This window comes from Tiliqua scincoides, chromosome 1, assembly GCF_035046505.1.
Source record: "Tiliqua scincoides isolate rTilSci1 chromosome 1, rTilSci1.hap2, whole genome shotgun sequence".
NCBI classification, from domain to species: domain Eukaryota; kingdom Metazoa; phylum Chordata; class Lepidosauria; order Squamata; family Scincidae; genus Tiliqua; species Tiliqua scincoides.
Window position 1 is genome coordinate 166,367,079 of NC_089821.1, and position 144,179 is coordinate 166,511,257.

A 144,179-nucleotide genomic window follows, 5' to 3' on the forward strand; every position below is an offset into this window, starting at 1 on the left:
AAAGTTTGCTTGATTTTAGAAAAGTCTTAAGAACAGACAAAAGCTTTAACATTGCAGGAAGACTTTACAGGTGTTGTATTTTGACATTAGCATAAGAGAAAGGTATGCAGATAAAGATAACAGTACCAGTCAAAGTACATTGCATCATCTCTTTTAATGAGGATGGTACGGAGACCTGTCAAGGAAGTCCTAATTGGATTGATGGATGTGAATAAGGGTCAACACTGGGTCAATACTGGATAAAATGATATTATAGCACTCCCTGCTGGCTTTTGAAAACTTTGTAATTCAATATGTTTAATTGTTTAATTTCAGCTTTTTTGGAAACCTGTAACTTGAAACTCACCTATGAGGTGTCTCTAAGGTTATCTTTAGCCTATTAAGAGTTAGCCCCCATCTATGATGTCAAATCTTCAGCGAATGAGAAGTCTAGATTGAGGACAAAGAGCTGTGAGAGGTATAAAGGTTAAGGACCAGCATTCAGACCAGCATTGGTCCCATGGGCCAATTGCATGCAATTCAATAAAAGCTTGTAAGCCTTCACCCCTGATTACCGAGTTGTTCTTCTGTTGTTGCATCCCTCAACCTTACAACACTATATTTTATGTTAAATGCATAGTTTGGCCATATGTGTTTTTTTTAAACATTGGAAACAGTAGTCATGAGTGGTAGGGTAAGGAGTCTGGGGGGGGGGGGGTTATGTCGTAGCTGATGTTTGCCTCAAGAGAGAACCTGTCATCCCTCTCCTGTACTCACCAACTTCTAATGCAGACACAGTGCTTAGATTACTTACAGCCTTTCAAAGATTTTTTTTCTATGTTTGGTTATACAGTTGGCTGTATTTATCTGCAGGAGCAGTACCTGCAGATTTGACTTAGTGTGGGTCCTGAACCCATGCAGGAGGGTCTCACCAGACCTCCAGGATGAGAGTGGAAGCACCTTCTGGTCATGTCCAGGATGCTTTCTGAGGCCTGGAGAAGCTGGGTGCAGCCTCCCAAACCTCAGAAGGCCCTCCAGAGACCTTAGAAAGGCACTTCTGGTTTTTGTGAAGGCCTTCTGAGGCTTGGGAAGGCCATGCCTGGCCTCCAGGCCTCGGAAAGCCACCTGGACACAGAAGATGGACCCCACTAGGGGATCTGATTTTCTGCAGGTGTCTGTATCTGCAGGGGGTCTTGGAACAGACCCCACTGTGCATACCAAGGTCCAACTAATAACTGTGCTCATGTGTGATGCGATTTATCTGCCTTGGATAATTTTTCTTAGGAGAACTTTGCCAGTAGAATTAAAGAGTTGTTATGTCTCCTGTGATAACGTAATAGCCAAAACTTTCACATATTGTGAAATGTCCCAAAAACTGCCAGATATTTTTGCAGGATCTGTGCCTCTCTATGGCTGAAGACACCTTCAACCTCTGTTAATCCTCATCAGTAGCTCAGGCTCAGAATCTAAATGTGCATGGATGTAACTGTCCCTTTTGTTTAAGAAAGAAAGAAAGAACAAATGAATCTGTCCTTTTTCACCCCAGCACAGTGTCTTTTCTAGTGCTGTTTGCTGGTGTTCTTCTATATCTTTCTAGATTGTGTGCCCTTTTGTCACAGGAGCTATTTAGTTATTTGATTTTTTCTGTAAACCACCTTGTGAACTTTTTCTGTGGCGAAGCGGTAAGTAAATACTGATGATGAAGATAATTCCACATGATAGTATCTTGTCCTTGTTGTATTTTAGATGCAGACCTCTGTAGCCCAGAGTCATCACTTTATTCCACCATTACAGTGGTTCTCAAACATCTTAGCACTGGGACACACTTTTTAGAATGACCATCTGTCAGGATCCACTGGAAGCAGCTATCCTCCATGCCACCACAATTTGAACCAGATCAGGTCTCTTTCTCTTAAAGCTGCCTCCTGATCAGTTGTAAACAGGCCAACAGGCCTCTTTTTTTGCCTTCTGGATAACTTTGAAAAAAAAATAAGGCTCAGTGCTGGTCAAGGGACAGTTTTCAATGTGCATAAATTAAATTACACAACTGAGCTACAATGCCTCTGTTTTTCCTTCTGGGAAAGGTGACAGCCCCACACTTTAGACCCCATTGGAACTTTATAGTCTTTGAACAGCTTGTGTATGCATGCTAACAGATGTTCTGTGGCTGCAAAAATGCTTTAGTGGCTGGATGTGGGAAATCACACTTGAGGGTATGCATTGCATACAGATTGTTTCAACATTTTTTATATAACTGTACAGACCAGAAACTTACTGTTTAAAAAAAAAATTAGATGCACTGAATTCTGATGCAGTAAATGGGCACAGACACAACTTTTCCGATACCTACAAGACGTTATTTTTACCATTATTATGGGGTGCCATGACAAATGCTCCTGACCCAGGGACTGGGTTTGGTGCTCAGAGCAGGCTCAGGTCCTCTTGCCCAAAATTTAGGCTGATGAAGTCTCAAACAAAGACAACTTTTTGCTGCCCAGTTTCCCGGGCTTCTTCCTTTACAGGTGGAGCCTCTGTATCTGCAGGGGTTCAATTCCTAGCCCCCCCTACCTGCAGATACTGAAAACAATGGATAATGAAATCCACGGTTTTCAGAGCCCACCTTTGCTCTGAATGCAACTGGAGTCACTCTGAGCCTTGGAGGGGCCGCGCACCACCTCGTTCCAGGGGCTTCAGAACGGTCCCCAGAGTAGTTTTCAGATGACTTCCAGTTTTAGCAGAAGTTGTTTGAAAACTGTTCCGCATGGCTTTCCAAGCCTCAAAGAGGCTGTGCACCACCTAGTTCTGCTTGCATCAATTTGCCACCTTGTTCCAGTCGTGTACTTCCAGTAAACCACTCCACGTGGCTTTCAGATCCTTGAAGAGGCCACGTGCCACCTCATTCCAGTTGTGTCACCTCACATCACCTCGTTCTGGTCGCATACTTCCAATAAAACCGGAAGTTATCCAAAAACCGCTCCAGGCACCATTCTGAGCCTTGGAGAGGCCACGCAAGGTGGTGTGCAGCCTCTCCAAAGCTCAGAAAACCTCCCAGGCACGACTGGAACAAGGTTCCAGTCATGTCAGGGAGGTCTGCAGGGGGTGATCCAGGGGTTCAGCACTCTAGTGGGGCAAATCTGTGGATGCCAAATCTGCATATAAAGAGGCCCCACCTGTATATGGAGAAATTAACAGGTTGGGCCTCAGACCAATACGACTGGGTCATAAGGCTATGAGCACACTTTGCTTGAAATTACAGGAATAGATTATGCCCAATGACAACTAATTTTACTTGAACAGTCATTTGTATTATTAAACATCAATATTCTATTACTGATAATAGATGTACCCTGTGACATTACTAGTGCTTTGCAAGCTCTGCCTAAAGTTGCTGACTTTCTGCTTGGAGGCTGTGGTTAGCAGCGCTGGGTCCTCACTTCTGGGACATGGAGGGACATGCATCTCAGTTGCTGAAAATATTGCATGCCCTAGTCATTGGGAAGGTCTTGGCAAAAGAAAGTGTTGGTTGCCCTTTACACAGCAGAGACTCTCAGCTGCCCTTCTGGACTTCCCCAACAACAATCTATCTACACATCAAGCTGTTATCACTATTAACAAATAGGGATCGCTACAAAAAGCTAACACCACACACCATTTTACCCAATGCCTTTTACCCAGCACTATTTTGAAGCTGCTTTAATCTAATTGTGTTCAAGTGGTTTGCGGTTGATACAGACTAATAAAGATAATGAGCATTTTGAAATTTCACAATGGCAATTTACCCAATTTACTTATATGGCAATTTACCCAATTTAATAAAAAGGAATACTGTGCATAACAAAACTCATTAAAAACAGAGCTGGTTTTTTTTGTTTGTTTAAAATTAATACTGCATTCTAAGTAGTTGTGCTGTGTGCTTTACCCATACATGTTCATATAGATTTTCTGGTTACATTTTTGCATTATCTTATGTCTGAAAGGCAAATTATATTTCAATCACAGTATAGTCAGAAACCTTCCCCTTCATTTTGCAATACCTGAGTTACAATTCAAAGCGGTTAGACTTGCACACTTAAACCTACTTTGATCATTTTTCTTGTACATTTTCCTTCGAGCAATAGCTATTTGCACATAATGGATTTGTAAGAAATCACCTGATGTGGCAAACCAAGCTAAAGAAATATGGAATGAACTAAAGTACATGTCTAAAATTAATTTTTAAAATAGCTGTTCACATAATCTCCAGGCATATTAAAATATTTAGTACAATGGGCTGCCTTCATTAAGTTCTGGATGCTCTTCACAATATTGGATACACAGAAAGAGATAGCAGCAACATGCAAAGGATTGCTGAGGTATCATGGCTGCTTTGCATCTCAGAGCAATGCAAGGCGACCATCATACACTGGAAAATCCGGTATGACATTCACAATATGGAGGCATGACTTATATTTTGATTGATGTATTCTTCTGCACAGGCTGAAGTGCTTTCCTATCCCCTCTTATCAATAAGTCAAAGGCCAGGGGGTCTTTCATTCTCTTTTTCACATCACTGTCCCTGTCATTCAGACAGGGCAGATGGAATTATGCCCTCCCTCACCATAGAGTCAGTGGCATCACAATGAGGATGTGGCCAGTGCGGGCCACGCTGGGTGACAGCCCTAGAAGGGGGTGGCACTACGCAGGGACTATGAGAAGAATTTTATAAGGGGGTACAAAGTTTCTTCTGGGCCCCTTCCCAAAGGGGGAGGGGGACAATGGGGGCAGGCAGAACAGGGTCAAAATAGGGCAGCAGGAGTATGCTGACAGCCACAATAGTCTTTGGAGCCCAGGTCTACTAGGCTTCTTGATGCAGAGCCCTGGTCTACCCAACCATGCAGCACTGGCAGCTAGATATAGTAATATGGAAAAACAAACACACTCCTAAGCCTTTCTAAAATGTTTGAAATATAGAAAATCAGTTGCAAAAAAATTAGCATCATTGTATTTAGGCTCACACTAGAATGGACCAAAATGAACTTCTGCAGCAACTGTTGCCCCGCGGCTGTGCCCCTGAGCTCCCATACACTCCTTCATGGTTATGGAATCCACAAGCCAAAGAGCTCCTGTAGCAGGCCAGTTTCCTCCCAGATTTGACACTGTGTTAAGGAGGGTCATGAATGCATTCCTGGGCTCGGTGTGTATGGCTTGCAGCAGCAGTTAACACTGCATGCACATGGTTGTGCCCCGGCATCATGCACAGGCAGCAAGTTCAGGTGAGACAGGAAAATGTCAGATCCCAAGAACTTTCTAGGCCCCCTCCTTTGGCTCCTGGGCCCTATTTCTGACCCTGGCCCCAGGTACAAATTACACCCTTTACCACCCTTTCCTAGGCCCTGGCACTACGATTCCTACGCCTCCATTTGAAATCTTCAGCCCATTCTGGGCCCAGCTACCTCACGCTTTCCCAATTGTGTTTTCACCACTCGCCGATGAGAACACAAAGCAACTGGGCAATGAGCAAGCTGAAGATAGCCGAAAGGAGCTGGTCCAGAAGTGGGCTTATCACATTTCAATCAACATGATAGCCCAGGTGGTTGGGGCAGATGTGATTACATCACCCTTGAACTTCTGGAGTGCTGAGCTGCTGAAGGTAAGTGCTATACCAGGTGAAACGCACCCTCAGGATGCCTCTGCATAGTGTCAATTGCCAAGTGAAATGGGATGATGACTGAATCCATAAACCAGATGATTAATTCTTACCCTAAATGTTTCCCCAAAGTGTCCTTGGTGCTTGGTTGAATCCACATCAGAAGACTGAAAACAGATGTTGCTCCCTGCTACAGTGGGTATAGGCACCACTTTTCTTTCTCCCACATCATCACCAGACTTTCTCCTAGAGTGGCACAGGAGGTGAACATGATGTACACAATGCTGCCCAATGCTGTATAATAATAACCATAGCATTCTATACACCTCTGTCTGGTTCTTCTTTGCCTCCCTCAGTACAGAGGATGTACAGCATCTCAGTTGCATCTAAAGTTTTCTCCTACAGCTCTTAATCATGTGGAAAGTAAACAGGGAATACGTATTTGTCATCCCGGGAATATCAATCACACAGCGCACATCTGGGGGAGCAACAGAGCAAAACTTCTATTATCTCTGAGACAGATCAATTTGAAGATGTGAACTGGGGGGAAACCATCTGTGTTAGTGATTTGCAAGGGGGGAGGGCAGCAACTTCACAGGCCTAATCCTTATAATCACAAACAGAATCATGTGAATACATTTTTTGTTTTTGTGTGGGAGACATAGGACAGTATGAGTCCCTAGAGTACTAACATGCCTACGAAAGCAATTTTATCCTAGGAATCTTAGGGCACAATCCTAACCAACGTTCCAGCACAGAGGTAAGGTCAATGCAGCTCCAAGGTAATGGAACAAACATTCCCTTACCTTGGAGGCCTCAGTGACTGTCCCCCAACCACAGAATGCAGAACACGCCCCATTGACACAGCAGTGTCAGTGCTGGAAAGTTGGTTAGGATTTGGGCCTTCATTTTTTTTTTAGCAAGTGTCAGGCAATATTTTTGAATCATAGCAAACTTCGGAGCAACAGCCCTTGGAGGCAAAGAGGTTTTAATCAGATTTTCAACAGCTCTGAATGCAGATGGCCGCAATATGAGTGTTAAACAGTGTTGTTGCTTTATATGAAGTTACTCTCTGCTGTATGCACCAGTGTGTTTACCCTTATAAGGTACTGTTCTTCTTGAAACTATAATATGAAAAAAATCTGTAATATCTAAGGTTCGTGTAGCGGTCACTCGGTACTTGTTTACACAGTCAAGTTTTGAAGGTTAGTTTCTCAGATTCTATTCTGAAATAATAACTCCTCTCTGTGCAAACAAGGATATTCAAGGTGTTACATTGCTAAGCATATGATAACCAAATGTTCTGGATAAGCTTTGTCCTTTTCACTGTTTCCCAAGTGGGTGAACTTAGTGGGAAAGTTCCAGACCTTACTTTAAAAGGTTGCTGCCCCCAATAACTGGGATTTGTTTTAAAGGGTAAATTGTGCCATCAGGTATTACTAAGAATCACAGCCCACAGTACTTTATAAGAGTAAATGAAAGTAAATTTGACCCAGTGGAAAAATAAACAACTTTAAAAAAAAAAGAATACAGTAGTTACAAAAATATGGATTGGGAAACCCAGTAAAATAAGTGCAGAAATGAAAGCTACTTTACCTCTAACTTGATTCCAGTTTTGATTCCAGTTTCATGTAAAATGTGATTGTGCACTGCAGACCCTGGAATCATCACCTATTGTTTTGCATATTTAAACACAGGCGCGCGCACACTCTCTCTCTCTCTCTCTCTCTCTCTCTCTCTCTCTCTCTCTCTCTCTCTCTCTCACACACACACACACACACACTCACACACACACAAACACACACACAGGGAATGACCCCTTATTTCTAATGTATGCTGTTGCCATCTAGTGTCAAGCATAAGTAATTTACATGAAGATCTATTTTCTATATGTCCAAGAAACAGTCACTTTCTGGCCATTTTCTAATTTTACACTACAGATGTGGGGTGGGGAGCTTTCCCAAATCTCCTCTCTATCTAGTTTCTGGGTGGGTTTAAAAATGCACTTGTTTAACTTGGTTTTTAGGGAAGGGTAATTTCCCTAGTGACCCTCTTTTAATAATTGTGTATAGATTTTTTTACTTTTTATGGGTTTATCCAATTAGATGCTTTTAACTGCTCTGTATATTGTTAATTTTTTTTTATCATCAATTGTTTTTATTGTATTTTATTGCTATTTTATATTTTATGTTTTGTTACATTAACTTTGAGTGCCAGAAAAATGGTTTATAAATAAATATAAATAAATAAACTACCAGTATCAGGTTTCCTTTTCCAGCTTCTCCTCAAGAATCCTGGGAGTTTGATGAGGCCACTGAGAATTCTGGTCCCATACCATGAGGTCTTGTACACCTGCTCACTCTTCCTTCAAAGCATGAACAGAAAATCTGAACCAGGTTATGCTGTGTTTATTTGAATGTGGGATTTCTCTGATCTAGAGGTTCTCAAAGATGTAACCCATTCTTGATCTCACAGTGTGAAGAGGATCTGGAGAAGGAAGAATATCATCCAAATTGTCTCTATTTGTATGCTTAATAATTTTAGTGAGCCTTTCTTTTAATACTTATAATACAGTATGTATAAGTATTTATAATACAATGAAAGATGTGGACCAGTTTAGCTGTTTAATAAGTGATAGTGAAAGGGCATGACATAGCTTCAAATACAATAAGGACTTTAACGCCTAGTGCTTAGAATTATGACACAGGCCTACACACATTTTACACACACTGAGTAACCAGGCCTACTCAGAAGTAAGTCCTATTTTGTTCAATGGGGCTTACTCTCAGGAAAATGTGGTTAGGATTGCAGCCTTTGCTATCTTAAAAGAACTATGCTTGGGTATTTTTTGGGTACTGAATCCAAAAATGGCATTGGTTTCGCCTGCGTGGCTCAAGTTTTGAGGGTATGGCATAGCACCCTATATGCTGAGGAAGCCATGGCATCAACTTCTTCACAAGGAAACTGCTTGAATCAGTATATAACAGCCCAATTCTGAGCTGCCCGGGGCACCCAGTCTCGGCGGCACTGAGAACGGCTGCCACCGAATCCAGCGCGCCCCAGGTGACCGCAGGAGGCACCTTGGGAGAAGGGGACTTTCATCCCCTTCCCCCAGGTAAGGTAAGCAGCCCCGCAATGGGGCTACTCACTTTACCGCCAACCAAAAAGCCCAGCACTGGCCCAGCAGCTTACGGCATATTTGCAACAGTCCACCATGGGTGGCACGGAGCTCAGGATTGGGCTTTAAGGTGGCTATGCCCTATCCTCAAACCTAGAACAAATTGGGCAAAATAGATGCCATTTTTGGATTCAGCACCCCCAAAATATCCTACATTTGTTAAAGCATCCTTGGCAACTTTTTTTTAAAAAGTGTTTTGTACGTATGATCTCTTTGGCCTGAACCATACATATAACGTTCACTTTGATAAAAACCTTATGAAAAGATGTACAACTCTTTAAGAAACAATTCTTCCCCCCTTCTACATATGTAAGGAGGTGCTATAAACCTTCACTAATGCTGTTCATGTCTCCTGTTAACCCTGCCTGCTTGTGTGTACATTCCACTCCTTTTAAAGCAATTGTTTTGATGCAGCTGAATTCAGACTGTGCAATCCAGCAATCTGATCTCACGATTGGCTGTGCCATCACGTCTGCGCTCAAAAAGACATGTTTGTAAAAGAAAATTGTGCCCGCGGTCATTGTCAGTCAGTCCACGGCTTCCTTTCATCCAGTCCATGGCTGCCAAAATTACAGTAATCTGATACAGAAACACAGATAACAGAATGAAAAATTACATGATTCTACTACACAGGAATGCCACCTCAGAAATGTGGGGGGCAGTTTTCCCCTCTTGTCACACTTGGTTTCAGACCACACATAATTGTTTCAAGAACACCTATTTAGACTTGCCTAGAAGTTGTGATATTTGAACCATTTGACGTTCCTGACATCATTTTCTTTCTTTAAAAGTAGTTGCAGTGAGCCCCAATTCAGATAAGGGCCCTGGCATGGAGGGAGGGTTTCATCCATCAACCCCATGCTGATTCTCCAACTTAAAATTCCCACCCCACTGCTTAGCACTGCCATTAACCATGGAAGGGAAAACTTATGGGTAAAATGTCCATCACTAAGAGCAGCTTCAGGTGAAATTTTAAGTTGGTGAATAAGCACAGGAGTAAAGGGTTAGACACACATCCCCTCCACCTACAGTTGTGATCCAAACCGTGAGCCCTTAGGATTGGGCTGTAGGAATGTTTCAATTTTTGTCACCTCTTTGGCAGGAGTAATATCCTGCTGTAGATCCGAGAAGAATGGTGGAGGGACCAGCTCACATAGGATTTGGACACTTTCCTCAGCATATCAGAGTCACAAGTTTTCCTCCTGCTTGAGGCATTAAGAGCCCAATCCTATGCATGTCTACTCAGAAGTAAGTTCCATTACAGTCAATGGGGCTTACTCCCAGGAAAGTGTGGCTAGGATTGGGCTGTAAGAGTATTGATTTACAAGTGTCAAGTTTTTCTGCCATTTGTTGTGGTGTGCTCTGTTAGCACACAATAATTTGGGAGCAATTTTTCTAAATTAGGGCTAGGATTACTATGTAAATAGATAAAATCCAGATAGCTCAAAACCCTGGGCAACAGCTAAAACCAGGATGGAGTCATGGTTCAGGAGCTATGCTTAGACCTCGAAGATCAGTGTTCACATCCCCACTGAGGGCCCAATCCTATCCAACTGTCCAATAAATAATAATGATAATGATAATGATAATAATGATGATGTCAGGGTTCCCCTCCTCCCATGAGTCCCCAACTTACCAAGGGAGAAGGCTGCTGGACCAGAGCAGAGGCAGCAATCTTCCCAGCCCTTTCAGGAACAACCCTGGCAGCTCCAGGTGAGAGGAGGTAGGAGGGAACCAGAGAGAGGAACAGGAGGAGTTGTGGTAAGCCCAGGGGAGGGCAGGCCCTAGACAGGCCCTAGACAGGCCCTATTTGTCCCCTCCCTGTGAGGGAAGGGGAGGGGCCAAAGGGGAGGGGTCTGCCCTACATAAACCTGGAGGCCAGGGATGACAAGGCAGTTGGGAGTTAAAAGAGCAGGCAGGAGGATCTGCTGCTAGCAGCCCCTGCTCCTGACTAATGAATGCTGCCAACCCAAAGAGGGGGAACCGGGTGATGCAACCCTCCCTTCTTGTGGGGGAACTAGTCTGAGGCCTCCACCAGGGGTCCCCCTCAGAAAGGCCAGGTGGGCCCTCCCCTCCCCCACAGGGAGGCCTCACAAATAATAATACAGGTATTTATATACCACCTTTCTTGGTCTTTATTCAAGACTTTATTCAAGGCGGTTTACACAGGCAGGCTATTTAAATCCCCATAGGGATTTTTACAATTGAAAGAAGGTTCTATCTTACAAGAACAACAACATTCAGATGTTTCTTTCTGATCTGGTTTCACATTCTGGCCTCCATCCTCCCCCGCTCAGAGCAGATGGAATAACTAGGCTCAGCTTGTCAGCTGCTTCAAGGTCGCACGGTGCCAGTGGCCTCGAACAGTCGACCTTGTGGATGTTATCTTCAGGCAAATGGAGGCTCTACCCTCTAGACCAGACCTCCTGCCCAACACTGGTGCAGCCACAATGCAGCCCCAAGATAAGGGAACAAATGTTCCTATACCTTGAGGAAGGCTCTGTGACTGCCTCCCCACCACAGGATGCAGTGCATGCCCCACTGGCATGGCTGCACAGGCACTGGAAAATTGGATTGGATTGGGCCCTCGGCCATGAAGCTTCCTGGGTGACCTTGGGCAAATCACGATCTTTCAGCCTCTCCTACCTCACAGGGTTACTGTGAGGACAAAAGGAGGAGAGGGACTATGCACACCACCCTGAGCTCCTTGGAGAAAGGATGGTATAAAATGTGAAAATTAATAAAACACAACTCTTCTATAGGAATAGGCATCAGATTATATTAGGTTCATTCCAACACACAGTTAAGCAAGCTTAAGGCCTTCTTGAGTTCCACTCATTGGGTTTGAACACTCATCCTCATGTACCTCAACCAAGTTTTTCCTCAGCTGTTTTGACTGAATGCTTCATAGGTTTTCATAATTAATTTCTTTATTATTTTCCCATGTCTTAATTTCTTCAAGGCAGCCCCTCCCATATGGCAAAACAATGGTACTTAGTTGTTATGATTAAACACTAATGGAAAACTCAGTTGGCTGAGAAAGCAAATGAGACAACATACTTCCCACTAATGCAATTTGTAAATGCAACATCCCCGTCCATATGTTTTCCTCCATCTTTCTTTCCAAAACACTTGTGCGGATGTTTTTGTAAAGTGGCTTCGTCAGAGGAACAGAAGCACCGTGCCAAATTCTCCATTGATGGATGGATGAATGACTGAATGTTCTCCTTTTGCAATGCTTTTCATACGTCCTCCCGTCTCAAAGATTTATAACCAGAAAATTGCTGCCACCTCTGCTGGCCAGAAGAATTCACAACTGTCTCCAACTACTGTACACTATGATTCTGGAGTTGTTGTTTTATTTAACAGCAAGCCCTTGAATACTGCACTAATGTAAATCAGCTGGCAGAACACTTGTGCAGTTGAAATTATGCATGATTAAATAAAAGCAGATCTCCGTAGTTTATGCTTTATATATAAACATCTTATGCAACTACTGTATATACAATCTTGATCTGGTTTATAATACTTTACTGTTTGCCACAATCATTTACAAATTTGAACACATTTTCCATGTTAAATATTTTGAGCCTTTGTTTAACAGCTTTTTGCCTTTCAGGAAAAAGAAGTTCCTCATTATTTTAACTACAATGAACACTTCAGCTCCCATCAACCCTACATAAAACTAACGGCCCAATCCCATGGGCCATGGATCCCATGAAAGTGGATCTTGCAATCTGTTGTTGCAAATGTCTGTGATGATGCAAATACTGAGCCGCCATTATGTGCAGTGGAGCCACTGGTGAAAACGGCAATTCCCCAAGCATGCCAGAATCACCTGGAGGCCGCTCCAGAACAGGTCGGTTGATGGCATGAGCAAGACACGGCCCAGGTGCAACACACCCCCTTAGACCCACTTGAATTTATGCCATCAGAAGCTGGTGCATTCGGGTGGCAAGGGAACAAAATTTCCCTTACCCAGAGGAGACCACTGGGGCCTAAAACTCCCTCGCAGAATACAGAGCACAGCCATTGGTGCAGTTGTATTGCTGTGTGGGGAGTTAGGATTGGGCTGCCCCATACATAGTCAGGAACAAGATCCCAGAGGATTCCGAAAAGAGATATAAACATGAAATTTTATTATCATTCTTTTCTTACTGCACCAGTAGATGTATTCTTCCTTCACTTCTAGAGATTTATTTATCTGCAAAACAAAGGGAATGATTGCTAGCCACCACCTACAGTCTTTCCTTATGTCACTACTGTGACACCTGATTAGCAAAGCTCTTCTTGCTAATAGAGGTTACAGAGCTACCATCACTGCTTGAGTGCGACAGTAATTCTGTTACCCATGTTGATCTTGTTCCACACCTAATGTGAACTACTCAAGAAAAAAAAATGCAAATTCCAACCTTCTGTTTGGCTACTGTTATGCCAAGCAGTGCTTGGACTGTGGACCTGATGAGAACTTCTCCAAAAAGAAGGAGAAGCAGTGTGCTGAGGCAGTGGTGGGTGCTTGGAGGAGTCAATTTGGGGAGATGCTGCCTCCCCAAATCACATCCTGTCAAAGGAAGCCCCAGAAGTGGGGGACATAATGATCTTTATCAGGGCTCTCACCCCAGCTCTCAATACTTCCTCATCACCCCTGGACCCCAGGATGGCAGCTGGCCCATGTTGAAACTCAGTTCTGGCACTACAATGCCTGTTGGACAGCCCGAGGCCTTCCATTCACCTCAGAAAGAGGAGGGAGCAAATCTTATGTATGCTCTGGATCAGGGCTCTTGAGAAGATGCGGGGAAAGGTGGGACCATCAGAGACACTGTAAAACCGTCAGTCCCTTTCTGCTCAGTGTTGGTACAACAGCTCCGTGGGATAGTTCCTCATCTAGTTCAGAAAGCCCAGTGCAACCTCCTAAAAAACTGCTGGACATCTCCTCTGCCAATAGATCTCCCACATAAACCCCTGTCCTACACTTTGTGACTTGCTGCAGTGCTCAGAGCTAGCAGAAACAGACACATCCGCATAGGAGACAAACCTGCTTCAGTATGTATGGATGAACACAATGAACAAGTGTTCAAATGTGTTGAGAGACAGAAAACCTAATTTCCAATAGCATGTTTAGAATTCAACCAACGTTCTTTTTATTATTAATAATTACGTTCCTTCCATGTGTATAAAATTCACCCTTCAGCAACAACGTGTATCTCCAGACTTTTGCTAAGTGTATTTTTGCTAAGACATAAAACAATTTAGGTACACACAAAAGGATGGTATGCTTACCAATTACCATAATAACTGTGCCAACAACTGAAAACCCCCCAGTCTGAGGTGAACAGGGGCAAGCATTTTGAGTAATGTATGTGTGTGAGAGAGAAGAGAAACATCAGTGTGCCACTGAACTGGAGAATGGCCTTAATGCTGTGCAGCCACAATAAAGATAACAATAAGAAGCACACTGACTGCTTGTGGTTTGTGGCAATACTTTCCTTTGAAAACAAAATTCCCTCTTCCCCAACAAAATGTCTTTACATGAGGAGAAATGACTCTCAGTCTACAGGCACGAATATCCCAGGCAATCTTCCTTTGTTCCTGTCATCTGCTTGGCCCCAGGCCATGGACAAAACACTGCCTGGCAAACGGTCTGTTTTTATTTCATTCTAGAGAGGCGCTGAATGATGTTGATCTTTCTTTATGGAGGCTCACCCTGAAAAAAATGTGAGATTGCTGATGTGTGCATGGTACATGTAGGGCCAAATAAGACATGTTTGGGCTGTCAATTCCAGGGGCTGCACCATTCACTTATAAAGTGGAAAGTAGGTGGTCTTACTTGAATAGTATAAGGTGCAAGCAGGAGAAGGGCACTGAATCTTACCCTTCTTGTTGACTCATGTACATGATGCTGGGTGCCTGGCAGGAGAATGACCTTGGCCAGTCTCATGGCATTTGAACTGGGCTGATTGCAGGAGACCTCAGATCCCACAGGCCTCAAGGAAAGTCACAACTTTGGTTGGTCAGAGCAATTCCCCCCCCCCCCCACACACACACACAAATCAAGATTGCTGGCTTTGGAGAAGTTCTGCTTTTGTTCTGATTCTTGGGAAAAATCCAAGAACAACTGCACCATGCTCTCACCATTCGTTTGAACCTCTGAACTAAAGCCACATTCTGAGATCTTCTTGATTTGGAGTAAGTTGTTGTTTTTGGGTTTTTTTGCCTTTCTTTTTATTCTTGGAAAAAATCCATGATCAGCATCACCATATATTTGAACATATGAACTAAAGTCACATCCTGGGAACTTCTTGATTTGGAGTAAACAAAGTTGTTAGAGACATCAAAGAAAGTCCAGCAACCCTAGCTGTCCTCACCGACTCCATGGCTAAATCTAACCAAGAACTGTGTTAACTGAGGGGCTCCAGAGCCAATTAAGCACTCTCAGCAGGGTGCAAAACAATAAAGGCTGCCATCCACAGCAGGGGATGAGAAATGAAGGATCAGCAGGCTACAAAAGCAAGGTTGTGAATGAACAAACTCCACAAAAGATCCTATAAGTTCCTGTGGAATGTTTGGGTATATAAAGATGGATCACAGGTCCCTCCTGTACTTCAGTCCCTTGTGCTGTTGCTATATTCATTTGTTTTACCTTCTGGTGCTGCATTTAGCAGCCCCTTCCCCTCTGCTATGGTGCCAGTTGGCACCCAAGACTGCTGTGATTTTGTGCTGCTGTTATATTTATTTATTTATTTCACATTTTTGTACCGCCCTTCCTCCAAAGAGCTCAGGGTGGTTTACACAGCTGCTCCTCCCCTCTTTCTTGTTCTCACAACAACCCTGTGAGGTAGGTGAGGCTGAGAGAAAGTGACTGGCCCAAGGTCATCCAGGAAGCTTTGTGGCTGAGGGGGGATTTGAACCTGGATTATCCAGGTCTAAGTCCACCTCCCAAACCACTACACCACCCTGGCTCTCTCACCATATCAGGCCACTCTTTTTCTTTTTTGCCTTAGGACAAGTCAAAAGCCAGTCCTCCAACACCTGCTGAAGAGTCCACCTTCTGTGAACTTCCACACAACACACCCCTTCCCTGAGACAGCTGCCTTGGCGGCCCTGCCCTGCTTCCCTCCTCAGAACAAATTCCTGTGCAGGCAAACTGATGATGTGCTTAGTAGCTCTATTAATTCCCCCATTGGGTAAGTGCTACATGTGCTACAGTCTAGGATTCTTGTTGTATTTTAATACTGTTTTAGGGAGAGTAGCCCCAGGCCTCCTTTTTCGGCAGGCATCCTTAACCATAATGGTGGCTACTCAGACAGCTGGGCTGCTGGGTAATGTGAACGAAGCCTCTTCAGCACTTATAGTGTCAGTTAAAAGGATCCCTCCCAACAGAAGAGAACTAGTTCAGACTACAGAGAACAGCAGTGCCACCATGGTCTTTCACCATAGCCAGAACTTTAGGTTTCCTCTGTTCCTTCCTTCCTTTCCCCCAGTTTTTACCAGAATGGGGAAGGTTCGATGCTCTTCTCTGATGAGCTCCATTTATTTGTTTGTGTCAGGATTTTTCTGCTGCCCTTCCACTCAAAGTGTGCCCAGTTTGGTATACAATCAGAATAAAAATACAACTGAGTCTTAAAATCAGCAATAAGCTAATGTTATACAACAACAACCAACCAACCAACGATAGACGTTACTGTTGCGATTCCAACTGTTGCTCTATTTTGGGGATCAGGGGCAGGTAAGATAGTGTTGTAAGATACCCACTTCCTAAGTCTTCGGTGTAACCATTGCTACACTTTAATTGTTCTGTGATAGACACAAGGGACAGCCAGGCTGGCCAATGAGTATGCTACCTAGCAACAAAGCCAAGTGGCACCAGAGGTTTTGTCCTTGGGGTGCAGAATCTCTTCACATGGCAGGTGAATAGTTAATGGCTCCTGGCTCTTCCAGGCAGCAGAGCGGTAGATAAAGATTCTGGGGTGAGAATGTTGTGTCTGTTCCCGAAATCTGTGCCAACGGGCATGTGCTGCATCCTGTAATGGTGGGGAACAATCACAGAGGCCTCCCCAAGGTAAGGGAATGTTTGTTCCCTTACCTTGGGGCTGCACTGTGGCTGCATCAGTGCTGGAACATTGGTTAAGATTGGTCCTTTAGACATCCCCCAGTCCTCATCCCTTTTTTTATATATATGAGCAGGACAAACAAGTGGGGAAAAAAACAGGCCTGCCGCTATTGTATCTAGTTTAGCCAACACCCACATTTACTATTTAAAGATAAACAGATGCACATCTGAGTTTCAGATATGCCTATTACATATTTCACTGGTGTTTAAAGAATCTCAGTAGAGTAAAAGAAAAATTGTCTCTTTAATTCAAATGAATTCAAGAAAGGAGTCCTTAGTGTTTAATTTGGCAGTAGCTATTCTGTCATACTTTAACCCAAATGCATTACATCTTTCCAATGTGCAAATCAAAAAAGATGTGATGAATGTATTGATCAAAATGTAATTGGAGCATCCTTCCAAAGCTGTAGAACTAATGTGATGGGAGAGGCTAATGATGATAATTAATGCTCAGTATCAGTGAAGACATTCAATAAAAATGTAAGATTTACAGGAAGGGCAGAAAGAAGACATTCCAGTTTATTTTGAGCCTACTTCTAATGTCTTTTGGGCAAAATCCCTTTTCAAAAGTAACAGTCCTGGTGGCAGAATGGCATTTATGGGGATTTATATATAGCAACATGCAAGTCCCGACTGCACTGACTTGGAAGTAAGCATCATTGAAAATTTGCCATAGAAACCAGAAATTTTCAAGTAATCTGTTTGGGACCGTAGGTTCAAACTGCTGCCTTAATGAAAAGGATTGAAGAGTAAGATAAAAATAACTACCATGGTTTTTCTGCAAATATTTAATGCAGGGGTGGGAGTTAAAGATCTAATATCTTGCAACACCAAACGTAATTACAATTTTTCTTTCTAACAAACCTCTTGAGACTGAAGTGAGAATGCTGGGGGGGAATCGATACACGGTGGAAAGAAATCTGAGGTGCACACTAGGAACATTCTTCTAAAAATCAGGCTTCTGCTATTTTTTGCACCCCTTGTAAGGGAGGCAGGCATGCAGGGTTCAGCAGCTAGCAATCAGCACCATTCTACAACCCTCATTTCACCCTCTGAACTGGGATGGGACTGGGACAGTAGTTACTGTCACTGCCACCACTAACAGCTGGTAGGGGAAATACAGATAGAAGACAGATGTCTTGGGCACCAAACTCCAGAGATCTCCCTAAAAGTCAAACTGTGTCAGGAGCAGAGGCGTTCCTGGGGGTCCCCGCACCTGGGGCAACCCCCAGTATTCCACCCCCCAAACCCTGTTTCTCCCCCCCTTCTTCGCACCCCCGCACACCTGACCTGGAAGTAATTGCCGCAGTTACTTCTGCGCAGCTGCCTCCTCCATTCCCCCTTTGAAAACAAGGGGGAAAGGAGGAGGCAGCGGAGGCCCCCATGGAGCCTTCCATGCCGTGGGGGTCTCCAAGGTAGTGGTCTGGGACTGCTTCCAGCAGCCCCAGACCACTGCAGTGGAGACCTCCGCACCGCTTGTAAGCTGTGCAGAAGGCTCCATGGGGGCTGGGAAGCGGCACGCGTCTCCTCCAAATTCGCCCTCAGAGGTGGAGGAGGGGCGCCCCAGCACAGCGTTCCACGCTCCATGGGGGCCGGGAAGCAGCACGCGTCTCCTCCAAAGTCGGAGGAGGTGCACACCGCTTCCGTTCCACCTCTGAGGGACTCCCTCAGAGACAGAGCAGGGGTGCTCAGGAGTGCTCCTGGGAGGCAGCGGGAAGCTGCCTCAGGCAGCGTCTTGGCACTGACTGGGCCGCCCCCCCCTCCCCTCCTGCTTTATAGGAGGAGACGAGATGGGTGCCCTAGAGCGTCAGTACCTATCTAGGGCTCCTGTCCCCTATCCTCCTATAAAGGAGGAGGGGAGATGAGGGGGGCAGCTCAGTCAGCACCGAGGCGCTGACGGAGAGGCAGCAAGCTGCCTCTCCGCAGCACTCCTGGGCGCTCCTCCTGGTGGGGTGAGGGTCCGAGAGGTGTCCCTGGAGGGTCGGCGCTCAGGGCATTTGCCCTGTTTGCCCCCCTATAGGTTCGCCAGTGGGCAGGAGGCAGGCAGATTGAGAAGAAAGGACAACCAGCTCTCTCCCAACAACAGGCAGGAAAGCAGAAAATACTTGAATTTATTTAAAAATAAAGAAAAGTACATCAAAAGATGGAAGGGAAAATAAAAAATAGGCACAACTAAGAATTTAAGCAATTGTACCAGGGCAACAAAGTGGAAGGTTTTGGGCAATGGTGGCAAGGAGATTAAGGCTGCATCCTATCCAGTTTCCTGGGAGTAAGCCCTACTGAACACATTAGAACTTACATCTGAGTAGACATGCATAGGATTGTGCCTTAAAATGCAAACTAAAAACAATGCATAAAACCAATACATTTATTTCTACCCTATATACAGTACTTACACTCTAACAAACCTATGCATGTCTACTAAGCCTCAAAAAGTTCAGGAAAACTTAGGGCACACTCTTGTGTATGTCTACTCAGAAGTAAGTCCTATTGTGTTCAATGGGGCTTACTCCCACGAAAGTGCAGATAGGATTGTAGCCTGATAGCACAATCCAAAATATAGTTACCTGGAAGTAAATCCCACTGTGTTCTATTAGACTTACTCTTAGGTAAATGTGTATATAGGATTGCAGCTTCAGCCTAGGTAGGATATATACTGTACCTCACCATATGGTACCTCACCTATACTAGGTCAAGTGGTGGACAACTCTCATTGATGTAGCTCATGCTTCAGATCAGGAGCAAGCCATCAGAAAAGAGTGCACTGTTATAGAGCCAAGATTTAAAACACTTGTGGTATTTAATAAAACATTTATTACAACTTATAAAATGTACTTAAAATCCAATCCAAATACACTATATTAATTTGAGTTTATTGAAGCAGAAGAAAAAGTCCTTGTGCTTGTACTATCCACTTTTTATACTCCACAAACAGGGTCTGCTCTACATCTGGCATGCATGACTTGATTCACTGAGAGATGCTTGGATATAAAGTTTCTGTCCTAACTAATACACATTTATTGCTTAGTACATGCTCATGAGAGAGGGCTGTACATTTTTAGGACGCATTAGAAGTTCCCCAATTAGAACATTTTCCTGACATCTTCAGCATCAACATAGCAAGCAGAAGTTCAACAAGGTCAGCTTTCCTTATGACACTTCCACATTAGAAAGACCACTCTCTTAAATTCCTGATAGTCTTGCCATTATTCAAGGTTCAGAGTTGTTGTTTTTTTTGGGGGGGGGGGGAATACCAAGCCTATCCACAGAACCAACATGGATACACTGGTAGAACTAGGTTTCAGTTGTTCATGTGTGAGGGGGAAACAAAAAAAATTATAGTTATGAGGATTCCACTGTGTATTGTGTATTTTTGTTCTGGGGTGTTAGCAGATCAAAGTAAGAGTAAAAGCAACAAAACCCACTTGTGGAAAACTCCCAGTGTCCAGTGGGAAAAGACATTTTGTAGCACAAGCCTAGGCATGCTTATTCAGAAGTAAGTTCCACTGTATTCTATGGGACTTACTTCAAGGTAAGTGTATATAGAGCCACAGGCTTCAGAATCCCCATTTGTGTCCCCCCCCCCATGAATGTGCCCCCTTCCCCAGCATGACCATTCAGTTGGCATGGCCTTTCAATTCCATTTGAAAAGAATCAGTACCTCACTAAAAGCTACATTTTTAAAATGCACATTTTGAGTCATCAGGTTACACAGCAATGCCTAGAATTTCAAAGTAAAAAGTCTAAAAACTGGTTTATGCCCAATTCTTCCATTGCTAATTATTCAACTTCAGTGTTTCTCAAACTGTGGGTCAGCACCCACTATGCTGGTCATGAGCCAACTTCCAGTGAGTCCCCATTCATTTCAATATGTATTTTATTTTTAATAGATTAGACTTGATGCTACCATGGCATTTGACTGCATCTGGGGAAATGTTACAGATCTGTACTTTGAACAGGCTACTCAGTATATGCTTTTCACAATGACAGTCAATGGAGCTTACCTCCATTAGTGTGAATAGGACTGCAGTAAGTGGGGTAAGTGGGTAAGTGTGAATAGGATTGCAGCCTTTGGGGAATTGTTTAAAAACAGATCAGCAACTTCTTGGGAAGGGTTAGGAGAGTTCTAAGTTTTTAAACTTATATTCATTGCGAAATTTTAATTTACTTACTTACTGAGAGCCCAAGCCTATGCCTGTCTACTCAGAAGTAAGTCTCATAATCAATGGGGCTTACTCCCAGGAAAGCGTGTATAGGATTGCAGCCTCATTTAATTCATTGATTCATTTTGTTGTATGGAGGTGTTAAAAATTTTCCTGGTTGATGATGTCACTTCTAGCTGTGACATCATTCCCAAGTTAATGACGTCACTTCTGGTGGGTCCTGACAGATTGTCATTCTAAAAAGTGGGTCCCGGTGCTACAAAGTTTGAGAGCAACTTAATTCCCCTAGAAAGCCTTTTGCTTCCATATTTATTAAAAAGGTTCAAGCCTCGCAATCGCACCCTGATTTCAATGGGGTTTCTTCCCAAGCAATGCTGCAAGTCTATGAAGCCACTCAAGTCAGTTCATTCTGCTTAAGGCAAGTGCTCCCTGCAACCAGCAGTCGCTTCCACGCGCCACCCACAAAGCTGAGTCAGCCTTCTCCGCCCCGCCCCGCCCCGCCTTAGCCGCGCCCCCAGTCCTGCAGGCACTCCTTCCCTACACAGCCCTCCTTACCAAAACATTAACACGTGCTCCGTTTTGCTCTGATCACGTGAGGGGGTGAGCCCTGCAACATCACAATGCCCAGGGCAGCCAATCGCCAGGCGGGATATCGGGTGGCAACAAGCACGGTGAAGACTGGCCAATCGGAGAAAAGCAAAGGGGCGGGGAAAATGGAACGTCCAGGTTGCTTCCGTCAATAACAATAATAGACTTTGGACTGGAGGCTGCAGCAGCTTCTTGGTTTCGGTGAGAATTCGGAGGGGGGGGGCAGCGGTGGAGGGTTCTGAACGTTCTAAGGCTAAGGAAAGGGTTAAAACTGAACGTTCTAAGGCTGCAATGAGCCTGCAGAGAGCTATGTGGGGCAGGAGGTACTGGGGAGGGGAATGGTAATAGCCTTCCTGCCTGGGGATGGCAGAGTTATTATGGGATTTTCCTAGGTGCCAGGTAGACAATGAGAGAGAAACCTTCAAGGAAAGTGTTAGGGTGACCAGATACAAAGGGGAACAGACAGAGTGCCCAAGCCTGTCATATCTACTCAGAAGTAAATCCCACTATAGTCAATGGGGCTTACTCCATGGTGTGGCTAGTATCACAGCCTTTGACTGTAATCCTACTGATCTGAGAGTAAGCTCCAATGAACCCAATGTTACTGACTTCTGAGTAGGCATGTGCAGGATTGTGCTCTTTGTGTACTTAGTAGGCTGTCAGGATTCTGTCAAGGCAGATTGATTTGATGCTGCTGAGCCCTGATCCTGCGAAAGCTCTTTCACACTGAGATGATGGTGGTGGTGAAGAATATTTACATATTGAGTTACCAGATACAAAGGGGGGCAGGCAGAGTGCCTATACCTTTAATCACTGTATAGGAGAGGGAATTCTGGTGGATGCAGCTCAACATGGAAGGGGTCACAAAATTCCTGGCAAAAATTCCATGTTCTATGCGATGGCTAAAGGCATAGACACTCTATCCTCCATTGTATCTACAGTTTGTGAGTGCAGCCCCTGCTGCCTTCCTTTCCTCTGGGCTTCACAGGTGCAAAAGTGAGCCATGTCAGGGATTTCTGTCAAATGCAGTTTTTGTGTTTTGATAGCGTGTTTGTTCTGAGATGTACTGTAAGTCAGGAACTTTCTGGCCACAACAACCCTCAATTAATTTATGGTGCCTCTCAAAGTTGGCCCACTGTTCTAGCTTTCCAAAAAGAAAGAAGGCCATTTGTCCCATAAGAGTAAAAATCTTTTGACTTTTTATTTTGTGCTCAGTCTTCTTTTTTCTCTCTATTTTATTCTGAATGTTATCTCTTTTTTTTACTATGTTTTTGTTCTAAAAAGCTCAAAATGTTATATTTAGTTATCTCTCTGCCTCCTGCTATATTGTTGCTGTATTCTTACTGCAGGTGCCTCAGGTCCAGGTGGGATAAATGGCTGCTCTTCCCTCTTTTTAATGATCCCAACAAGCCTTCGAGGTAGATTATGTTGAGAGTATCTGTCCCAGTGCCAACTAGTAGTGCTTAGTGGTTGTGCAGGGCTTAAATGTGGGTCTCCCCAGTCCACTGCTTTAACTCTGCTGCATCGCTTTTTGTATTGTGTGCTAACACTGCAGTTACACTTTTTCACAAACTGATGCCAAGGACAGGACAGCTGTAACATCTGGGAAGTAAATGTGTTCTGTGTCTTCTCCATGGTCTAATGGTTGCTCGTAAGGTCACTGGGGACCGAATCTTTCTCTGTAAGTTGAAAAGTCACCTAGGAACTCTTTTATAGCAAAGGCTGGTGTCTCAAGGAGAAACACCTAGACTTGCTAACCATAACATATAGATGAGATAAGAGTGTTTTCTGGGCTTAAGTAAACAACTGCAGTAAAGTTATTTGTGTCAGCCTGAACTCTGTGACTCTGAACTCTGTGACTGTGTTTGCTTGCTGCCTTTGTATTACCTATGAGTTTCTAATTTAGCCTTCTGTGGTTTATTTGCTCTGTTTGCTATAAAGCCTTGCCTGTGCGATATACATTTCAGGGAGGCATGAGTCTGTAATAAACACAGACTGTATTACACATGAGTCTTATACACACAGAAAAAAGATTTTGCTGGCTTAGACCTGCTTTTAATAGATACTACTTTTTCAGGATATGGGACTAACTTTATTTGTAATATATGAAGTGTCATGTACACCAATGTGTGTGAATAATATCCAGGTAGCAGAACAATGAGTGTTTGGGGGTCACTTAAATAGTGCACACATAGAAGCCAGGTGCAAATACTTAGGGATTCATGCTGTTGATGCATGAAGGTGGTGGTGGGGGAATGGGAGATAAGACCAGGCACAAACATTGACTAGGAGTTTCTCTCTCTCTTTTTTTCTTGGACCATTCTCTTTTTCATTTTGGAAGTGTATCCTGAACTCCAGAGAATGCTTCAAAAGTAGCATTTTTTCATTTTTTGAACTTGCTTGAATGTGTTTTAAAGGCAAATGTGAGCAAGTGTAGCTGGGAGATCCTGAAGGCCAAATTTAAGCTATTAGGTAGGAAGCTGAAAGCCAGGACCTCAAAGGTAGCGTTCTCTGAAGTGCTACCTGTTCCACGTGCAGGGCCAGCTAGGCAGGCGGAGATCAGGGATCTCAATGCATGGATGAGATGGTGGTGTAGGGAGGAGGGGTTTAGCTGCGTTAGGCACTGGGGAACATTTTGGGACAAGCGGGGCCTGTATAAGAGGGACGGGCTTCACTTGAACTAGAATGGAACCAGACTGCTGGCGCATAACATTAAAAAGGTGGCAGAGCAACTTTTAAACTGATCCCTGGGGGAAGGCTGACAGGAGCCAAGGGGCATCTGGTTTGGGACTCCTAATCCATATGGGACGAGGATGGGGAGGTTAGAGAACAACAAGGCAAAGACAGAGTAGGAGAAGAAATTGGGAATGATAGCATGATGGGATGTGATAGACGGTTTGGCACAATGAGAGGATTCAGGGATAAAGGAGCTAATAAGAAGCCCATCCTGGGGCATTCCATTTACAAATACATTTATGCAAATGCCTGAAGTCTTCGAGCAAAGATGGGAGAACTGGAATGGCTGGTGACTAGGGAAAACACTGACATAGTGGGTATAACGGAAACCTGGTGGAATGCGGAGAATCAGTGGGATACCGCAGTCCAGGGCTATAAACCAAGAGGGACAGGGAGGGGCAAACCAGGAGGGACAGGGAGGGGCGTGTTGGAGGTGGGTTGGCCATTTATGTTAAGGAAGGGATAGAATCCAGCAAAGTAGAGATTGAAGGTGGGTCCGACTCCATAGAATCTCTATGGGTTAAGTTACCAGGCCTGAAGAGTGATGTAATACTGGGGGCGTACTGTCGTCCTCCAGACCAGAAACAGGAAGGGGACCTTGAAATGAGGAAACAGATCAGGGAGGTGAAAAGGAGGGACTGGGTTATAGTCATGGGGGACTTCAATTATCCTCATATTGACTGGGTCAATTTGTGTTCTGGTCACGAAAAGGAGACTGGATTCCTTGACATGCTAAATGACTGTGCCTTAGAGCAGCTAGTCATGGAGCCCACCAGAGGACAGGTGACTCTGGATTTAATATTGTGTGGTACTCAGGACCTGGTTAGAGATGTCAATGTTATGGAGCCATTGGGGAACAGTGATCATGCTGCGATCTGTTTCAACATGCACGTCGGGGGAAGAATATCAGGCAAATCTCTTACAAAAACCCTTGACTTCCGAAGGGCGGACTTCCCTCAAATGAGGAGACTGGTTAGAAGGAGGTTGAAAGGGAAGGTAAAAAGAGTCCAGTCTCTACAGAGAGCATGGAGGTTGCTCAAAGCAACAGTAATAGAGGCCCAGCGGAAGTGTATACCGCAAAGGAAGAAGGGCTCGACTAAGTCCAGGAGGGTGCCCGCATGGCTAACCAGCCAAGTTAGAGAGGCTGTAAAGGGCAAGGAAGCTTCCTTTCATAAATGGAAGTCTTGCCCTAATGAGGAGAATAAAAAGGAACATAAACTGTGGCAAAAGAAATGTAAGAAGGTGATATGGGAGGTCAAGAGAGACTGTGAGGAACACATGGCCAGCAGCATTAAGGGGAAAAAACTCCACAGTCAGGGAATTAGAGGGCAGGTCCTCTCCTGCATGGAGACCTGGTTGAAGACCAGGAAACAGAGAGTGGGTGTCAATGGGCAATTTTCACAATGGAGAGAGGTGAAAAGCAGTGTGTCCCAAGGATCTGTCCTGGGACCGGTGCTCTTCAACCTCTTCATAAATGACCTGGAGACAGGGTTGAGCAGTGAAGTGGCTAAGTTTGCAGATGACACCAAACTTTTCCGAGTGGTGAAGACCAGAAGTGATTGTGAGGAGCTCCAGAAGGATCTCTCCAAACTGACAGAATGGGCAGCAAAATGGCAGATGCATTTCAATGTAAGTAAGTGTAAAGTCATGCACATTGGGGCAAAAAATCAAAACTTCACATATAGACTAATGGGTTCTGAACTGTCTGTGACAGATCAGGAGAGAGATCTTGGGGTGGTGGTGGACAAGTTGATGAAAGTGTCGCCCCAATGTGCGGCAGCAGTAAAGAAGGCCAATTCTATGCTTGGGATCATTAGAAAAGGTATTGAGAGCAAAACAGCTAATATTATAATGCCGTTGTACAAATCGATGGTAAGGCCACATCTGGAGTACTGTGTCCAGTTCTGGTCGCCACATCTCAAAAAAGACGTAGTGGAAATGGAAAAGGTGCAAAAGAGAGCGACTAAGATGATTACGGGGCTGGGGCACCTTCCTTATGAGGAAAGGCTATGGCGTTTGGGCCTCTTCAGCCTAGAAAAGAGGTGCCTGAGGGGGGACATGATTGAGACATACAAAATTATGCATGGGAAGGATAAAGTGAATAGAGAGATGCTCTTTACACTCTCACACAACACCAGAACCAGGGGACATCCACTAAAATTGAGTGTTGGGAGAGTGTTGAGACAAAAGAAAATATTTCTTTCCTCAGCGTGTGGTTGGTCTGTGGAACTCCTTGCCACAGGATGTGGTGACGGCATCTGGCCTGGTTGCCTTTAAAAGGGGATTGGACAAGTTTCTGGAGGAAAAATCCATTATGGGTTACAAGCCATGATGTGTATGTGCAACCTCCTGATTTTAGAAATGGGCTATGTCAGATGCAAGGGAGGGCACCAGGATGCAGGTCTCTTGTTATCTGTTGTGCTCCCTGGGGCATTTGGTGGGGCAGCTGTGAGATACAGGAAGCTGGATGGGCCTATGGCCTGATCCAATGGGGCTGTTCTTATGTTCATATGTTCAAATGAATGAACCTCCATCAAAGCTTAGGTTTGTTATCCTTATTACCATCTCAGTACATCTTTACTAGCATGGGAGTCATTTCTTTTGAAGTGTGGCAGCAGTTATGAAATTGCCAGGGATTAAAGTGGGTGAACAGAATTGCCTTTGCTTGATGTGCAGGGGCAGGGAGGAGGGCAGGTGAAGAAGCCAAGAGAGGGAATGGGATGGTACAAGCAACATGTCTATAGAACTGTTGTGATATCTGCAACACTTGCAAATATGGCAATGTCATTTATTGGTGTGGAAAACAGAGTTGAAATTGGCAGAAATACAGGCAGGAGATCTGCTTGTGTTACCTGACAGTATTATTTAATACTATTTCACTTTATAGAATAATAAGTGTTGCAAAATTATTTATTCTAATAATTACATTTCAATTTTCCCTTTGTCTGAATTGGCTCATTATTGACTTGAAAAGTAGCACAAATTCTTACTATAGCCATCACTACAATGGGGAAGGTGACTTTTTTGCTGTGCCATATTCATCCACACATCTCTTGATTGTGCCAAAAGTTAGGAATTGGGCCATAATTATGACGATCAAAGGCAAGCATGCTGTTCAAAGGCATCCGTTTATTTCAGGGTGATAAATGGCAGTAGGTTGATACCTGTAAAAAGCCTCTATATAAGCTATAGCAGTGTTTCTCAAACTGTGGGGCGGGACCCACTAAGTGGGTTGCAAGCCAATTTCAGGTGGGTCCCCATTCATTTCAATATTTTATTTTTAATATATTAAACTTGATGCTACCATGGTATATGATTGCATTTGGGAAAATGTTACAGACCTGTACTTCTAACAAGCTACTATGTAAATGCTTTCAACAACGAAAGTAAATGGGACTTACTCCTGGATAAGTGGGGGTAGGAGTGCAGCCTAGAATTGCTAAAAATTTTCCTGCTTGTTGATGTCACTTCCTGACTGAGGTCATGACATCACTTCTGGTGGGTCCTGACAGATTCTCATTCTAAAAAGTGGCTACTGGTGTTAAATGTGTGAGCACCACTGAGCTATAGGATTATTTGTTGTCAGAAAACTGCCATACTCTTGCTGTGTACTCCTCTTGAATGAAATTAGGATCCCTACTCTTCCCATTAGGTGGCAATAAAAAGATAACATATGCTTTTCCCACTCTTTGAGTGCTGTAATTATGAGTAAAATAAGAAGTTTATTCTGTATTAGGACATGACTAATCCAGATTAAATGTGCCATGCTATTTACAGCCAGTGCTGGACAGGTGTGCTACTGTTCAGGGTACTAATAATATACCTTTATTCCTTTTATGGTACTTCCATCTTTTCACAATCAAAGGTTTACAGCAGCCATTTTCAACCACTGTGCTGTGGCACATTGGTGTGCCACAAGCAGTTCACAGGTGTGCCACAGTAATTTGGGAGGTCATTTATTAGTAGGGCCAATGGGGGATTTGAGCCCTCCACTGGCAGCATGATGTGCCTTGTTCATTGTCAAAAACCCATTGGTGTGCCTTGACAATTTTAGTGCCTTGTCAGTGTGCCATGAGATGAAAAAGGTTGAGAATCACTGTTTAGAGATGCAATGAGGCATGATATTTTAGTCATAACATGTCGTGTTTTTTGGGTGTTTTTTTTTTTGCCCCATCCCCTAACACAGAGGTTCTCTGGATGCTAGTTTCAAAGATCTTCTTGCTTATGTAGCAGTGAAATTGATGCCATAGCATTTTAAAATTGTACTGATCATTTTTTGCTCTTAAGGAAACCATGCCTTTCTTAGGCCAAGACTGGCGGTCTCCAGGCTGGAGATGGATTAAAACAGCAGATGGCTGGAAGAGATGTGAGCCTTGCAGCTCAGGACTTGAGGATGAGAAAAATCAACTTAACAACATTGGCCATACTGTGTAAGTTTTCCTGGGGAGAAGTAGAGTAAGGAAGGTGTACTTGCATGTAAATTGAATGTTAGTATCACGGCAAAGCCTATTTTTTTGTTTGCTTTGATAATTGGTATGATTTAGGGGATGTGTATGTGCTGCATTTGACTTATGGAAGGTGCCAGAAACCACCACTTATTTGTGGCTGTACTACCAGTCTTCATTGTGGTCATAAGGTTTGGAGTCATTTACCACATAGATCTTTGAATCCATGTGGTTGGCTAATACAGTTGGTATTGGTATTCATGCATGGGCAGTTCCAGATGCCCTCCATGTTTTTTGGTTTAATAAACAGGACCATATATTTTAAAAAAATTAGCATTGCTGCTGCCGCTGGACACGGAAAGCAAATAGATTTTTGAAAACTCTAATCTGAAGTGGGGTCTTAAGAGATGAACTTGATTATGATTATTGGGTACTGAGCCTAGGTATCAACATAAACGAGATTATGGATTTTGTAGTAAATAAATGGAAACATTTAGACTAAAGCTGATAAACGGAAGCTGTTGCTTTGTGAATATAACTCTCACTTGCTTTTGGGGGTACTTCCTTGTTTCACCACAAATTTGATTCATGAAAGCTCAAGAGTTACTGGCTCTGTCCTTTTAGGTCATTGACACAGGCTGCCTGGTGCGTGATGTCCCCAAAGGGAAGGAATTTACAGTTAACAGGTGTTTGAAAATGGTGGTATTTATTTTACTCAGAAGTAAGCCCATTGTGTTCAGTAAGATTTAGGCTGTAGTCCTATTTACTCACTGGAAACAACTGCCTCTAACCATTAACCATTCCATCCATTTAAAGAGGGATAAAACAGTATCTGGAGAACAGTTTCACCCTAGAAATGAGGATTTCCTATGGGAGTAACATACTACCCTCTCTAAGTTTCATTAGATTGCCCTTGCTAACTATCATTTTTTTCACCCTAGCGACATCATTTCTTTATGCTAGAGAAGAATTCAAAAGGACTGCTGAGTGTTCTTTCAAACATATAAGAGCATAAGAAGAACCCTACTAGATCAGGCCAAGCTCATCTAGTCCAGCTTCCTGTATCTCACAGCAGCCCACCAGATGCCTCAGGCAGCACACAAGATACTTGCATCTCACTGTCGCTCCCCTGCACCTGGCATTCTGTTTACCCTTACACTCCCCAACAAAGACTCCAGACTGCACTGGAGTTTAACTTGGGCCACTTTATTAAACACAAGTGACCAGTTTTTAATGCATGAAATCTACTAACACCCCTTTGCTCCCTTGCCAGTCTGAGGTAGGTCCACAAACAATGTAAATGGTTAAACCAAAATGATCTATATAAAAAGGAGAGTTTTTAGACCTTTTGGAGTTCTGTGCAGGTTTACCCTTACTCATGTAAGGTCTACGGAAATTATTGGTGAATAAGCATATATAGGCCTGCGCTTTAAATGTGCATGTAGAGCGCAAATGTACACTGCAGGGCACAATCTCATGCATGTGTTTTTGTGTGCTTCTGTTTACAGGATGTGCTACAGTCAAAAATATATTTTTATTGCCAAAACAACTTAATTTTCTTGGGATTTATTTGTAAATATCCCAAAATCTGTTACAAGGGAGGCAACCACTTACCTATCTTTTCCCAAACCTTCAGTTTGTGAACATGATAATGAATCTGGAATAAAACATCAGCAGGTCTTGGTACATAATGGTCAACTTTTCAATCAGATACAAATGTTTTACTATCGCTGACTTTAAACTACAACATTTTGCATCTCTCGATTGATGGCATTATGCTAACACTACTGTAAATGTAGCAGAGGACTTTTCCAATTATTGTATCTAAGCAATAGAGATTTCAGTTTTAGTTTGGTAGTGCATATATTTGTGCATAGTTTGGTAGTGTATATATTTGGGGAAAGGGCATTGATTTAGAGAAAGATTAGGGCAGCTGAAATGTATTTTAGGTTATTCGCAATAATAGCCTGATACTCAGTGGTAATGTAACAACTTAATTATCTGAAATAGAGTTGCCATGGGGACTCTACTGTTTTTAATATAAGGTGGGCTGTTAGACTCATGATGTTAAAACTAGGTTAATGCTGTAAAAAGCTTGAAATTGCAGGTTTGGAGAGGCTTATTATGTGATCTTCACTGCAGAGGCTTGAAGGATGCAAAGATCTGCTTCCTGATGCCAGTGTTGGAAACCAAGCACTGAGCTTTCCTCAGTGGTGGCAGAGGCGAGTCGAGCATTTTCACAGAGAAATACAGGAACTGTTTCTATTGAGAAGACCCTTATATTGTGTGGTATGCAGATTTGGCTTAATCTGTGCTGATACTTTATATATGTACAGAAACCGTATAGACACAGCCCTCAGATGTTTCTGGTGTTGTGTTGGTAGGGTAATTTAGTCAGGTTGTCCCAGCTTACCTGGTACAATGCATTTGCAGGAATAGAGCTTACAAAGAGGATAAATTCAAGTAGGAAAATGTGGGTCCAAAATTGGATGCCTTGCTACGTATGAACACCTTGTACTAAGGCAGTGTTTCCCAAACTATAAGTTGGGACCCATCAATGGGTCGATTGTTGGTGGGTTGTGAAATTGAAACAGACAAGCAGGTAGTTGACAAGGAAAAAAATGTATTGAGACCCATGGAAAGTGAAACTGAGCTGCACGTGCACCTTTACTTTTGAGTAGGCAAATATGCTTTGGCTTTTATTGAAGCCCAGGTGAATGGGAACAGAAACCACCAGAATAGTCCTGATCTAATGTATGTGGAGCTCAGTAAATTCTCCAGAAGGTGGTCACCCCACCATAGTAAAAGGATAAAAACGGGATTTTTAAAAAAGGCTTGAGCAGCTGGTAAAGTGTGACTCATAAGGCTATGTGGGTCTCAGTAGAGTTTCATTTTAAAAAGTGGGTTCCAGTGCTAAAAGGTTTGGAAACCACTGTCCTAAGGCATTAGGACTTCCATACCCTTCCAGAAATGTCATACCTGCTACATCTTGTAGGACTGAATTTGGTTTCTTTACATCTGGAACACCCTGTTTGCTCATGAGTCGTAGTCCGTTTGACATCAGTAAAGATAATGTTCCTCTTCCGTCATTTCCAGATGACGAGTCTCCAGCTAATAGCAAAGTCTTCGCAGGGCCAGAGGCTTACTGGGGACTAGGGGCTCGCCACAGGCTGGATTGGGAGTCCCCAAGGGCCGCAAGTCGCCCCCTGGCCGGAGTTTGGGCACCCCTGTCCTACAGTATTTACTGTTTTTCCGTTTTGTGAGATCATTCACTTGCTTCTATGCAGCTTCTTGATGCCCATATGTATTCTCATTTCTCTGCAGTTTTGTGTCATTTGCAAGTTTCGTTTGTAGATTTCCTGGTTTCCTCCCAAATTCAATGAGACATATTAAATATGGCAGGGTCACAGAACTGATAGTGAGGAACTGGTTCTCAGCATTCAAACCTCCTGATAAATGCAAGTAGGTTTCAACTTCAGAGTAAACATGGGTAGGAACAGGCTCTTGGTTTTTCCGGCATAATGTGGTACCTCTCTTACTAGTTCTTTACTTTTCTTGCAATATCTCTCTGGATGACAGCTTCCCTCATTTAGTTAGTGATATCTTATGTGGTATCTTGGTAAACTGTGGTTTCTTTTGGTCTTCTTCACTTCCTTTGTCCAGGAAGCTAGTTAGGGTAGGGTTTAGTAACTAACATAAGAAAAGCCCTGCTGGATCAGGCCAAAGGCCCATCTAGTCCAGCTTCTTGTTTCTCTCCATGGCCCACGAGATACCTCAGGGAGCACATGGGACAATGAGATAACTGCGTTCTGTTGCTACTCCCTTGCGCCTGGCATTCTGAGGTAGTCTACTTCTAACACCAGGAGATAGCATTCACCCATCATGGCCTTGTAACCCGTGATGGAATTTTCCTCCATAAATTTGTCCAATCCCCTTTTAAAGGCATCTAGGCCAGGTGCTATCACCACATCCTGTGGCAAGGAGTTCCACAGATTAGTTATGTACTAGGTAAACTATATACCCCAAGGTCAAATTCAGCCTCTGAGGAGCAGCATCCGGCCCTCCATTGGTTAACCTGGGGCAAGAGAATGTAAGTGAACAATAGCTGTAGCTATGGGATCTTGTGGTGCTATATACTGTATCTTGGATGAGATATATATGGTGATAGTGGCCCCTGACCCTACTCCTTTTCCCCCACAATGACTTTCTAGTAAAACAGTGTGCTGCTCAGAGGTGTTCAGCTCTCAAATAATCTGGCATGATCCATCTTTGGTGAATCTGTGGTGCCATATATTTTGTTTCTTTTATATCCTATTTCTTCTATTGTCAAGTCTACTTATCCAGAAAGGAAAAACTCTAAAACATACTTTGAATGACCTTATAGCTTGATGGTATTACAACGTGTCCCCTGAGTGGTGACCCAGAGATGCAGCACATCTCAGTTCAGGCTTCTTTTAGAAGAGAGGCAACTGAGAGCTTACAGTGTCTTTCTAATATTTGCTTTTATTTCCAAATAATACAGGTTGAGCATTGAATAGCAAAATGTTTCTGTAAGCAACAACATATTACATTGGTTCTACAGGCATTTAGGAGTTGGTAGGCACTTTAGATTCTTTATCTAGTCTACCTCGCTTCTTGCACAGTTCAAAACCTAGTTTTATTGCTCAGAATATCCATCGGTCCCCCCCAACTGCCCTTCTTCAGTCGTTTTGTTAGTGTTCTTTTCTACCCACCTGAGACACCCTCAATCTTTGCTTCTCTCAAGTAGATGTACATGATAGTCCCAGTGAAGGCTCCCTTTCAGGAAAATTCTTGGGTCATTAACAGCTATTAATTCTCTTTTGTTGATTCTAGGCATGATGACCAAGCACTGCCTGATGGCCAGACTCCTTTGCACATCGAATTCCAATTTAACAATATCTCCACTTCTAGTTATTGAACCTGAATCAGAATCTTGTGTTGCGTTACGCTTTTCGTGGCATATTGCACAAATCAAACAGAGTAGAACTAAATGGATCAGTCTTTGTTATCCTGGAAAAATCAGGGAAGTCTCAGTGCTGTAACTCTCTGCAAGGTTTTTCTGCCTTCTGTAGAAGATGTTGAGGCACAGGGAGCTGACTGATGGAAGTTCTGCCCCTGCTCTTAAAAGTTCTTGATGGTGCAGCCAGTGATGGGTGCAATGGGCCGGTGGACTACTGACACTGAAAAACCTGAGCCCATTTGTATGCTCTCTAGAATAATGGTTCTCACACTTCTAGCACCAGGACCCACTTTTTAAAATGTGAATGTGTCGGGTTCCTCTGAGAGTGATGTCATGGCTGAAAGTGACATCATCAAGCAGGAAAATTTTTTAAGGATCCTAGGCTGCAATCATACCCACACTTAACCAGGAGTAAGTCCCATTTACTATCACTGTTAAAAGCATATCTATAAGTGCCTGTTACAAGTACAGATGTGTCACATTTCCCCAAATGCAGTCACATACCATGGTAGCATCAGGTCTAACATATTAAAAATAAAATATGGAAATGAATGGGGACTCACTTGAAATGGGCTTGCGACCCATCTAGTGAGTCCCGACCCACACTGCTCTAGAACATTCATAGCAGGGCACAGGAGTAGAAATTTGGGTAGCAGTGTTTATATTCTTTCTGTCACTTCCAGGTTTGGCTGTAGGAGCAGGTTTTTTGTTTAAGCTAGGTATGTTGCTGCTTTATGATTTAGCTACTTGTTTTATAATCTCGTTATATGACATCTTCATAGCTATGAGTTTCTGCTATTTATGGTGAAAATTTGCTAGGCTCTTATTTGTGTATATGAAAGTGAACTTGAAAAGAGGTACCTTTTCATACTTGGTTCAGTTTTAAGAAGTGTCAGACTTTTGGCACTTCCTTGAAATCAGTTTGGTATGAAGCTCAATGGCCACGTTAATAGGCTGGGCCAAAATGCAGATTTTCTGTTCACAGACTTAATAGTTAGTAGATATTGAAGAATCGGTTACTGATTTCTTCTGACTGATGTCTGTAGGTCATGCTTGATTCATATGGAATTCCTGAAGTCTTCAAAATCATTTGTGTACCATGGTGGATCCTTGTGATTTTTAAAAACCAAGTTTGAGATGCTATGTTAAATTTGTTGCTTGGTGTACTTTTTTAGTGCTTGCTGTGTAGTTGCCAGAGGGCTGTATGTATGCATGTTAGTTTTTTTTTCTCTTTTTGTTCTGGTGATTTACAACATCCAGGCTATATTGTGGTGCTTTGTAGACCTGAGCTGACAGTGATAAATACCTTCATTTGACAGACTCAACTGTTTTAATAAAAGTGAATACTCTTGAGTGGTAGAAATGCCTGTATACAATTTTCTTGTCAGAAAATGGAAAAGGGAAGATAAAGTAATTTTACTTTCTTATTGTTGTACTCTTTTGTGCTGGAAAGCTTTACCAGTTCTTCCTATTTGTGTGAAGCTCACTGCCTTATATATAAGCAAGACAGTCTTTGGAATATTGTTTTGGAAAATGAAGAGCTTTTTGCTGCTTTTGTTTAGCTACTCTTCCATTTAGCTTTTCTGTGTGATAATCAAAAGCTTAACTGTGGAACCATTGTAAACCTGGTAGTAGTTTTTCAGTTTACAACTTCACACTTATTTTTTAAAGCAACTTAAAAAGAATCTGGGAGTATAGAAAATATGGTAGTAAGAAATTTGCCATAAACTACTACTGTGAACCTGTAGAATTTTGTTATTAGATCACAGCCTTTATCAAAGGACTTGGTAAAATACTGTTAAAATTCAGTTGGTTTTACTGCATGAATTATATATATTTGGATTGTTCCTGCTTATTTTTGTAGCTTGCAGAAAAGCTAATGTGTTTCCATAGTGGTTTGGGTGTGATTTAATACCTGCTAGAAGTAGTGATCACTAGTATTGTATCGGTCTAAATTGTAGGAATAGAAATAAATTCACTATGAATACTCTCAACATTGTCTTCCACGAAAGCTTTCAGTTTAATGGGAGTGAATGGGCAGTGAGATTGCTTCCTCTGTGATTTGAGTCATAAGGCTGTTTAGAAGTTTATTTACTTCAAAAAAAAAAACAAAAACACAACATTCAGGCAACTTGCAGCTCAAACCAGCAATCGAAAAACTACAGTGCTAGACAATAATATACAAGTCTCCTGTTCAGCAATAATAAAGAGTTCTTCAGTAGTCAAATTGAAAATTTCCTGGTACCAAACTCTTCCTTTTAAGGAAGGTTTTGGTAAATGGCAAGTCTTAACCTGCCAGTGCAGTCTCAAATCGGAGGGACTTGAGCATCATTAAGCAATGTCTGATGATAGTCTGTATCTTGATCTATCTAACCCAGGTTTCTAACCCAGGAGTGGAGTAGTCAGACCACTCAATCTCAAAGTGCAATCTCACTTAATGCTATCTAATCTGGCAGTGGTTCTCAGTCACAGGGTAAGGTCTTTCTCAGTCTGAGTCATCTGAGCTGCTTTAATAGGAGATGAGGATTCAGCCTGTAAACTTGGACATGCAAAGCACTACAGCTGAATCTGTTTGTTTAAAAAAATTTCTACCTGGCACCTCATCTACTGACTTGAGGCAGCTTATAACAGAAAACATGAAAAATTGTCCTATCAATAAAACTAATTAAAAATAATCAGTAAAAAAAGATAAAAACAAAAATGGAACAAAGGGCAGACCTAAATCATTTAATATTCATAGTAGTTATTGGTGGTTCCCAAACTTTTGAGTGTTGCAACCCACCTTGTCCTTGGTGGTGGGTCACAACCTGATGCTCAATGCTTTGCCCACAAAGCCTTTCTAGGAGGTTCTCGTTTCTGCTTCTGTGTCATGCCAGGCCTACGACCAACTCCATTGGCTTCCGTGGCCCAAAGACGCCTCCCAGAAGTGATCGGAAGTAGCAGGCACAAATGGGAGTAAAACAGAATTTGCTTCCGGTCACTTCCAAGAGGTGCCTGGGGCCCACAGAGGCCAATGGAGTTGGTTGTGGGCCTGGCACAATCCAGAAGTGGCCTCCAGGAATTCTCAGAAAGGCTTTGTCGGTGAAGCATTGAGGATCGGATTGTGACCCATCACACACTGGGTTGTGACCCACACTTTGGGAAACACTGGCAGTAATGCAGAGCCCTGCTGAAAATGTCAGGCCTTTAGCAGATGGCAGTAGAGCAGCAATGTGGGGGCCTGATGAACTTCACAGACCAGGGAGTTTCACAGGATAGGGCCAGCACTGAGAAGGCTCTTTTGTGAATAGCTATGCTTCAGAAATTCAAGGTGGAGCTTCCCATAAAAAATACTCCAGGCAGCCAGAAGGGAAAGCGAAAGAGAGAAAGAAAGAAGAGTTGGGTCTTCTGTTCTTTCAAGATATCAGCACATTGCAAATTACTAACTCATGTTAATGACCTTTAAGGTCTTGTTTGCAAGATTGTTTTAGATTTGGCAGTGTCAATATGCGTGACTTGTTAAATACAGCAGGCTCATCTTAGAGCTTGGTTCTTTTACTTGAAATGTGATTCTTTCTTGCAGCATCTTGAATGACGATGAAGAAATATGCAGTGTCGAAGACTGTGAATTTGCAAACAAGAAAAGGAAAATGGATCATTTTAGGAACAGTGCAAAATCTCAGTGTAAGACTTGCTTTCTACTTCTGAAAACAAGTTAAGTTTGTAGTGCAAATAGCTTGTATTTCAGGAGATGCCTTCAAAGATATAATTAATTTTTTCTTATGGTTTTTAATTTTTGATCAAAAGCAGCAACAGCATTCATTACAAGATAACATGAGCAGGGGAGAAAGGTGTTACAAACTCCATTTAATTAAACGTTTTGTCATGACCAGTGGCAATTGGTTTTTGGCTTTGGGCTGCCATAACTATTTTGCAAAATTGTTATCAGGTTGATATTTTTATAACAGTCAAGAAATGAGCATCTTTCAAGTGTCTGGGTAATGCTATTGTATTCTATCCAACTTGAAGCTCAGACCTATTGAGAACTGGGCTGCCAAGTGGATGCAACAGTGGAAGGCTGTTCCACTGTCACAGAATGGTTGCCAACAGCATGTGCAGCACTTTTGGGGTGGCCATTTTGTGCACACTGCTGCAAGTTGCAGCAGCACCACACTGTCCTTGCTTGTTGCTGCCACGCACACCAGACCTAGTAAGGCAACAGAGGAACAGGGCAGGGAGGCAGCAGGAGGGAGTGGATCTTGCAGCAATTGCGCACAATGGATCCTATCCCTTCTAACAACCTCATCATCCCTTTTTTATCCTTGGACCTGCACCAGCACTTGAGCTGGCGCAGGTCCAAGGAGACCCACTGTGGAGCAGGAGGCTCATGGAAGGGTATGGGGAAATAATTTCCATTTCCCCTCCAAAGCCTCTCAATCTGCCCCCCCCCCGCACTGGATACAGTGCTTGTCTTTTTGGCCTGGCTGCATCAGTTGGGGTGGGGTGGAGGTTAGGATTGGGCTCTTATCTTAGAATAGTAATTTTCAACCACTGTGCCACTGCATATTGATGTGTCATGAATAGTCTGAGTGTGCCACAGGAGTTTGTGGGGGGGGGTGTCATTTATTAGTAGGGCCATGGGATGTGAGCTTTCACTGGCAGCGTGGTGTGCCATGTTATTAAAAAAAGTGTATCTTGGCAATTTTAGTACCTTGACAGTGTGCCATGAGATGAAAAAGGTTGAAAATAACTGACTTTGACTGGATTTCTATGCCAGCGATTTATTAACATAAGGGAAAGGTTATTCACTGTAAGTGTATTCTTAATAGAGTTGAAATAGTTAGCAAAGTAGGCTAGAAATTGGAGGAATATTGGATGCTGAGAGTATATAACACACTATACAAAATTCATGCACAAAATATGCATATTTTAGAAAAATACTAGTTATTTGAGAATCATTAAATAATGTTTCTAAAATAAATATTCAGACCATATTTATGATGGTAGCATTTTATACGTGATGTCATTCTGTTTAGTTATACCAGTGATTTTCAATCTTTTCCATCTCATGGCACACTGACAAGTCACTAAAATTGTCAAGGCACACCACCAGTTTTTTGACACTTGACAAGGCACACCCATTGACAGCAGGAGCTCACAACCCCCAGTGTCCCTACTAATAAATGTCCCTCCCCCAAACTCTCGTGGCACGCCTGCAGACCATCCACGGCACACCAATGTGCCACAGCACTGTGGTTGAAAATGGCTGAGTTACACTATGAATTACAGATTTTACTTATGAAAGGAAAAGAGAAATATTTTTGAAAACCTTTATGATCTTGTTTGCCAGTAATTGGAAAAATAATTCTTTTCAAGCAGATGGACTGTGTGTATTTATTTCTTTTTTTCTTCTCACAAAAACTATACAGTATATCTGAGTTGGAACAAAACCTGGGCTTTGAAAATAGCTATGTTTATTGATGATAGGTGTTATGATGGCAGACCTTCTATTCTTCATTTACCAAACCTAGGCAATGTTCAGATAAAGTGTAAACATGTGCAGGTGGGGCATTGGTATCCACAAGGGATAATAATAATAATACAGGTATTTCTATACCACCTTTCTTGGTCCTCTGCTTGGGATCTGCTCTTAGACTCCTTCCCCCGTGGATACCAAAAACTATAGATAAGCAAACCTGCTGTTTACAGCCCTTAAACCCAAATAGCCAAAAAGAATGACCAAAAAGGGGGGGGGGAGCCACTTCCAGTCTCCGGAGGGAAACAGAAGTAATGTTTTGAATCTTCTCTGGGCCTCTCAATTCCTTATAAGGCATGAAAATGTCACTTCCTGTTTAACCTTCAGAAAGCCCTCTGAAGGCAACTGGAGCAAAGCTCTGGTCCTCTTCAGAGGGTTCAGGTGCATCCAAGTCTGGCTCAGCATGCATCTGGGGGACCTGTACTCCACCTGTACTCTGATTCAAAGCAACACATGGGGAGCCCCTGCAAAATGCTTTAAAAATTCATCTGTTTGTCAAGGAAGGGACTGAATCCACTCCTTTCCCAGCACCCAAAAACCTTAGAGGTGAGACTGTAAATTCTTTGAAAGGATCTCTACCATCCCAAACTGCTGGTTGGTACAGAGTTATTATGTGCAGCCCCTGTTTACTTATATAGTTCTCGTATCCAGCTGGGGAGATAACACAGATCTTCTTTCTCATGCATAATGCCCTAGATCACAGCAATCTTGTTTGTTTGGCTTGTTTTTGATCAGTGTAAGACCTTTCTCTTCCTCCTTTGAATACTTTAATGTATGTGTTTAGTCTGTTAGCAGATTTCTTCCTGTGCCTGTGTTGTTAAACGCTGTTACAATGCTTTTTGCAAGAGGCTGAAAATGTATTTCTGAAAGTCCTGCATGTCTAACTAGACCGAAGACTCTGTTAGTCCATTGTCTACTTCCAGCTTTTGACAAAGTGTTATGTCTTCCTTTTCTGCTACATCTTTTTTATGAAAAAAAAGTTAAAAATGGGAACTGTATTTGATTTTTGCTTTCAGGTTTCTATCGCGAAAAATGGATCTATGTTCATAAAGAAAGTACCAGAGAAGTAAGTGTTATGTGCTAAGATATCTTTTGTGGCTTGTAATCATCCATTGAATTAAACTATGTGGGAGGACATATTTTACACAATATTTGCTTATTGTGCAGATTGTCATCAGCTGGTCTTGCACGTTGATGGGAAAGGGGAATGTAGATGTCTAGGCTACAATGTAGCAAATTTCAGGCAGTTGAAATCTTTCAGTCCTCCTTAGTGGGTGTATGCTATCATGGTTACACTGTGGACAAATAGTACATTCAGACACCTTCCCTGTGTGGGCATGTGAATCTAGTCTAAGTGTGGAAGACAGGCCACTGGTTAATGAGGGACAATGTGCATTAAAGCTTTTGCTGCCTCTGAAATAGCAACTTCATCTGGCTTCTTCCATGCCTCTTCTATATATGCTAAATGCTTGGTAGGGGCCCAGTCCTGGATGTGAACTGTAGAGACTTGTAATGCTTACTTCAAGGAAGAAGTGAGCATTAAGAATCAAAAGTGTTATCCACGTAACATCTGAGCAGGAGAATCATTTCTGGCTCTCGTCTTCTCCCTCCCTTTCCATGAAATCCATTTACTTAAGCATAATCTGTCTAGGTTCCAGTGGTTCTCAAACTTTTAGCAACAAGACCCACTTTTTAGAATGAGAATCTATCAGGACCCACTGGAAGTGACATAATCAAGCAGGAACATTTTTAACAATCTTAGGCTGCAATCCTACTCACATTTACCCAGGAATAAGTCCTGTTTACTATTGTTATTAAAAGCATATACAGAGTAGCCTGTTAAAAGAACAGACCTGTAACATTTCACCAATGCAGTCACATGCCATGGCAGCATCAAGTCTAATATATTGAAAATGAAATACTGATATGAATGGGGACTCACCTGAAATTGGCATGTGACCCACCTAGTAGGTCCCGACCCACAGTTTGAGAAATATTGGTCTAAGTTGTCTGATAGGGACACGAAGCCAGAGGGAAGCAAGAGAGGTAAAGAGACTGCACTTCAAACACTTGGGCGAGGGGTTGTCTACACCTTGCAGAGTCCCTATGAGGCAAGGAGCAGAGGACCTATGAGGTGCAAAGTGGATGTTGCCCCCTCCAAGACATTTCAGGAGTGCATCCTCTACCTACTTACCTTCCTTTCCCCCATGCTTGCCTGTTGCCACTGATCTGACTAGTTGAACCAGATTTATAGATAATGTGGGGGGGATATTTTTTTGCAGGGGATTAAATTTGGATTGACTCTGAAATGAGATGAACTATTTCTGAGGCAATCAAAATTTGACTCCTTCCTAATTTTGTGAGCCAGTCCATTGCAAGTGAGGGAGGGTGTCTAACACTGCTACCTGTCATAAAGCCAGCTTTACGTCCACTGAAGGTAGGTAGGTAGGTGAGTATGAAACAGTAGAGGCTCTGTACTTGAATGGGTGCTACTCTATAGGTTACTACATGCTTGCATATCCCATAGTAATTTTTTGTATGTATTTAACATGTGGCTTCATTTTTTTCTTTTTTCTAAGAGGCATGGATATTGCACTTTGGGAGAAGCCTTTAATCGCTTAGATTTTTCAAGTGCAATTCAAGACATCAGAAGATTCAATTATGTGGTTAAAGTAAGATGTTTGTTCTTATGCTCTGTGACTCAAATGAATTTCATGTACTGTAAGACCAATTTATTTATTTTTCACATTTTTATACCACCCTTCCTCCAAAGAGCTCAGGGCGGTGTACACAGCTGCTTCCCTCCTTTTGTCCTCACAACAACCCTGTGAGGTAGGTGAGGCAGAGAGAAAGTGACTGGCCCAAGGTCACCCAGGAAGCTTCATGGCTAAGGGGGGATTTGAACCTGGATCTTCCAGGTCAAAGTCCACCTCCCAAACCACTACACCACCCTGGCTCTCTTAACTTGGCTCAATTAACTTGCTGTATGTTAGTCGTCTTTTGAGGAAATTCATCTTTCTCCAGAAAGAAAGCTGTTGACTCAGTTTCTTGATTTGAGTGTTTCTTTGCATGATACTTTTGAGAAAGTTGAACTTGGTGATTGTGTGGTTCTGAATTTATGAATTATGACCAGGAACCACCAGCAGAACTACTTTTGGTCTGATGCAGAGTTTAAAATTCTCTCTCCAACAGCATTCCTTATTTGGTTGGGCAAACCACTTTTGAAATGTGGAGGAATGCTATTTCAAGAGTCAAAAATGTCATTGGGTGCTTATAAAGTAGGTTTTTGAATTCCAGCCTGCGTTTCTTTTATTTCCATTCTATACATCTTTTTTGGACTTCTAAATATATTAGAAATGTCAGATTACATGTGGACATCTGTTCAAGCTCCCGTGAAAGTCAAGCGCTTTACTTCTCAACTGGAGGTGACCTTAGCAGCATTTTTTATTCACTAAGGTTAAATAGAACTGTGGGATGATGGATGCATAGGCTTTCCTTTGGTAGACCATAACTAAACAAACCAAGAGAAGGCTGCAAATTTATATACTGTACTTGCTTCATCTTGTAAGTCAGACTGCTTTCTTCTAGCTTTTGCAGTTAATCGCAAAATCCCAGTTGACTTCATTGAGTGGTGCAGCTCAAAAGAATTATTTCAACATCTTGGACAAAATCGTTAGAAAAGGTAAGACTGCAAGACTCCCATTGTATCTGCTTAAGATGATCATGAATAGCCTTTTGTGGTCTTGCTTAATTGTTTATGTTGTGGTTATAACAAGTATAGTAACTGGTGTATTAACCTGAGAATGTATATCCCTCCCTTTAAACGGGCATCATACATGAAATAAACTAAAATTACCTAGCTCCTGTGGCTTGTTGCCAGATTTCCCTAATCAATTGGCAGAGCTAATGTGGTTGTCCCAGGATATTCACAAGCACAGTTTGTATCACTAACTACGTACATTGTCCAAGGAATCCTGCTCCCTGCACCTACTGACAAGGTGTGCCTTCCATGAACCAGCATTAGATATTGCTGCACACAGGGCAAAAATAAGTGAGCATTCCTGTGCCGGAACTTAAGTAATGTAGGTTTGATGTCATAGTTACTTGACTGGATGAATTGAATCCACCTGGCCACTCCACCCTAGCTCTTTGCCTAAACAGATAAGTTTGGCTACCAACTCAATGAAGCGTAGGTACTCCAGCCAGGGAAGAATTATTCAAATCTAGCATTTGGCTGTTTGATGATGGCATTTCAACAAAAGATAAATCCTGCTACAGGATGTGTCCCAGCTGCTCTTAGATGCTGGACTTGCACAGGAGTTTCTGGGGCAGGGTTAGAAATATTCAGAAACTTAGAAAAATAGGCAAAGAGCAGGGCATTCATCACAGCTGCTGCAGTAGTTGTGTGCACTGATTAAATTATGTTCAAGGTTCCTGCCAACTCTAACATTCTATGATGATGTTTCAATAGAATAAAAAGTTGGTGTGATTATAGAAATGCAGCGCACTCATATGTATTTGTGCATATTAAATTGTTCCTTCAAGTTCTAGAAGACCAGTACAACCCACGTCTGATCAAAGACCTCCTTCAGGATCTAAGTTCTACGCTTTGTGTATTAATGAGTGAGGGGAAGTCGGTATTGGTAGGGAACATAAACATTTGGATTTGCCGACTGGAAACTATACTTTTATGGCAGCAGCAGCTCAATAATCTTCAGATGCCCAAGGTATATCTGTCTCTTATGTCTGTATAAAGGATTATATGAATAACTTAAAAAAAATAAAAGTTATGGAACTCTTTTCCTCTAAAGCAGTGGTTTCAAACTGGTGGGCTGCAACCCACCACCCACAGAAGCACTGTACCTGCCCCTTTAAGGGGGGGAGAAGGCAGCAATGTGATCCTCAGGATCATGATACTGCTGGGGATGGGAAGGGTTTTTTACTTACTGGCAGTCAGCACCAGAGTTGGGGGGGGCGGGGGTGTCTGAGGTTCTTCAGGCCTTTCCACGCTTCCAAACATGTAAAAAGAAAAAACCAGGCCACTTTCAGTTTCACAGTGAAAACTGGAAGTGCCAGTTTTCATTTTTTTTACATGTTTAGAAGCACAGAGAGGCCTGCAGAGGACTCCCCCCCCCCCGATCCTCCAGGATTCCTGGGGATTGCTTGCTGGCATAGTCCCTCCCCCCCTCCCCACTCCCTTGTAGGAGTTTAGGAAGCAGTGTTCTAAAGGCCTTGCTGGGCCCTGTCTTGTAGAGCAGCTATAAGATGGCATTAAGCGGCACCTCTATAAAATATGGAGCAAGTGTTATGAACTAACTGTGACTGGCTACAATATGATGACTAAGGGTTCCATCCTATTCAACTTTCCAGTGCTGATGCAGCCATGCCAGTGGTGCATGTGCTGCATTCTGTGGTAGGAGGGCAGTCACAGAGGCCTCCTCAAGGTAAGGGTAAGCCACCCCTTACCTTGTGGCTGCACTGCAACCACATCAATGCTGGAAGTTTTGGATAGAATTGGGCCTTAAATTGTCAATATGTGTGCCCAGTGTTGGGCTGGTTTTCAGAATATCCTGCTATGTTAACTTGCTTTTCATTAGGTCCTAGATATTCCTTGGTATTTAAAACTTTGCAGACTTATTGCAGCTGTAGAAATATCTATTTTGTCGTACCTTTTAGTTGCTTCTTGGAACATGCTTTGAGGTACAGGTTTGATGGCCATGATCCTAGAGAGGCTCTTAAGCCTGCTTAAATGTCTTTGTGCGTACAGAGGGTGTCCCTAGTTTTTTTTCTTACTCCTCCCCCAAATGGAGTTGGCAGTTTTAAGAGCAGAGTGTCGGGCAGTGCAGAGAAGGTAGGCTGTTCTTGGAAAAGAGCCTTGTTCAACCTCTTCTTCCATGTGGTGCTTGTTGTGAACTTGCTGTGGCTCCTCAATCATACCCATTGCTGTTACTATTTTCATCTTAAGTCACAGTATAATATTACATTATTTTAAACATTACTTAAATGCTACGTATTAGTCCACCAAAGTATGCAGATAATTGCAGCCATAATGTTAGAACTTGGCACAAATTTGTGAAGTACAGCAAACTATAGATATTGACCTAGTATTGTTCAACAGAAACTGATCTCTTATCTGTTTACTTAGAAGTATAGGTGATGCCTTTGTATCCGCGGACAATATGTTCTGGACCCCCAATACCGAAAAATGTGGATAATTAAAAATGCAGTTTTCAGCCCAACTGAGCTCCAAACGCGCCCGGGCCTTTCTGAACCTTGGCGAGGCTGCATGGCCACCACAGGCGGCTTCTCCAAGGCTCGGAATGCTGCGTGGAGAGACTTTAATTACACTTTTCAGTGAAAACCAAAAGTTGCGCTAAAATAGGCCCAGGTGGCATTTTGAACCTCAGAGAGGCTTTGCACAGTACCGTACTGAGGCTCAGAAAATCTCCTAGACCTGAGCAGAACAAGGTTCTGGTCACATCTGGGTGGTCTGCAGGGGGACTGATTTGAGGGTCCAGCATCCAGGGGTAAGACAAATCTGCAGATGCCAGATCTGTGGATAAAGAAGCACTACCTGTATGAAATAAATAGGGCACAGCAGTGTTCAGTAAACTGTTTCTGATAGGAAAGTTTATTCAAGGAATGGAACAGACATGTGAGTGCCAGAATATCACTTGGAATTTAGTACCGTGGGTTTTACTCCCAAGCTAGTATGCCTAGGATTGAAGCTGCAGTCTTGAAATTACTAAAACAAGTTAGATTTTTATACCTCTGGGGAGAGGGATAATGACCAGTTTAAAAAATAATTAAGAAATTACTAATGATTGTTAACTTGCTTTTCAGCAAGTCAACAATGGACTTACACTCAGTGATCTTCCTTTACATATGCTGAACAATATCTTATATAGATTCTCAGATGGTTGGGACATTATTACTTTGGGCCAAGTAACTCCCACGTTGTATATGCTCAGTGAAGACAGACAGTTATGGAAAAAACTCTGTCAATACCATTTTGCTGAAAAGCAGGTAAGGGGAACTACATTTGTTTCTGTATAGGAGGATTCTGAAACTGTAGGCAGAAATGAAGGAGAACACAAGTAGAAGAGACTCTTAAATCAGTGTGATCCTGCAGGACAGACACATTCATGCCCAAGCACAGGAAAAAGCACCTGTCAAAACTATTAGTAAGAATATTTATATTCTGCTTTTCAACAATGACAAAAAATTGTAAAGCAGGTTACATGGCAGAATAAATTGTGGGGGGCGGGGTGGTGAAGTCCCTTGGAAAGTGCATGCTTCTCTCATAGAAATTACACAGTACTTCCTCTGATTTCCACGGAACTTGCTTGCAGTTAAGTGGGATTTAGGATCCTAGCCATACGCCTAGTCTGAAGCATAAATCTCTCTGAATTCAGTTGGATGTACTCCATAACAAACAGGCACAATGTTACAAGTAGCTTTGATCTGCTCAGATGTAGAGTGCAGCAAGCTATAAATTTTAGCCTAGAATTTAGCAAATCCATATTGCAAAATATTCGTACAAACAGGGAGAGCTTTCAGTAACTGTTTTGGACTCTCTGTTCTCAGACTCTTTGCTTATCTGCCGATTGAAGTGGCTTTGTAACTTTCGAATGTTACATTTGTGTTCAGTTCTGTAGGCACCTCATTTTGTCAGAAAAAGGTCATATTGACTGGAAGCTGATGTACTTTGCACTTCAGAAATGTTATCCTGTAAAGGAGCAATATGGAGACACCTTGCATTTCTGTCGTCACTGCAGCATTCTCTTCTGGAAGGTAAGTTTTTTTTTTTTTTTTTGTTTTTTTAAGTGAGCACTTCAGGTTAGAAGGTATTCAGCTGTTGGTTGTGGAAAACCTTGCTTGGGGGAGAAGTATTGTGTGTAGTGTCCCTTCACATACTAACTAGACAGTCACTGGTTCAAAGTTAGAACATTTCAGATTCACATTCCAGATTCACAAGTTCAACTTTGCTTTGTTCAGTAGTAGAAGAAAAATTACATTATGAGCATTCCTTATGCTATCTGGGGGGACATTCAGAAGATGATGTTAAAAGCCATGCTGGATGTACTAGATCAGTGTACTAGATCATTGTTTCTCAACCAGTTGTATGAAGTGATATGGCACAGAACAAAGGTTGAGAAACACTGGACTAGCTGTGTCTGCAAACAAATGCTGGAGTGCTACAATAGTGGATTGTTTTTCCCCACTCTAAAGGGGAATTTACATGGACAGCTGAACTTTGGAAAGAGGTCTATAAATGTTACCAGCCCAGAAGAAGTCTCACTAGCCTGCATGCGTACACACCTCTCCTTGTGACCTCAAAAGCAGAGCAGCAGTAAAATTCTAGCTTCTCATTATGTATGTTACTTGTCTCTCATGACCAGACAAATGGCTGTTGTTGGCAAACTATGAGGGAGAGATGTGGGCTCCAGATGCCTTGAAGCTTGCAATCTGCCATCTGTGAATTCCTCATTGGACCCCAGCATTCATATTTTGGCACATCTAGTAATATCCAGAGCTGCTCTTGTTTTTTGTACAAGAGGCCTTATCCGGCTCTTGCTTCACTCTGAGAGCAGTGTTTTGGATGCTCACGGTATTACAAAAACTGCCTTCTTCACAAAGAGTGATGAGACATGATAGTGCAAGAGAAATTTGGAAACCATTGTAGGCATTGTGTATGAAAATGCCCAGAGAGGCTCTTGAAAAGAAGATTGAATAGGTAATAAGAGAAGTAGTTGCATTGGTTGAGATAGGGCTCCCATTGTTTTTGAAAAGATTCAAAGTTACTTTACAATAACTTTAACTTATTTTACACAAGCTTACTTGGAAGTGAGCATCACTGATTTTTCAGCAAGACTTGCTTCTAAGTAATGTGGAATTGCTTTCCAAGAAAGGTTTTGTAAGCCTACCAATGAGAAAAGCATTTTGGTGTAAAATGAAGGTGACTTATACTGTAACTAAATTTGATAGAGTTGTAGAAAAGACTATTAAATTGCTTTGGATTCTGTCTGAAAGAAAAATGGAGTATGTTTTTAAAATATTCTCTTTATCTTCTAAACTGGTCTCTTCACTATATCACAGTGCTGTGCAACAAATTTGATATTTCACAGTAGGACACTAATTCTGAATTTTTTAAGGGGAAATATTCAGCCAAGGAAACTGTTTAGATAGAAATACTCTGGAAAGCAATTAAAACAGTGTACTGAACTTTGTTACTCTTTGTCATTCTGTCCAATATAATCTCCCTTTCTTTTACTTTACTGCCCTCCTTCCTGCTTCCTCCTTCATGACCTCAAAAGGACTACCACCTTGCTTTGTTACTCAAGGTACTTCATGTGCTTTTCATCCTGGCTTTCTTCTATATCCATGCTGCATACATGAAGTAAATAAGATGCTCCCTTTCAAACGTAATGTCACACTCCTGAATGTGTTGCTATAATACCTGCTGATGTTATAGAGTGGGTCTTATTGCCATCAAATGCTGCTTTTGAGTGTGTCTATTTTTTCTTTAAAGAACCTACGTGCTGCCAGAGGTAAGCAAAAGCAGCTTCTAGATCACCCCCTCTTAAGTGATCAGGAAAAATCCTATCACAATAGTAGTATTTGTCATAAGATGATACCTCTCAAAAGGATGTTACTATATTTTTCTCTTACCAAAATTCATGATGGATTCTGATCCCTCCTGCTGCTCAGTAGACCAGATTTTATAAGATACAAAGACTTGTACGGATGCTATACATTCTGTACAGCTCTGTAAAAACATGCTCTGCAACATTTTATATATCACAGTGATTGTTTCGGTAGGAATTGCTTGGAAAAAACACATTACAAATTGCACTGTGTTTTCCAAAAAATTATAATTCTGATCTGTAAAAGATCAAATGGAAATGGAAGGGAACTATGTGATCTGAGTGGAAACTGAGAGTTCTGTCTGTTCCTATTAATTTCATGAGAAGAAATGATTCTCAACTTAGATGCCTTTTAACATTGCTTCTGCCCATAATCTGTTGACCAGAAATCCCTTTCATTATTATTGGTCTACAATTGTTTCTTAACTTAATAGTCATACATGGGCAATAGGAAGGCAAATGTTCTGTCACCATAGACCAGTGTTTCTCAAATTTGGGTGGGAACCCACTAGGTGGGTTGCGAGCTGATCTCCGGTGGGTCCCCATTCATTTCAATGTGTATTTTATTTCTAATATACCATACTACCATGGCGTGTGATGGCATTTGTGAAAATTAACATTTCCTAGACTACGATGTATATGCTTTTAACGATGATAGTCAATGGGGCTTACTCCTGGGTAAGTGTGGGTAGGATTGCAGCCTTTGGAATGTTTGGGGCATTTTTTTAAACAGATCAGCAACTGCTTGGGAGGGTTAGGAGGGTTTATTTATTTTAAATAAATTTTTAAACTTATCGTGAATTTTTAATTTACTTGATTTGATTTTGTTGTGTGCGGGGTGGCTGTAAAAATTTTCCTGCTCGATGATGTCACTTCTGGCCATGACATCACTTCCAGGTTAATGACATCCAGTGGGTCTCAACAGATTTTCATTCTAAAAATTGGGCCCTGTTGCTAAAACATTTGAGAACCACTGCCATAGACCAACCTATCCTTTCTAACGCACAGTGACTGGGTTCAGATATAGCACAAAACCTTGATTCTTATAGCTATAACGTCTTCATGAACATGAGCCTGCCCACAAATTCTGGTTGGGCTGGAGACCAACAAACCATAATTTGAAACTGCAGTTTTAACCAATGTGTTAACGGTGGTTTCATGTTGTATCTGAATTTGCAGACCACTGCATAGCTATCCACAGTTAGCAGCACAATCCTATCTTGCTCTGGAACGGCAGACCAGGAGGCCTGCGCTGTATCCAGCGCAAGATAAGGGCCCAAAGTGGCTCAGCTGGAGGTAAGGGGAAACTCTTCCCCTTACCCCTGGGTAAGTCACGACAACCCCAATGGGTCTCCTCACACTTGCACCACCTCCAGAGGTGACATAAGTCCAAAGAGAGCGGAGCAACCCTCCCTGCCAGAGTTGACACAGGCTGGATTCAGCCTCCGTGGGCCAGCACACATCTCTGTGCTGGCCCAGCCAACTCTTGAGGAGGTGCAAACATGCATGTTTGTGACCATCCTAGGCTGGCACAAGGGACTTGCACCGGCCCAAGGTGCACTTAGGTTTGTGCCCTAAGACTGTTGCTCTGCCACAGGAGGCTATTCAGGCAGTGTGCTTATGAAGTTGAGTTCTGAGAACATGGGTAGCAAATACAATCACTTCTACTTCATAGTGTGCTAGTTGTACTTCTAGAAGCTCATACCAAGTTGTGGGTTCTTTGCTATAGTAAAAGCCAGCCATTTTCAACCACTGTGCCATTGCAAATCGGTGTGCTGCGAGTGGTCCATAGGTGCGCCACAGGAATTTGGGGGAAAGGTCATTTATTAGTACAGCCAATAGGGGATAAAAGCCCCACACAGGCAATATGATGTGCCTTGTCAATTGTCAAAAATGTTATGGTGTGCCTTGACAATTTTAGTGCCTTGTCGGTGTGCTGTGAGATGAAAAAGGTTGAAAATCGCTGGTATAAACCGTGACCTCATGTTATGCAACTTGGTATGTTGCAAGCTTAGGCTCAATGCAGAAAACTGTCTTGAGGAGCAAGTAACTCTTGATTTCAGCTCTCTCCTGCAGATTTTCTAATAGAAAGGGAAATGTGTCTGACCGTGTTTTTACTTAACAATTCCTTCTTGGTCCTAGTTACAAAAATCAGCTAGTAAGTCATTGATGGACAACCTTTAACACAAGAATGCCACTATCAAGCTCGAAGTGTGTGAAAATCAGTCTAGTGCTCAGTACGGCACATACATAGCTTCTTGTGCCTCTAGGGTTTTTACCTCTCCTGAGCTTGATATGATGAGAAGACAGCAATGTAATATGGAAGAAGCTGGCAGGACCATAGGCCCTAATCAAAGTGGGGTATAGATCTTTGTTAAAAAAAAACAACCAGGCCCTTCTGCTCTTGTGCAGATGTGCCACATACATTTCTGATGCTTTTGTCATTTACAACTCCTGTGCCTGCCATCACTTGGGAAACCCATACATTAAACCCTTGCATGATTAAAAGCAGTGCATCAAGCAACCTTTTATTCACTTACCCTTTCATGCTGCCTAACATTCTGCTACTAAATATAGGCGGTCTTAGTGATGAGTAGGGAAAAGGCTAATTTCTGCTGCCCCATCCTTACAGAGGCTATAGCTACAACTGAAGTGCTAGAATGAAATCTGCATGTTTCTATCCAGCTGTACCTTGAAGCCTTATGATGTTAGTGTATATTACATTGTAGAATATTTGGAGCCTGGACGAAGACCACTGCATTAAAAGTGTTGCCAAATTATGCAAGGGGTAGAAGTAATTTGTTTAATTTTAATTTAATTTGTTTTAACCTTGTTGTAAGCCGCCTTGAGTCCCTCCAGGGAGAAAGGCGGGGTAGAAATAAAGTTGTTAATAATAATAATAATAAAGTATGGATGTGGCTCAAGAATGCAGAACAGAGTATGAATAGTTTGGAAGACAAAATATTTCTATGTATGTTATGCAGTTATGGCTTTATTGTGAAGAAAGTTATTTGCCAGGGGAATTCTGTTTGATCACAGCTGTGTACAACACAAACAAGAACTGCAATATTTGGAGATAGCTGAATGAGGAGTGCTTTACCTCACTAGGCAGTCAAATCATGCTTGTCAGTGGTTCCTGAGGAAACTAGAGGAGGTGGATGAAGTCTGTAGCGCTTCTGCATAATACAGATTATATTTGACATGCTTTAGGCCAGTGGTTGTCATGGAAATAGCATGTTTCACAATTATATTGAAGCCTCGGCAAGAAAATAATTGCACTTGTTATGTGGTTATGGTTGTAGGCAGTGAAATTTTCCTTCAGCTTTTGATGTTCAGAAAGACAAAGCTGAAGGAAAGCTTGCACGTGTGACATGATTGTCTTTGTAAACAGTGCAATTATTTGAGTTGTATACAAATGTAAACCTGTGTAAATGTATTTTTAAGTGTATCAGACGATTGAAAGGGGACAGTGATTGTCAAGCTCTAAGCATATATGTTCCAAATTAAAGAATGGATGGGTGTTCCCTCCCACCCCCCACTTTTGTACAGAAACACAAAGCTTTTCAGCTAAGTTGTTTTATATGATAAAACTACCGTCTTGGTTAGAGTGTGTTGGTTTAGTTTTTTGTTTTAAGCATGACTTGAGGCATTTGGTTGTGTTTTGCTTAACTACTTGATTAAAGAGAACTGTCCAGGACTAGGGCATCGTGATGAAGTGAAAGAACAGGGCGAAAAAGCTCTTAAGACTCTGCATGGGGAAAGAAGCAGAGGAAAAAAAGACAGTGACCTTCTCGTGAGTGGCACTTGGGCAAGTTGTCAGGTTGAAGGTGGACAGCAAGTTTTGTTAACCCTGACAGGATACCAAGTGCTAATTGAGTGGAATGTACACATGGTGGTGGGGGGGGGGGGTTCCGTTGCTAGAGTTTTCAGAAACAAACTTTGCTTTCATAATGGCCTTGTAAAGTTTAAGTGTCAAAAATTCTAAATCTCTAACCGGAAGGTGGTGCAGAGATTTCCTCCATTTGCTTCATTCTACCTACAACATTGCATTCTTGGTTAGAATGTAGACTCTGAGGCATTGAGAAACTGAGGTAAAAGTTAGGAGGAGGAAAAAACTGTTCTTCAGCTGTCACTACAACTGACAACCCCGTTGATAAAAATAGACTTGACAATGAATATTGTTACAAAGATGGGGGGGGGGAGTCAAAATGAGAATACTGTACTTTGAAGTGTGTGACAACACTCCAGTCCAGGTTGAAGGTGGTATAGGTTACTCTGCAGTCCTGAAGCAAACAAAAAGAATAGTGTGGAAATGTTGAATTTTGTGTGGTTTTGTTTAAGTCAAAATTTCTAAAGCTCAGATTTTCCCTGCCTGTTTTGTGATGGGGCAGCAACACAGTGCTTTCTTTCAGACCCCTTAGTATTACTCTTCATTGTCCTATGCTAAACATTCAGCAATTTGCTGATCCCTCACATAAAGAGTTGAGGATGTTAAATCCTACCTAATGCACCAGGCTGACAGGTAGTGCTTACTGGGAACAATTTATAGAGTGTGCACGCCCACATTTTACCAGTCATACTCATATGGATTTGAAGCAGATAGTGTCCATGGAGATGTTCCATAGGGAATGTTCTGGAATATCTGAATTGCTCTCCAAACTGCTGATTGCTTCTGCTGCTGGTTACTACCTGCATCAATAGATCATAATGCTTTCATAGGCAAGGATTAATAACTCTTTTACTGCCTTTTGGGTAGATTAAGTACCTGCTTATTTTGTAGCAACTAAACCTAGAGACTTATGAATTGCTGTATGGCTACCACTGTGGTACTCAATCTGTTCCTGAGGGCTGGAAGTGACATCCTTAAACAGGAAGTGGCCAGAAATATTAACTATATTAAATATATAAACTACATTAATATTAATTATATTAATCATATCATTAATTAAATGCAAAATGAATTAAATGATCTTAAAAATATATTAATACACAGCAATATACATGCTTTATAAATGATCAGCTGCTGATCACTGTTGGAGACAGGATGCTGGAGTAGGTAGATTTTGTCTGGTCCAGGAGGACTCTTTTTTTAAACTTTGTAAGCATACCAATAGAATTGTTTTATCAAATGAACTTTGTGAACAACCAGTCTGACCAACATTACACACACACACCCCTGTGGACCCCAATCCAACAAGTCATTTCTCCCATCCTCCTTGGATAGGATTGAACCCTTTATTAATTTAATGAAATTAAATTTTTCCAGCAGCTGGTGGGGAAAACAAAATTAGACCATGAAAATATATCAGAGCTGATAAGGGTTTGGTTAGGAAGCTGATTTGTCTCCTATACTAGGAGATGCACAGCTCAAGCCTGTGCATGTCTACTCAGAAGTAAGTCCCATTAGAGTCAATGGAGCTTACTCCCAGGAAAGTGATAGGATTGGGCTGGCCATCAATGGCTGTTAAGTGTTCCCTTCAAATAGCAAGATTCATCACTTTAAAAATACAGCCTTTCCTCTTCAGTCAAACAAGATTAATAAATCACTTTAAAAACAGTACCCTTTTTCTGCTCCTGGCCAAGTAAAGTGTGTGCTTGTCTCTCCCCTCCCCCTTTGCCAACTGCATGGAAGCAACTTTAAGAGTCCTGATGACTGATAACATAGGAAGCGTTTTATTTGGGAAGGGGGAGGAAAGCGGGAAGATTTGGAGATTGAAAGGGGGGAGTGGAAGAGGAAGGGGGTTGAAAAGAGAGATTTCACTTTGATGAGAAAGGATCCCAGGCTGGGAACTAGGAACCAACCAGACAAGGATCAGCGAGAGTTAAGGACTGCAAGCCCAGCATGCTTGGAAGAGGGCGAGGCGGCAGCAGCCACTCTCGAAGCTGAGTAACTCCTTCTGCTTTATAAAAAGCGCAGATGACAGGCAGAAGACAGGCTCATATTCTGCCCTGGGGTGTGACTGTATCGCTGTGGGAGGACATCCCGCGCCTCTCCTTTGAGTTCCTGATGCCACCCTAAAGAGCTGCACTTCACAGTTTGAATAACTCTGGGCTATTGCATTGGCTGGAGCTCCAGGAGTTACTTGGTCCTTGATTCTTTGTTTTTTAAAAATAAAACCACAAGTTCTTGAATAAAATGCACTATTTCTCAGTGCTGCTTCAATATAATATCACCTAATTAAGTTACTACTTTTGGAGCAATACATAATTGTCTGTCTTTTACAGAGATGAAATTTCATTTTACATGCCTTAGTTACATCTTGATTAAACTGTTGCAATATGTGCTATGTGGAGCTGCCTTTGGAAAGTGTTTGGAAACTAGTTGGTCCAGTATGTTGTAGTCAGATTGTTGACTGACTGGAGCCAGATATTAGTGTTATTCACGTGCCTAAAAACGTCTCTGGCTTCTGATCTACCAGACCCCTTTCAAAGTTTGTGTCCAGTATAGCAAAAGGATTACCATGCTCTATATGAACTTAGCTGGATACCGATACCTGCTGAAGGGCATGTTTCATCTGTTTCTGATGTGCCTTAGTTTGGGATGCAGAAGAGGGCCTTCTCTGTGACCTGCTGCAGGGGCTGATCCAGTGTTTGTGTTTGGGAGAGGACCATGAGCACTCCTTAACTGAAATGATTTTGTAACTAAAACAAGAAAAAATATTAATCATAAGTTAAACTAAGTTTGGAGTTGGAACTTACATAGAACAATATAGATATAATCCCAAATAACAATTCATATAATCATGAGCCTGTCCCTTCTTGCTGCATGACCTGGACAGTGCAGGCCAGAAAGACTCCAGGCAAGGTCAACCAGGTGAGGTAGACCTGGGCTCCAGGTGGAAGTTGTGCTTTGCGGAGCCAGGACTCTGGAGCCCGGATCTGCCTGCCAGGAAGACCTGGGCTCCTGCCCAGAATTGGAATGCTGGGCCCAGATCTTCCCATGCAGTAGTCCTGAGCTCCAGGTAGAAATGCTTTGCAGGACCAGGACTTTAGAGCCCAGATCTACTTGTTGGATATACCTGGGCTCCCATTCTGACTCTGCCCTCTGGAGCCACATCTTTCAGATGGGTAGACCTGGGCTCATGGCGGGTGCCCCATCCCAGCGGGCGTGACAGTTTTGAGGGGGCCATGCTCTCCCTTGGATCCACCCATGCCCTGTTGTGACATTCTCCATAAGAAGGTCTCCCTCTCCCCTGCTTTAGCAACCTGTCCACCATGCAGAACTTTTCCTTGAAGAACTTTATTGTGGCTTTAAATTTGTTGGTGTAGCTACTGCTATTGTTTTGGTTGGTTCTGCTGGTTTATCTGCTGTTTTGGGATATCGTTATTGTTATAGTATCGTTTATTATCATTATTTGTATTTAATGATTTTGTCCATTTTTTGTTAGTCATTTTTGTTGTGAAAAAGCAGGGTTTAAATACTACAGGAAATCAAAAATAACTTTTTAAACGGAGAGTAACTTTGCCCTTCATTTCTTTAGGATACAGGACATCCTTGCACAGCCAACGATCCCAACAACTGCTTCATGCCAGTATCTCCCCAGCACTTCATAGACCTCTTCAAATTCTAAATGCCATTTTTGTTTGGTTGTATCTTTGTGGTTTGCCCCTCCCCTGCATAGTCATGCAGTACATGTATAATGCTTTTTGTGCAATATTTCACTTAATGTGCTTAGCAGTTAAAAAGAGGTGAAATGGGACCAAAAGGGCAGAATGTTGACAAGAGCATTCTGTGAGATGATCAGTTTGTAGAAGAAAACCATATTTGGCAAGCAAGTTGTATCATGGGGTGGGGAACAAGAGAACATCTATAAGACCAGCTTTGGGGTTTTAGTGAGATATTGAAACTTAATCCATCAGTCATTAATATTTTGTTGGGCTGCAATGAGTTTTGGGTTGAAAAGAGCAGGAAGTTTCATTGAGGTAACTAAAATCAATTTGCTGATTTTGATCCTTGTCTTAATTTTCCTTTTTCACATTTGATTCCAAGCATATACAGTTTGCATGTCCTGTAACTATTCAGACAATACGCTTTGCACTTCCCTGTATCTATCTTGTTGACTGAGTGTTGCCCATCATTGAAACATAGTTTTTCATACCCCTTGTGCTGCAGAAGAAGCCAACTCCATGTAAATAAATTATGCAGATTATTTATTTTCTTAAAAAATATTTTATTAATGATGTCAAACCTATCTAACCCTGTTCCAAATAATGTGAGCTGCTTGATCATTGGCTGCTAGAACATAGCAGATTTCTTGGATGGACCCTCTCATTTTTATTTTCTAGTTCTGCTCTTAGTCTTGCTGCCACCAGACTTCTGGGGGGGGGGGGAATTGTGCTGAGATTCTTTCTAACAAAAAATGTAAAAATTATGTCATCCAGCTTCTGATACAGAAGTGCTACATGGTACTAACTGAGGCTGCTGTGGAAGCTCCTAGGAACATGATGTGATAGTGACTGGAATTCTCTTGGAAGCAGGTATCTCTTCCTGCAGAAAAGGATGAAGGTCTGAGATTATGTTGGCACTAGGAAAACTCAAGATCAAAATGTTTCCTGAAAGTCTTAACCAATTCAATCTAATGTAGTGAATGGATGAATAAAAGCTTCACATTGTATACCACAGTGTGTCTTCAATCTAGTTTTATACACAAATAAATAAATCATGTGTTTGCCTAACTGGTATTTGTTTTTATATTGACTCCTTACAAACACAGTCTGTGATCCTAACTGTATTTTACTAAAGGAAATCCTGTTGCTTTCAATGTTTATGTGCAAGTACATGTGCTTCAGATTGCATCTATAACTATTGTATACTGGTTCATTAAAGGAGCTGTAGAGCGGAGCAGCAGCAGGTGGAGGGATGCTCATTTTTTTTCCTTCTACTCTGCTCTAAATAGTCCCTTTCTCTGGTATTTTTTCTTTGGGAGAGAGAAGAGACTTCAGGTTTGTTGCATGCATTTTCATGTAATGATTAGCCGAACCCTAAAACCATTGGGTAAGTTCATAGAACAAGCAAGGTTTGAACTGGGAACAAGGTCTGATTCATGACTCTGCTTTGGCAACAAATAAAACATGTGGGATGGTCTAAGCTCAAACAGCTTTGCATAAAATACACATTAAGAGGGAAATGGAAACCAACAGTTATTTATCAGAACTACAGTGCTCTGAATTTGTTCAGGCCTGATGTTGAATGGCACATTCGTGCTTTACCAAGAAAGAATGTGGACCTTGGAAGGAATGACAAAACCAGTCGTTTGACTCATTAGAGCAGGAGTTCTCAGGCATTGTTACTGCACCCCCTGAAAACAATACATAAATTTGCGAGACCCTTCCCCATATTACAGTGAGTTGCGACATATTATTTGAGAACCTCTGAAGGTCTTTCCCAGTGTTTCTCAACATTTGACCCGCACCAAACCACTTCGCATTGACAGTCTATTGGAAGTACCACTGGGCGTAGCTGATGATGTCACTGCTAATACTGGAGTGGGAGGGCAGACGTACTGCAACACACACTGATAAGAGGCTCAGGGCAGGCTATTTTGAGTGCACAAAAAGCACATGCTGGAGCTCTGTTGGCCAAACCAAGTCGCCTACCACAGTTCGTTGCATTGCTGGTGTTACTGCCAGGCAGCAGGGATATGGGGATCTCATGAGTACCACCGGGCACCACATCAAGTACCATCTGTGGTACAAGTACCACTGGTTGAGAAACACTAGTCTATGGAGCTCAGTATTGCCTGCACTTCCTGGCAGCAGTTTTCCAGAGTCTTCACCAGCTCTGCCTGGACTGTCCAGAGATTAAACCTAGTTCTTCAGAGCTGTGTGAGCTGCCACCCCCCCCCCCCCCAACACCAGCTTCACTTTGTCAACCTCTGCATTATAGGATCAGCGGTTCTCATTGACTCCAGGGCAAAATATTGATTGGGGGGGAACTACTATTTTGTACATGAGGAATAGTTATGCAGTTTTATATATTGTGCTAACACTGGCCAGTGAATGAGTCTAACTGAAGCATTTCCCAAGTTAACATCTTGCTGTAATGCAAGATTCCTAGACCTTGCGGTAGTTAAACTTAGCTTTTCAAAGTTACTTAAAATGAGTATTGTGCATTGGAAAGAAACAGTACATAGAACTGATGGTGTGATGGGATTAGATGCTCTGTGCAGTTGCCATAGTTTATCATGTAATGCCTAATTCAGTGGTTTTCAACTTTTTTTGTGCAGTGATCCTATTCAATAACATATGAGATTGGGGACCTATTGCGGATCCTGCCCTGGGACCCATTCCTCCCACTCCTGTTGCTGCGCCCACCCCAACCCCTGCCAACCCTATTTGCCCCTACCACTTTTATCTTACACAACCCTGTGAGGTAGCAGCCTGAGGAAGGCTGGCCTTAGGAGCTGTGGGGCAAGAAAGTGAGTAAAGGCTGTGCAGGATAACAGGAACTCCGTTTTGATGAGGCACCATCATTATTGGATTGGATCCAAACCCTCTCTTGCATAGGCTTTGAAAGGTTGCCATGACCCCCCCCCCCAATGAGGCTTTACAACTCCTTAGGGTTGTACCCTTCAACCCAGAACACTGGCCTAATTTATTATGGTTTCTTTCCTAAGGTGTGTGCCTGACAGGAAGCTTGTGAGGGCAAATTTTGCTACTGCTGCCTTGGCACAGCAAGCTTTTGTGCCCCTTGAAAATTCACTCAGAAGGGTCATGCAATTCCTTCCCCCCCCCCTTCCAGAACCAGACTGCATGAGGAACAGAGTGGTGCAGAATTGAGTAGTGAAAATTGCCTCCGCATGTGTCCAGAAATGCCTTCTGTTTGTAGAAGAAAACCGTAGGATACAAGTCTTGCTTTTCAACCAAGATTGGGTCCTAAAATGGCTTGCAGTTAAAATAAAACTAGGGATATGTTGGACAAAATATGCAAAATATTTTGCAATGCAAAATATGTTGGCATTTTTTCTAGCCCCTGAAGGTTGATGATGCAGTCCAAATGTTAGGCTTTTTCCCCTGTGGCGTTGCTAGGGGGTGCCGGCTGCATCGGGTGACACCCAGGGCGTGACACAATTACTGGCCAGAATTTTTAAAATCTTGGTATTTTCAAATAATACCATCATGTTATATATCGATTGATGTGTAGTTTCATGCAGAATGCAATGAAACAAACCATGTTGAAATTATTCTATCAAGTTATAGCCAAAAAGGGTGGGGCCATGGTACATCATCAAGCCCATTGCCCATTGTGCGGCCCTGCCCACTGCATGGGAGTTAATCCATCATAGGGGTGATGCAACCCCTAATGATGTCATTTCTTTTCCCCTCTAAAGAGCAAGGGATAGGAGAGTTACTTGTATACTCATAGAGCGATTGATGGTTTGTTACAAGCTAGAATTACAGATCTCCCACTGCAAAGTTGTTCCCCGGAGACAAGTGTCCTTTTGGCCAATTGTTCATGCTGTGGGGGTTTCTTTATAACTTCAGTTCTGTTTTGTGGGGAAAGGGATGCTGAATCATATATACCAACACTTTATGTTTTTACTTTTGACAGTGCTGGGGACATAACTCTTGGTTGCTATCCAATGACTAAATGATGTTCACCACCTAGATTTCTTTGTTGCCCTGTTTTCGTCAATTACTAAACAAAATCTCTCTCACCTGGAACTAAAACAAGCAGATTGCTTATTCTGCACGCTTCCATTCTGAAGCTAGTTGCAGATATTTCTGGCAGAGTCAGGCTGCCTCACATAGAGAGCCACAACAGTGATTGTGATTGATCATCTTAACTGAGGTCATCTAGTTGCTGCACAAGACCCTACTATTTGACTGCCCTCAGTAATGACCAGCACACTGTGACCTGCTACTGACAGATGTCTGCATAACCAAAAGGTGAAAGAGGGTGATTACCTGTTAATTTCCTTTTCATCCCCAACCATAAATGCTTGCCTGATTTTAAGATGCTTTTTATTGTTCCTGCAAGGTAGTTGCATGAAGGGTTTTTTGCCGGTGGGATGGAGGGAGGGATAGTGCCAAAACTGGAGAGTGGCTTGAGGATGCATCGCTCTCTGCCCTAGCATCCCATTTGTGCTTGGGGCATGGAGAGCATTTGACAGGAGGCTGCCTGTAAAACTTGGAAAATATGACTAAGTAGGAGAGGGTTCAAGGTCTGTAAGGATCAAGTGGTTGAGAGTTCTGGGTAGAAACCACAATTTTGACTGAGTCTGGAATGTGTAGTGTTCCATAATTGTTATCCCACAATTTTTCTATATCTAAGGACCACTATAAAAAAATAGGCACATTTGGATGGTGTTTTGGTATTATCTTCATCCGCAGTTAATGCAGACCAGTAGGTAATGTCTGACTTCCTTTGGTTTCAATCATTTTCCAGAAGAAAAAACACAGCTTGGGTTCTGATGTGACATCCAAGTGACAGTAGAAATTGCTGAAGTTATTTCACCCTGCATGGCTTTAACTGTTCCTTCCAAGAAGGATATACTGCAGTCAAATTGGGAAGGAAAATGACTCCGTATTCTCTGCAATGCTCCGGAAGCAGTTATATTTGTTGCTTCTAGACTGCAGATGGTAACCAAGTGCTGTAAATAAAGTGCAAGGGCCAGATTGAGTGCTCAGGCTTGCAGTCTAAGGGCTAAAGTACACATGATGATGTTGGGGATATTTAATCTTTTATCTCTGCTCTGCTTGCCCATTGAAAATCCCTCTGAATGACTCTTTAACTCTAAAAATGCTGTTTCCTACAATGACACTTTTTGAGTTAAATAGCTGCTTTTAGGACCTGGCTCCCAAGGTTAAGAGCATTCTCCTTGCCCATCTTCTCCTTTACCCACCTACTTCACTGTTGTTTTGGCAGAAATAACAAGAGGGAAGTGCTCTATCCCCTCCTCTCTGGTGCCTAGCACACCACTAGAGCATTTGTGTGAAGGGACACTGGAGAAGGGAGAATCGTCTGCCTCCCCTACTCCCCAAACAATAATAAAGGCAAGTGAGGAGATTTGGAGAAAGGCATGTTGGTGGGTGGACTGAAGGGCCCTAAAATCTGAGCCAGAGGTGAACCTTTAAGTCTATCATGCTACCCTTATTTTTGAAATGAACATTACAAGCCATTCAAATGTATATTCTGGAGCCAGAATGCACACATTTCAGATGTATCACCAGTAACAGAAGCTTGTGGTAGCACTGAAACAGAAAAGAGTACGCGCTTTACTGTACGGAGAGAGTAAAGGGGTTGACATGGGTTGAAATAAAACACCAAGTTAAATTTAAACATAAAAGGGGATTTCAGAGTGATTTGCGTTGTGACCCTCAAGTTAATTGGAATTCTTACATGAATGTGCAGATCAGATGATTCTGACTCATGACATGCTGGAAATCATGTGAAAACTAGTGCTTCCAGCATACAATTTCCTGCATTGGATTGGCCCTTGAAATAATCTTCTACTTGTGCTTTTTCATCGGAACCCACTCTTTTAAAATCCTCTTTTTTTTTCCTGGCAGGGGTCAGTTCTAGCCCAGGCCATCTTGGGAAGGGATACTTAACAAAAACAAAGTTGGCAGGGGAAAGGATTGGCACCCATTATCTTCTGAAGCACTTCACACCACCTTGACCGCTCTTCTTAAATAGCAATTCTGTGGCCCTTTTTGGACTTACTTTAATAGTGAATCATCTTCACATCCACGAGTGCAGTGGTAAGCCAAGCAGAAATGCACTTGGTAGTCCTTGCCCCCTGTTCTCCCTGGGGTGTTTGACTGAAGAAGCTGCTTGAGGAAACTGCTTGAACCATTCATTAATGAGACTATGCCATATCTCCCAAACTAGACTTGATTGGGCAAAACTGATGCCATTTTTGGAATCACTACCCCAAATTCATATAAAACCACAATAAATTTTGAATAAAATTTTCTGACCAACTATTTCACAGGCCTGTGTAATTCTAGCACTGTCTGTGTCATAAAAATATTATGACTATAATTTTGAGGATTAGTATTTGATGAAAACATCTCTAATTTTGTTGGTTTACCTATTTTCCTCCATGTTTTGACCAGATATTTACTAAGACAAATATCAGTAAAAAATAGCTGTCTTTACCCTTCTTGCTTCGAGATTTTTTGAAACGAATACAGATCAACAGTTTAAACACTACATACATAGCTAATGGCTCAATCCTATTCACCAGCTACGAGTAGCCTCATTGAGCAGGCTACAGCTCTACGTGGGATAAGGGATGAAATGTTCCCTTACGCAAAGGAGACCTCCAGCCTGTTGAATCCCAGCAGTGGATACAGTGTGGGCTGTGCTACCCCGCTGCACGTGCAGCGCTGGTTAGGGTTGAGCTGTAAGTATTACATATGTTATGTATTAATATTCATATAAAAATTTTGTTTCAAAATGTGAATGTAACAATAACGTGTAATATTTCTTCATGTCTTGCAGCTCTCAAACATCATATATGGCTTATGTTAAACCCATTTTTGCCCAGCCCACAGATGTACACACTTGGTCTCTCTTGCGTATATGCAACGTTGGGTAGAAATGGCTTAAGAAAGTTTGGCTATCCCCGCACTATAGTGTACCCAGGTACAGAATGTTTGTACATGAATGCACATTTTCAGGTGAATAACTATACCACAGTTGATATTTCCAGATCAGTAATTTGTGCACACTGTACACAGACTGAACAAGCATTGAATGGGGCATGTGAATAATTGTACCCAAGACAAACAATGTTTGTACCTGGCCAAAAGTTGTGAACAGACCTGAGCTTCCAGCATGTCAAATCATGTAGATATTCTCTCCTAAGGGAGAATATTTGCCTATTCAAACAAATGCTCTCCCCAAAGAAAGGGGGGGCAGGATAATGGAGCAAATCAGCATGGGAGCAGGGCTTGCCGGCACAGTCTGTTGGCAACCTTCAGTCTCAAAAGACTATGGTATTGCACTCTGAAAGGTGGTTCTGGAACAGCGTCTAGTGTGGCTGAAAAGGCCGATTCGGGAGTGACAATCCCTTCCACACTGGGAGCAAGTGCAGTATGTCCCTGGTCTGTCTCCCTGGCTATGGGCCTTCCTTCTTTGCCTCTTTGCCTCAGACTGTTGGCCAAGTGTCTCTTCAAACTGGGAAAGGTCATGCTGCACTGCCTGCCTCCCAGCGGGCCGCTCAGAGGCCAGGGTTTCTCACCTGTTGAGATCCACTCCTAAGGCCTTCAGATCCTTCTTGCACATGTCAATTCTGTCAGATATTACCATGGGCACTGTCCATGGTTTCAATAATGTGCATATGGTGTACGACAGATACTCTGGCTCTCTAGTTCTGAGGACCACATTCAGTGTGACAGCAAGCGCACATATCAGAACTGAATCTATCTCCTGACTTTTTAATGCAGCAATGTCAAACAGATTTCATACAGAGGGCCGAAGTTAGCATTCATGATGCCTACTGAGGACGAGAAGTGACATCATTAAGCAGATAATGGCCAGAAATAAACACTTTGTTCTCACATAGAAACTCATTAGCTGCAAATGGAAGAAGGGTCAATTTGTGTTCTGGTCACGAAAAGGAGATCGGATTCCTTGACATGCTAAATGACTGTGCCTTAGAGCAGCTAGTCATGGAGCCCACCAGAGGACAGGTGACTCTGGATTTAATATTGTGTGGTACTCAGGACCTGGTTAGAGATGTTAAAGTTACAGAGCCATTGGGGAACAGTGGTCATGCTGTGATCCGTTTCAATATGCACATTGAGGGAAGAATACCGGGCAAATCTCTCACAAAAACCCTTGACTTCCAATGGGAAGACTTCCCTCAAATGAGGAGGCTGGTTAAAGGAGGTTGAAAGGGAAGGTAAAAAGAGTCCAATCTCTCCAGAGTGCATGGAGGCTGCTTAAAACATCAGTAATAAGAGGCCCAGCAGAGGTGTATACCACAAAGAAAGAAGGGCTCCACTAAATAAAGGAGGATGCCCGCATGGCTAACGAGCCAAGTTAGAGAGGCTGTAAAGGGCAAGGAAGATTCCTTCCATAAATGGAAGTCTTGCCCTAATGAAGAGAATAAAAAGGAACATAAACTGTGGCAAAAGAAATGTAAGGTGATACGGGAGGCCAAGAGAGACTATGAGGAACGCATGGCCAGCAACATTAAGGGGAATAATAAAAGCTTCTTCAAATATGTTAGAAGCAGAAAACCCGCCAGAGAAGCGGTTGGCCCTCTGGATGGTGAGGGAGGGAAAGGGGAGATAAGAGGAGACTTAGAGATGGCAGAGAAATTAATGAGTTCTTTGCATCTGTCTTCATGGCAGAAGACCTCAGCCAGATACCGCTGCCCAAACGGCCCCTCCTGACCAAGGAATTAAGTCAGATAGAGGTTGAAAGAGAAGATGTTTCAGACCTCATTGATAAATTAAAGATCAATAAGTCACCGGGCCCTGATGGCATCCACCCAAGAGGTATTAAGGAACTGAAGAATGAAGTTGCTGATCTCTTGACTAAAATATGCAACTTGTCCCTCAAAATGGCCATGGTGCCAGAAGATTGGAGGATAGCAAATGTCACACCGATCTTTAAAAAGGGAAAGAGGGGGGACCCGGGAAACTATAGGCCAGTCAGCCTAACATCTATACCAGGTAAGATGGTGGAATGCCTCATCAAAGATAGAATCTCAAAACACACAGACAAACAGGCCTTGCTGAGGGAGAATCAGCATGGCCTCTGTAAGGGTAAGTCTTGCCTCACGAACCTTATAGAATTCTTTGGAAAGGTCAACAGGCATGTGGATGCAGGAGAACCTGTAGACATTATATATCTGGACTTTCAGAAGGCGTTCGACACGGTCCCTCACCAAAGGCTACTGGAAAAACTCCAGACAGGGAATTAGTGGGCAGGTCCTCTCATGGATTGAGAACTGGTTGAAGACCAGGAAACAGAGAGTGGGCGTCAATGGGCAATTTTCACAATGGAGAGAGGTAAAAAGCGGTGTGCCTCAAGGATCTGTCCTGGGACTGGTGCTTTTCAACCTCTTCATAAATGACCTGGAGACAGGGGTGAGCAGTGAGGTGGCAAAGTTTGCAGACGACACCAAACTTTTTTGAGTGGTGAAGACCAGAAGTGATGGTGAGGAGCTCCAGAAGGATCTCTCCAGACTGGCAGAATGGGCAGCAAAATGGGAGATGTGTTTCAATGTCAGTAAGTGTAAAGTCATGCACATTGGGGAAAAAATCAAAACTTCACATATAGGCTGATGGGTTCTGAGCTGTCTGTGACAGATCAGGAGAGAGATCTTGGGGTGGTGGTGGACAGGTCGATGAAAGTGTCGACCCAATGTGCGGCGGCAGTGAAGAAGGCCAATTCTATGCTTGGGATCATTAGAAAAGGTATTGAGAACAAAACAGCTAATATTATAATGCCGTTGTACAAATCGATGGTAAGGCCACACCTGGAGTATTGTGTCCAGTTCTGGTCGCCGCATCTCAAAAAAGACATAGTGGAAATGGAAAAGGTGCAAAAGAGAGCGACTAAGATGATTACGGGGCTGGAGCACCTTCCTTATGAGGAAAGGCTATGGCGTTTGGGCCTCTTCAGCCTAGAAAAGAGGCGCCTGAGGGGGACATTGAGACATTCAAAATTATGCAGGGGATGGACAGAGTGGATAGAGAGATGCTCTTTACGCTCTCACATAACACCAGAACCAGAGGACATCCACTGAAATTGAGTGTTGGGAGAGTTAGAACAGACAAAATATTTCTTTACTCAGCGTGTGGTTGGTCTGTGGAACTCTTTGCCACAGGATGTGGTGATGGCGTCTGGCCTGGATGCCTTTAAAAGGGGATTGGACAAGTTTCTGGAGGAAAAATCCATTACGGATTACAAGCCATGATGTGTGTGTGCAACCTTCTGATTTGAGAAATGGGCTATGTCAGAATGCCAGTGCAAGGGAAGGCACCAGGATGCAGGTCTCTTGTTATCTGGTGTGCTCCCCGGGGCATTTGGTGGGCCGCTGTGAGATACAGGAAGCTGGACTAGATGAGCCTATGGCCTGATCCAGTGGGGCTGTTCTTATGTTCTTAACAGAAAATGTGCAAACCTTGACCATCTTTTCAAGATATGAGAGAGACCAATTATCAAGCTGAGAGAGCTCAATTATAATGGGGACTGGAGAAATTGCTTCCAAGGGCTGCATCTGGCCTGTGGGCCTTATCTTTGAAACCCCTATCTAGTACTTGATATAATAGGCAGAGCAAGTAATCATACGCTTGCATGCATATGATATGAGCATCTATTGTCAGAAATCAGCTGAGCTAAAAGAACCACTGGTTTGAACAGGCATGATATTTCTGATGCCTCCTCGCCTAATGCAATGTATACTCTCAAGGAGAAGCTCAAACAAAAGGGGGGGAAAAAGGAAGCTTGCACACACCCCTGGTCTGACCTTGACCAAAAGCTGACTCAGCTGGCGAGAGAAGACTGAAAGTTATTGGCAATGAGATGGTGCATTTGACATGGTTCAAGAACTCAAAATACTGCTAATCTTTTCTGGGAACTTCCTTTGATTTATTTGATATGGACTATGTTTACATGAGGAATGCTAATAACTTTGTCATAAAAAAACTTGCATCCTTTTTTTGGTGTGTTCCCAATTCAAAGGAAATAGGTTTGTAGATCCTATGAAACAATAGTTTACTTCCTAATGGGAAGCAAATACTGATTTGTTTTCCTTTTGTGGCTGCCATATGCTGCACTGCCAAGTTATTGTCATGAGTCTGTTGTTTACCTTTTAAACAGAAGACACAGCAGGGGAAAGGGGTAGAAGAGATGTTCTTAGCAGCACTGGAAACAGTAAGGGATGTTGAAGGCTGATTAAATGGTCCTTGTTTATGCATCTCTTATTATTCATGAAAATAGAAAACAAAGAAAATCATGACAAAGCACTATTTCAAAGTGGATTTATTTACAGAGTCCTTTTTGATCCATTTTTTTCCCTCCTGTGTTTAAGCCGACCCCATCTACATGCTCATGTGGTGCAATTTACAATGTGTCTCCACAGGTCATGGGTGCACCTTGATGAGCTCTTGGAAGGGAAACAACAAAATGCACTGCCACAATGGTGTAAATTAGTTTCAAATGACAGCCATGTGCAGAAAAACGAGTGGCATAGATTACTGAAACCTTGGAATTTCAAGATCCTAGTCTTTAAAAAAAGAAGCAAAAACCACAATGCCAGAGGACAGTGCCAGAGGACAGCTGGAGAAAGGAACACTTCTTAAGAAGTGTTACGGTAATACTTAAGAAATCTTAAGTATTATGAAGAATTCTTAAGAAAAGACATAAAATAAATAAAATGGGTCTAACAAAGGATAGCAGTGAGTGCAGATAGATTTAACTAGTTGAAAATCCACTAGGAAATGTTTTCAGTAATTATTTCGGGGGGGGGGGCTTCGTTTGCATGGTTGTTCTTGTGTTTCTAAAGTGCAAGGAGACGAAAGGGTGGTTAGGACACACTGGGGTCTTTTCAAGGCACAGTAGCCTTAGGACAGAAGGAATGAATCACTAACACTTGGCCAAAGGCTGGCTTACTAGTTCACCAAGCAAATACTCCAAGGTGCATCAAACATCTCTTTGGAATGCCAAGGGAATATCCCTGCAATGAAAGCTGTTTGGTTTGTAGTTCCCCGCACGTGATTTACTGCTTGAGTGCAGCAGTCAATATTTATCAAAGTTTAGGCAAATAATTTCATTAGTTGTAGAGACCTGGGGTGCTTCCACAGTTCCTTTCCTCTGTAATCACTATCTTTTGTTCATGCACTTTTCTGCAGAGGGTCCAGGTTACACTGTTATCAAACTATTGTAGCTTGTGATGTATGTTATCTTACTGTGTGGGTTGGTTGGTTGGGGTGTGTGTGTGTGTGTTTTTTCCCCTCACACACGATTTGTAGTATTATGATCTGTAGTATTCCTTTTCATTTTTTGTGAACAGGCAAAGCGCTATTCAGACTTTTCAGGTTCTTAATTCTCTTAATTAAGTTTCCTGTTTGCAAATGTTGCCAGTCTTGGCTTGTTCATATAATGGTAAAACAGTGCTTTCAAAGAGGAAATTGGTAACTAGAGCCTGTCCCTGTCTGTGGGAATAAAGACTGACATTGGGATGATTCCCAGAAGTGGTTCAATGGGAAATGAAGAGGTTATTCATCACTAATCTGTCAGCCACAATAAGGAAGCAGCAAGACCAACAAGACATGCAAACAGGAAACTCTTAAATAAGTTTGCTAAATGGAACAGTTGCAAGTATTACCAAAGACTTTTGGCAATGGAAAAGTGTATTGCTGGATAATTGACATGTGTGAGCATTCCGTTTTAAAACCATTTTCAGTTAACTACAGAAATGCAATGCTTCCACATCTCCAAAGCAGTTCTGAAGTCTTAAGATATACGACTGACGACTTAACGACAAAACATTCTATTTTTGTTTACTGTGTTGTGTGGCTCAGGGCGCAATCTTAAACAGGTCTACTCAGAAGTAAGTCCTACTGTGTTCAATGGAACTTACTCCCAGGAAAGTGAGGTTAGAATTGCAGCCTCACTCTGCTAATTGCTGGCTCACGCTGGGTATGCATCACATGTAAAGCTTCCATTTGAACATTTGATTCCTTACATGTGAAGGATCATCACATGTATTCTTATACATTTTCTTATACATTTGAGCTTTGCACAGAAATATCAGACTTGACCTTGGGTGCTGTATGGCTTTCTGGCTCCACTGTTGTTGTTTTTCTTTTATACCTGTGTGTGAACTGTGGATAAAACTTCATGTAACTGATAAAGTGGAGTTTAGTTTGATATAATGGTTCACACTGGCCTTTGTGTGCGAGCATTGACATAAACAATTGCCTATCAAGTATCTATCCTTGCTTTGTTCTTGATATCTATATAGAAGCTTAGACAAAAAGATGATTCAGCTGCTGCAGAACATTATGTTGCATGCTGTTAATATCTACTTATTGAATAGACGAAAAAGTAGCCGGGGCAATGCTTCAACTCACTGATGAGTCTGACTTCCTGTACTCCTGTTATAAGTAAACTCCTTCTGTAATATGTCTTGCTGATGTTTTGTACACTGAAAAGAATAGCTTTTTGCTATGTGAAAGGGAGATGTATGACCATGCTGCCACTTTTCCAATATTTCATAAGGATTCCTATCAAAGTCAAACAGGGAACAAAACACACACGCAAACATCAGCAAATTTATCAGTCCTTCTTGTACAGAGACAGGTGACAGAATGCAGTAACTAGTGTGTGGAGAATCTTTCAGGATGAAGAAATGCTTTGCAGTTCCTTTTAACATTTAAGGAACATATTTAAAACAATGAAAGCAGTGAACTAAGTGGCAGCAAATGTTGACATTTGTCAATTTCTGGTAAAAGGCTTTGAGCACCAAACTTGCCTGCATTTGCTAGAAGCAACTGGAAATCCACAGTGTCAGCAAAGGTTTCCCTATTGTTCCTAAGCAGTCAGCTGATTTGTCCAAAGCTTGCAAGGGCATTCTGGGACAGTTGAATTCTATGTCAGTCAGAGGACTACAATCTTACAGAAGGAAGTGAAAGCCTGGGGCTAGGAAACTGAATCCTTCTCTTGAAGAACATTAAGGTTCTCATCAAAACAAATTATGCCTTTCTAAATGTCTTTGGCTAGACAAGTGGAGAGGCATGCAGACCACCCCTGACCACCCCACCTTATTGTAGCATACCCAGGCATCTAAATAGTAAGACAAATAGAAAGACTTGAAGGAATTTTGGTTTCAATTGATTTTTTTTATTCATCTGTGAAAATACTATATTTTTGAAGTGAAATTAACAAAATACCAGACAAAAAGGAACCAAGTAGCATTAAGTGACTAGACACAGTCACATAAAGCATTTCAGCTTCATTGAGTTCAAGCCAAGAATTATGTGTATGTACAGTGAAAAGGCAGCATAAACTGTTTGCATTGTTACATATGTGCAATCTTAGAATACAATCATAATGGTATCATCTTTAAAACCAGTGGTCATAAAAATCAAATAGTTTATAAGGCAAAAGGAAAGGAAGTATATCATTTAAGGTTAGGCCCACAAATATCTAGGTAATGATATTATAAAAGAACAGGAAGAATAAAAATTTTTGCCAAACAAGCAAAACACCACAAAAGAAACAATCTCATTTCAAACAATTCTACAAAAGCACTATAATAAATTATATTAAAATTTAATTACCACCTTTAAAATCAAACAATTGTTTTAGGAAAACATGGACATGATCCAGCCAAAGTTAAGTCCCACTGATTTGAATGGAGGGCTTAACAATTCAAGGAGGTGTGAAAGCGTATAACTGTGGCTGGCTTGTGTCCCATTTTTTCAAAAAATATTTCATAGCTCACAAAAGCAGAAAACCAGGCCACACTGCTTGTATCTCAAATTCCTACTTAAGGCCTGGCCTCATGGACCTGCCCTTCACTTCCCAGAGTGCACGGGATTATGAGTTCTGGGCCAGGAGTGAAGGGACAACTTGATCTCACACTAGTGCTTAGGGTAGGGTCCTAGCACAGCAGCTTGCTGGCCATTGTATCTGCCAGGTGCAGGTGGGAGGAAGCAGGGCTAGGTATGCCTCCCAGCACACTGGTCTCATGGAGACTGTAGCAAAGGGTTGCCCGGCATGTGTCTGGATAATGGACAGTTGCTCTTTCTGAGGCGCAGGGCAGAACTAGCCAAATCAGCTCTGCTGCTCAAGCAGCACGAGTCAGTTACTTAAACAGCAGCCGCTTAAGCCAATTCACTGACTCTAGCTATTGGGTGTTCTTCTGTCTTACAATAAGCTTCAGCTTTGTAACTCTATCCTTCATTGGCTATCTAAACACAACACAAATGTGTGAACATTAATTTCACATTGAATTAAGTTTTGCATCACAAACACATCAGTTACCAAGGTGAAGTACAGGCACTTGACAGTATAATGTGCAAGGCATATAACCTTTACTTGTCACAGTATCAATATGTTTCCCCAAGAGGAAAATGCCAAACTCTAACTCTGCCTCTAACTCGTGGGGGTTCTCTCTATGTCAGAGCTCACTGTCAGCATATCACACTTTTTGTATGATCCATAAATTGTAAACTAGAAGAATCTTTGCATACAGAAAATGGCTATCATCTGCAATTACATCCAAGACAAAATTCAGAGCACAATCTGGGTAATGTTAAACACTGCCAAGTCCCCTGATTTCAATGGGAAAAAGCAAATATGCATTTAACTTTACCACTGAGTACTGAACCATTCAACATGGTTAGCTTCGACTGGCTTGCATCCCATGTTGGTTTTATTTTTACTTTCCTAAAATAAATCTGCATTTTTTCATTACAGGTGCAATTATAGTACTATTTCAAAAGCCCTACCCTCTAAAACAAAAGACTGAGCTTTGCTCCAGCAATTATGTTCTGACTGTAGCTTTGCAGTTTTGTATTTGAAATTATGCATGCTTTACTGGGCTACCTTCAAAGTAGAACAGATTCCATTGGTTTCAAATACATACTACATGACTTTTTAAGTAGGCAAAGAGAGGTGAGCCTGTCACCCAATTCCAAGCTGCAAGTTACCTGGTTCTCCTGTTACGCAAGCACAAACACTTCCTGGTTGTGGTAGGTGAGTCCAGAATCCTGTTATCTGCATTTGGGTTGCAACTTAGATAACATTCGCTGCAGACATAGCAATTTCCTAAAATGGGGCAAGGAGAGCAAGGGAGTAGCCAAAAAAAAGAATGATGCCACATTCAAAGGCACTGGAAAGTATTCACACTGCTGCAGGAAGCTGTAAAGTGTTCAGAAGAGAAGGGCTAATATAACATGGGACTGTAGTAATGCCTTCCTCCTCTACCCTATGTACAATATTGTAAAGGTTTCCTGTGGATTGGGCAATTACGTTGTGGGGGGGGGGAACCTTTCAAGTGGAAACTCTCTGCATAGTTACACAACAGTTTGTTTCACTTAAAAACTGTTGATTATAGGAAGCAAATTTTTAACTTTGTTCTTTGGTGCCCATATTGCTGAATAAGATTATTATGCGAGCTACACGGGCTCAGCATCAGTATCAAGTAAAGATTCCAGTTTAGAAAGAAATATTTTCGTATCTTTGATTAAAGACTGTTTCATGGAATCTCACAACAGCAATCTGTGTACATAAGAAACAGTAAGTAGTTATCAGTCTGAGCATTTAGAGAGGGAAGTACTCTAGAACAAGGCACTTTGAGCATTTTCTTTATATTTTGAAAACTGAGCAGATGGCTCACTCACCCACATCCTTGCTAGTGTTCTGACCATTTCTGGCTTCCCTGCAAGAGCAAACATTGCTGGGTTCCCTTCTGCAAGGCAAAACACTTTGTGGCAAAGTTGTCCTTAGCTATTTAGATCTGTGAACCTTGAAGGAAGCTGGCTCATGGAGCCAAGTCACAAGACCTAAAAGCTTTGATGCTCAATTATTGTGGCCATTAAAACATTGTCTTCCTATGCAATAGAGATAATCTTGTATCTCAAACATAAAGCTTGAAATTAGAATTCAGCTAGGACTGATGCAGAAATGACAAACCTGGATTGATACCTCAGAGAATAATTCTGGGGAGCCCAATCCTACAGTCGGTTTGAGCCAGAGCCGGCCTACTGCACTGAATCCCAAGTGTCACAAATGTGCCATAAAGCACGTTTGCACTGACGTGAGAGCCGGTCACATCAGCACAAAGACATTTGCCAGCCTGCTGGCACCAGATCCTATCCCTGTGCCAGTCGAGGCAGACAGGTTTGCACCAGGCGGCACAGGTAGTGGGAGAGGATGGTGGGAGGGCGGTCCCAGTTTGGGAAGGGGCGTTTCTGGGCAGGGGAGGACAGAACAGGGGGAGGATCAGTGGTGGCAACGCACACCATATCGTAAACCCACACTCCTGTGTGGCCATGTCTGTAACATGTCCATGTGGCCTGTCTGTAACAGCTCAGGTTAGGACTGCATCCTAAGTGTATTAAAGAGGCTTGTTCAAATTAAGTTGCTGAGGTTCTTTGCTTTCTTGCTGCCACAGTGGTATGTAGGCACACTATATGATAATACCCTTTGGTCAGTAACATTTCATACATTGGACCATTTTCAAGAAAATGGACATATGAAATTAGAACACACAAAACTTTACCTTACGACAGATTTCCAATCTCCTATGTGCACTTCAATGCATAGCTCCTTTTCAGCAATAAAAAGATAAAAACAACCGCTAAGAGGAAACCTTACAACAACAGCCAACTTGCACACTAAGCACACAGCAAAGTTGAAACATTAACCTCGGTCACCCTGAAAACAGCATCAGCAAATCCTATGAAACAGCAACATGGGATTGTGCCATCATTCTTAAAAAGAATGCTTAAAAAGAATGATGGCAAAAGTTGAGAAGCAACGAGCTTCTACGTTAAGGGAGAGAACATTTCTGCATAGGCTGAATTTTCTGATACTTGGGCCTGATTCATCAATAAACCAGATGCTACAATAGCTTCTGTACTGCCCAGCTCAGTGTAGTCGGGTTCCACTCTACAGTGGTAACACAAGGTTCCAGCAGAGGAGTGAGGTTGACATGCGCTGCAGTAACTGACAGGCCCTCAACCACACAGAAGCTCTTTTTGGTGGCTATTGTGCCACCTGGAGAACGTACAAGTTAGGACTTAGTTGTCACCTCAATTCAATTTTACAATATATGGCTTTGGATAATGAAACAAATGTGTTGATCAACATAATGGGCTCACCTCAGCACTAACACTATGTTTCCACAAAGGAACTTCCCACCTCTCCTCCCCACAGCAACTTCCCATAGCCCCTTGAAAACCTACCCCTGAGGGTTAGGCATCCTCTGGAGTAATATGGGATGCAGCAATGGGAGCTGCTGAGGTAGAGGGGTTGGCCAAAAAAATCCTACCCCCTTGTGCAAACAGAACGACCTTCCATTCATGCAAAGCAAAGTTTGGATATATGGAAGTCTTATTTTACTCATCTCTGAAAGTTTCAGAAGGGAAGCACAGTGTGTGAGTGTGAGGTTCTCATCCGTACTATTCAGAACTTTGGGGAATTGCAGGATCTCTGATGCTTCAGCCTGAGAATCATATGTTCATGCTAAGGACAAGGAAAGCAATGCAATAAGCTGAAACAATGCAATGACAAGCTGCAGACTGGCATCATTACATAACAACACAGTGTTCAAAAGACAAACATATGATATTGAAACAGCAGGAACTCCAGAACCTCAAACTAGTGAAGTTCTTACATAAGGCAGTAAAATAGTTAACCAGTGTATACATTCTTTAAAGTGTTTTCTTTTTTTAAAAGAGCAAACCAAGATCCTATACAGTATGAATGTGTGAAATACAGGCACAAAGTAGGTGCTGGACTTTGTTCAGTGAGAAAAACGAAGGAAGTACTAAGAAACGGACAAGAAGGTAAGCAAACTATTGCACTATTTGAATAAAATTGTCTGTAAAAAGGTGCAATATTAATTTTCAATATTAATGCAAGATTTGATTTTGGTTTGAAGATATACATCAATCACATAGCCTATCGTAATTCAGTGAACATTTCACATTCTCTGTATCATTCTAGTTCTTCCCAGTTATCTGTAAGGTTACCTTTGCTCTGCCGCCGAATGCTAACCAACCTTCCAGCAGATTTAATACTCCACCTTGAACTATTTCCTGAGCTTGCCAGGTTTGTGTACTTTGTAGAGCCTTTGGTTTCATCTTCCCAACCTGACCAAGATGGATAATCACATAAAGTATTTCCTGCATCGGTGAGGTGGTGGTCACTGGCAGGAATCTGTGGGGGCTCCCATCCTTCAATCTCATCTGGCTTCCTGGACTGGATGTTCTGTTTTATCACCAAACTATCCCAAAATCCAGCTTTCTTTTCCAACTTCACATCCTCTTTTAATTTTAAGCTTGTTCTAGAGAACAAAAAAAAGAGTTGCTTTTATTGGGACACTAATTTGATATATTTACTTAGACAGATAAAGACCAGAGCAGCTTGACTGGCCAGTGTGCTCATATAGCAGTTCCATGTTTGCTATGTTCATATTATTTGTTTAAATACTATTTTATCATCCTTTTTCTAGCCTTTAAAGTGGCTAAACACAGAATAAACAAATACAACATTAATTGGAATAGTGTATTAAAAACAGACAAGCTGTCCTTGGACCCCAATCTGCATACAACACTAATCAGTTTAGTCAGAGCAATACTGGCAATCTGTTTAGGGCAATGATTTTCAACCAGTGTGCTATGGCACACTGGTGTGCCACGAGTGGTCCACAGGTGTGCTGTGGGAGTTCGGCAAATTTATTTAATAAATATCCTTTATTAACAGGGTCATTGAAGGATATGAACCCCCACCCCACAAGCAACATGGTGTGCCTTGTCAATTTTCAAAAGACTGATGGTGTGCCTTGACAATTCTAGTGCCTTGTCAGTGTGCCGTGAGATGAAAAAGATTGAAAACCACTGGTTTAAGGGAAGTAGGAAGTTCTCAACCCCTTCCTCTTCTCATTTTTATAAATATGTTGTTTTCTGAACATCAATTACTTCAGTGGGCATTTGATTTCAAGCAGTGCATGTAGCATTTGTGATCAGAGGTGTGAGGAGCTTAAATTGTGCTGGCAGTCAGTTACAATTATATATATATTCCTTTTTTAATGGCACTCTAGTTAATTGCATACAATAAATGTTCTTCCTACCCCATGCAGGTTCAGCAGGACCTTTAAATCTGAGGACCATGCAAACATATAAGAATTAAAATGTAAGAACTGTTTCACCCTATCGAATTTCAATGGATTGTTTTTCCTCAACCTAATTATTCCAGTTCTGGATTTAACACAACTAGCAACCTTGTCTCACATATATGTCATTTACCACTCCACTACATACCCCTTAGATTTTGGAGATTTACATCCTGTTAGTAATTGCTGTTCATCATCCTTACTGAATATGGATGTTACTTCTTTCCAACCCCGAAAACCTGCACCTTGAACCTAAAAAAAATAAAAATATTTAAATTAATGTATGTAAAATATGAAAGCTTTGAGGAGGATATGCAATTATAATTTTATTTATACTCCAAATGGTAGATTTAATATCATGTGATCTCTCTGTTAAACCCTGGCTACAGTCTTTTACTCTACTAGAATGCAAGGCAAACTGCTGACAGGTAACTCATGGAAAAATCACATACGTTTTTTAAGTATCTGTGGCTTGCATGGCTAACAGTCCAAGCCTATGGGTGTCTACTTAGAAGCAAGTCCCACTGTAGTCAATTGAGTTTACTCCCAGGTAAGTGTGCACAGTGATGCAGCCAAAGACCTTCTGCACTAGTGAATACTGGATTTAGAATTGGTTGCACTCTTTTTGTTCTCTAGGGCAGCGATTTACAACCTTTTTCATTCACAGCACACTGTCAAGGCACTAAAATTGTCAAGGCACACCATCATTTTTTTTGACAATTGACACTACCCTGCCAGTGGGTGGCTTATATCCCCCAATGGCCCTACTAATAAATGACACTTCCCCAACTCCCTTGGCATACCTGCAGACCATTCGCAGCACAGTACTTGAAAATCACTGCTCTAGGGGTTTGCAAGTAAAATCACCCCAAGTAATAACCAAAAGGTAGTCTGTATTTCAGAGCTGGTGTTGTGGTGTTTGTAGCATAGGAAAGAGTTTCCCTTCCCATAAAATGGCAGACTGTGTTGTGCACAGTGCGATGCTGGCAGCCATTTCCACGCACTGCTGCAAGAGGTGTCAGAGTGGGAAGAACACCAGACCCCACCATACCTGCTGGTACAGGTAAGCTGCTGGCAGGGTTGGGGTGGGTGGGCAGAATGGGGTTGGGAAAAGGCGGAATAAGGTGGGGATAGACAGAGGAGGAGTGTGTTTCGAGGGTGGGACTCAGCAGGGAGAGCTCCACCAATATCCTAACCCCTGTTTTGTTCCTGTCATGCCCCCTGCCTCTGCTTGAATTTTTGCCAGCTAATAGATGGTGCAGGTACAAGTAGACCTGTTGAGGACCATGCGAGAGCAGAGGAGGGTAAGTTACATTGTTTTAATTCCCTCTTCACTCTCACATGGTCTCTGGCTGCTTGCAGGATGCATCAGAACCTGTGCCAGTGCCGCTGTGCCTGCGGGTGGCATTTAGTCAGGACTGGGCTGTTAAGTAGCCCACGTCATCTTTCGTTGAGAAAAATCTGTTTAATTGGTTGCATGTTAATAAAAGGTATGATGGAACTATGTCATGGCTTATGTGATAGTGCACCTGGTGCACTATACAATAGTAACACTTTGTGTGGAGCCCCCAACTTTTTGGCTCATTGCATCCCCTTTCTCACTGTCAGCGATTTTCAACCACTGTGCTGTGAATGGTCTGCAGGTGTGTCACAGGAGTTTTGGAGTCTTTTATTAATAGGACCACTGGGGATGTGAGACCCCATCAGCACTGACAAACGGGGCCAGAGGAGACATCCATGAGCCTTGTGAAGTGGCGTGGGGGGGGGGGTCAAGCAGCTTAAACAGCCAGTGAAAAGCAGCTGCCTGGAGCCTTGCACAGGAGCACAAGTAGAAGAAGCAGCCCAACCAGCCCATGAAGGGCCAGAACCAGCTGCTTTGAACCTCACATATTAGCACAGGAGGATGAGGTGACCTGGATGGCCAGCAAAGGGGGTAAATAATGGGACCCCTGGATACCCATCTCTCTCCGGGCAGTGGGGCACAAAGGAGAGAAGATGTGACGGGAGTTTGAGGGAGGGCAGAACCAGTGTCATTCTTCAGTCAGCTGCTGTTTGGATTGGGTGTGCTATTCCATGCAGATTAAAAACTGATAATGTGCCTTGACCATTTTAGTGACTTGTCAGTGTGCCATGAAATGAGTGAATCACAGTATCCATTTCACCTTCTCCATTACACTCTGGAGTTTTGGTAGAGCAGAATGAATTTTAAAGAACTGCAGTATAAAAAGATATACCGAACATTACATTTCTAGCTAACAATACTGACTCACTCAAGGGATTACCTTGAGTACAGTACTTCAGGCTTGGTTGTATGTGAGATCTACTACAAGCCCAAGGCAGGGAGCTCAGAAGAAGGCTCCTGCCTCGACAAAGCCATGAGGAGCAACTGAAGAGTAAGTAACAGTTCCCTCAGTCTGCTCCTAGTCTCCTGCCCACACACCACAGTCTTTCTCTGGAGTTGCTAGCCCTGTCCCCTGAGCAACCTCAAAGATAAGGCAAGGTGATGATCTAAGCTTCACTAACTAGGAAAAATTTCTCGCCCTATAGTAACTTCAGTAATCTGCCATCAAGTAACTGTCATTTAACAAACAGAATTCATGAAACAAGGCACATGCATACCTATATGCCACTGTTAAAGGAAAACAGATGAGGGTTAAAATCTTTTTTATGTCAAATGAAAAGAAAGGCTAGGCAGATTACATCTCACAAACCTCCACAAAAAGCAAAATGGAAGTGTGTGCATTTGCTCAGCCGTAAGGAAGGGAAGCAGAAGTGATGTTCAGAACATTATACGTAGAGGTGAAAGATCACACACATTGCAGCAAGACTCGGAAGGCAACACGGGAGGAGGAACATTTGGGAAATCAAGAATGACAGATAGAGGCCATGAATATTTCAGCAGAGATAGCATCTTAAATGATAAGAAAAAAAGTTTCAAAATGCAACTCCTATGAGACAGTGTAGTTCACTGTGTTGCCACAACATCATCAGCTCTATGAGCTGTAACCAAATTTCTATGGGGTGTTCTTAATACCAAAACTATTGTGAGAACATGAATCAGTGTTATTGAAATATGCACAAAAAGGTAGCATCAATGAACACACTGATGGCCTAATCTTAACTAAACTCAGCACCTGCTAGCATGTAACAAAAGCACTGTAAAGCACTTTGTGACCAGGCAGGCAGGAACCTTTCCACATGAACTGGTGGTCATCTGGAGACCCACCAGACCAGATACGTCCAGTGTGTGTGTGGGGGGGGGGAGTTGAACATGAAGGGGGAAGGACAGAATAGGGTGGCAATGGGGGCAGGGAGTGAGTGGATCAGGCCCAGGAGGGGGACAGGATCAGCAGTACTGGCAATATCCAAACCCCCTTTCCAGGCCTGATCAGCCTGCATGGATCAACAAGGACTTGCACCAGTGATGTAGCTGGCATAGATCCAAGCTGACCAGTTCCAGCTGCTGGGCTTACCCAGGGGCAAGGAAACAAATGTGTCCTTACCCTAAAAAGACCTTCACCAGCTAAAACTCTCCCTGCAGGGTTGCCTTGCCATACAGGGTTTTAATTAGGATTGGGATGTGAGAAATCTTAGGCAGAACCGTTTGAATGTGTGATTTTTAGTGATACTGAAAAATACACAGATTTTTTATTATATTATTATGATTAACAGTATTTATATACTGATTTTCAACAAAAAGTTCACAAAGCGGTTTACAGAGAACATCAAGTAACTAATGGCTCCCTATCCTAAAAGGGCTCACGGTCTAAAAAGATAAGATAAAAGAACACTAGAAGACAGCCACTAGGAAAAGATACTGCTGGGGTGAGGAGAAGCAGTTACTCTCGCCCTGCTAAATAAAAGAGCAGCCACTTGAAAAAGTACCTCTTACCCAGTTAGCAGTTAGCAATGTCCAAGTGTCCAAAGGTGCTTCTTAGGCTTAAGAAATGCCAATTTTGCAGTTAATAATTGAAGGCTTGGGGGGGAGCTGGATCAACATGGAAAGACATGTTATACTGTCTCACTGATGTACTATATTTTCCTTGTACAGCTGCTTAATATGTTATCCAAAGAACAGATAAAAGACTTTTTAGGGAAATAACAATGGTTAAGAACCTATTTCAAATATTTCTTATTTCAGTTCTGTTAAGTATCTCAACCCATGTCACTAGAGAGAAGAGGCCAGCGGAACACGTTTTGTATACACAAAAAGTCTCCAGCACCTCTAGTTAAAGAATCTGAGGTAGTAGAGCTACCGTCAAACTTAGCACAGCAGCTTGTAAGGCTTGTAAGGCAACACTGGACTAGGTGGACTAACACCCTTAAGGCCCAACCCTGAACTCTCACAGTATCAGTACTGAGCCCTAGTGCCAGTACTGGGTGCTGTAAAGCACATTTACAGTACCCGGGAAGTAGGGAGCGCTGGCACCAGGCCCACAACAGTCAGATGCTGGGCCCAGTGCCTGCAGGAGGAAGATGTGCTGTCACCAGGGGTCAGTGAGACCGCTGGTGGTGGTGCAGCCTCTGGGGGAGGGGGAGGAACAAGGGCAGGAGGGGGTGGGACTGACAGAGCTCTGCTGAAAGGTACAACACAGAGCCTCTCAAGTCTGCGCCAGAAAAATAGCCAGTGAAGACTTGAGGGGGAAGAAGACAACAGTCCCTTCCCCCAAGGAGACCTCCAGTGGCCTCAGTGATGCCATTTTGGTACCACTGTACCCTGCGAAGCTGACAGTTTCAAGATTGGGCTATTAGTCAGTGTAAGGCACAATCAAATGCTGAGCGCTCAGTATCCTAGGATTTTAAAAAATAACATGCTGTAACACATGGACTAGCTGGTATTTGGCTCCCTCAATCTCAGAACTTTCTCCCTTAGTGGTTATTAAGTCAAATGAAAATGTTGGTACCTGAATTTATTTGACTTTCCTTTTCTCTCCCTATCCTCTCCCCAATTGTATTATGACTATTAGACTGCAAGCAGAGCAGGTGTCAGTTGTGTTAATCTACTGTATATACAGTGGCCAAAAAACTGTATAATAATATCTCTGAACCTGAAAATTTCATTTGGTTATTATGACTATTAGCCTTTTCTCCAAGAATTTGTTGAAACCCATTTAAAGGCCAGTGGCCAGCAACACATCTTCCATGCATTAATAATGCATTGCGAAGAAATAATTTCCATTTCTATATGAATGTTATTCCTGCTCCTTTTCTCTTCCAGTTTTGATAAACTGAAACTTTTGCCTTTTCTATTAACTTGCTTTGTGGAATATAGCTTCCACAATGCTCATTTCCATCTCCGTTCTCCATTTCAAAAAAAACCAATCTCCATTATAAGCCCTAGCTTTTCAGTGCCATTGCTAGAAACCCCAGATGGTATTTATTCAAATGGTTGCCTCTTAACATTCTTTAATCAATCTCACAATCACAGTAGTTAAAAGAGAAGCAAATAGTAGCTCCCCCCCCCCATGCCTGCATGCACTCTAATGGGTGGATTTTTCTACTCTAGTGACTGCATGGTAGTTATTCTAGATTCATCAATGTATGAATATAAAAACTCATAGAACACAGATCAAACCAAAGATAAACATCTTTGAATCCGCTTTATGGCAATAGAGAATTAAGCCATGCTTATTTCTCTCCTGTTGAAATAAATGGCAGTTCAAAGTGCTTAACAGAAACATGCCTCTGCTATGGCAGGAGGTCTGGCTCAGTTGGTAGAGCTGCTGCCTTGTATGCCTGAAGATCTGAGGCTGCCAGTTCGAAACAACCAGAAGTACCCGAGAACTGACGATATACTGATGAGCTGACCCTAGGTGGCAGAGAGGAGTTGCCGTCAAGTGCAGCATGGGAGGCAAAGGGCCAGAGAGAGGCCAGACCAGGAAGGAATCCAGCTGGAACAAGGAGTTCTATAAAAGACTAGAACTATTCAATTGTAAAAATCCCTACGGGGGTTTAGAACAGCCTGCCTATGTAAACCGCCTTGGATTAAAGTCTGAGGAGAAATCTGACGACCAAAGAAAGGCGGTATATAAATACCTGTGTGTGTGCGCGCGCGTGTGTGCGCCTGTTCTAATACTTGTTCACGTATTAAAAGTGGAACCATACTGTATTTCAAACCAGAAATCAACAGGTTCACCAACAAGAACCAACCAATTTCTTCACTAAGCCTGGACAATGATCAATGAGGGGTTTCATAGAAGCCATATAGACATAAACATCACTCATACTAAGGTTATCCAGGGGTGCAAAAAAAGGAATTTTACCCTCACTACTTCCATGCTAAAATATGTTTAGGTTTGGCTAGATTAGGCACAGCTTTCCTGAAAACAATGAGCCTGTTCTTTAGGTAATGTATGGGAATGTCCTTCCCAACCTTCAACAGTGCACACAAGTTAAACGTGAACCAACTATTACAATATTGTATCTGAGAACTATAAGCATCAAGATTAAATAAATAATAATGCAAACACTTACAGTAAGAGGATCACATACTACACAGAAATGAAAGAGCCGCAATTACCAAGAGACTTCCTTAGAATTTCTATTTTAACAAGAGTTGGCTCAGGAATAACAATGCAGTAGTCCAACCAGTGAAATTTCCCTTGACACCAAACTGAGATAACAAAATTTAGTAGCAGTGAAGAAAAAGACTTGCACCTCTGCAAATGGAATAAAGACAGTTTCTGAATCATGACATGCCTGCACCTGCCCCTGGAGTCCATGGAAAATTATTGTTTCATAGAAGTGTGGTGCTTTCTCTTTCGAGTGGGGTTGGTCTAGACCTATTCTGATAGTACTTTGCCAATATGGAAGTTGGTTGGATATCAGCTCCCTCATCATCCCAACACTGCTCTGCCCCCAGCTGGTCCAGTCATGTGACTGTGTCAACTGAACAACACCTGTGCCTTCATTCCCCCCCCCCCAGCTGTTTGAATTATGGCTTTGTGTCTATTTGTCCCCTTAGTGGATATTCCAACTGACTAGTTCACCTCAGGTAATTGCTCCTTAAGGATGAAAGGCTTTTTAGTAGAACTGCAGTACAAGGGGAAAAATGCTTTAAAAACCTCTGGAGCGTTTAAATTGGAACAACATATGACAGAGAAATTTGGTTACAAAGAACCATTTTCAGTCTGTGATTCAAGTTTTATACCTAAATATAAAGATCCTTACCAGCATACTTAGGATTTATAGATCCCCAAATGCTACAATAGTGATCATCCTCTTCTGAATCCGGAGCTGCTGTTCCACTTACTTGTCATTAGAAAACATCTTTCCTGTGTTCCATGGCTGTTACTCTTTTATCCTCAGTCTACCATACTATCCACTATGGCAGTGATTTTCAACCTTTTTCATCTCGGAGCACACTACTAATAAATGATCTTCCCCCAAATTCCGATGGCACACCTGTGGACCACTCGAGGCACACTAGTGTGCCACGGCACAGTGGTTGAAAGTGGCTGCTCTATGGTAATTCCTACTCTCATTCTCCCCCCCATAGGTAACTAGGCATGCAGATTATCTTATTCCACAGGGGAGTGTCATGTCTGATGAAATACACATTGCTTTCCACAATACCAGTTTGGAGAGAAAATACAGAAAGTATTAACTTGTAGACATAGATCTAGGCTAATACTACCACGCTGCGAACCACAACAAAGTGTCAGATTTTTTCCAGTGTTGTATATTACTGAAAGAAAACACAGAAACAGAATAGTGTACTTTGGCTACAATCCTACATACACTCTCCTCGGAGTAGGCCCCACTGAAAACAATGGTCTTACTTCTAAGTAGACCTACATAGGATTGGGCTGCAACATACTGAAAGGGCCGATAAAACAATTTTGTAAAAAAAAATAAAAAGAGAAAGGAGTAACAAAAATAGGGGGAAAAAACAGGTTTGCATACTTGTTATTGGTGAGACAGTATTACCTATTGGCTGGGGGACAACTGTCAACACAAGATTCACATACCCTATTTTATTTACAGCAAGGCAACTAGGCCGTAGCAGATAGCCACTGTATCAAATGTCCTATCATTCCCTTATTCTCACTGGGCTTCAAACCACCTTGATCCCATCCTACAATAAAACATTTTCTAATGAAAAATCCCTAGCTTATTCAAAACCTGAGCCTTATAGTATGTATTCAACATGGGGTCCAGCTTGGATGGCACCTTCTGCTTATTAAGTTAATTCAATCACCTTTCACAATTTGAGCATGTAACCAAACTTGACTTACAGTGTTTTTGATTAGCTCAAACACTGCTTTGCAGCCTTCTAGAGATTCTGTGGAAGCTCTTTTCTTCTCAGGAAGTGATCTAGTTCCCTGCAAGGCACACAAGTGGCCCCCTCCCACAGCCAAATAGCTTTTTTCTACAAAAGGCAAATGACATGGGCTGGAGAAATATACTATGTTTCATTCAATAAGAATAAGATTCGAACACAGTTACTGAGTTCAAATAGTCTCATGCACAGAATGCATATCTCATGAATTGTCTTTAAGGACACGTGTGTCTTTTACCACGGCTTGTAGTACACTACTTCAGCACACTACAACATTCACATTCGTTTGCATGCATCTGTCAAAATCACCCTTGGTACATGTCTGTATGACTGGCATTGTGTGTACGTAAGAAAGACGCTCCAAAAAGAAGGGACTGCTCACAATTCACAAGGTTTGAGAATGCTGGAAATGACTACATTGTACCCTCAAGATATTCCCTTGGATAATGAACTGGTAAAAATTGTTATTTTTCCTGCCTTGTTTTCCTCTGGAGAAAAAGAATTAAGAATCATAATGGGATACATACATCCTAAAAAGTCTAATTCTAACTTCTGAACAAGAGCAGATGTAACGCACTGTTCCTCTGGTTCCCAAACTGTGGGTCAGAACCCACCTGTGGATCATGACCCCATTTTTGGTGGATCAGGAAACTGACCAGCTGATAGCTCAGAAAGAAAATGTATTAAACCCTATGGAAAGGAAAGCTGAGCACATGTGTAAGTTTACTTGTAAGTAAGCAACAATCTCTTGGCTCTTATCAAAGGCCAGGTGAAGGGGGAATGCAAGGCTGCCAGAATGGTCCCAATCTTATGGACATGGAGCTCAACAAATGCTCCAAAAACATCCTCCTTCACTATAGTAAAAAGGTTGACAACAGAGGCTTGAGCATCTGGTGAAGTGAAACTTTTTTTACTCTTGTAAAGCTAGGTGGGTTCCAATAGAGTGCTGTTTCAAAAAGTGGGTCCCAATGCTAAAAACTTTTCCCCGTACTCCTGGGTAAGGGCTGCTGGTCCCAATGGGTCTTCTTGGACTTGCACTAGCTCCTGAGGTGGTGCAAGTCCGAGGAGAGCGGAGCAGCTTGAAGCCGCTCCGTTCTCTCTGGGGACGGGGTTCGGATCCGGCATAACTGCCGGATCCCAGCCCCGCCTCCAGCTCCCTGTGTGACCACCCCCAGGGCCACCCATTGCTCTCCCTCCCCCTGCCCAGGAATGCCTCCCTCGCTCCCCCTCCCCGCCTCCCCCACGCCTACCTGTCACCCTTGCATCAACTCTCCAAGAGCGCCTCCGCAGGCTGGCACTTCTGGGAGCGCCAGCCTGGCTTCTTCCCACGGAGGCGCAAATGTGCTTTACGGCACATCTGCGACCCTCCAAGGCCGGGCCAAGGGACTTGGGCCAGCCGAACTCAAGATTTGATTGCGCCCTTAAGAGAGTTTTAAAAGATGAGTGTATGCTAAGTAGGTGTTAGTGGGAGCTACTGCTGAAAAGGGTATGGCTCAACCATATGCTGGTGTGAATGCAAACAGTATGTGAACCTCTGGACCACAGCCTAGTGTGGGAACCAGTGCTGATGCCCCATTTAGGGAAACTGTGGGACGGGGTTACTCAGAAAAAAAAAGAAATGCATGGTGGCAGCTATGCTCATAAAATGATACATAATATAAGAGTTACATTGTTATAGGAACCTTGTTATATAATCCCACTCTACGATGTTAATTATTTTGGTACTTTCAGGCAGCAAGTGTTATAATTAAGGCAGTAAGAAGACACCAGCTGGTGATTCATGATTGGGGAGCAAGGTTGCATTGCAATTCACTCATTTCTAATCTTGCCAAGAAATAAAAGTAGAAAGTGAAAATAAAAGTTAAAGAAATTATTCACATTGTAACATTTAGCATCTGAAAAAGCCAGATTTTACTTGCATATGCAAATTTAATTCAATTTTACAGTATGTATTCTATTCCAATGCCACACTGATTAGAAACACTTGCATATCTGCTTGCTATGCCAGCAAAACATTTCTCTCACACTTCCATAATGCTAAAACTTGTGTAGGTATTGCAATGTCCATTCCAAAACGCATACTTGTTAGATCACCACAGTTAAGAATCAATCTTTTGTCTACAAAACAACATACATTTTTGCCTACATCAGTCTTGCCTCTTTCAGTGCAAAGGATAACAATTATAACACAAGAAGAGTCCTGTTGTGTCAGACCAGAGGCCCATCTTTTTCAGCATACTACTTCCCATAGTAGTCAACTTGATTCCACTGACCACAAGCAAGACATAAGAAGTCAGACCTGTCCAACTGCTGCTTCTCTGCAGCTGGCTCTCCACTGAGCCGTCACTGTGTTTGATGGTCACTACCAGACTTCTCCATGACTTTGCCCAATTCCCTTTTTTAGCCATTTCTGCCCAACATTGCATATATGCAACAGGGACCAAATGTGTACACCTGTGAGCCAGGTAAAAATTTAATTAAAATCATTCAAAGTAATGGTCATAATCACAGCTTGTGGCATCAGTCTGTGTATATCATCATTTTATCATAAGGTGCCCAATTTAATTGTGACTTGGCTTTCTTTTGTCTGCCCTCATTCTACTCCCAATCAATTTCATTGTATGACTCCAAGTTGTAGTGTTATGAGAGGGAGGTAGAGAGAAATGTCTCTTTATCCACTGTCTCCACGCCATGCTTCAGAGCATTTGAATGAATATCCGAAGGATAAACAGAAAGCAAATCTGCTAACGTTGTATATCTTCCATTATAAAATGTATTAGCAAATATTGTTGCAACATTACTATATTCATATTGTCCATATTTTTAATGATCTGAAAACACAAAGCACAAACATGCAACAAAACTAATAATGCTGCTTGTCAACCTATCCTGAACAAAAAGTTGAGAATTGAAAATATGCAGAAAAGACACTACATGAAACAAATGTAAATGCAGATCTAAAGATTAAACATGTACCTTTGTTGCAAGTTGTGAAACAGAGGATGTAACTTCATCATGAAGAAACAGATCCTTGTTCTTTAAAAAAAAAAAAAGGTAAAAGAAAATTAAAACTGTAATCACTTGAATGGTTTCCTAAAGTTCATAAAATTGTTTTTTATGACGAAGCAGTAATGAGAACAACATATGTACTTACAAACCCTTCATCGATGTTTATCCTCTTCAGATTTAAAACTGTTATTCTTTGTCATAAATCTATGTATTCCTCATTGCTGCTTTCAAATTTTCTGCACAAAAAATTTAATTCCCCCGAAACTGAAGCTCCCATTCTACCACACAAACTTTCAACATGCAACAGAAATCAGCAGCAGAGAGACAAAGAGCAGGTCAGTGGGACCCTTTTGGATATGTAGAAGGAAATGTCAGAACCAGAAGGAAGCACTAGGGGAGAGTATGTGGTTCAGTGGTTGAGCATCTGATTTGCATATGCAAGGTCTTCAGTTCAATATTTGGCATTTTTATCTTCATCTCCTAGCATGACCACCATTTTCCTCTTATGCAGGTGGTGACTAAAAGCTCAGACTTGGGCAGCACAATCCTAACTTGCACTGGAACAGGCAGGCCAGTGGGCCTACACTAATTCAGCGCAAGTTTCGGGCTGTCTAATGCTTGTCCTGAGGCAAGAGGAAACTTTTTCCCTTACCCTGAGGAGAGCCACAGCAGCCCCAATAGGTCTACTCAGATCTGTGCCACCTGAGAAGGTGGCGTAAATCCAAGCAGCCTGGGACTGCCCTGGGCTGCCTAGGAACAGGAGCAGGATCTGGCAACTACTGGATCCTGACCCCGACTCCAGCTCCCCACTGGGAACGCCCCCAGGAATGCCCACCACCTGCCCCGAAAAAACCTCCTTCCCACTGCCTCCCCCCCCCAACAACCCCCCCAGACGCCTGTAATGGATGAGCTTAGTCAACGCATACTTTCCGAGCCCAGGGTTCACAAGTGCATGCCTGCGCAATGGCCTAACTCCCCTCAGAGTGGTGCAAAAGTGCTTGATGGCACTTTTGCGACACTCCCAGGCCAGCGCAAAGGACTTGCATCAACCCAAAGGCACTTCAGAATTGTGCCCACAAATGGTTACTTGTCCAACCACCTGTTGAACATCAGTTTCAGAACATCCAAGTAACCAAGGAAGGAACCTTATATAAATTAGAACCAAATGCATCTTTATTTTTTTGTTTCACAGCCTGTCAGTGACAAATGACTAATATAGAGATATGTGGGTAGATGTGCGTATGGGCTAGTAACTATTGGGAATATAAGGATGGGCTATCTCTAAACTTCCAGTAATAAAGAAAAAAAGGATTTTTATCAGCAGAGACATGCAAAATTATCTCCTGAAAATGATTTTTCATGATTTTATCTCTTATCTCTTCATGATTTGGCATTGTAAAATGGCAGTAGCTTGAAACCTCTCAAAGTATTCGTTAATTATTAAATGGGATAGGATAGTCAGATGCAGGATGGAATAGGGTCTCAGCCCAGGCACACCATGGGTGTATGATTCATCCTTAAAATCACAGAATAATAAAATTTTTAGTTTTGAATGAGCAGAAGGAGTCAAAGGCAATCTAATCCAGTTCCTTACTCTGAAAATGATCCTTCAGATCTTTAATGTCCACAGACACAGATTAACCCATCTCATCCTTTTTGTACTGTGCTGCCAGCAGAAAGTCAGGTCAAGTAAGATGTCACTTGACAGTTACACGCCTGTCGTGGGAAATAGCTCACGCATAGGGATTTGGAGTTTTTCCTTCTACCCAGTTGTTGTGCATTTCCACAAGCTAATTTCCCTGACCTGTCCTCCATTAGCTACCAACTTTCCATAGCTGGCTTCTAATTTCCCCAAAGGAGAAAGAGCCTTGCAGGGGTAGAATTGAGGAGGGCAGATTTTGAGAACAGTCTAGGATCCCTAATGTGTATAGGCATTAAATCCTTACATCCATTCCTTTATCCACTTCTCTCAAAGGCAGTAACATCACCAATCAGACGCACTGGTAATTGTTTTGTTGCTGTTGTTGTTTTCTTTTGGAACGTGCAGATTTACCACCCACTTCAAACATCTGATTACTGGAAAATGTTCTTATTGAGTACACACAGGGAGCTTGGAAAACTTCAAAAAACATAGCCATTAGGGGGAAAAAATAAAGTATAAAAATTCTAACTTCAATATGTAGGACTGCATGGGTAGTAACAGAAGCCAGCACTACCATCTTAATTTCTGATTATAAAAACATACATCTTCACTTTCATAAACCTTCCTCCAAAACAGGGACACTGATCCTGGATAGCAGCAACAAACCCAGTGCAGGGAGAACGGGACAAATGCCCCGAATGCTGAGTCTGCACATCTCTAGGTCCGTGCAGAAAGCCTCAGAGAGGCTCCCAAAGCAGTTGGGAAACTGCTTTGGGAGTTCCAGGAAACTGGAAGTGCAGTTTAAGACTGCAGGGAAGCTTCAGAATGCTTCCCCAGTCGGTCTAGAGGTCGCACGAGGCTCTGTTGCATTTTGGAGATAGGGAGCAGCTTTGTAAACCTTTGCTCCATGAGCAGGGAGGGGGAAGCCCGCCACTGCTGGATAGGAGTATAGCATGTACCTTCCATTAGCTGAAGTTTCCTTTTTTTTAAAACAAGGATTCCAGAAATTGGGAAAGGGGTTATAGCCTAATCCCTGAAGCATTGGCAGGGGGGGAAGGGGTGCAAATGCCCCGGACTGGGGCTGGGGGGTGTTAGGATTGGGCTTTGAAGCCCAACATGGAGGATAGGATCTGGCAGAGCAGGTCTCTGACCCATCCTCCTCCTGCCCTGGTTCCTCCCCCCGTCTTCCACTCACCCTGCAACATCTCCCCCATACCCAACAGACCTTACCGCCACATGGAGCTCTTCCTAAGCTTCCCTGAGCCCGGCGCTGATGCTCCTTGCACAGAGGGTGCGGTAAACATGCTTTACAGCATGACTATGACCCCCAGTGCTAGTGCTGGAGCTCAGTGCTGGCGCTGAGGGCTATTAGGATGGGGCCCTTAGTCTCCGTAGTGCTGCAAGCCCAATCAACTTCTAGCAGCTGAACCAATTTAAAATGTAGTTTCAGACAATGTTTGACAGGACAACAGTCAGATTATGAGAGTATTTCTTTTGAAACTACCTTTTACATAATAAGCTAAAAAGATTTACCAGCAGAGGCTCCTTATAATATTAGAGTCTAGACATGCAAGGTTTATCACTTTAAAATGATGAATTGTTAAGTTGTAGGAAGGGTAAATACATTTGTGAAGGATGGTCACTTTGCAATTGACTAGCACATCACAAAGTGATTTCCATATTGAAATACCTTTGGGTAATTACCTGAAAATACCTATTTACAAAATATACAACACTGTCTATCTGCTTCTATCGATTGTCTTTATAGAGGCAGTTGATTGAGACATTCCTGAGATGATAAAGAATCTATCTCAGAAAAAGAGCAGTTTTATTCTGTATTTTGTTTTAGTATTTTTATTGCAATGTTCTTTATGATTATTTTACAATCATTGCACTTTGTATTTCACTCTTATTTTACATTTTACTGGTGTTTTTTGTGGTTTTTTTTTTACAATATTGTACAGTGTCTTGAACCTTATTGGAGGAGAGAAGACAGGATAGAAATTACCCAAATAAATAAATAAATATTTCCACATTAAAGCAAGGAGCACGTAGATTGACCTAAGATACCAATCCTAAACTACAGCTTAAGAGCCACCTTCTTTCCCATGTTTTTAGATATTCCTCAGAGGCACTTCTCCAGGTCCCACTACTATCATGCAAATACCATGTAAGGAAGGGTACTTACTCTCTGCCTCAGTTAGTTCATGTCCCACCCCAAGGTTCTACACTGTGTCTAAACTATGACCCTCAATCAGACTGCAGAATTAGCCATTTCTAAGATGAAAAAGAGTCAGAAAAAGAGCAGTTATCATTAAGAATTGCTTCCCTCTTCTCAACAACTTTTTTTATAGTGCTACAGATGGGAGATCAAATTGCAGCACATTCCCCAGATGGTGACAGTGAGGAGTATTGGACAAACAGTGACTGTATAACTGTTCTTCCTAATTTGGCATGAGCAGGATCCAAAGAAAAATGTTTTCCAAATATGTGGAGCATGCCCAGGTAAGACTTTATTAAAGATTTATTGACAGTACGTTTTGTATGCAAGCAATAGATGCTGCCACAGCTTTCATGGAATGTGCTAAGAGTTACCCAGAAGAGTCTTTCCCTGCTAAATAAAAGATATCATGTATTTTATTACATACTGGCATTTCTGAAGGAAACATGTCTATTTATAAGCACACTATAACTGAAGGAAGTTACTTTCAAATATGTATGATCAGATCACAGCCTTCATGGGGTAAGCTTTTAAGGATTAGTTGTTCCTTCCTAATTATTTCCTCCATGTAAAAAAATCTAGGTAGAAAGACTATACCTGAATGGCACCAATAATAAATCAATATATCAAAGTCAAAGCCAAAGATAGGCAGTATTACATAGTATTTTAGAGCACTTGCTATGGCCATAGAGACAGGAATAAGGTATCAAACTGAAGCAAGAATATTTTCTGGGAAATACTAGTTTTGCCAATTTACCCCCTCCATCAGATAAACAGAAACAAAGAACAAAGTTCAAGGAAAGCACAGACTGCACTTTCTGAAATCTCTGTAGGAAACTGGCCTTTCCTCTCCAGTAATGATCAATGTTTATAAATATTCCAGTGACTCACAAATTAAAAACCCTGGTCAGAACTCAAAGCTTATCTTGGTGGAAAGAGAGTAGGTAGCACTTGTTGCACTTGCCCGCATTGCCCACATGCAACACCATGGGGTCCACTGGCAAAATGCACAGATAGGACTGGGCTGCACAAAACGTCCAGAAATCACTTCAGGAAAACCACCCATGATTCAAGTACTTATCATACATTTTTTTTAGGTTCCCTCAGTGGCTTTCCTGGGTCTCCTAATAAGGCAGGGGTGCTCAATAGGTGGATCGTGATCTACCGGTAGATCGCGAGGCAAAATGAGTAGATCGCGGAGTGCCGACCCCCCCCTTCAGGTGCCTCTGGGAGGAAACGCCGGGAGTAAGGCCCATTGAACTCAATGGGGCTTACTCCCAGGTAAGTGTGGCTAGGATTGCAGCCTCACAGCCTAATCCTAGGCATGTCTACTCAGGAGTAAGTCCTGTTATACTCAGTGGGGCTCAAGGTACACCAACATACATTGTACACATAAATGTTATATGCTATGATGGCGCGAACATTGTAAAAAAAAACCTCTGGTAGATCTCCGGGCCTTGCTGGGTTTCAAAGTAGCTCTCGAGCCAAAAAAGTGTGAGCACCCCTGTAATAAGGCATTAAAAACATCACTTCCGTTTTTTCGAACAAAACAAGGAGTCGCCTTTTTAAAAGTCTATAAGTCATTCTGAGCCCAGCAGAGGCTGCAGGCAGATGCATACGACTTTTGGAGGCTCAGAAGACCTCCTGAAGGCAAGGGAAGCGGCTCCCCTCTCCTCCAGGAGGGGCGTTCCCTTGTATTTGTGGATTAGCTATCCACGGGGGGGGGGGGTCTGAAACGGAATCCCCATGGATACAGGGCACAACTGTATTCATAAGATTTCTATAAATTACTATGCATGCAATTACAAATTGCCTGAAAACTCCATTTAGAGTATCAAAACATATATTCTTTTCAAACTGGCAGCTATCGTCCCTTAGCATAGGGGTCTCTAAACTTTTCAGCCAAAGGGCTGCATCAAATAGCTGGCACAGTGTCGAGGGTCGGAAAGAACAATTAAATATAAAATTTAAATAAATACATCAGAGATGGAACTTAGATGAATGAATAAATGAACGGACTCAAATGTTCAGAACTTCTCCAAGCACCAACACAGACCAAGAAATAAAGCACACACTTAAATGGACCCCCATTCCCCCACCCCACAAGCACAACTCTGGCTGTGTTTGGTCAACTGGGCCAGAGGCTCTCAGGGGATCAGAGGCTGGCTGCGGGCCGGATAGAGGCTTGCCATGGGCCGCATCTGGTCCCCAGGTCGGGGTTTGGAGACCCCGCCTTAGAATAAGATTCAGTTAGCTCTTGTACATTCAGTTATCAGGCCAAGCTTGCTCAACAGGCTATGCCTGCTTAGAGTGGAGACAGAGTGGAGATTTCCAGTAAAAAACAAAGTACTAAAGGAAGACTAGTGCCAGTTCAATAGCAGGATTTTTAAAATCACTGTCTGAGGAAAACCACTGTGTAAACGTAACACCAAAAATGTGGCAGTAGTATTACTTTCCCCAATTTGAGGAAAAGTCTTACCACTTATTAGTGATCATACCATCCAAGCCAAATTATAGTCCTCATCCGCAGTTCCTCTCTATAAGCAATGGTGGCCCATGTTACCATTATGAGAATATCCATACGAGAAGCAGTATAATGCTTCTGCAAACAACATAGTGCTGAGAAGACATGACTTGGCTAATCTGGAATTCTTCCTATAGAAACATTGTACAAACAAACAAATGCAGCAAATCTCCATTCAAGACATCCATGTGTGCTTAAATGCATGTGTGGATCTCTGAACAAACACTGTCCATTTCAACAAAAAGAGCAGATTTGCACTTGCAAATGAATATTCTTTCAGTGAAAACTCTTGCCAGCAGGGAGCTCCGACTTGCAAAATAACTCCCTAGGATGGAACAGCTGTTATCATGTTAGTGTGTCTGAGAGTTGATGTGGTGTAGTGGTTACCTTGTCAGACTAGAAACAGGTTCACTTTCCCCCTTCAGTCATGAAACTCACTGAGCGACCAAAGCCAGTTACCATCACACTGCCAAACCCATCTTATGAGGTAGTGGAAGAAAACCATGCAAGCTGCCCCGAACGTTTTGGAAGAAAGGTTGAAATAAACCTTATAATAAAATATTTTTAATGGTCTATTTTAATCTAGTAACCTAACATTGCTCTCTGCCATGAAATATATTCCATTTCTTTCTCACATTATTAAGAGTATCAGTGTTTCCTCTAATTCTTGTGATTCAGTGGTAGAGCAACTGTTTTGCCTGCAGAAGGCACGAAGTTCAGTCCCTGGCATTTCTCATGACGAACAGAGAAAAATTCTTATATGAAGTCCTGGGGAGCCAATGCCAGCCTCTGCAGACATCACTGATCTAAACTGACCACTGATCGGATTCAGAATAAGGCAGCTATAAAATTCACCTCCTACTTTCTATTTGGACAACACAGACTTTTTCACTGCCTAACTTTTTAAACTACATTCTTCTGACAACAAAGAGGTAACTAATGGTTGCTTTCCATGCAACAGGAAATCCTGATTAACACCTTGGCAACAACCTTCCAATTTTGGCAACAAGGTGCCACTGTACTCAATGTGTTTTCACAGGAATGTACAAATGCTCTTTTCTTGAGTATTCTGCAAAACATAAGTACTCAAGGGATTAATTCAACAAGCATATAAATCTTTTCTGTATACAGATTACACCCAAGGTTTACTTTCCCTCTCTTTCTTTTTTCTTTTGTGGTTAAATCGTAAATCAGTGTTGCTTCATCATTCACTTTAAAAGTTCCATTTGCACTAAGAAACTGTGGACTCGTATCACAAAGTCTGGCTGTCAAAAACGAATTGTGCTAATATTAATCAAGACATAGTAGATACAGGAAATAACTAGACATCTGAAATATAACTTACACTTTGCTACTGAATTATTTCTACGCCCCACCTTGACTGTACAAACTGGAAAAATTGAAATATGTTATTTAATAATTTATTTGCTGCTGCAATCAAGCACATTCTTAAATTATGAACAGAAGACCTTTTCTATTTCTTTTGAGGAAGTTACCAATCTCAAATTTGCTTCATGATGCTAATATCTGGGTAGGTTTTGCAGGATGATTCAGGGTCCAATCCTATCCCATTTTCCAGGGCCGATGCAGCCATGCCAATGGAATATGCACTGCATCCTGTGGTGGGGAGGCAGTCACAGAGGCTGCCTCAAGATATGGGAACATTTATTCCCTTATCTCAGGGCTGCACTGCAGTTGCACCAGTGTTAGAATGTTGGATAGGATTGGGCCCCCAGTTAGCAGGACGCATGCAGGGAAATTCCCTCACTTGCCAATTATCAACTCCTACACCATCTTCCTCCAATCATTTTTCCCCAGTTCCAAGTCTGGAAATAGACAGGGAGGGGAGAAAAGTCTAAAAGAGAGAGATTACATGGGAGAATTTGCAGACAGGGAGTAGTTACTCTCCTCCCACCACCAATTCTCCCCTGCAGAAACCCCAACCCAGTGATTTTCAACTCTTTTCATCTCATGAGCACTCATGAGGTGCTAAAATTGTCAAGGCACACCATCAGTTTTTTGGACAACTAACAAGGCACACCATGCTGCTGGTGGGAGGCTCATATCCCTCAATGGCCTCACTAATAAATGACCCTCCCCCAAACTCCCACCTGGAGACCATTCGCAGCACACCAGTGTGCCGCAGCACATTGGTTGAAAATTGCTGCCCCAACTCCATGCTACCATGAACTATCCCAAAGTAACTCTGAAGTTCCATGAACAGAACCAGATAATTCTTCGTGAAGAAATGTCATACATGTTTGGGACAAAGGTAGAGCAAATGCAAGAAACGCTGGCTATTGCTGCTGAGAAAAGCAACAGTCCACTTCCCCAGAAGAAAAAGCATCTGCAGCCACTCCTTTCCTATGATCCTCTGGAGGGAAACTATGGAAGCATGAGCACTAGAAACTAGAGGCTCATTGGGGAGGCCATCCCTAACTTTGGACCGAAATTTGTGACCATGCTAGTTGCTGAATGGGAGCATACTACCTCTTCTCAATAGAGTTAAAGAACAAGCGTCTGTCTCAGCCCACACACCTTTTACCACTCTGACTACACATTGTGAGTATATAACAGTGGTTAAAATATACCAGGAACCATGATTAATCCACATTAAATAAAGCCTCTCCACCTCAGGTTCAGGCTTCCCAAGGGTCTCAACAGCAGTCCAAAGCCCAGGACTCAGAAATATTCTGGTCATTCAATATCTGGTCACCACAGGTCATTCTTAGAACCAGAGGAATCAATAGTTAGCAAAAACAAGTTGTACCTCTAAAAAAGTAAAAGGAGTAAAAAACAGCTCTTGGATTATGGGCCTGAACACCACAGTGAAATATTATAAATTAAAATGTTTGTCCGGCCTTTCCATTCCCAAGGGGAAATGCCCAAAGTGACTGCTGACCACAGAAGCAAATAAACGATTTTGAAAAAAAAATCAGCTAAATAAAATACACAGCAGCAAGACAACAACATTTATAAGAGGAGACACCAGCAGAACTTAAATACTAGGCAGATGAAAAGTTTGCTGAGATAAAAATGCTTTTAGCTGTCATGAGAACATCAGCACAGATGGTCTAACCCAGAGGTTCAAACAGGTTTCATACAGTGGGCTGAACAGCATTCATGATGCCTGCTGAGGGCCAGAACGGATGTCATTAAGTAGGAAGTAATGTCATTAAGCAGATCATGACCAGAAAGAAGCACTTTTTTCTAGCTTAGAAACTCATTAGTTGCAAATGACAGAGGTGATATGGAAGAGCCCAATTATCACATGGGCTGACCTTCCAGCAGTGACAGCTCAGCACAGGTCAGCAGCTAGCAGCTAACGGTGGTGCTGGGAAAGCGCAAGGGCCAAATAAAGAGCTTCTGCAGGCCAGATATGGCTACAGGGCTTATATTTGATACCTGTAGTCTAACCGAATCTCCTGAGGCAGTGAGTTCCACAAACTATTCACCACTATGAGACAGGCAGTCTCATGCATTATTGCCAACTGCACTTCAGACAGCAGCAAGACATGAAAAAGAACCTCACAAGATGATCTCAGGGAAAGGGTAAAAACTGATGAAGAAAGACTTTCAGGTGTCCTAAGCTGTTTAGGGCTTTAAAGGTAACAGTCAGCACCCTGAATTGCACCTGGAGACAAACTGGCAAACAATGAGGGAGTAACATGATCTTGGTATTTGACTCTGCCTAAAACTTTAGCAACAGCATACTGCACTAACAGAAAAATCAGATGGAGACAAAATCAGTATAGAAGGGTGTGCTCAGTTTGCATAATTATTTCTGAGTGAAGAACTTGGGTGTATCCATCAAAGATTTTAGAGTCCAGAAATGCACTGCCTTAGGGTGAAACTATATGCATTGGCACAGACTCATCTCTTCAACCTCAAGGTACTGCTGAGTAGCTGTAAAGCAACAAGGGTGCAGGAGTGATTTCAAGCAAAAAAGAGCAGTCTGGGGGAGAGGTGATGCTACCTGCATGTCCATGTCCCTTCCTCTCCCCCCAAATGGCCCAGCAACTCAGGTCATTTTTCCCCCTAAGGGGGCTCATTTCTGGGACGGGGGGCAGCCTGCAGAGGAAAAGTGATGAGTGAAGGAAGGGTTGAACACTTTATCCTGCCTGCTGCTTTTCTGTTGCAGACACTCCCACCCAATTTACAGGTTTTAAAGGTATTTTCTGGGTCAACTGCTACATCAAATACTTCTACCCTAAAAATGCTTCCTGGTCAAATCATAATGCCTGTAGGCAAAGTATTATTTCTGAAGGTAAAAGCCAAAATGTACAATCTAGAGAAAAGTGAGGCATACCTTCACTTTTGTGTTGGCACACCTACACTAAATCATGCACTTATGATACATCCAGATCCTACTTATTTCAACATAATTTAGGCCCAGATGAAACATGCAGCTATTCTGTGGGAAACATCAGTGAGTCACATCTATGAGTTTCAACCCACATTGGATTTGTGAGCACATGTTCACAGCAACTCAGGGTTTTCTTCATGGTAAAAGCCAAACTAGTCCCTCCTTCCATGCTGCCAATCATCCTTCAGCAAACTTTCTGTGTCTGCATATATCCAATACCACTTGCCAGGCAAAAGAGGTAGGAACTTCCCCCTGAGGGTTTGTCTTCTGAGGGCAGTAAATGTCCTGCTCTTGCCAGCAACAGCAGGCTTCACATGCAGTTTGTTTTCTGTGGTTATTTCTGAATATGCACACATATGATTATGTTAGAAAACTCCTTCCCCTGCCTATGGAGAAAAATGTGCCATGCCTCTCTCTTGCTCTGTAAATCAGTTGGAATCTTGGACAGAGAGGATGAGAAGCCTCCATCCATGCCTCCATCCATGCCCTTTGGAACAGAAGGAGTGAGAAAAGACCGCAGCAGCCTGGTCTTCAACCTTCCTGTCTTCAGCCATGCCTTAAGACAGTGGGGGGGGGGGGGGGGTAGAACTGCTCAATGGAAAGAAGCCACGAGTTTTACATAGGCACTTTCAGCATGGAGACCAATGTATTATTATTATTATTATTATTATTATTATTATTAACAACAGTATTTATATACCGCTTTTCAACTAAAAGTTCACAAAGTGGTTTACAGAGAAAAATCAAATAACTAAATGGCTCCCTGTCCCAAAAGGGCTCACAATCTAAAAAGATGCAAATGAATACCAGCAGACAGCCACCAGAACAGACACTGCTGGGGTGAGATGAGCCAGTTACTCTCCCCCTGCTAAAAAAAGGAGCACCCACTTGAAAAAGTGCCTCTTACCCAATTAGCAGGGATAAAAGTAGTCATTTGCATGGCAAATTATGGGCCTTCTTTGCTGTGACTAGGGCTGCAACCCTATATGCACTTTTCTATATGCCATTAGATATTTGATTTTCTCTGTAAACCGCTTTGTGAACTTTTTGTTGAAAAGCGGTATATAAATACTGTTGTTGTTGTTAGGAGTAAGCCCCACTGAACATGATGGAGCTTATTTCTGAGTAGGCATATATAGGGTAATATAAACCGACTTCACCTCCCTCCTCCCTCCAGTGGGAAAGGGATTGAATTGCTGTGAACTTCCTCCTCCTCCCAAGTAGGCAGACCAAGCAAAAGCCACTTCCACTGCTGTCTCTCCCACTCACCAGAAGCAATGGGAGAGGCAGTTTTAAAGCCAAAAACAAGGAGAAAATTAGCTTTGGCGAAGGAGGGTTCTGCTGAGAGCTGGTCTATGGTGCTTCCGAGGATCAAAACTAACAGGATATCAAAATCCATGTGACTTTTACAGCCACATGGCTCTTGGCTCACAGATAAAAAGGTGGGAAAGAGGTACTTGGATATTCTGTAGCAACAAGCTCATGGGGAAGGAAACCCACATGCGTTTTGCATCCAAACATGCAGTTATTCCATTGGAAATCCTCATTTCCATCTGAGTTCTTACTCATTTTGTCCTGGGCCTTTGTCCTGGGCAACTTTGATCCTAGATTACCAGTGTGGAAGAAGAGTGGTGCTCACAGAAGGTGCCTTAATGCATTGCAAACAGAAGAGGTCCTTGCGTGGATCCAACTCTCCTTGCAGATCTGTGAGCACAGCAATAAACTGGATTGTGCTCCAAGTCTTCATTTTCCAGTTTGAACAGGTTATTCACCTTTACTTTTTTCTGCTGTTTTATACTGTATAAATTCTGACATCATTACTCTCATTTGATGTGTCTTTCTAAAGTATATCTGAAAGCAATTGATCCCCCTCCTACACCCTCAGGGTCTCTCTGGAGTTTCCTTCATTTAAGATAAAAGCTAGTGTCAAAATGGTATAAAAGACTTTAAGATTCATTAATACTCGTAAATAGCTAAAAATTGTATAGCCAACTATGGAACACTCACAGAGAAGACCTAAGCTGCAATTAATATGAAGCATGCCTCTACACTGCTGCTACTTAAATACAACATAATACGAGATCAAAGAAAAACAGGTCAAAGAGAAACATCAATACAATTTGGCTTGGTTTCTATTTTTCTCTTTAGTTTAAGGGTAAAGAAATCAGGCTGGCAGCTCATCTTCAAAGTGCAAAATTAAAGTTTTGTTTTTAATGCTGTTCTTATCTCACTGACTTTAAAAACAAAACGCCTTGTCTCAGTCATGTACTAGAGTTTGGCACATCACTGACAGCTTTCACAGGCTACAGTGCAATCTTTGCCTCTCACTCTAATATTTATACAAACAGTTTTAAAAAACAAACACACTATTGCCACATGAGTTTCGTTAATACGTACAATTGAATAATAAGAACCTGGGATCTTTTCTTATGATGTTGACTATAAAGATCAGGGCTGCGGTTCTGCTGGTTGTAGGATTGTTGCGGATGTCATATTAGCTGTTCCGAATGACCACTAATGAACACTAGTTCACTTGTTCATTTCTAGCGAATACTAGAAAAGATGATGGGTGCAATTCTTCTGGCCAGAATGTGCACAAGAGCATGCAGAGCTACCCTACAGAAGCTAGCATAGCCATGTTGGATCACTGACAGGCTACTGCTGCAGAGCTAGTGAGTATATCTCAGCCATCCCCTACACTGTAAGATGAGGCCTTCTGTGTCTCACCTGGGAGCATTTGGGCAGCCCAATCCTAACTAAATCCTGCCCCCACTGATGCAGCCACACCACCTGAGCATGCATTGGGCAAGGGAAATTTTTTTTCCTTGACAAGAGGTAAGCCCCACTGGGTCTACTTGGACATGCGCAAGCAATTTTTCTACAAATCCAAATAGACCTGGGAAAGCAGATTGAGGCTGGGAAGAGGAGTAGGATATTGGCAGCGCAACTTTCTGCCAATACAGTCTCCTTCCCAGCCTTGATTCACTGCCCTCTCCACTCTGGTCTCTGCTGTGTTTTCTCCCCCTCCCCTTCCCATTCCATCTAGCCTCTGACTCCTAGATTGACTTACCATGCCAGGAGTTGTTGGGAAGTCATTGTAGGCCACTTGCACATGGTCCATGCATCCTTTGCAGTGGGGGCCGAGCCATGCTGAATGGCATGTTAGCATTTGCGACAGCCATAAAGCATGCTGCACCACTGGAACACAAGTTCCGTGATGCAGTGGCCCAATACAATTGGGCCAAAAAGCTTTTTCTTCTCTGGAATTCTATGTAGGCCATGCTCCTGCTTTTTCCAGGGACAGCCTGTGTACTGATGACCCAGAAAAGAGATTCCAGATGCTCTCAGGAAAGATGAAGAAGGCTGCATCTTGGAGAATACAGACTGACTGTAATGCTATGTGTACAGCAGCAGCCTGGCAGATTAGAGGAAGATTTTACTAGCTTCTACGGGCTGGTTCCTCATGCTTTTTTTATGTGTGGGGTCAGCAGGATTGTACCCTTCACCTTTTCCAGCATTAGCTTATCAAAACAGCTAGTATTTTATTAGCTGAAGTTCTATTGATCTTCTACTGAAGATCAGAAGCTCAATTTCATATCCATAATATATCATTGCTACAACTCCACCAAAATAGAATAAGCTACAACTTTCACAGAACTTTGGGACATTGAAAAGTCACCACAAATTTATTTTTTATAACACATAAGCTATGTTTAGTGACTGAGGCATGATAGAGGTTTGGTAGAATCACAGACAAAACTAGGGGTGTCAAACTCACCTCAGTTCAGGAGCCACATTCCATTCATGGCACCTGCTAGGGGTCCAAGGGCTGTCCAAGAGCCAGCCCCCTCAATATGACCCTCTGAACGTGACTAAGGTTGCAATCCTAACTGCACTTTCCTGAGAGTAAGCCTCATTGAACAAAATAGGACTTACTTCTAAGCAGACCTGATTAGGTTTGTGCCCTAACTTTCCCAAAAAACCAGAAGTGCCATTTTAAGGCACTTAACATCATTCTGAGGGCCGGGGAGGTGGCGCACAGCCTCCCAGGCCCTCAGAACATCCTCCAGGCACAACATTCCATGGACCACCTGAAGAGATTCCAAGGGCCATATCTGGTCCACAGACTGCATGTTGGATACCCTGGACTAAACCTTAGTTTTCAAGTATTCATTTTGACACGGTAAAACCTTGCTTTCATTACATGAAGATGCAATACTCACTACAACAGTGGTTCCCAAACATCTTAGCACTAGGACCCACTTTTAAAAATGATACTCTATTGAGACCCATCTAGCTTTATGAGACTAAAAGAAAGTTTTTATTTTACGAGCTGCTCAAGTCTCCGTTTTTATCCTTTTCACTATGGTGGGAGTGGGGAGAGACCAGCCTCTGGAGTGTTTGTTAAGCTCCATGTTCATTCTGGTGGTATTGTGTTCTCCTAAGCCTGGCCTTTGAAGAGGACCAAAGCATGTTCGCCTACTCATGAAACACCACTTGTGTGTTTACCCATTTCAGCTTCCATTTTAGTTGTTGGCAATCAGCTTGTCAATTTTGCAACCCACCAAAAATCAGGTTGTGACCCACTGGTGGGTCCCAACCCACAGTTTGGAAACCACTGCACTACAACACTCACCATGTTAAAATAATGTGATTCTATTATGTAATTCCCAGTTTTACACCTATTTAAACCAGTAGTAGTTGCCTGACCTTTGAAAATGAACTGGATGAATCCCTTGCTGGTTGCATTATTATGGTATTTTATTACTGGAAAATGTTTTGAAAATTTAAAACTTTAATCTCACAGATTATAATACACGATTCACAAAAATGAGCTTGCTATAGAATCTGGAGATGGAAAACGTTTTGAACAGTAACACTAAAGCTCAAATCTAATCAGACCAAAGTAAACAGTTTTGAAAGTACTTACAACTTGTAATACAATTATGACATTACAAAGTAAATATACATTATCATGCAAGACTGAAAAGCAACTTGAAACATCAATAGGTAAGACAGAGATCTCCCTTTCCTGGAATAGATTTTTTTGCACCTGCCTTTTTTTACAAACTATTTTTAATACAATATTTAGGCTAGAGAGCATGTTTTATTGAAAACTGAAATTCATTTTTGCAATTTAATGTAAGTAGTTCAGAAAACATTATACCTGAGTGCACTAATCTTACTGAATTAGTTGCTTTTTTTTAAAATAATCTCAGGATAACCAATTGATGTGTCACTACCAGTTCAAATGCCTTTATTCAAGGTCGGGGTAGTTTACAGCCCAGAGCAGGGTCTCTCAAACTGTGGGTCGGGACCCACTTGGTGCATTGCGACCTGAGGTCAGGTGGGTCGCGGTAAGATGCGGGCGGCCATCTTGGAAACTGGCAAATTAGGCAGCCAGCGCCATCTTGGAAGCTGGAACTGCCTTTGCCTCAGCTTGCCTGTGTGTACTCAAAGCTCCTCCCAGGAGCAAAAGGGCGGTTAGCACAGGCGCACAGAAGTGAGTGTGGCTGCTGAGTTTCTCAAGGAGCCTTGCTGGATTATCTTGAGGTGGGCTGCAGCCTCTCCCTGCAAACGGGGCGCTTGTTTCTTTTTTGTTTTGCTTTCTCTTTCACCAGCTCCTTCCAGCTCAAGCTCTGCCCTGTGATCCAGCCCCCTCTCCCCCTACTTGTATCCAGCCCAGCTCTGCCCTTCCCACCCCCCTCCAGGCACTTAAACCTCAGCAGATTCCTGAAATAGGGGAGGTTTAAACAGGTTTAAATATGTGTCAAGGTTTAAATGGGTTTTTTCTCTTTATACTTTACTATTAGAAAATGGCTGAGAAATAACCCAATAAAAGCTAATAAAACACCATGAGATACTCTCCCTTTAATACAGTGAGCAGGTCGAATGCTTGGTAGCAATGGGGGGCATGCGGTGAGAATTGAAACAAGCTTCGGCGCTGGACTATTTTCTCTTGTCATTTGCAGTTTATGAACTACTGGGTAAGAACAGTGATGTCACTTCCTGCTTGATTATGTCACTTCCAGCCATGACATCACTTCCAGGTTGATGACATCAATTCCGGTGGGTCCCGGACAGATTGTCATTCTGCAAAGTGGTCCCGGTCTAAAGGTTGTGAGAACCACTGGCCTAGAGATCACACTGTCAGTGATTTTTGATAACGGTTTTTGTTGTCAGGTAGAGACACTCAAGTACAATACATTCATGTCCATCAGTTGTGAAGGGCACTTCAAAATATAAGACCATGGAAGCCAGGGCAGACAGGCGCATATTTCCACCTATACAGTATTCACAACTGGCCTATTGAGCTTGCATTCTGTGCTCACGAAGCTGTACTTGAGGACAGAATGTGGTGCAAGAATCTGTCCTGAAAGAAATAATGAGGGAGCACAGCTAAAGAGTTCTACAGTTTCAAGCGGGATGCACAGCTCAGATAACTCTGAGGGAAACCTTTACATTTTTATATTTAAAGTGAACTTCCCCACTACATTAACCATAGGGAAGTGTTGTTTACATTTAATCCAAGTCTTTTCTTCTTAAGTCCAGCCTTTCGCTGACAGAACTCGCATTCCATTGATGGAAGCCTTGGGCTGCAGGTGATGCAGCCGCAGCAAGAGCACATGGAACAAGGCTGCCAGAGTGAATCACTGGCAACTGTTCACATGCACCACTAGAGCATCTAGCCACTGCCAGTGCTGGTAAATTGGCAGTAATGGTAGACCATGGGCGGGGAGGGGCAGGATCATGGCAGAGGAGGATCGGGGTGAGGATTGGGCTCACCAAACGGGGGATGGACAGGCGTAGATCCAAGTAGGTCCATTGGGGACCATGGTATGGCAGAGTACATAAGTAAAAAATTATTTTATTTACCTCTCTGCCCTGGCATGGTCTCCTGCTGGCACATAGGCACATAGCATGCAGCGGAGGCTGCGCCAGCACCACTGCATGCTATGGGCCAGCCAAGATAGGATTAAGCTCTTCATGTATTCTCTGTTAACCTCTTTTTTCCTCTTTGCAGCCAATAGTGTACTCTCTCTTGACTACCTGAACTACCCCTTCAAATGAACTATCCTTCAAATCTTAGTACTGTACTCTTTTCTCTTCTGAGCTCAATAGCATGTGTTCTCTTTCATTTTCTCCGCACCATCACAAGTCCTCTGTACCCCATCTCAGTTAAATCCCCTTTTCTCTCTGTACTTCATGGTATTCTTCCTATCTCTGTGCACCATTCACAATTTCACCATACTTCAACTCTCCATTATATCCCTCTTTCTCTTTACCCCCCACAGGTTTTCTCTACATTCTCATTTGCCTATCAGCAAGGCTTTCAATCTTCCAGCAATTCACACATTACAGGAGACTCAGAAGTAGATGAAACATGCAGTGTGGCAGACTTCAGGGCCAATATCAGTACACAGCACTCTCAGGGAAATGTAAGCACTAGAGTGGCCCTCCCCATGGTGGAAGAACTGAACACAGTCAACTACCCAAACCTAGTAGGTCTACCTACTACCCCCCAGTGGAGCACAAAGTACAAATTTTACCCCCAATATCCTCCCACCCCATCCGACACCCCACACACCCTCTGCACCTCATCACTACCCACCTGCATTTCCCCTACTGCCTGACACCCCCACCACACCACATCTTCCCTGCATTCCCCTCCACATCTACCTGTACCTGCTCTGTCACCCCAAATCTTCCCTATGTCCCTCCAATCAGTCACCACTGTTCTCCTTCCTGCTCTCTGCAATTTCAAAAGGGAGAGAGTGGGAGGAGGAGAGATGAGATTGAAGTGCTAGAGCAGCTACCCTCTCATTTCCTCTTTCCCTCTCCCTCTTTTTAAAAGTCAAGCAATGGAAACACTATGCCACAAACAGAAGTGAAGGACTAAAAGTATGGGTGGGGGGAATGGAGGACCCACTGAAGTCTGGAGCTGGTCCCAGATGGTTGGCTGGTTGAAACAAACTGGACCAACTAACACCTCCTCCATAGATCTCTGAAGCAGGAAGGGAAAAGGAATAGGATAGCATATAACAACGGCGGTGTCCTGTTGTCACTCCCCTCTCTACTGCTGATGGGCCTGTGAGGGCCACAAATGCTCACAAATTGTTGTTCAGTTCAAGCACAGAGGGTACACTTTCCATTTCAATTTGATTATTCTCAATCTCAATTTCTTGGGCTACATTTCTCCAATCACCATAATTTTCCCCCTCAACAAAAAATCTTTTTTTAAATGGGGACATTCCCTTGAGTTATCCTGTGCCTAAAGACCTTGCCAACCACTTTCCACATTGATAGGGTAGAGGGAGACAGTGCTGGAACCAGATCTAAAGCAGGGTGGGCAACCTTAATAGGGACCATAGGGAGGAAGAGCCTGAAGTTACCCAGCCTACCTGTGTTCTTTTGACAAAATCCATTCATTAAAAGATATAATTAAGCTGACTAAGATCTCACTGCTAAAATGCAATGCACCAAAGCGCTTAGCATGGGATCTCCTATTAGCTATACCAACAAGATGTCACATCATGAGATTACAATAGTGGTATAATGCTGTTGCATTCCCATTGGAAGCAGAAGTGCTGGCATGTATATTTCAAATCACAGTGTCAAGCAATTCAGTACAACAAATATCATATCAGGTATCTCAAGGTTAATACTTCTTAGCCCTTGAGAATTCATCTCAAAATCTAATGCTTATTAAAATCTAATGCTTCCAAATGCTTATTCTCGTTCAAAACCATGTGAATCCCAAGGAGAGAAGAGATAGAATGTAGATAGCATACTTAGTGCTGGATTGTGTTATACTGTCAATATTTTATTTTAATTCCTTTTAATTCAAGGCAAGCAGGAGATACAAATTTGAGCACATGTACTTGGTGCTAGCTCCTTGCCTGGAGAGCAAGGGTCAGACCAGTAACATGGCTATTAATAGGACTGATGGCAAGAGGTCACAGATGGAATCTGGTTCATTACACATTTGGGTAAATCTTCCTTAATACTAAATAATCATCATACTTTCAAACATTAACCTAACTTCAGCCTTTTATATAATCCATTATATAAAATAATCAATTATATACAATCAAAATTTATATAATCAATTTCCACAGAAAGCAATCCTGTTTCAAAAATTTTCAATTGAAGAAGCATTATCGAAAGTTTTGCACTATTTGGCATTCTTTAACACTATTTCTTTAGAGCAGGGGCTCTTAATCTTTTTACAATTTTAGACTCCCAATGGATTGCCCAATATAGCCCCAGAACCCCTTTGCCAGATTGTTGAAATCATCATCATCACCAGTCCTATTAGGTAGGTACCAGTATAATTTCAAAAGATGTCAATAGCTTGGTTTTGCTCTGTGTATGCTAGGAACAGATAACGGTATGGATACCCCCGGTTAAGAATCCCTGCTGAGCAGCCCAGTTCTGAAAGTGGTGGCTCCATCAGGTGCAGTGGCGCCAAAAGGACTACCACTACATCCAGGGGCACTGCTGAGGCTGCCAGAAGTCTCCTGGGGGGGAGGGAAGAGGACTTTTATCCCCTTCCCCCAGGGAAAGCCCCAAGCTTCTCAATAGGGCTTCTCAAATCAGTGCCATTTTGTTGGCACTGGCTTGAGAGACTCAGTGTGGGGCCTTCTGGCCGCACACAGAGTTCAGGATCCAGTGGAGCAGAGCTGGATCCCTTGTGCTCCCAGTTCCTCCCCCAGTTTGCACTCTCCTCACGCCCCAGTTCCTCCCCCTGCCCTGGCCTCCCCACACCCCAGAACACCTTTCCCCTGTCACCAAGGTGCTTACTGCCACCCAGAGCTCTTATCTAGCTCTGGGTGGTGTCCAACTGGCGCTGGGCTCAGCGCCAACTGGTGCTGGGCCAGTGCTGGCGCTGACTCCACGCAGGGTGTCGTGAATGTGCCTCACAGCACATTTGTGACACCCAGCATCGGTGCTCACCCAGTTCAGGATTGGGTCCTCAGAAGTTTGCCAAATGATTTATAATGAAGGAAATAAAGCCAGTTCTACATTTCTAAGCCATTCACTTCACAATATGTGAAATAAGCTCTAAAATCAGTAGTGCTTATTTCAAAGTAAATGTATTTTCAAACAGGATGTAAATCATACATGAAAATATCCATGATATCATTTCTTCTCTCCCTCTTTCATATTGTGAAAAGATTGTGTAAAAATAGAAACTCATGCTAAACTAGACTATTAAAAGAAAAGTAGACTGTAACAGAGTGCTTTCAAGAACATGTGCAATTAACACATCTAAATACATGTTTAAGGTCACAAACATGTTCAGAAACTCTGAGTACTGTACACAAGGTGGATTTTCAATTCATAATTTTAAAAAAGGCTTGATACAAGATTTTATATTAATAAAAAATATGAACATAAACAACAGTTTATGTTGTTTCTTAAAATATAAGAAAATTCTATCTTAAATGGAGTTATTTAATTATAAATAGCAAATTTCAAATCATGTCATCTCTCCTCCAATATGCACTAGTCTTATGTTTAATTGAGTTTGTTTCCACTGACTAGTCATTTTTAGTGACTTTAATTAAAAGTTGTGCCTGAGGATTAAGGCAAAGAGGAACAGTCAAAAGAAAGTGCCTTGAAGTCTGAAGCCACTGGCCTACTGAGTCCTAACATTGCTGAGTGAAGACTTTGAGAGTAAGACAGAAAACAGCTTCCCAGAGGGAATGTAAAAAAACAGCAGTTCAAACCGGTTCTTCCTTGCCACGAGACTCATTACTGAGACATCTAAGAGGAATGAAAATGATTACTGGTAATACCAGATCAGAGATTTAAAAAAAAACACACACACACACACACACACACACCCAAATCCTAATGGGCAAAAGGAGTTTTGGAAGGAGGCGAGGAAAAACTGTCCTACAAAACAGAAGGAAAGGTGACAGGCATCACAACTATAGATACTGTACTAAAAATACTGTGATCCAGAGTCAGCACTCTGGTGTCTTTTTACCTGAGCAGAGGAGGAGGTGGCTGCTGGTGAGGGTGCAGGTGGAGAATCTTGCAGATGGCTCTCTTCTTCCTCAGGAGAATCATCGAGGAGAACTTTGCCACTCTTGTTGAGTTTCCACATTATTAGGGGTGGCCACGATGAAGGAGGGAGGGAGAGGAAGGGGGAGGAGGAGAAGTAGGATGGTGTCCCGTGTCTTATTTATTCCTGGGAGAAGTGAGGAAAAGAAGGAGGGTGAGAAGATGGGAATGACTCTGCTATTCAGACAACAACCTTTCAGAGAAAGAGCATGGCCATGGGGGAACATAAGCCAGGCTGATCTGAGAGGGTGAAAGTGCAGGGAGGCAGGCTGCTTGGGGTATGCGAAGGCACAACAAAAATGGGGAAGGAGAGTGACACAAGGACCCCCCTCACACTCACAGCCACCTTGACCACTGGGGACCAGGATCTCCCTGGCAGCACTTAAGTCATAAGGAGGTGGGGGGGGGGTCAGCTGATGCAGGGTTACTCCAGCAACTTCACTGGAGCAAAGCAGGCACTTAGGCTGCAATCCTATCCACACTTACCTGAAAGTAAGCCCCACTGACTATCCTGGGATTTACTTCTGAGTAGACAGGCATGGGATTGTGTTCTTAGGCTGCAATGCTGTCCACACTTACCTGAGAATAAGCCCCACTGACCAGAATGGGATTTACTTCTGAGAAGACATGCACAGGATCAGGTCTGACAGCCCAATCCTCTCCACTTTCCTGGGAGGAAGCCCCACTGACTCTAATGGGACTTACTTCTGAGCAGACATGCATAGGATTGAGCTGTGTGGCTGCAATGCCGTCCACACTTACCTGAGAGTAAGCCCCACTGACCAGAATGGGATTTACTTCTGAGTAGACACGACTAGAGTCGGCTCTTAGTCTGGCCGTGGGGTTCGGCCGGGCAAGGAGCTTCGCACTCTGCACGCGCTCAGAGGCACTGGCGAGGGCGAGGCGGGGGGAGAGGGGCCAAGAAGCCCGTGCACGGGAGGGGGCGGCGGGCGCCCGGTGTGGAGGCAGGGCGGCGGTGCGCCATCCTGCCACCGGCCCCTCGCCTCGCCACGCCTCCCCCTCCCGCAGAAGGCTCAGCTGACGAGCGGGTCCTCCGCGCTCAGGGGGCGAAGGCGAGCGGGCCAGCGCCGCCGTGGAGGCCGCTTGGCGGGCCGGGGAGGAAGGGGACGCGGTGAGGCCTGTCTCGTCGCCGCCGCCCCTCACCTGCGACCTTCCCTCGCCGCCGCCGGAGCCACCACCGCAGCGCTGAGCCTCCGTGCGGCCGCTGCCATGTTTGCCGCCGCCGACTGGGCCGGTGGGAGGGGAGAGAGGCTGGGGGAGAGGAGGACGAGGGCTTGCCTCGTCGCCAGGGCAACGCGGCTGCTGGGGCCTGGCGGAGGCAGGGAGGGAGCCGGGCCCTCCTCTCCACCGCAAGCCCCCGCCGCGCTGCACAGCGCTGGGTCCACCACAGGCACCGCAGGGACGAGGCTGCCCCCTCAGCACACTCGCAGGCTGCAGAGAAGCCTCACGCACACACACACACAGGCTCCACACACACACACACACGAGCTCACACGTACAGACACACAGGCTTCAGAGAAGCTTCACACTCACAAACACACACAGGCTGCAAAGAAGCATCACACACACACACAGGCTACACACACACACACACACACACACACACACACGAGCTTCAGAAAAGCTTCACACACACAAACACACAGGCTGCAAAGAAGCATCACACACACATAGGCTTCAGAGAAGCTTCACACACACACAAACACACAGGCTGCAAAGAAGCATCACACACACAGGCTTCAGAGAAGCTTCACACACACACACAGGCTTCAGAGAAGCTTCACGCACACACAAACACACAGGCTGCAAAGAAGCATCACACACACAGACACACACAGGCTTCAGAGAAGCTTCATGCACACACATAAACACACACAGGCTGCAAAGAAGCATCACACACACACAGGCTTCAGAGAAGCTTCACACACACACACACACACACACACACACACACACAGAGGCTTTAGAGAAGCTTCACACACACACAGACACACACAGACTTCAGAGAAGCTTCACGCACACACATAAACACACACAGGCTGCAAAGAAGCACCATACACACACAGGCTTCAGAGAAGCTTCACACACACAAACACATAAACACACAGGCTGCAGAGAAGCATCCATCCTTCCACCGCCTACCAGGCAAGAGACACACACAGGCCAAGTTGTACTGTGCAACGTTGCCTCCTGCAGACACACCATTGCACACTGACAGAGAAGGATGCTCCTGCCTGCTGCAAAGCAACAGCACTGAGGTGACAGCATTGTCCTGTGTGTGCTCACTCAGAAATAGGTCTCACTGTGTTCAGTCGGACTTAGGACCCAATCCTATCCAACTTGCCAGCGCCGGTGCAGCCACAATACTGCCCGGAGGTAAGGGAACAAATGTTCCTTGAGGAGACCTCTGTGACTGCCTCCCCACCACTGGATGAAGTGCATGCCCCATTGGCATGGCTGCGTGGGTACTGGAAAATTGGATAGGATTGGGCCCTTACTCCCAGGAAAGGGCAATCTCAGGATTGCAGCCTGACTGACAGCCCAATCCTAAGTGACAGTGCCAATGCAGCCATGCCAGCAGGGCATACGCTGCATCCTGCAGCAGGAGAGCAGTCATAGAGGTCTCATCAAGGAAAGGGAACATTTGTTCCCTTACCTTGGGGTTGCATCATTGCTGGGAAATTGGTTTGGACTGGGCTGTTAATCCCTTTCCAAGGTACTTTGTCCTGTTAAGAGTGCCTGACTGAGGGTCACGTGTGGTCCAGCTTGGAACTGTTTCAGCAAAAACGCAGTTGTGGCCAGTAAGTGCTTACATGCGTGGATGGTGGCAGGAGGCATTTGCGCAGGCAAGTGCTGGCTTCATTTAGCAGACACCTGAGGAAAGGTGCTGGAGAGGCAGTCGCCCTCCCCTGCTTCCACCTGGCATTCTCAGGAAGCTCCTGCCATCGCTCATTTGCCATCTCATTATTCAATTACAGTAGTTATAAACTGTGCGCATATCCACCAGCTGAATTCTTCTTTCACATATTTGATAAATGTGATAAAATGGGCTCTAGTTCACAATAAATCTGTTCATCTCCAAGGTGCCCAAGACTCTTTACTGTTTTTGCTGCCCCTCATGGCGGGAGAAACTTGGAAGGAAGTTATCTTTCATTGAAATATATGGAATTTACAAGTAATGAACTTTGGCCAGACTGTTGCATGCTTAACTATCCGCTGGATTGTGGTCATTGAGGGCCCAATCCTGTCCAAATTTCTAGCACTGTAGCATCCTGTGGAGGTGGTGGCAGTCATGGAGGCCTCCTCAAGGTAAGGGAACATTTTTTCCCTTACCGCAGGGCTGCATCGGTGCTGTAAAGTTGGATAGGATTGAGCCCTACCACAATATATTTAATTTCCTGTTTAATTAAATCTCAAAAAGATGGGAAATTAATTGCATTTTCTGTTATTAAATTCATGTCAAGTTTAGCATGACAATATCTGGAAGCATATCTGTTTTTACACATTTTTGGCCTCCCTTTTTACTCTGCTTTAGTACTCAAGAGTATTGTGAAGCAGAACGGCAACCCATTAACATTTCCAATGCATTCAATCAGTTTTGAAATTAAATTTGTTGTTAAATTTTGATTTCCTTTTATGTTAATTTTTCTGTGAATCATATGGTTTGAGTTAAACATTCAGTCCTGTTTGATCATCACATTGCTACCTTTAATATTTCTTCATCTTATGTTTAATATTAGGCCTGTAAACTTCAAGCACTTAAAACATTCCCTCAGAGGGGTAAACTTGCTTAAGTGGGTAGTCAAATGATAGCTTTATATCTGGTTACAATGACATGTAAACTTACAAATTCTTTTTCTTCTGCATATGTAAACATTTTGCCTTGGGAAAGACATTTTGTTCTTGTCTTCTAAGGCAATGGAACAACATGCATAGCCAGAGAGTTTCTTCAGGATGAATATCAGTGCTACAGGCAGAGTAGATTTATGACAAGTTAGCATTTGTGTCAGGCTTTGTGTAGTTAACTTCTCTTTACATAACTATGAGATGCAATTGTATTTTTCTTCTCCAGAACAGGTGGCAATTTGAGTTCACATATTTTCCTCCATATTAAGAGAAATAGTTAACTTTGGATGCTACTCCCATTTAGGAAACTGGGAAAGCCACCCAATAAGCTCATGGCTCAGAGAGGATTTGAACTCAGGTCTCCGTGGTCCCAGTTAACATAACTATCGGACACAACAGGTATTCATTGGAGTAAGATTTCTGTCATCAGAACACCTTAAACATTATGCAGTTGGGAAAGTTCTTGTAATGTTCAGTTTCATACAGGTCAAATATTTGTACAAAGCATCACTCTCAAATGAACACGGTAAGTAAGCATATTTAGCCACACAGTCAGTACAGTGAAGTGGTAAGTGGTTCAGACTAGGGCTGGGAATGCTTATGTAGTCATGAAGCTCACTAGGGGTGCAATCCTAACCAGATCTACTCAGAAGTAAGTCCTATTTTGTTCAGTGGGGCTTACTGTCAGGAAAGTGTGGTTAGGATTGCAGCCAAAGTGAATCTGGATTAGCCACCATCTTAAAGCCTAATTCAGTGGTTCCCAAACTGGTCATGATTCCTTTCGCGGTGGCCTCCTCCTGGCTCTCCTGGGTGCCACCATCTTGGATTGCGCAGGATCTTGTGCAAGTCTTGTGAGATCTCATGCAATCCAAGATGGCAGCACCCAGGAAATCTGGGAAGAACAGGTCACCAGGAACTTCCCACGACACCTCTGTGAGTTCACCGTGCTTGGTGGGAAAAGAACTAATTACAGTGCCTTGAACTATTTGGAAAGAAGCTGATAAATAGATAAATAATGATTGAAACATGGTTTCAGGCCAGGACTAACATGCAGGCCTGAACTTTGAGGGGACAAGTTGATCACTATATGGGAGGTTTGCACTGGTCTCCCATTGTGAATAATGATCAGCATTATGCTGTGTGTGTTTACCTGATAATGGCACGGAGAAGAAAGAGGTCTCACTGAGTCAGATAGCAATCCGCTCCCATAGGCATAGCAGTAAGCCCAATAAGGAGGTTGTGGCTCATGTGTAACTCTATTTTTGAGACCATGACTATGTCTGGGATTTAAAACAGACACACCTTCAAACTCTGCTTTCAGAGTGACCGATGGCTTATTCAGGCACAATGAGAATTTTGATTCCCCCCCCCCCCGACAGCAGACTCTAGTGCCTTATAAAACAAACCTGCTTTTGTACGTCTCTTCAGTGTCAAAAGCAGTTTGTTGTGCCACATAGAGAGACTCCTGTTTGACAAAAAAAGCCTCAAGCCTAGTGCTTAAAAGTGGTCATTTATTTTGTGAAGATTGCCTAACGCATCTTTGACCAAAGATCTTCCACAGGGGTAAGAGGTCTCTGTGTATCTTTTGACGAAATCAGTTAAAAGAACTTGCCCAGGATTACACTTGGGCCCAAATCCCCCCTTGATTCATGAGAGTCACTGTGTGGTTCTTTAGGTCTTAGTCCAGGTTCTTTGTCATCTTGAGCAGAAATGTGCAGTGCTGAGATAGCTTCCATGTAGGGGGAAGGAACCCTGACTAAAATGCAGTATTGTTAAAGGATATTTCCTGAATGTCACCTTTTACATTACCGTTATCTTAGGAGCTTTCAAGGTTAGGAGGAGGGTGGAATGGGCTCTAAAGAGAAGCTGTCAGTCTTCTCTTTCTAACAGTAAAAAATACAATATTCCCTTTTTTGTATGTATCACATTACAGTGGTTTGCAGCAGTGAGATATCCGATTTCAAAGCTATAACATTTTTATGTAAAGAAAAATGGTTGCTGGTTCAAGATTCAATCTCATCCCTCCTTGCCCTCAAATCCATATTTTTTTAAAAGATATATGAAAACATATAGAGAAATATGATGTGCTTTTCAGACTTGATAGCTTGGCTGTAACTGCTCACTGATTTTGAATGCTGGAATAAAACTGAGACAGTGTAGGTTACTGGCCACATGTAGCACAGAATAAAGTTCTTATGCATTTATTGGATAATATTATGACAGCTTACTTATCAAATAATTTTTAGTTGATTCATCATCTATCTTTTAACCAACTGATCAATCAATGGAATGATTACAAATTCAGTAAATATGCAGATCACTCAAACCTCAGTACAGGTGCCTTACGGACAGTTCAATCCTAACCCACGCTGGAATGGGAAGGCCGGCTGGCCTGTCTGTATCCAATGTGAGGTTGGGGCCAGTTATGGTTCTACCTGGGGCAAGGGGAATTCATTCCCCTTACCCCAGGTAACACTGCAGCAGCCCCAGTAGGGCTACTTGGATCTGTACCACCTTAGGAGGGGGTGAAGATCCAAACAGCCTGGAGCTGCTCTGGGTTGCCTGGGACTGGGGTTAGAATCCGGCATAAGTACAGGATCCTGGGCCCATCCCCCGCTTGGCCACGGCCTGCCCACAGGCCCATCCTCCCCAGAACGCCTGAGGCAGCCTCGCGGCACACTGGTGTGCCGTGTCACAGCGGTTGAAAACTGCTGATCTAGTATCTATCATTAACGTAATGAATATTTTGCTTAGTGAATTCCTGTTATGAAGCCGTTTGTTAATAAAGTCAACGTTTCTTTCTGTTGTATATTGTAGTGGTGACTTTAATACCCAGCTACACATCGTTCCCTATATAGTATTATTATTATTAACAGTATTTATACACCGCTTTTCAACTAAAAGTTCACAAAGCGGTTTACAGAGAAAAATCAAATAACTAAATGGCTCCCTGTCCCAAAAGGGCTCACAATCTAAAAAGATGCAAATTAATACCAGCAGACAGCCACCAGAACAGACACTGCTGGGGTGAGATGAGCCAGTTACTCTCCCCCTGCTAAAAAAAGGAGCACCCACTTGAAAAAGTGCCTCTTACCCAATTAGCAGGGGTTTATACATTTTATGTATAATCCTATATATGTTCAGTATATAAGATACATACATAATTCTAGATAGAGCTGGCTGACAGCCCAATCCTGAGCTCCCATGGCGCACAGCTGCAGCAGTACCAAAAACAACTACCGCCACATCCTGTGTGCCCACGGCAGCTGTGGGTGGCGCCTCAGGAGAAGGGAACTTTTGTCCCCTTCCCCTGGGTAAGGGAAGTAGCCCACCAATGGGGCTACTCGATTCACTGCCGAAGAGCATTCATGTCGGGTGGCAAACCCCACACGAATGCTCAGGATCTGGTGGAGCAGAACTCCAGCATAGGCTAGCATAGGTGCTGGCCTGGTGTTAGGCCTTGCAAACGTGCCATAAGGACAGTGCGAACCAGCGGTAAGCCGGCGCACCGAGCCCAGTATTGGGCTCTGAAACTTCTAACTTTTGTGAAGTTAGCAGCCTTTACTTTGCTAAGCCTGGAAACTCCAAGAAATTTCTGACGTGCCTGGATGATAATTTCCAGAAAGTTAAAGAAGGAATGATGGGAGGGGCCATTCTGATCCTAACCAATACAGAAGAACTGGTCAAAGTAAGGCTAAGGTATATCGTAGGAACTTTTGAGGAAAGTGCTACAGTTCTAAATTTTATGGGATGCTAAGGGCATGTATAGTAGTTTAGATTTCAGGAAGGCTGATTTTAAAAACCTCAGAGCAATGTTAGCTAGGATTCTATTCGTAGAGGAACTACTGAGAAAAGGAGCCCAAGATGGATGGGAGTTCCTAAAGAAGCAATTACCGCAGACACAATCAAAAACAATTCCAATGAGAAAGAAAAAGAGAAGACATCTCAAAAAGCCAGCATGGCTGCACAAAAACTTAGTGATAAATTGAAGATTTAAAAAGTACATATATAGGAAATGGAAGATAGGAGCAATCACCTAGGACAAGTAGCCCAGATCTGTAGAGAGATTGCCAGGAAAGCTAAAGCCCAGTATGAGCAAAGGCTGGTCAGGGATGCAAAGAGCAGCAAAACAAATTTTTAAAAATATGTTCAAAGGAAGAGAATGAGAAATGAAATGGTGGTGTCACTGCTTAATAAGGATGATAATTTGTTTGGTGACAAAGAGAACACAGAACTGCTCAATTCCTACTTTAGCATCCATCTGCTCCCCAAAGAGGGATTGTGCAAATGTTTATGTTGGCTCATTCGCTGGGATGGTGGTGGATGTGTGTGGCCCCAAAGAAGTAGGGTAAATGGGAACAGTACAAGTTTGCCAATTGGGATTGACAGAACTGGTTAAACACTACCTAACTGGCTTAAATAAATCCAAGCTATTTGGACTGGATGAACAAATACTAGAAGAACTTGCTGATATACTTTCAGAACCTCTGTCAATTATCTTTGAGGAATCCTGGAAGACACAGGAAGTGCCATAAGAGTAGAGATCTGTTGTCCCAGTCTTTAAAAGGGGGGGGGGAGGGTCGGAGGATCCAGGAAATGAAAGATCCATCAGTCTGACTTCAGTACTGGGAAAAATACTAGAAAAAATTATAAACAGTCAATCTGCGCACATCTGGATGTCAATGTAGGGCTTACTAGAAGCCAACATTTAATTGTCAAAGGGCGCAATCCTGCCCTTCACTTGGGCCAGCGCAAGACATGCGCCAGCCCAGGAGGGTTGCAAATGTGCCATAAAGCACACCTGTGCCTCCTCAGGAGTAAGGTGCGCTGCTGGCACATGGAGGCTGAATCCAGCCTCCATGGCGGCTTCTCTGGCGAGCCTTGTGTTGGCCCAGCTGGGCCGACGCAAGGCTCTGGGGTGGGTGGGAAGGAGGTGGAAGGGAGGTGTTCCTGGGCGGGGAGAGGGTGGACAGTGAGCAGCCCTGGGGGCAGGCGGGTGGGGAGCGGGAGGCAGGGGAGTTAGAAGCGGCTTCAAGCTGCTCCACTCTTCTCAAACTTGCGCCACATCAGGTGATGGCACAAGTCCGAGGAAACCCATAGGGGCAAAGGCACCTTAGCTGGAGTTGCTGACTGAGTTGCTTTGGGCCCCTATCCTGAGCTGGATACAGCGCAAGCCTCTTGGTTTGCCTGTTCCAGTGCAGGTTAGGATTGCGCCCAAAATTAATCTTGCCACACTAATCTCACCCCCCCCTTTTTTGAATGAGTTATTTAGTGGATGGTGGGAATGTTGTGAGCGTAATTTATCTTGATTTCATTAAAGCATTTGACAAGATTCCTCATGACATATTAGCAAGTTATGGGCTAGATCAGTGCTTCTCAAAGTGTGGTCTGTGGACTAGTTACCAGTCTGCAAGTCATCATGTCCAGCTCGCAGCATGTCTGTTGCTGGTTCCTTCTTCATGCTTCTCAGAGTTTCCTAAGACTTGCTGTGCAATGTGGATGAGCACCAAGCCTTAAAAGCCAGAAGGTGGGAAAGACCATGTAAGCCTTTGTGCCATGAGATAGTGCCATTGTGTAGCACATCAGAAAAAAAATAAAATTTGCTGGTCCCCTTGCCCTGGGTAGCGCCACAGCCAGCCCCAACCCCATGCTGGATACAGGGCAGGCCAGTTGGCCTGCTTGTTCCAGTGTTTGTTAGGACTGGGTTGTTAGTGTGCAAAAGCAAAGAGTGCCACTGAATGAGATTAAAGGCTTGGGGATCCTGATGTTCCATGCAAGTGTCAGCAGCATAGGGCTAGGTCTAGCATTCTGCTGATACTGATAAATGGTCAATAATAGTACAAGTTGTTCTTTGAGTTGTTGTAATCACAGTAGAAGGCAACTGAAGACCTGTAAAATAGAAAGCTGCCATTATACTGAGGGGGAGACAAACAACAAAGTTCACTGTGGGGAAAAAAAAACTGTAACTTATTGGAAAATCATTATAGATAAGACATGAAGGGGGATGGGTACAACAAGAGTTTCATGGGCATGAAAGCTGCTCATCTGAATGTGGGAAAAGGAAGGAGGCCTCAAGGTGCACAGATCATGTGTCACATTTTGTCGTGGGCAACTCTATTTCTTTCAAGAACAGAACTGTCTTCCACACCATCTCAGACAAAAGGTTTGGAAACTCCAAACTTGTGGGGCAATGCATTCTCATCTCTGGCTTCAATCACATCTGCCAGGTTTCAAAACACGGGACTGTTTTCCCATTACTGTTTTTTCCCACTGAGCAACCAGCCGAAGCACAGTGCTGTCTCTTGTGCGCTTGTCTTGCCTCTGCAGCTCCTATACCTCTCCCCTGCAAAAAGCATGTGCCTTTCATACAGACCCAAAACAAATACGTGTTATTTTCACTACTCTGTCTTTAACATCCTTGATACAACAATGGGACCTGAGCCTTTCTTGGCAGGGGGCAATGCAGGCTTTCTAGCCACAGGGACAGGGGATGTTCCAATAAGTAGTGGAGGTGAAGGACTATTACCAGCCAATGTGTTCACTGTGTGTTGGAGAACGTTTAGATGAGTTCTGCAGACCTATCCTGGTCTTCCAGCTGTTGCTGCACTGGTGGCTGCCAACTAGCATGCTGCCATGTGGGGGAGTTGTTGGAGAGTGCTACTTTGATTAGTTGCTGTGGGGGTGGCTGTTGGTCTTGATATGTTAGTTTTTGTTTCAGTCGCAATGACCTGATTATTTATGCAATCATTCATTTTAAGCAGGTATCTCCCACCTTTCAATTAAAAAATTTGCAAGGTAGCGGATCATAAAATACATTAATAAAAAACAATACGATTCCTAAAAAGCAAAGAGCAATAAAGCATCAGTAAACAGCACCATAAAAGACCCAACGGACTGAAAACAGGAAGCCACTAAAGACCCATCATTACTGTTCATTAAAAGCATGGCCAAATAAAAATGTTTTGACTCGGCTGCTGAAAAAATGTGGAGGATCACAATTACATTCTGCTGGCACAAGTATCCACTCTGGTTGCCAGTGTAGCAGGACTACAAGATTGGCTGCTTAGAATATTCCTTCCCTCTGTGTCTCTATTGCCAGTTTCATTTTTTTTTTCATTTGAGTACCTGACAGCGCAATCCTATCTTGCACTGGAACAGTTAGACCTGCAGGTCTGCACTTTATCCAGTGCAAGTTTAGGGCTGTCTGAGATTTGGCCCAAGGTAAGGAAAGCCTTTTCTCCTTACCCCAGGGAGAGCCACAGCAGCCCAATGGGTCTACTCAGATCTGCACCACCTCAATTGGTGGTGCAAATCCAAGCACCCTGGGACTGCCCCGGGGTGTCCAGGAATGGGGCTAGGATCTGGCATCAGTGCCGGATCGTGGCCCCATCTCCCGCTCCCTGCCATCTGCCTTCAGGATCACCCGCTGCCCACCCTCTCTCCTTCCCAAAATCTCTCCATCCCACCTCCTCCCCGCCCTCCTTACTCAGGGAACCCAGACCCCTGCGTTGGCTGACACAACTCACCCAGGGGTCGCAGGAGCCCACATCAGTGCGGAGTGCATGCCATGTGCCAGCCTGACTCCACTCATGTCAGTATGAAAGTGCTTTATGGCACTTTCGTGATGACGATGGGCTGGTGCAAGGGACTTGCATCAGCCCATCTGCCACACAGGATTGCGCCCTGAGAGTGCAATCCTGACTTGCGCTAAAGCCAGTGCAAGTCCCTTGCCTTGGTTTCCAGGTGTTGTGAATGTGGCAGAAAGCATATTTGTGCCACCATGGGAATCGGGGAGGCTGGTACAAGGACACGTGCTGGTCTCCCTGTGTTGGATCTGAACCTGCGCTGGTAAGTTTTACTGCCAGTGTGGGGGGGGGGGATGGAGATGGCAAAGGAGGGCATTTTGGAGTCATTGGGTCAGGGGGAGGACAGACTGGGCTGTGGGCAGACCGGGCCAAGGAGGGGGGTGGGACGGCCTCTGGCACTTTGGCCAGATTCTAACACCAAGCTGCTCAGAACTGTGCCAGTGATTTAACAGATCCAAGTAGCCCCATTATGGTGGCTGAGGCATTGCTCAGGGTAAGAGGAGAAATATCCCCTTACCCCAAGTTGCGCCATAGCCACCTCCAACCCTGTGCTGGATATGGTGCAGGTCGGCTGGCTTACCTGTTCCAGTGCAGGTTAGGATTGGCTGTGAGAGATTCAAATTCAGTGCACAGGAACTGAATTATGAAATCATTGTGGGGAAAAAGATTGGTGAATAAGAAGTGATTATTCAGTCTTGTCTGGTTGGATGATCTGGCTCTCTAGTTGCTTTATGAAACTCGTTTACTTCTCAGGGATGTTAAGCTTGGATTATAGAATGTGAGCTTGGTGAGGAGAGTATAAAATATCATACGATCTTGTTGCTACTAAACTGGGCTTGGCTCCCAAATCATACAATCTTTTTTGCCACTTCTGGGAAAGAGTTTATACTCAGGACCGAAGTCACAAAGCTCACAATCATACTATCACTCCTTTCAGAAATAACCTTCAGTCACTTAACATATAAGCAAGCCAGGAAATATCAAAGGACAAAGAGACAGAAAGCAAAATAAGTAAGGTAGTATGGTAAAGGGCGACTTGTGCAGATGTGCTTCAAGCCTCAAGAGGCCAGTATCCACAGATACATAGTTCAGCTACGTAGCACTTGGGGAGTATAGTTCGGGTTGGAGGGTATAGCTCACCTTGGCAGTTTGAAGCAGTCACCCAGTTGAATTCATAGTATCAATGAAGCTTAAAGCTCCTTTCTACATCTGTTCAACAGAAAACAGGTGGCCAGAACCATCTATTTGACCCATTCTGTGTAAGGGGGAGCAAAAGGCAGGCTGTTGTAGGGAACTCAGCAGCACAAACCCCTTGTTGCTCTGTTCTTCCTAAAACGCAGGAAATGAAACAATGCAAGAGATTATGTGTATATTTTAATTAAACCAAATTCTGCCTGGAATTTCATACGATGATGAATGAATCTTCCTCAAAGGCAGGAAAAAGGCCTTGTGGGGTTCTTACATTTGTCTGTTTTTAAGGGACATCCCTTGTCTTTATCCCAGTAGCAACAAACAGACATAAATGGTTGCCTCTTGTTTCAAGACATTCCATCTCTACAAAACTATGCAGAACAAAGTGAATTGTTCTGAAGTTTTCCTTAACTTTGATATTTTAACCTGGCAGCTTGGAGATCTGTCTAGTATCTTTCCAGCTGAGCAGTTCTCTGACTACATTAAGAAATCTTGACAGTACCCTTAGCTTTGATAGGCTTTTGTTGTCTCAGCCATCCTCCTTGCATACATCTCTGAAAGAGAGAATGTAATGCTACACGTGTACAGGTGTGCATTTGATGTGGAAGAATCACACTCTACACCAGATTACTCCACTTTGTGATGTTTTGAAGAGAACCCTAAATGAAGCAAGGTCTGAGATACTCTGAACCAGCAGTCAAAATGGCTGGCCGCTTTTTCTTGGCAGTCCTTTTGTCATGTAAACACACATGGAAGGAATTTACTGGGAAGGAGCCCTATCTTTTGTTTGCAACTTCTGACAGTCATAAATGTAAAGTGTGATTCAAAGAAAATCTACCTGTTAATGGACCAGCAGAACTGGTACAGGCCAGTTAGTACAAGTACACCTGACACATATTTAAATGGATCCATTTTTAGAAGGTGGACTAAAACTTCTCAAATTCCATGCAAATTCTGGAATCTGATTCGATAGTGTCAAATCTTTGCAAGAAGAAAATTATGTGATAAGGTGAGACTAGAGAATATTTCAACTTTTTTCAACTTCATAGTTACTCATTTTTGTTGTCACAATTGTGAGGGCTTGAAGAAATGTGCCTTTTCTCACTTAAAAATAAAAGTAGAAATTATCAAGAATTGAAGTTCTATGAGACAACCGAATCCTATTCAGCACTGGTGCAGTGAGGCCGCTAGGCCCACACCTTATCCAGTACTGACAATGAGTAGGCTGGAGGTCTCCTTGTATAGAGAGCCTCAGCTTCCTCAATGGAGCTACTTAGATCTGTGCCAGCTAGATTGCTGGCACAAGTATGAGAAGCCCCACGAAGGGTTTTCAGACCTGGGAAACGGGTTAGGATATGGCGGAGGCCTCCTTGCTAAAGAGGACAAACAGTGAAGCTCTTTGTGCGAGACTTTCACATTAGGTTAGCTTCCAGTTGATCTCGTCAAAATCTTCATTTCCCTGAGCTGGGCATAATCCTGAAATATTTTGCTTAGGAGGCATTTGACCAGAGGCCACATTTGTTTGTTGTTAGTTTTCCTAATCACCAGCAAACCTGTGGCTGGCACAAAGAATGTGTTCTGTGTACACACAGAAGTGTGGGTGCACTGCACATGCACAGATATGACACCTTTAAAAAAAATAAATCCTGCCCTACAAGCATTCCATTCAATTTCTGTTATCTAATTCAGTGGACGGAGCTGAAAAAGGAGCTCTTATTCCCATCTGTGAAGGTCTTTTCTTCTGCTTCTAGAGGAAGCATTTCCATGTCCCTTGCCAACCTAGTGGATTGTATGGCTGACAAGATACAGCATAGGATGGAGTGCCTTTTTCTTTAATGGCCCTAGAGAAGCAAGAATTTGACCTGATGTGGCTTTTCTCATCCCTGCAGCACTTTGGCATGATAAGCTGCACCTGGTAAAATTCTTTAATACTCCATTGCTGAAAAAGCAGGAAAGCTGATCTCCTGAGGGCACGTCAGAGTAAACCCAGGGTTCTGATCCCATATTCTTTCTTCTTCTTCTTCTGCAGTTATAGGCACTGAGAGTGAAGTCATTTTGGGTGTCCTCCTTTCTTGAGGCAGTACAGCATCAGTATGATTAAGTGAGCATGTCTCCTGCTGAAACTGAGTTAGGAGATAGTGAAGTTTCTATTTTTACACCCACATTTTAGCCTCCAAAGAGGCTCCCAAGGCTTACTGCAAACAATAATACAATCAATATTTTAAAATACACAATTAAAAACAAATTCCAGCTGGACTAAAAACCAACAAAACTGCCTGACGATGAGAGCAAAACAAACCACAATGGGGCAAAAACTAACTGAGCACATGTCCAAACCAAGAGGTTTTCAACAGATGGCAGAAAACCAAGTGAAGGATTGAAGGGAGTTCTTGTGGTAGGTTTGGAGGTATCCAACTGTGTCTGGAACAGAATGGAAGCTGAAGAGACAGTCTCCCTCTTCTTCAGTGAGGAAAGAAGGGAAGAGTTGAAGAGACATCTCCCTTCCTACCGTTTCAAGCTCCATAGCAGCAAAACAGTCAGTCTTTTTCATCTCTGTCAACAGAAGGGGAGAGGAAAGCTCAGAGAGTGAAGCCAATCCAACTTCTGTCCTTCTGTCAGTACTACCATAGTGGTAATAGAATGCCTTTTAGTATGCATGGGAGATGGAAAGACAAAGCACCCAGAAGAAGACTCAGAAAATTTTTGCACCCCCAATAGAACACTTGGTCATCTATGAGGTGGTGGGGATGAGTCCACTTTCTTCCTTGAAACTCTTTTTTCCTTGAAACTTCCATGAAAATTTATGTCAGTCAGTCAGCCTATTTACAGCACCACAGGACTCTCTTCTGCTCTTATAATGTTGAAAACTGGTTGGGTTTTCAACATTATAACAACAGAAAGAGAGTCCTATGGTACTGTAAACAGGCTGACTGACTGTGACATAAATCTTCATGGAACAGAGCCCACTACATCAGAGGCATCAAGCTCTGTGTGTGTGTGTGTGTGTGTGTGTGTGTGTGTGAGAGAGAGAGAGAGAGAGAGAGAGTTATTCCTCAATGCTGAGCAGAATCAGATGCAAACAAGATCCAGTGAAAAGGGTAAAAGTTCCAATCAGAGACAGCTTGACTCACTCCCAACGGGTGATGAAATCTGCAAAGCAAGATGAATAGAGGGCATGAACACCAAATGAGGATAGCTGTTTTCTGCATCAAGCAAGTCAGCCTCCTTTTAGCTCATGTCTGACAGTGTCATACCCCCATATATTTGTACTAACGTACTGCAATAGTAATCAGCCTCCCTTATCTGCATCCTTTCCCACCACAACCCCCATCTGAATTCTAGGTCCCAAATACTGATAGTTTTACCCATTAGAATGTCCAGGAGCCTTCTCCAGCAGCTCACCCAATTGCCAGGTAATGCATGATGTAAAAAAATAGCAAAGCCAGAGCTCTCGCAGCCAAGCATCAGACAGATTTTAAAGACTGCACTGTGTGTTTATTTCAGGGTAGATGCTTTTTTCTTCCTATGCTTTCTGTGAATTTTTTTCATAAAAGTAGCAAAATCATTATTTCTCGGCAGATCTACCACAGACAACCGACTATAAGTCAACCCCACAGATAAGTTGAGGGCAGGTTTTGAGCCAACAGTCATGGAATTTTCTATGACCCTCGGATAAGTCGGGGGTTAAACTTAGGGGGGTATCTGACTATAGTTTTGTCTGATTTTACTCGAAGCCAGATCCTGAAAAATAACCTACCACTATTTGTTACCTAAGAACTGTAGTCTCTAATTTATTAAAAATATAGTAAAAGATCATAAGATACATTTTCATTCTTTTTAAAATTCTGGTCTTCACCACCTTTTTGTAAACACTATCAGAGTAAGTGCACTGTAAACTACATACCAGTAAAACAGTGTTCCCAACCTGGTATTCATGTATTCCCAGGGACACTCAACAGGACCTTTAGGGGTACTTGAAAAAGAATGAAATAATGGCAGAAAAAGGCAGGCCGTGCTCCAGAATGCCTTGCAAGGACCAGCAAGGCAGAAAGGGAGGTAGCTAGTTGGCTGTGAAAGCCCCAACAAAAGCTAATTTTTGGTCATCAATTTGTGTATGAACCAGTGATTGAAAACCAGCACAGTCAAAAAGCTGAAACATAATATGAAAAGTGATCAATCACCCAGAATTTCTCAGCACACTTTTGGTGCAAAACAGTACAAAGGCAGAGTCTTCTGTTCTTCAAACAGATGAAAAGAGAAAACACTGTGATGAATACATGAAGTCTGGATTTTCATAGGGAGGAGATGAGGGCTTGTATTATTAATTACAAACATTTTGCTAATTTGAAGTGTACAATTTATGGAAATGGGCTGCCAAGGGATATGCAAGTGAAAAAGGTTGGGAACCACTGCAGGAGATCCATGAATCAAATCCACCTTTAAGGTGGACATAAAGAGAACCATGAATCAAAGACACCTTTAAGGTGTCTGGTGTGTTAAGCCAGAAGCTCTACATGCAACATACAACCCATAACACATAACTGAGAGTGTGCAATTCAATTCGCAGCAGAGAGATGAGATATTTGCAAGCCTTTTTACTCAGAAGTAGACCCACTGCTTTCCATGGGTGTTATTCAGAAGTCATGGTGCACTGAATTGTAGCCTGGGAAGGAGGCTCCCATCCTGGTCCCATCCACCCATTCAAAAAACAGACCTGCTTTGCAAGCATTTGCCAAGCAGAACCAGGCTGCAGCAGAAGGAAGGAGAATAACTTTGGCTGGAATGTCCCTGGAAAGTAACTACAGCAACTAAGGAGGTGCCTGCCTGAGCTGAGCAACAGCTCAGCTGAGAAAGGAAACTCTTCAGAGTTGAAAGGCTCTGCCCTCTGATTGACCCGGAGAAGTTATAATTGGAGCTTGATTACTTGGCAAAAATTTCACGTACTATACGTGAGTATCTATGGTATATATTCCATGTTTTAATTTGATATCTCCTTAATGTGTCTACAACCACAGTGAGCACTGAAAAGAGACCTGGCTCTCTGGCTCAGAAATCTTGCTGCCTACAGTTGGGTTTTTAAAATTTTACGAGTTTTTAGTTTCAGTTTTAGTTTCATATTTTCAGTTTAGAAGGCTTACATATTCCAGCTTGACATTTCAATTGGAATTTACATTGGTGTTATAACCTCTCTGATGTCCAGAATGACTTTAGCTGTTGCAATAACATGCTGTTAATATTGGTGCTCCTGATTTAAAATACCAAGTGGATGCGCCAGTCTATATTGAAGAAGGTCGTATTTTGCTCTCCTGAGTTTCAAGAAACATGGTCATTTTGTTGGTTCAAATCCATCTTAATAAACTTTGCTTTGAACCAGTCAAAATATTTTAAAATATGAAACTGATTCTCCATTTGGCCTGATATTAATACTTTTATTTCAGCAAAAAAGGTGGCTCTGAATGCTACGGGAAGTAAAGTATTGGGAAAAACAGGCTTTCATTTTCAAAATGATGGCTTGGAACATAGAGTGGAATCCTCTGTGATCGAATATCACTGCTATCTGGGTTAAATAAATAAGATAAAGTAATATCTTGGTTTAAAAAACTTGTTTTTAAAGTATTTTGTATGCAGTAGAAATAATTTTTAAACATTGTTCTGCTTGTGGGGCATCATCATAAAAAGTTTGGGGAACCTGTGTTATCTCTGTTTATATCAAATATTACCTACCTGTTAGAAAAGGAACTGGGGATCAAGAGAGAGACTCCCATTCCCAGTTGCCATCAGGAAGGGTATTAGTAAGGGATGGGTTTGGAAAAGAATGCCTCTCTGCAGGTTTTGAGATCCATAACCAGTCTGAGCAACGAGAGATGGCTGCTGCTGCAGACAGAGTGGGCGCGTCCTCACCATGTCGCATTTAATAACCTTAAAAAGCACACATCAGGTGGTCTGGCCCAGTGAATGAAAAGTCTTTCGACTAGCTCCACATGCTCTATGGGCTGCTGGGGGTTGCATGAACTCTCCCAGAAATCAGGGAAATCTATAGATTCAGCAGCTTTCCAGTGTGAGCATGGAGCTGCTCCATATAGTGTGAACATGGAGCTGCTGCCATAGCAAAGGTTCTCCAGAGCATCCACACAGCTGCAGCCTAATCAACACAAAATGTTTCTTTTTTTCTTTAGTACTAGCCATCTCAACTGATACCTCAATTCCAGATGTGGACCCTCAGGTGTCTAATCACACCAGATTCCGATTCCGCCTGGATCTCTATATATGTTGCTTTCATGCACTTTCTTCTAATGCAGGGGGCAGGTCTACACTTATGTTCTCTGGTCAATATGAAACTGCCACCTTTATTAGAGCGAACCCCAGGTGACAAAAGAACCCAGAAGGAACCATTGGATGAGCCTACAGAGTGCAAAGCAAAGAAGGTGGGTGCCAGGATTGACCATCCATTTCTTGCTGATCTGCTTTCTATAAAGAGCAGCAATTTGACTGCAAAAGTCAATGCCCATGTTATTCGTTCTTGAATCGCTTAAATGTCCTGAGGAGAACAGGCTAGTCACACTTTATTCTTTAATATTGCATATCTATTTGGAAAAAAGCCACTATGTAAAGGGGCAAAAAAAAGCATAATTCTAGCAGATGTCAAGCCTGCTTATGTGCTGGGCACTTGTATACATTTTTGAAAAGTACACCTTATGTGAGCTAAGGATGAGCATATTAAGCTGAAACCATTATTTGGAAGCAGTGCCATCAAAGGCATGAGTAAATATTCCCAAACTGCACCTTTAATATCTTTTCTTCCTGTTAAATGAGGCTATCCGAAGCCGGCACCTTTTTGCAACTAATGTACTTGTTTAAGCCAGTGTTTAATTCTGAAGAACTAGGAAGATGAACATACTTGCTTGTGACTCTCACTTTAAAAAAAGAAGCATCAGGTGCAGCAATTACATTTTCCCAGAAACCCTATGGCAGAAAGAAGCACCTCCAACCCCTCCATTTAGAATATCTTGTCACCATAAAAAGGAGCACTTCAGTGACTTAGCCAAGCTGTATGAAATTCCACAGAACAAGATGGCCTCTGACTCATTTATGATCTTGAATTGGCAGTGGAGGGCCATCTACAAAGCCTCCAGTTCATTCTCTGATAAAGAAAACTACTGAAAGACTTTCGAACGATGAGATCATGCTGATGCAGCTCACACCATGCACAATACACACCATGCACCATCACTCAATAGCACAAAACTTGATCCCTTGTGACACAATTTCACGCAAACTACACATTAGGTTAACCATGTGACAATGTAGTTGAAGACTTATTTTTACTCACGTGTAGCACCCAGATAAGGCTTTGTGTAAGGCTTAGTCTACCATTGTCACAGTTTGAGGTTGGGTCCTGGGGTAATCTGTACTACTGAACTGTAGGTGGAGGGGTTACATTTTTGAACCTTCTCCTATGTTACCCACTTTCTGCACAAAGAAAATAACGCAACAGGGAATGGACTGAGCGAGCATCTTTATCCTTTATATGTTGTTTTTCTATTTGCAGGAAGTTCTTTTTTTATATGGAATAAAGTTTTAAAATGTCATCCTCCCAAAATGCCATCCTCCCCACCTGCAGCCTTAAGTTGTTCACCCTCCCACTTCATTCTGTGAAAACAAAGGCTCAAAATTCACCCTAATGTCTGCATCAGGCAGGCTAGAGCCACTTCCTACCAATTGATCTATTTGAAAGGATAGGCGGGCTGGAGGCGTGCCAGGGGGAGGGAGGGAGGCAGGTCCGCCAAGGTCTGCTCAGCAGGATCCAAGGTGCTCGGGGAGGGCTCTGTGCCCTACACGAGTGCCTTTACTTTACTGCCGGCCTTTTGGTCAGCGGTAAAGTGAGAAGCCCCACTGCAGGGCTGCTCACCTTACCCAGGGGAAGGGGACAAAAGTCCCCTTCTCCCGAGGTGCCTGCCGCGGTAGCCTGGGGTGTGGCAGCCGTTCTCGGTGCTGCCAAGCCTGGACATCCCGGGCAGTTCAGGATTGGGCTGTAACAGTGCAGCCCTATGCATGTTTACACAGAAGTAAATCCCATTCTGTCCAATAAGTCCTACTCCCAGATAAGTTTGCAGATGATTTCAACCTAAGAGAGTTCCTAGTGTGTTAGGAGCCCTGTCCAGAAGTTGTATCTAGCCTTGAAAATAAAGCAGTTAAATTGCCAATATCTGTGTGTAGGAGCCAAGATCCAAGGGGAACTATCCCTCCCCGCAAATTTCCTAAATGTGCCTCTGAATCTCAGTCTTTCCCACAAAAACGAACATAGGGTCTATTCTGGGTCCTAGGAGTTATCCTTGAGATAAACTGATTGCCTTCTTTCAGAAGAGTATCACGAGAGATAGACCTAGATATAAAAGGGCAAAGAAATTTGCTTCAAAGTATCCAGGGTGTGTGTGGAGGGGGCTGGGGACAACTGGGGGCTGTCCATTCTGGAATCTGGTGTCTGAAATATGTAACTCAGTTGCTACACTGGAAGGCTGTACCAACTTAGTTCTGGCAATTCTTTGGTGATGATCAGAACTGGTTTTTATCTCACCTACAACTGACCTAATGTCTGTCTGCTGAAATTTTAATCTAGCTCTTTCTTTACAGGTACCGGCACCTGATGGGAAAGAGATGTGAATGTTTGAGGTCCAGAAGAGGGAATCACCAGCATATTGTTGAGAAGCAAAAAGAATAGCAGAAGGGAGATCAGTTTAATGCAGTTCCATCTTGCTCTGATAAGTATCTTTGGACAGGCATTGCTATGCTTTGAACAATGAGTTTGAAAGATGCCAGGAGATGTCAAGATACTATTGTGGGTGTTTGCCGTGACTTAGTGTGCTTTTCTGAAAGAAAGAAAAAAAAAAAAGATTGACTACGGATTTCGCAGGATGAAAAGCGGTGGGCCTCCAGCTTCCATCACGGCTGTTACTACAGATCACCAAAATGAAAAGGAATGGCAAGAACTTGCCCTCCATTGTCTATTCCTGTTGTTGCCACCAAAAGAGGTTTAACTGACAGAAACTAAGGGGGTAGTGGCCATATTCAGCCACCCAAAATTTCATTGACCCAACTTCCACCTGATGATTATTTTGCTTTCTATGATTTTGACCTGAATTGTTCAAGCTGTTCAATGTGCAATGGTAATGTTTGATTTATTTATTTAAAACCATTTATACCGCTACCTTTCCCCTATGTTACAAGCCACTCAAGGTAACTAACAGCGACCATTAAAATGGTAAAATAAAATAAAAATCAGTCATAATCAAATGACACATAAATCACAATAAAATAAACAGCAGAGACAATAACCAACACAAGAGGCTCAAGCAGGTAAAGAAGAGAACACCAGGGTGAAAAGGCAAAATAAAATAGAAAGGACTTTAACCCTCTCCAGAATGCCAGCAGGGAAGTTCTTAATGGAGGGGCTAACACTAGGGAGGGGGTAACCCTAACTACCCCTACATTATATGGTATAAAGAGATAAAGTTGGGTGTCATCTGCATATTGGTGAAATCTAGCTCCAAACCTGGATGATGGGTGAGCTCTTCTAGCAGTTTCATGCAGATCTTGAATAACGTGAAGAAAAGGATAGATCCCTGTGGAAGCCAAAGGCCATGGCAGGGAACAGCAATCCCTCAGTACCACCTTCTGAAATCTTTTGGCCAGTAAGAATTGGACTCACCATAAAACAGTGTCCCCAAGTCTCAATCTGGTGAACTAACCCGGGACATTTTGTCCGATAAGTTGAATGCTGCTGAAAGGTCCAGCAGGAGCAAAAGGGGCATAATCAGAAAAGCAAATTGAAAAGAAGGCAAAGGGATAATTCAAGTTATTTGATGAGAGATCTATTTGGAGAGCCAAGCTACAATATGGCCTGGAAACCAAGAGTCTTTTGTCTTCTAGTTAAGGATTTGCAGTGACCTTGGCTTATATCAACATGACATTTCCTGTCTCACCTCTTCATTAGCAATCTCCTGTAATACAATCACCTAATCTCTCCTCCCGACCTTGAATATATGCTGGTTCTTGCCTTCTTGCTTTCTTTTTCCTCACATACATAAAAAATCCTCATATCCCCTGTGACTTCCAACAGTTCTCAACCAGCACAATAATGCTGGTGCTATGTTGGTTTGAGGGCCACACAATTAATGGACTGTCCGCTGGCCAAGTCTGTCTCCTTCCTTTGGACTTGAAAACATGACATGACACCGCAGGCCGTATTTCTTTCTTTGTTTTCATCTTGCTATTTGTTTATTTTTAAATGAACTTCATTTAAAAAAAAATGAAGTAATGCAGCGTGGTCTGCAAAAAGTCCTATTGATTGTAATTTTAATCTGAACATTCAGAATTTAATATTATCAATCATATTCAATTGTAGTTTTATGTAATTGATTGAATTGATTCACTTTTGTAAGATTTACAACATATCTCAACATAGTCAACCTAAGAACCAGAAATAAAGAATGGTAAACCACCAATGTTGCTAATTTCTATAAGAAGCAAATAGCCAAGCACAACATAGCCAAGCACAACAGTTGTCATAGGTTGCCACTTTACAAGGGCCAGCAGAGTGTCCAGGCGGGTCTGGCACAGACATGGTGCCATTGGCCATTTCCATCAGTGACTCTGTTGTGCGTGATCATAGTGTGGCTTTCACAATGGCACAAAGGTGCCCACAGCTGTGATCCTATACAGTATACACACTAGGAGGGGGGGTTAGCTTCACTGGAAACAATAGGGATTACTTCTGAGTAGATATACATATGATACAGTTCTAATTTTACTACCCAACTGACTGGGGAGCTCAGCTTAGCATTGGCTCAGGAAACCACATGGTTTGAGTGGGTCACTGAAGGGTCAATCTCCTGCCCTTTGGGAGATTTCGGTAAGCTGTTGTGGGCAGAGTTCGTTCTTTATATAAATATGCTAGAAAGGTGTGATTGGTTTGTGCTCTGCAGTTCACAATTCATAGATAAGATAAGCCCAGTTTACATTTGTTTGTAAGACCTCTCTTCTTTCTCAGCTATGAGCTACCTTTACATTTCTTTGATGAGGAATAGCCAATGAAGGAATTAAAAGATGAATGGGTTGAAGTTGAATACTTGCTTCTGAACATGAGACCTGGATGTATAGAATAGGCCAATTTTGGTGACCTCTGGTGAAGGTCAAAGAAACAATCAAAGAATGTTGTATTTTCAGTGTTTTCTTTTTCCAAAAACCATTAAGGATCTGCAAATCTGTTTTTTTGAATTTATTTTCAAAATTCAGAGGGTTCCCCTCTCTGAAAAACTGCTTATATAAGGATTTTTCTTTTCAGTTTTTTTTTTAATCTTGTTCATTCTGTTTCTAAGTCTCAAAACCCTGCTGAACACACAAAAACAAGGTGTGCTGTCATTTTGGCTTCTTTAATGTTTCAATAAGAAGCTGGTGCATTGAAGTATAAGGGGTTAGATCACCTCCATTCTGGTAATTGGTAAGTTTTGTTAGTAACCCATTGCAAGCTGTTGTTAACTCTGCAGGGAGAAGAGAGAGAGCTCTCTGGGAACAGAATGCATCTTGTAGAACTTTGATTACAATCTGATAGGGGACAAAGATTGTCCTCTTGAGCCATATTAAACTATTATTCAGTTGTGAGTTTTTAGCTTAGGCTGCAAGCTATTCCATTTTCTGAGCAGTCTCAAAGGGTCAAAGGATATTGCCTTTATTGTTGTTTGTCTTGATGCAGTTTCTCTGTTTAACCTAGCAAGGAAGGGACTGGAGTTACAAGTAATTTTGCACTCTGCTGTGGCCAGGTCACAAGACAATGTTCATAATGTCCAGCCTAAACAAGATGTTGATGCTAAAAAAAAACTGACATAAGGGTAGTGCAGCTCTGAGGTAAGGGAACAAACATTCCCTTACTTTGAGGAGGCCTCCGTGAGTGATACCCAACTGCAGGATGTAGCACAAGTCCCATTGGTACCGCTATGCCAGTGCTGGAAAGCACTGACATAAGGGGTTAGGATTGCGCCCTTCATAAAGTAAATAAATGAAAAGTGTGCCCCTGATTGGCTCAAGACACTGTGTTGGGGTGAAGAGGGATGGTTATTCTCCCCCTGCTAAATATAAGAGGCGCACCACTTGAAAAAGTGCCTTTTTACCCAGTTAGCCGGGGTAACTGTATTATGGAATTATGTACAATTATGTACATGGAAATGAGAGATGACCCATATTAACACCTTATTGGTTTCATGCTGTATCATGATAACATGTCATTGGCTCTCAGAGCAATCAGTCCCATAGGTCCGTTTTGAGTTAAGAAAATCCATTTTTTGTTCCTTAAGTCAGTTGTGTTTTCATTTTCTGGTTAATTGGCCATAACTTTTGATAGAATACAGGTATTCCAGTGCTATTTGTTTCATTGCACTCTGCATTAAATTACCTTTTCAATGATATATAACATGATGGTATTATTCATACATACCAAGATTTTCACAATTTTGGTCACTAGTTCCAAGCTCTGCTTGTTTCCCACCTAAAGCTTGATGCCTGGTGCAACTGCTACCCCCTGTTAGCTACGCCACTGTTGTCAGCTTGTAAGGGCACTTCCAGATGTGGTTTTATTTATTTTTCACATTTTTTATACTACCATTCCTCTAGGGAGATCAGGGTGGTGTACATAATTCCTCCTCTTTTTTTGTTCTTGCAGCAAGCCAGTGAGATAGGTAAGTCTGAGAGATAATGACTGGTCCAAGGTCACCCAGGACATTTAATGGCTGAAATCTTCCAGGTCTAAGTCCAACTCCCAAACTACTACACCATCCTGGGTTTTCAGACTGAGATTGTCCTATTCACTTATTATGTGGAGAGGGTTCACACACACAATGTCAACATCTATTCATAGTCCATCCATATTTCCCTACACAAACTATCACAAGCATTAATTTCATAATTTTTTTTTAGAACAGTGGTACAACAGTACTATGACCACAGGTGTGGACTTTTGTCTGTACTACTGTTCTGTCTTTTCTGAGAGGCACATGTCCAGTTATAACAAATCTCAACAGGAAGAGAAGGTATAAGGGGAAACGGTCAGTTTACCGTGTCACCAAAACACGAGGTGCCTACTGCAGTGTGGAAGGAATGTCGCAGTTCCTCATATGACTGCAAGTGGAGAAGCAACACCTAGTTGGCACTACAAGGAGCACATCTGAAATTGTTCCAAGTGTGTCTCCAACACCAGTCTCTCTTGAACTCCTTCACCCGTCTCATGTTAACCCCTGGAGCAAGCAGGATTCTTGTTTTGTTCCATAGCTGGTGACAGGGAAAAGAAGGCAACCATCATTTGGCAAGTGATAAGCTCTGTTCCAGTGATGCACTTCCTATGGATATGTTGAGGATGTTCCAGACCTTTAATTGATGGACTAATTTTACATGTATTTACATGTTGGAATGAGTTTGTTATGAGTTTGTTTCTGGGTACAACTCAAGGTGCTGACTATTACCTTTAAAGCCCTACACAGCTTAGGGCCAAAATACCTCAAGAAGCGCCTCCTTCTCCTTCTCTTTCAGTTTGCTCATCCTGTGTGATCCTGCAGATCACAACACATGGGGGCAACACATGAGAGGGCATTCTCTGTGGTAGGTCCTGCCTTGTGAAATGCAGCAGGGACCTTCACTGTCTGTATTTCAAAGCCATCTGGAAGCCTGCTTATCTAGGAGTCTTATTTTTTTTCTCTATCCCCTCTTTTTTCTTCTTACTTCTTACTTTTATATTGAATATTTTATTGCTGGTTATTGTTGGTCTCTTTTAGTTCTTGGTTTATTATGTTCTTCTGAGAAGTGCAGGTTATACACTTTTTTACATCCATACATAAAATAAGCTTTTTGAGAATCCTGTCATCTTAAAATAGGTGAAGTTAAAATGTTTATTAAAGTTACTATGCTTATGCATAGAATAACATTATAGAAATGTCTTTGGGCAGGTAGAATAAATGCCAATGAGAATTATTTTGCATGATCTTCTTATTATGTACTGGAATGGGACTTTGCCTGAAGATAATATTCGATGAGAGATACTAACTCTGACTTGATTAAGTGGCTGTATGCTTCATCTGTGTTACCTTATGTGATTTAGAGCACAATCCAGAAGTGCACAAGTTCATCGTGCTGGCTCAGAGGTGTTACAAAAATGCCATAAGGCACTTTTGCACCACTATAGAAGTTGGGAGGCTGCCACACATCCATGCACCAGCCTGTGGAGGCCGAATCTGGCCCCACTGTGGCAGTGGAAAGGTGAATTCGCACCGGACAAGTCAAGCTGACATAGGGGTTGGGAAGAGCAGGGGGAGGGCAGAATGGGGGCGTTCCAGGGTGGGGGGAGAGTGGGTGGCTGGTGTCCAATCCCCTATTAAAGGCATCTAGGCCAGATGCCATCAACACATCCTACAGCAAGGAGTTCCACAGACTAACTACTGAGTTAAGAAATATTTTCTTTTTTCTGTCCTAACTCTCCCAACACTCAGTTTTAGTGGCTGTCCCTTGGTTCTGGTGTTGTGTGAGAGAGAAAAGATCATCTCTCTATCTGAGTCAGTTCTGTGGTTGTAAAATCTAACAATAAACAGGGTCCACCTGTATACTGCATATGGAAAATCACATTTGGATGATCCTACTACTCATGTGATGACAGTAACTATCCTACAATAGTCTGGCATTCCTAATTTTGCTCATGAATCCAAAAGGTGGTTTTAAAATCACACACACACAAAATCTGTAGCTAGCACTGGAAAGAAAGATTCCATGAGATGGGTCCTAGTTCCCCTACATTTTTGTTAACCTACAGAAATCCATCTAGGAGTAGCAAGCTTTGAGAATTAGGATGCTCTTGAATCAGAAAAGGGCAAAGTCGCACATCTTGACCAATCAGGGTTTATTTCAGCTATGCGCTTCCATGAATTTGGACTATGAATCTCATAATTACTTTTGGTTTGAGCTTAAAAATCAGTCAATCTAATATCTTTGGAAGGACAAAGCTGTATCTTTCAAAATTAGGGTCTTATGCTGCTGTTTTTCTTATCTTTCTCTCAACCCCAGCTAGGAATATTTTTATTTTAAACATCCTCACCCTTTTGGTTTATATTACGTTAACTATGGAATCTTTGGCAAGTCATCAGCAATTTAGCATGCAGTATAAGCCAAGCTGAGGGGCCTGCTGAGCGCCTGGATGTTGACACAGCGTACTTAATATTTCAAAGTGAGGCAGAGATGTGTTTAATTGGGCATATAGTGTCCTACAGGAATCTTCCTCTCCCTGCCTTAACTGTAAGCAACAATGGAGTGAACACAAACATGTTTTTCCTGCCACAATCCAAGCGCATGGATTGTGTAGCCACAGCAGGCATTGCCACTTCATCTGCCAAATGGAAAAGAATTACAGTACACTGTACTTCGCTCATGATGACAAATGTGTTTTGTCCTACATAGAGATTAATGGCACAATCCAATGCACTGTTTGTGCTAGCGGAGTGCACACTGCACTGTTGTGTGCTGTTGCAAACATCTGATAAAGAACTTTGTGACGAGGCACCAGTTAAAGAGTGTTAGTGGGGAAGGTTCGTTCCTGCTGCCACCAGAGTAAGGAGCAATGCACACTGGAGGCAAGTCCCCCTCTGAGCAGCTTAGGGGTAGGGGGAAGGGCCAGGGTGGGAGGCAGCAACAGGCGTAGGCAGGTCAGGACCAGGAGGAGGGCAGGATTGGTGACAGGATTGGCAATCCTATCCCCCTTCCTGGGCGCAATCTGCCAACATGGATCAATATGGACTTGCGCTAATTATGTAGCTGGTTCGGGTCCAAGTTGACCCATTGTGCAGACTGGGGTTTACCCTAGCACAAGGGAATAAATATCTCCTTACGTAGAGGAGGGTTACTAAACTCCCCTGTGGGAATGCCAGCTCCCCGTGCCAGCTCCACTGCATTGACATGGGGAAGTTTAGGCAGGATTGGGCTGTAACTTCACATAGTACACTGTGATGCAGGAAGCCAACTTCAGTGTTTTATGAGTTTTGGGATTAACTCACTTGACATGTCTTCAGGCTATACTAGCGTTCATAAACTGATAATCTGGCCTGAAACACATCATCTGATTAGGGAAACAGACCCAAGGCAAGCTCAGTGAAAGTGTTAACATAATGTGCGGCGGCGGTGAAGAAGGCCAATTCTATGCTTGGGATCATTGGAAAAGGTATTGAGAATAAAACAGCTAATATTATAATGCCGTTGTACAAATCGATGGTAAGGCCACACCTGGAGTACTGCACCCAATTCTGGTCACCACATTTCAAAAAAGGATATTGTGGAAATGGAAAAGGTGCAAACAAGAAATGCTAAAATGATGTTTAGTTAAGACAGGTCTCAGGCTATTGGCCTCTGTTACATTGGTCCCCTGACCCATCTCTTCCTTGTCTCCTGATCTCCTTCTTTTTTGCCCCCTTAAGCCCTCTGGCCAAGCCCCTTGTAAGCTAGCATCTGCTCCTTTTAGGTTCACCTAGCAGAATCAGTGCTCTCTCGATCAAGTGGCACCCCCATGCAACAACATTGTGGGGCACCTCAGTCTGCCCTCAACTAACTTTCATTGCTGCTGTCCACATGGGAGCAGCACAAGGAGTCCTGCTCACAGGCTCCTTCAGAAACAAGATGGCATTGTGGGAGGCTGTAGAGGGAGGTGGAAAGTGCAAAAAATTGGACAGAGGCATTTTCTGTTTGCCTGTCTCTCTGCTGGATTGGTGCATGTATATATAGAATAATTACAAAAATAAAATCTTAATAGTGCTGTCAATTAATCAGTGTCTTTAGTACATTGAGTTATTAGCCTATCAAGCTTCAATCAAAATGTTGTTTTTTCCGACTTGTAATTAGGAATTTCCCCAAAGGATAGGAACTTAGAAATAACAAAATGAAACAAGCACATCTTATCACAGGTTAGCCCACCACACTGTAATGTTGATTTGATTGCATCTGTGAGACTTGAAAGCAGATTAGATGCACAGTGTGCCTCAGCTAGAGAAATATCATCATATCCATTAAAAATAACGAACTGAGTTTGGTGACACTCTGGCTTTTTAATCCTCACCTTTGCACCGAGGAGAATAACATTCAGAAAATAAACTGCTACAAAAAAAAAAAAATTAAAACAGTATATTATTTAAAACATTATAAGAATCTGATTGAACAAAATGTAGTACGTATCTATTATGATTGGATAGTAATATCTACTGTAGTTGAATAGTTCACAGTACTTCTAGTAGTTGTATATGATTTTTGTCCATTTCCCTATGGAAAAAAAAGATTGCCCAGCAATGCTATATTATAAGAAGAAATAAAATACTATAATGTATTAGATAATTTTCCAGAAAATTGCCTCTTAAACAACTAATTTTATAATTTCTTTGAGCCCATCACCATTGTTTGTAGAACCTAAAGAAAAAGCACTGTAGCATAAAATGTGAATCCTTGTTGTGATTTATAACACTGCATTAAACAATCCTGAGGTCTGTTTTCTTTTAAGAAAAAAAAGCACAAAGTGCATTATGTCCCACAGTGGCTGAGTGTAAATATTGTTTACAGAGAAAATAATTGTTGTCATTAACAAAAGAAAAAATATTATTGCACTGTACACACAAAAAACAATAATGCCAGTTTTTAAGCCTACAGATGAAAGCAGTCTTTGAACAAAATGCCTGCAAAAAATGATTGCTATCACGTTGTTCTGTACTGCAGTGAATGAAATGCATAGAAAAGGCAAGCTCCACTCCCCAGTTGAATCAAGATGTGTTGTCAGATCTGCAGGCTACACAGTGGAAAGTGATCAAGCATTCTGCACTCATCCTTTTCTAAAGCAAGAAAGTGAAGCCAAAAATGCAAGTTAAACACATGGTTCAGTTATAAAATGTCCAAAGCATATTAGCATGTATACACTTCCAATGCATTAAAGGTTTTGTTTTTTTCTGCACAGAACACCCTTCTGGATGCAGTCTCATGCCCACAAAAGACTGCCACATGGTGAAAAATCTAGCATGCAGAAGTGCATATATAGTGCTCTTGCATTGCAAATGCAGTGTCCAGCAGATGGCCAGAGAGTTCAGGTGTGCCCTTGCAGGCAGTCCATACCATTAGAACTGGCAGTGCTGACTATCTGTATGCAATAGGTCTCAGGAACGGTGTCAATAGAGAAAGTGGTTTAAGTCCATTCATTTACTTAGAATTCCGGAACATTACTTTGTGCAAAACTCACTTGCTAATGTTGTTTGAAGTCTCACTCTGTTTTTGCTTTGATATTCCCAAAGCTGTACTGCACATTGCAAAGTATATTTTAAAGTATACAAGGAAAAATAGTCCTTACAGGCTGCAGTTATTTGTCAGTCTTTTGTCAAGATTGCAACATCTTAATAATAATAATAATAATAATAATAATAATAATAATAATAATAATAATAATAATAATAATACAGGTATTTATATACCACCTTTTCTTGGTCATCAGATTTCTCCTCAAACTTTACTCAAGGCGGTTTACAAAGGCAGGCTGCCCCCGTACGGATTTTTACAATCAAAGAAAGGTTCTATCTTTCAAGAACTACAACATTTCAGATGGATCTTTGCTGATCTGGTATCACATTCTGGCCTCCAGTTTCCTCCTGCACAAGCTGACAAGCAGCTCCTTCATCTCTCACATGGAGGGCAGCCAAGACCTTCGCTCACAGCAAAGAGCAGGTGAAATAACTTGCTTCAAGGTCTCGCCATTCATGGTGCCGGTGGCCTCGAACTGGCGACCTGTGGATGTTATCTTCAGGCAAACGGAGGCCCTACCCTCTAGACCATACCTCCTACCCTTCTTAAGGGCCTCCTCCCTTCCCAGGCAAGTCTTTCTGTCAGAAATGGTTTGCTGAGCCAAAAACAAGGTAACCCCAATTGAATGTGGCATGCATACACATGCACACAGAGACACACACACACACGTGTCAATCTGCCTGCATCTGCTCAGATATTACATATTCTTTTTAGTTATAAATATCTTTCTATATGTATTGTGTAGAGCAAAAAAAAAAAATCCATCACATTGTCCAGGCATTCCATCTTGCTGTAAAGTCAAATGCCTTCCTTAGCCAGTAGTCACTTACTTTCTCCTGGAAAGTCCTGCAGTTGGTCTTCCATGTCTCTCAGTCTGTATCTTTTTTAGAACAAAAACCGAGCACAGGAAGGTGTCTCGCAACCTCCCTAGTGATAACAGAGCGTAGGATTGCTTTTCACCTGGCATACTTGTTCTGAAGTTGGCTCACCCCCAAAGTCACTGGTGGAAATAAATTGTGCTTTGCAGCCTGGGTTGCTGGGCTTCTGATCCCAACACAAGCTAAAAAGTCAATGAGAGCCTCTTCTTTTGAGTTAGCTGAAATGTGCTGTAGGTGGACATACTGATTCCAAACATGCCCAGGATCAGGGCCGTGCGTTGCATCAGTGTGTCCGTTGAGTTGATGACTATTTTCCCAGCAGCTTGGGTCTGCAAGAAAGCATGACAAATTACAGCTTGAAAATTTGGATTGAACGTTTATCCATAACACATTCATTCAATTACAGATGAGATCAAAAGTATATATAAATACAGTATATGCACATAGATGTGAAAGGTGCTTTAGAAAGTGGAAGAGGACAGGTCCCTGGTTCCAAGGACCTTACAATGTAAACGTTTACACTGGGACACAACAGAAGACAGGGAAGAAAATGGAGGCCCATATAAACAGGATATGTTGGCAAAAAAGCTGTTGCAGACTTGAGAAGGTTTTCGCAGGGGAAGGAAATTAGAGTTCCCTTCTGCCGAAAAGACCTCTGGCTGTTTCTTTGTGCCTGCTGGTGATAGCAGTAGCCGCTTTGGCACTGCTGCTCCAGCAGGTGCCAGGAAGTTCAGGTTTGGACTGTTAAAAGGGGAATAATGATGCTGCAGTAATAGTACCACCAGAACAAACACAGTTCCTATTAGGGCTTACAGTCTCTAGAACTTGCACCTTATGCCCCCTTGATGCTTTGCTCACTTTGTTCCTACCAGATCGCAGAGGGTATCTACATACGGATCTTGGTCAAAACCCTATATATAGTTTTTCCTTAGTCCTGCTTGATACATCTTTTCTTCAGTTGCATGTCTCCATCACCCATTGTTTTCTCACGTCTCTACTTTTCAGGCCACTGCCTAATGCCTACTTTGTCCAGATTCACTACCCTGGCATTCCTGCCTTGCTCTATCCATAACATACAATGCTGTAAAGCATCTTCAGAGTTGTATCTTAGATTAGCCTATTCTCAACTCCCAATCCTAATCCTAATTCTAACCACTCTAATAATTTGTTTGTTTGTTTGTTGGATTTGTATTCCGCCTTTCTCCCCGAAGGGCACCCAAGGCGGCGAATAAAAGTCCCCTTCCACCAAGGAGACCTCCAGTTGCTTCCCGGCCCCTGCTGGATACAGCAGTAACCGCTTTGGCTCCACTGCTCCAATGAGTGCCAAGAAACTCAGGAGTGGGCTGTTACTCCCATGTATGTGTATATAGGGTTGCAGCCTTGGTCATGACCAAGTTCCTTCGGCTATAATGCTATATGTTCAGTTTTCTGGATGTGAATGATAATCGTTGAATTTAACAATGCTATTCCCCCACTTGCCCTTTATGCTTACCAGTACGTGATACAACCACACTGACACAAGGGAACTGCTTCCTTGTCCTGTCTTAATTTCCCGAACTAAATCATGTGCGTAAGAAGAGATATGCCCAGCTTGTGACCCACCAAGTGAAACAGGCCCACCAGCCATATACAGTGGTCCACTGAGGGTCAATAAACCTGAATTTGTTGCCTGCCTAGAACTGCATTACAGGAAGAAAAGGGTATCAAATCTGGCAGGCCACATCAGATGGCTAAGTGGTGGGACGTTTGTTTTGCTGGTGGGTCATATTGTACAAACTTAGGGCCCACTTCTATCCAACTTTCCAACACTGGTGCAACTGTACCAATGGGACATGCACTGCATCCTGTGGGGGAGCGGGGTCATCATGGAGCCTTACTCAAGGTAAGGGAAAATTTATTCCCTTACTTCAGGGCTACATTGCAGTTGCACAGGTGCTGCAAGTCCCATTAGAGTCAATGGGGCTTATTCCTATGTAAGTGTGGCTAGGAAGTCTAGAAGCTCTACAGAAAACTATGTGACCTTCTTTCTCTTCCTACTCAGTTGAGCTGTCAATAGGAGCAGAAAGCATGGAAAGTGGTCACAACCCAGCACAGAGTTAGATGAAATGAAGCCCATAAGGAAAAAAGGGGCTTGAGTATACTTTGTGCTGACCTGGATTACAGCCAATATCTGTTGTTCTATTTAGCCATTCCTGTAATCCCGATTGAGTAGAATGGGTGACTGCATTGCTGAGCTCTCAAGCCTCTAGTTTCGAATGCTTCTATCATATTTCAGCATGAGGAAGAGTTTGTTTCTTTGACTTTTTTCCCAATGGCCCTCATAGTCCCAGTTCATAATTACTCTATGTCAGTGTAAGCATGACAGTTTATGGCGTTAGCCTTGGTGAATGCCACTGATGCTTTAATGCAT

The 144,179-nt window shown here is 42.7% G+C and overlaps 2 protein-coding genes across 5 annotated transcripts; one reads left to right on the plus strand and one right to left on the minus strand.

Moving 5' to 3' along the window:
• The first annotated feature begins 21,770 nt into the window (after positions 1-21,770).
• On the plus strand, positions 21,771-57,629 carry FBXO25 (F-box protein 25). Of its 3 annotated transcripts, none has more exons than XM_066640352.1 (11): positions 21,771-21,845; positions 28,668-28,810; positions 37,369-37,469; positions 40,338-40,387; positions 41,901-41,993; positions 42,910-43,003; positions 43,867-44,048; positions 46,165-46,347; positions 46,972-47,115; positions 48,639-48,665; positions 56,450-57,629. In XM_066640352.1, the coding sequence occupies exons 2-11, from the start codon at positions 28,674-28,676 to the stop codon at positions 56,537-56,539; spliced, it is 1,101 nt and encodes a 366-aa protein (XP_066496449.1). In that variant the 5' UTR covers positions 21,771-21,845; positions 28,668-28,673; the 3' UTR covers positions 56,540-57,629. The 3 variants fall into 3 exon arrangements, with proteins under 3 accessions (XP_066496449.1, XP_066496466.1, XP_066496457.1); XM_066640360.1 differs by lacking the exon at positions 21,771-21,845 and adding an exon at positions 23,011-23,062; XM_066640369.1 differs by lacking the exon at positions 48,639-48,665.
• A 13,128-nt stretch (positions 57,630-70,757) lies between these two features.
• Positions 70,758-111,322, minus strand: TDRP (testis development related protein). Of its 2 annotated transcripts, none has more exons than XM_066612382.1 (5): positions 111,064-111,322; positions 109,823-110,026; positions 88,041-88,100; positions 76,932-77,035; positions 70,758-75,955 (listed from the first exon to the last, which is right to left on the minus strand). In XM_066612382.1, the coding sequence occupies exons 2-5, from the start codon at positions 109,940-109,942 to the stop codon at positions 75,607-75,609; spliced, it is 633 nt and encodes a 210-aa protein (XP_066468479.1). In that variant the 5' UTR covers positions 109,943-110,026; positions 111,064-111,322; the 3' UTR covers positions 70,758-75,606. The 2 variants fall into 2 exon arrangements, with proteins under 2 accessions (XP_066468479.1, XP_066468480.1); XM_066612383.1 differs by lacking the exon at positions 111,064-111,322 and adding an exon at positions 110,662-110,859.
• Positions 111,323-144,179: the final 32,857 nt, after the last annotated feature.

Bases quoted from the DNA above. Each gene is read 5' to 3' on its own strand.
- FBXO25 (XM_066640352.1), top strand. From the start codon at position 28,674: ATGCCTTTCTTAGGCCAAGACTGGCGGTCTCCAGGCTGGAGATGGATT. The intron at 40,388-41,900 runs GTAAGTGTTATG...CTTTTTTCTAAG, and splicing joins ATAAAGAAAGTACCAGAGAA to AGGCATGGATATTGCACTTT. The intron at 44,049-46,164 runs GTATATCTGTCT...CTTGCTTTTCAG, and splicing joins ATAATCTTCAGATGCCCAAG to CAAGTCAACAATGGACTTAC.
- TDRP (XM_066612382.1), bottom strand. From the start codon at position 109,942: ATGTGGAAACTCAACAAGAGTGGCAAAGTTCTCCTCGATGATTCTCCT. The intron at 77,036-88,040 runs GTACATGTTTAA...TATTTTTTTTAG, and splicing joins TTTCACAACTTGCAACAAAG to GTTCAAGGTGCAGGTTTTCG. The intron at 75,956-76,931 runs GTATGTAGTGGA...TTTGTTCTCTAG, and splicing joins AAATCTCCAAAATCTAAGGG to AACAAGCTTAAAATTAAAAG.